The following is a 144179-nucleotide window of genomic DNA, read 5'->3' as shown; positions in this document are numbered from 1 at the left end:
CTTCTAAGCGGGCGTGGCGGCATTGCTGTTGGTCGTAGCCGCCGCCGCCGCTGGAGCTATTGCCGGAAGAAGAGTCACCATAGCTGGACGAGCCATGGCAGGCACCGAGGGCGAGACCGTGTTCACTCTCGTCGCTGCCGTCGTTGTCCTCGGGGCAACACCTGACGCGGCGGCCATCCTCCCCGAACACCCTCACATAGAGGGTCGTGTTGCCATTGTACTTGAAGTGGAGGGAGCACCGCCGGCCTAGGCCGCGCGCGCGGGCAAATGTCTGTGAGCCGCAGACCAGGGCTGCGTTGCCTGCGGCGGAGACCTCGACCGCGACCCATGAAGCCTTGCTGCAGCAGCCATCCTCCTGCAGCCAGAGACCGCCTGGACCAGTGGCTGGCAACTCGCCGGCAAAGAAGCGCGGGAGCTGAAGCCTGCTACCTCTTGAGCACTGTGTTGGTTTTCCCCGAACAGGAAGGGATGATGCAGCAAAGTAGCGTAAGTATTTCCCTCAATTTTTGAGAACCCAGGTATCAATCCAGTAGGAGGCTACGCGCCAGTCCCTCACACCTGCACAAAACAAATAAATCCTCGCAACCAACGTGATAAGGGGTTGTCAATCCCTACACGGCCACTTACGAGAGTGAGATCCGATATATATGATACGATAATATTTTTGGTATTTTTGTGATAAAGATGCAAAGTAAAATAAAAGCAAAGGAAATAACTAAGTAGTAGGAGATTAATATGATGAAGATAGACCCGGGGGCGATAGGTTTCACTAGTGGCTTCTCTCGAGAGCATAAGTATTCTACCGTGGGTGAACAAATTACTGTTTAGCAATTGACAGAATTGAGCATAGTTATGAGAATATCTAGGCATGATCATTTATATAGGCATCACGTCTAAGACAAGTAGACCGACTCCTCCCTGCATCTACTACTATTACTCCACTCATCGACCGCTATCCGGCATGCATCTATAGTATTAAGTTAAAAACAAAGTAACGCCTTAAGCAAGATGACATGATGTCGAGGGATAAACTCATGCAATATGATGAAAACCCCATCTTGTTATCCTCGATGGCAACAATACAATACGTGCCTTGCTGCCCCTACTTTCACTGGGAAAGGACACCGCAAGATTGAACCCAAAGCTAAGCACTTCTCCCTTTGCAAGAAAGATCAATCTAGTAGGCCAAACCAAATTGATAATTCGAAGAGACTTGCAAAGATAACCAATCATACATAAAAGAATTCAGAGAAGATTCAAATATTGTTCATAGATAGACTTGATCATAAACCCACAATTCATCGGTCTCAACAAACACACCGCAAAAAGAAGATTACATCGAATAGTTCTCCACAAGAGAGGGGGAGAACATTGTATTGAGATCAAAAAAGAGAGAAGAAGCCATCTAGCTAATAACTATGGACCCGTAGGTCTAAGGTGAACTATTCACACTTCATCGGAGGGGCTATTGTGTTGATGTAGAAGCCCTCCGTGATCGATGCCCCCTCTGGCGGAGCTCCGAAATAGGCCCCAAGATGGGATCTCGTGGATAAAGAAAGTTACGGCGGTGGAATTGGGGTTTTGGCTCCGTATCTGATCATTTGGGGGTACGTAGGTATATACAGGAGGAAGGATTACGTCGGTGGAGCAACAGGGGGCCCACGAGGGTGGAGGGCGCGCCTCGGGGGGGGGGGGGGGGTAGGCGTGCCCCCTACCTCGCGACCTCCTCTTTTGTGTCTTGACGTAGGGTCCAAGTCTCCTGCATCTTGTTCATTGAGAAAATCATGTTCCCGAAGGTTTCATTCCGTTTGGACTCCATTCGATATTCCTTTTCTTCGAAACCCTAAAACAGGAAAAAAATAGCAATTCTGTGCTGGACCTCCGGTTAATAAGTTAGTCCCAAAAATAATATAAAAGTGGATAATAAAGCCCAATAATGTCTAAAACAGTAGATAATATAGCATGGAGCAATCAAAAATTCTAGATACATTGGAGACGTATCAAGCATCCCCAAGCTTAATTCCTGCTCGTCCTCGAGTAGGTAAATGATAAAAACAGAATTTTTGATGCGAAGTGCTACTTGGCATAATTTTAATGTAATTCTTCTTAATTGTGGTATGAATATTCAGATCCGAAAGATTCAATACAAAAGTTCATATTGACATAAAAATAATAATACTTCAAGCATACTAACAAAGCAATTATGTCTTCTCAAAATAACATGGCCAAAGAAAGTTATCCCTACAAAATCATATAGTCTGGCTATGCTCTATCTTCACCACACAAAGTATTTAAATCATGCACAACCCCGATGAAAAGACAAGCAATTGTTTCATACTTTTGACATTCTCAAAACTTTTTCAATCTTCACGCAATACATGAGCGTGAGCCATGGATATAACACTATAGGTGGAACAGAATGGTGGTTGTGGAGAAGACAAAAAGGGAGAAGATAGTCTCACATCAACTAGGCGTATCAACGGGCTATGGAGATGCCCATCAATCGATATCAATGTGAGTGAGTAGGGATTGCCATGCAACGGATGCACTAGAGTTATAAATATATGAAATCTCAAAAAGAAACTCAGTGGGTGTGCATCCAACTCGCTTGCTCATGAAGACCTAGGGCAATTTGAGGAAGCCCATCATTGGAATATACAAGCCAAGTTCTATAATGAAAAATTCCCACTAGTATATGAAAGTGACGAAATGAGAGACTCTCTACTATGAATGTCATGGTGCTACTTTGAAGCACAAGTGTGGTAAAAGGATAGTAGCATTGCCCCTTCTCTCTTTTTCTCTCATTTTTTTATTTGGGCCTTTTCACTTTTTTATGGCCTCTTTTATTTCTCTTTTTTTCGTCCAGAGTCTCATCCCGACTTGTGGGGGAATCATAGTCTCCATCATCCTTTCCTCACTGGGACAATGCTCTAATAATGATGATCATCACACTTTTATTTTATTACAACTCAACAATTACAACTCGATACTTTGAACAAAATATGACTCTATATGAATGCCTCCGGCGGTGTACCGGGATACGCAATGACTCATGAGTGACATGTATGAAAGAATTATGAACGGTGGCTTTGCCACAAATACTATGTCAACTACATGATCATGCTAAGCAATATGACAATGATGGAGTGTGTCATAATAAACGGAACGGTGGAAAGTTGCATGGTAATATATCTCGGAATGGCTATGGAAATGCCATAATAGGTAGGTATGGTGGCTGTTTTGAGGAAGTTATATGCTGGGTGTATGATACCGACGAAAGGTGTGCGGTATTAGAGAGGCTAGCAATGGTGGAAGGGTGAGAGTGCGTATAATCGATGGACTCAACATTAGTCAAAAAGAACTCATATACTTATTGCAAAAATCTACAAGTTATCAAAGCAAAGTATTACACGCATGCTCCTAGGGGGATATATTGGTAGGAAAAGACCATCGCTCGTCCCCGACCGCCACTCATAAGGAAGACAATCAATAAATAAATCATGCTCCGACTTCATCACATAACGGTTCACCATACGTGCATGCTACGGGAATCATAAACTTTAACACAAGTATTCTTCAAATTCACAACTAATAAACTAGCACAATTTTAATATCACCATCTTCATATCTCAAAACAATTATCAAGCATCAAACTTCTCATAGTATTCAACACACTCAGAAGAAAGTTTTATTATTAATCTTGTATACCAAGCATATTAGGATTTTAAGCAAATTACCATGATGTTTAAGAATCTCAAAATAATCTAAGTGAAGCATGAGAGATCAATAGTTTCTATAAAACAAATCCACCACCGTGCTCTAAAAGATATAAGTGAAGTACTAGAGAAAAACTATATAACTCAAAAGATATAAGCGAAGCACATAGAGTATTCTAACAAATTCCAAATCATGTATGGATATATAAAAAGGTGTGTACAGCAAGGATGATTGTGGTAAACTAAAAAGTAAAGACTCAAATCATACAAGATGCTCCAAGCAAAACACATATTATGTGGCGAATAAAAATATAGCTCAAAGTAAAGTTACCGATAGAAGTAGACGAAAGAGGGGATGCCTTCCGGGGCATCCCCAAGCTTTGGCTTTTAGGTGTCCTTAGATTATCTTGGGGGTTCCATGGGCATCCCCAAGCTTAGGCTATTTCCACTCCTTGTTCCATAATCCATCAAATCTTTACCCAAAACTTGAAAACTTCACAACACAAAACTCAAAGTATAAAATCTTGTGAGCTCCGTTAGCAAAATAAAACAAAATACCACTTCAAGGTACTGTAATGAACTCATTATTTATTTATATTGGTGTTAAACCTACTGTATTCCAACTTCTCTATCGTTTATAAACTATTTTACTAGATAGATTCATCAAAATAAGCAAACAACACACGAAAAGCAGAATCTGTCAAAAACAGAACAGTCTGTAGTAATATGTAGCTAGCGCAAGATCTGGAACCCTAAAAATTCTAAAATAAATTTCTGGACATTAGGAATTTATCTATTAATCATCTTCAAAAATAATTAACTAAATATCACTTTCCAAATAAAAATGGCAGCAGTTCTCATGAGCGCTAAAGTTTATGTTTTTTACAGCAAGTGTAACAAGACTTTCCCCAAGTCTTCCCAACGGTTCTACTTGGCACAAACACTAATTAAACACAAAAAGACAACCAAAACAGATGATAGATAAATTATTTATTAAATAACAGAAAGGAACAAATATTGGGTTTACTCCCAACAAGCGCTTTTCTTTAAAGCCTTTTTAGCTACGCATTGATAATTTCAATGATGCTCACATGAAAGACAAGAATTGAAGCACAAAGAGAGCATCATAAAGCATGTGACAAACGCATTTAAGTCTAACATACTTCCTATGCGTAGGCATCTTATAGGCAAACAAATTATCATGGCAAGCAAAAACTAGCATATGCAAGGAAGATGAAAGAAACAATAGTAATCTCAACATAACGAGAGGCAAATGGCAAATAATGTAATGCGGGAAATAAGGATTGTGATGGGTACTTGGTATATTGACTTTTGCGTAGACTCCCCGGCAACGGCGCCAGAAATCCTTCTTGCTACCTCTTGAGCACTGCGTTGGCTTTCCCCGAAGAGGAAGGGATGATGCAGTAAAGTAGCGTAAGTATTTCCCCCAGTTTTTGAGAACCAAGGTATCAATCTAGTAGGAGGCTACGCGCCAGTCCCTCGCACCTGCACAAAACAAATAAATCCTCGCAACCAACGTGATAAGGGGTTGTCAATCCCTACACGGCCACTTACGAGAGTGAGATCTTATAGATATGATAAGATAATATTTTTGGTATTTTTGTGATAAAGATGCAAAGTAAAATAAAAGCAAAGTAAAAAATCAAAGGAAATAACTAAGTAGTAGGAGATTAATATGATGAAGATAGACCCGGGGGCCATAGGTTTCACTAGTGGCTTCTCTTGAGAGCATAAGTTTTCTACGGTGGGTAAACAAATTAAAGTTGAGCAATTGACAAAATTTAGCATAGTTATGAGAATATCTAGGCATGATCATGTATATAGGCATCATGTCTGAGACAAGTAGACCGACTCCTGCCTGCATCTACTACTATTACTCCACTCATCGACCGCTATCCAGCATGCATCTAGAGTATTAAGTTAAAAAGAGAGTAATGCCTTAAGCAAGATGACATGATGTAGAGGGATAAACTCATGCAATATGATGAAAACCCCATCTTGTTTTCCTCGATGGTAACACTACAATACGTGCCTTGCTGCCCCTACTGTCACTGGGAAAGGACACCGCGAGATTGAGCCCAAAGCTAAGCACTTCTCCCATTGCAAGAAAGATCAATCTAGCAGGCCAAACCAAACTGATAATTCGAAGAGACTTGCAAAGATAACCAATCATACATAAAAGAATTCAGAGAAGATTCAAATATTGTTCATAGATAGACTTGATCATAAACCCACAATTCATCGGTCTCAACAAACACACCGCAAAAAGAAGATTACATCGAATAGTTCTCCACAAGAGAGGGGGAGAACATTGTATTGAGATCAAAAAAGAGAGAAGAAGCCATCTAGCTAATAACTATGGACCCGTAGGTCTAAGGTGAACTATTCACACTTCATCGGAGGGGCTATTGTGTTGATGTAGAAGCCCTCCGTGATCGATGCCCCCTCTGGCAGAGCTCCGAAATAGGCCCCAAGATGGGATCTCGTGGATAAAGAAAGTTACGGCGGTGGAATTGGGGTTTTGGCTCCGTATCTGATCATTTGGGGGCACGTAGGTATATACAGGAGGAAGGATTACGTTGGTGGAGCAACAGGGGGCCCACGAGGGTGGAGGGCGCGCCTCGGGGGGGGGGGGGTACGCGTGCCCCCTACCTCGCGGCCTCCTCTTTTGTGTCTTGACATAGGGTCCAAGTCTCCTGGGTCTTGTTCGTTGAGAAAATCATGTTCCCGAAGGTTTCATTCCGTTTGGACTCCATTTGATATTCCTTTTCTTCGAAACCCTAAAATAGGCAAAAAAACAACAATTTTGGGCTGGGCCTCCGGTTAATAGGTTAGTCCCAAAAATAATATAAAAGTGGATAATAAAGCCCAATAATGTGCAAAACAGTAGATAATATAGCATGGAGCAATCAAAAATTATAGATACGTTGGAGACGTATCAAAGCCAAGTGCCGGTCGGGTTCTCTGACCACACAACGAACTCCGGCAGCACTTCTGCAGAGTGGAAGTGTGGCCTGGGCGGCCGCACAACCATGGCGCGCCTCCCTTCATCGACGGGGCTCCCATGACTCGGGCGACCACCACCACGCGAAGAGGCGCCACCGCGACCACTAGGGGCCGCGGCGGGGGTCCTGGTGTGCTTGCGGGGACGGCCGCACCCCCTCTTGGGCGGCGGTGAGCCAGGCCCCTCCTGGCGATCCTTCCCCTTCTCTACAGCCGAGAGCCTCTTCACAGGCGTCATGGGTGTCGCTTCCGGCAGTGAAGCGAGGAAGAAGAAGGAGCAGGAGAAGCAAAGGAAGATATGAGTGACAGGGGCTCTGCCCCCCTCTTCCCATTTATAGCCAAGGGGAGGCCAACCGCCGGCCTCCATGATCGAAGGTAATAATTATCTTTTTCTGCATACAACAAGGACTCGTCATGTCGGTCAGTTGCCGAGGCGGTGTGGGGAAGCAGAGACGCCCACGTCCAATCAATCGCCACGCGTCAAGTGGGGACGCAGGTTGTTGGAGCCCGCGGCGCTCCGCACATGCCCTTTGGCTTCGCCTCGAAGCCAAGTCCGAGCGCGCCTTGGGCCCGAGGGCTATTATCGGCGTTCTGGGAACAGGGGTCCCCAGACTTGCCTGCCTGCGGCCCACAGCATGGGTCCATCAGTGGCCCTCTACGTCCCATCTCCACTAGCAAACACTCAAGACCCTCGCGAGGGGCCAATCCTCGCGAGGCAGACGACGCAAGACCTCCTCAGGGGCGGTCTCACCAGGTCAGCTCGTGAGGGGCGGAGAGATCAAGGCAAGCGACACCTCGCGAGGTTTGTGTGACGCAAGCCATGGCGACTGTGAAGAGGCAAGCGCATGCGAGGAGTCCCGAGGCATCAACCAAAGGTTTCCATATCGGTGCAATGAGACCAAGACCAGCAGGACGATGGGACGGAGGTTACCATGGAGCCCAAGACGGCGTCACCATCAGAGCCTTTGACAGGCGAAGACTGCTTTTGTCAGGATAACTTGTACTAGTTGCCCCCCTTTGAATTTGGCCGTTGTGGGATCCCTTCCCGCTTAATATTTGGGAAGAGTACCAAGGCCTCTATAAATAGGACTAGCCACCACCGTAGAGGGGAGAGTGGACCGGATTCATTCCACCAAAGCCACCACACTCACCAAGCACAAGAGCACCTCTCCTCAGGAGGCTATTCTTCCCTTGTAATTGTTCATCCTCAGCCCAAGAGGCAATCCACCACAACACACCGGAGTAGGGAATTACACCACATCAGTGGCCCGAACCAGTATAAACTCTTGTGTCTCTTGTTCTTTGGGTTCGTCGAGCTAGGCCGTGAGATCATGATGTGTGGGAGCTAGAGAGGGGGATAGATCTTTGTGAGCACCCCAGTGTTCAAACCTCAAGGGTTTTGCTGGAACCCGAAATCCGACACCTATGCCTCCCCCTGAGCCGTGAGTGTCCTGCGAGACAACAGTTCAGCGTCTTTCAAAGTCTTGGGAGAGGAGGCCGCCGGAAGAGACCCGCTGTCCATCACCTTCGGGTCCAGCGAGTTTCCCGAAGATGAGGATCGCTCGAGTTTGGAATGAGCCAGACTGCAAGTGCATGATTCAACATGTTAAAGCTATAAAATAAAGGAGCTAGATATTTGAGTGCGTCTTTGAGTACTTACGATTCGTCCAGGGGCTTATCCCTGGGGCGCCACTCAGAGTTATTGTCAATATCCCACGCGGGTTGTCCGCGGCGGAAGCCTTCCCCTTCTTGGACGCCTCTACCTCCAGATGCGTAGAGGCCGCCCTTTTCTTCCCTCCCCCTTCAAAGGTAGAATCGCTTTCCTCCTCTTCCTAGTCGTCGGTGGCGGGAGGGGAGTGGGTGTCGGCGTGTTCGGACGTCACGTCTGAAGTGCCCTTACGGCGGAGACCACACCTGGTCCCCTTGGCCTTCTTCCTGGCCTTCTTCTCTCGCGCCTGATAGGACACGGAACCAGCATATTCACCATAAGCAGGATTGTTGGTTCTTCGGGCAGCGGAGCCGGACACTGAATCCGCTCCGCCTTCTTTGTCCAGCCCTGAAAAAACAAAACATGAAAGTTTAGGCATCTTCCTTGAGTATGCAAGTAAAGGGTACACCTTGAAATACAGAACACTTACCGCACTAGCGGGATGGGCCAGGTCATGCCCGCGGTCCTCGGTCGTCGCCGGCCATGTCTCGTTGGCTTTGAAGAGCACCTTCCAGATGTCTTCGTGTGTAGTGCTGAAGAACTGTTGCAAGGTCCGGTGCTTGGCCGGGTCAAACTCCCACAAGTGGCACGCCCGGCTTTGGCACGGCAGGAACCAGCGAGCGAGCATCACCTGAATCACGTTGACAAGCTTGACGTCCTTCTCCACCATGCGCTTGATGCATGTTTGGAGTGCTGTCAGCTCGTCCGACGAAGACCAGTCCAGGCCCTTCTCTAGTCAGGAGGTGATCCACATAAGGGCGCCGGACTGGAATTCAGGCTCTGTGACATAGAACCACTGTTGTTGCCACCCTTTGACGGTCTCCACAAAAGTACCTTTGGGGCATGTGACATCGGGCAGCTTGCTCACCATGGCGCCTACGCATTCTGCATGTTGGCCATCCACCACCTTTGGCTTCGCGTTGAAGACCTTCTGCCATAGTCCGAAGTGGGGAGGGATACGAAGGAAGGCCTCGCACAAGAAATGAATGCCGAGATGTTGAGGAAGGAATTGGCGGCCAGATCATGAAAATTTAGCCCGTAGTAGAACATGAGACCGCGGACGAAGGGGTGGAGAGGAAATTCCAGCCCACGGATGAAGTGGGGGATGAACACGACCCTCTCATGGGGTTCTGGGGTGGGGACGATATGTCACTTGGCCGGAAGCCGGTGGGCAATTTCTTTAGCTAGATTCCCGGCCTCCCGGAGCCTGGTCATGTCCTTCTCCTTGACAGAGGACACCATCCACTTGCCTTGCGCTCCAGATCCGGACATGGCTGAGTGCTGTTTGGATGCGGAAAGGATGGGAGCTTGGGCGCTGGAGCTCGAGAATTGATGGGCAGAGAGAGAGAGAGAAGGCATGGGTGAAAGGGGGTGAGTCCTTATCCCTTTATAAAGGCAGCGAATATCAAGCGCCCCCCACTAGCATTAAAACTCGCATGTTTCCCAAGAGCCTCGTAGGCGGCACGGTTAGATGACCCACACCCGCATTGATGAGAATCCTATAATAAGGGGACATGATCTCTGCTTTGACAAGACGTGCCAATAAAACAACATCTTAAAACTTGAAGCGGGAGGCTAAAAATGGTTTGAAATAATTACCGGGTTGTGACATGATGTCATGCCATAAAAAGTTGTCAGTGGATTAGACTCATGAAATATTATACTCTCTACAGATAATATATATGGTTCTTGTTTTGTAGAGCCGGGAACATTCTTTGTGTTTGAAGGCTGTTTTGGAGTATTCGGAGGAGGAACCCGCCTTGCAATGCCGAAGACAATCTGCGCGTCAGACACCTCGTCATTGAAGCCTGGTTCGGGGTACTGAGGGAGTCCTAGACTAAGGGGTCCTCGAGCGTCTGACCTATTGGACATGGGCCGGACTATTGGGCCATGAAGATACAAGAAAAAAGATTCTCTCACCCCTCTCTGGATGGGACTCTCCTTTGCATGGATGGCAAGCTTGGCGTTTGGATATGAAGATTCCTTTCTCTGTAACCGGCTTTGTACAACCCAAGTAACCTCCTGTGTCTATATAAACTAGAGGGTTTAGTCCGTAGAGGCAATCATAATCATATAGGCTACACTTCTAGGATTTTAGCCATTACGATCTCATGGTAGATCAACTGTTGTAACCCCTTACTCATCAATATTAATCAAGCAAGACGTAGGGTATTACCTCCATAGAGAGGGCCCGAACTTGGGTAAAACTTCGTGTCCCTTGCTCCTGTTACCATCAACCTCAGACGCATAGTTCGGGACCCCCTACCAGAGATCTGCCGGTTTTGACACCGACACTGGATTATGAGCAATCTTGGTGGCACTCTCATTGTCATTGAAGAGTGGCACATTCTTCACATTGATGGCATAGTCCTTGAGGGTTTGCTTCATCCATAACAATTGAGCATAGCAGGAACTAGTAGCAATGTACTCAGCTTCAGCAGTAGAGAGTGATAGGCATTTCTGCTTCTTTGAGGACCAACATACCAAAGATCGTCCGAGGAAATGGCATGTGCCTGATGTTGACTTGCGGTCCACACGATCACCAGCATAGTCAGAGTCGGAATATCCTATGAGATCAAAAGCCGATCCCTTGGGATACCACAATCCAAGTGTTGGAGTGTGAGCTAGATATCGAAGAATATGCTTCACAGCCTTATGGTGTGATACCTTCAGTGTAGCTTGAAAACGGGCACACATGGAAACACTAAGCATAATATCCAGCCTGGATGCACATAGATACAATAAAGAGCCAATCATGGAGCGGTATACCTTTTGATCGAAGTCAATACCATTTTCATCAGTGCATAGATGGCCAATCTTGCATGTTGAATTTCCTCAATACATCCTTCAGGTATTTCTCTTGAGATGTGAAGATGTCATTGCGCTGTTGACGAATTTGAAGACCTAAGAAGAATTTCAATTCTCCCATCATAAAAATTTGATATTCCTCAGTCATCATATAGGAAAATTCGTCACTGTAATGTTGGTTAGTACAACCAAAGATAATATCAGCAACATATATCTGGCACACGAATAATTCATCATCATAGGTTTTGGTGAAAAGAGTTGGGTCAAGTGAGCCGGATTTGAAGCCTTTCTTCATGAGGAATTCCTTCAAGGTATCATACCACGCCCGAGGGGCCTGCTTGAGGCCATAGAGGGCCTTATTGAGTCTGAAGACTTTGTCAGGATGCTTTGGATCTTCAAAACCTGTGTGTAGCCTTGAGCTAGTAGACGTGCCTTATTCCTCACCACAATGCCATTTTCATCTTTCTTGTTGCGGTAGATCTATTTGGTGCCAATGATATTGTGCTTGTGTGGGTCTGGTCGCTTGACAAGTTCCCAGACATTGTTGAGCTCAAATTGATGTTGTTCCTCTTGCATAGCTTGAATCCACTCAGGCTCCAGAAATGCATCATCAACTTTGGTTGGGCTATGTGATAGAGAAAAAGCAAAGTCCCACAAAAGTTAGAAAAATGTGAAGCCTTTGGACGTGTGAGAGGACTTGGTGCTTTGATGTCGTGAATGATTCTCTCAATCTACACTTCATTTGCGATGCGAGGATGAGCGGGTTGATGGCGTTGAGTGGGATCAACATTTTCTTCAGAGCCATTTTCCTCAGGTGCACCAACATGATGTTCTTCACATTCTGGAATGACTTCTTCAGCAAATTCTTCGGTAGGAATGACATCCTCAGTAGCCTTGAACTTAACGGATTCCTCAGGTGACATTTCATCTAGCAAAGGAGGTAGGTGCTCTCTTTGTGAGAAGTTAGTTTCATCGAACCACACATCTACAGTTTCAACAACCTTGTAGCGATTGGTGTTGAAGACTTTGTAGGTGTGCGAGTCCTTTCCGTAACCAAGCATAAAACCTTCATGTGCTTTTGGTGCAAATTTAGAATTGTGATGAGGATCTCTAATCCAACATTTAGCACTGAAGACTTTGAAATAAATCGCATTGGGTTTCTTGTTAGTGAGGAGTTCATATGAGGTCTTTTTGAGGAATTTATGAACATATACCCTGTTGATGATGTGGCACGCATTATCAATTGCCTCAGGCCAGAAGCGAGGAGGCGTCATGTATTCATCAAGCATAGTGTGAGCCATCTCAACAAGAGTCCTGTTCTTGCGCTCCACAATGCCATTCTGCTGAGGAGTATAGGGAGAAGATAATTCATGAGTAATACCAAGTTCATCAAGATAGTCATCAAGACCAGTATTTTTGAACTCGGTCCCATTGTCACTTCTAATGTGCTTGATCTTCACACCGAAGTTTGTTGAAGCTCTCGAGGAAAATCGTTTGAAGACTTCATGCACTTCAGTTTTGTAAGTGATGATATGCACCCAAGTGTAACGAGAATAGTCATCAACAATAACAAAGCCATATAAAGATGTAGCATTAGTGAATGTGGCATACTGAGTAGGGCCAAAGAGATCCATGTGAAGAAATTCAAATGGACGAGTGGTAGTCATGATAGTCTTTGAGGGATGCTGGGCCTTGGTCATCTTTCCAGCTTCACAAGCTCCACACAGGTGATCCTTGAGGAATTTGACACCCTCGATGCCAATGACATGCTTCTTCTTCGCGAGTGTGTGCAAGTTCCTCATGCCAGCATGACCTAGTCGTCGATGCCATAACCAGCCTTCTGAAGCTTTTGCCAGTAGACATATGTGGCAGGTTCTGGTCCTATAGAGAAATCAACAATATATAAGTCTTCTCTCCTAAAGCATTCAAAGACTTTGGAATTGTCAGCTTGCATGATCACAACACAATGATACTAGCCAAAGACAACAACCATATCAAGATTACAAAGCGTTGATACAGACATTAGGTTGAATCCTAAGGACTCGACAAGCATGACTTTGTCCATGTGTCGATCCTTTGAGATCGCAACCCTACCTAGACCCAATACCTTGCTTTTTCCTTTCTCAGCATAGGTGATATGCTTCAGATTTGATGGAGATAAGGCAGTGCCCATCAATAGGTTCTTGTCACCGGTCATGTGACTTGTACATCCACTATCGAGGACCCACTCAGGAGCTTTGGGTTAATCATCCTGCAGATGAATTAGTGCATATTATGAACTCATACATCATCAGTGAAGAATATGACATCAAATTCATCAGATCAATTTCATCAAACAATACAGCAGATATAGCAATATGAGGACGTGAGAAATGAAAATTCATTTCTTCATGATTAGCTTGCGTCCTTTTAAGCATATTCAGGTTTCCAGCAAATACTTCAATCGTTTAAGTTCGTCTGGAGACCTGACCCTACATAAGAGATTAGTTCCTTTTCTTCACCACCCACATCTGGAAGGGTGGCAAAGAGTTCATCATTCTGGGAGCTCCGTACGAAAAAGGTGGCATAGAAGCCAATCCACTTCGTTTCACATAAGAGGGGTTACAGTAAGCATTTGAGTAAGCAGAGAAATTCTTTGAGGACTTATGAACATAATGATTTGAAGAATAATTAACATATTCATAGCCCTTAGGCTTTCCCTGCGAAACAAAAGTGTTAGCATGATGATGTTCATATCAGGATTTTGATCCATATGAGGAATTTGATCCACATGAGGAATTTGGTGCATATGAGGACTTGGATCCATAGGAAGACTTTGGTCCATATGAAGAATTTGATTTGGGGTTCCTATTCTTCACAGTTGGTGTCATGATGACATTCACCTGAAGACTTTCAAGGCACCTTTTGGGAACCCATATTTTCTCCATAGGGGAACCGTTCCTGCAGTTAGTTCCAACATATCAAGCAAATACTTCACCATTCTGATTTTTGAAGATTTTATAGTTGGATTCGAATGACTCATCAAAAGAATGTGAAGATTCACATGTAAAGCCAGATAAAGTGGATGGATCTACTGGAGGTCCTTTTGCAGCAACCCATGACATTTTGGGATACTGCTCAGGTTTCCAATAGGTCTCATCAGCATTGACTTTCCTCTCAAAGGCAATACCCTCTTTCCAAGGGTTCTTGTTGATGATTTGATTTTTAAGCACATCACAAAGAGCCTGATGCCCTTTGAGGCTTTTGTACATACCTGTCACATACAATTTCTTCAGCCCTACATTGTCAGTGATACTAGTGGTATCCTCAGATGAGGAATTTGTGATAGCAGAGACAGTTGAAGAATTTGCAGCAATAGAAGCATTTGAACTTTCAGGTGAAGAAGTAGATTCACGTTCAATGCATTTCAAACATGGTGGAATGAATTCAACCTGAGCGGAACTAATGTGTTGAGCAATCAATGAATCATGTTCCTTCTGAAGATCTTCATCACTCACCCTTAGTTTCTCAAGGTCTTGCTTTCTTTGAAGAAATTCATAAGAAAGCTTCTCATGATCAGCTAAGAGAGTGTTATGATGACTTTGAAGGTTTTCAAACTTAGACTGAAGTCTCTGAAGAATTTCAGTCAGAGTTTGAGTTCAATCCATTTCTTCACCCAACAGGTCGTCGCTTTTGTCTAGCATATTTTGAACCTTTTCAAAAGCCTTTTGTTGTTTTACAACAATCTTAGCAAGTTTAGAATAGCTAGGCTTGAGGTTTTCATCAGATTCATCCTGACTTGATTCAGAGGAGGGGTATTTGAGTACCTTGGCACCGTTTGCCATGAAGTAATAGGTGAGAGCATAGTCATCATCGCTGTCGTCAGCAGTGTTGGGGAAGTCATTTTCCTCAGAGTTGAAATGGACTTGCTGACGAAAGCAATAGCGAGGGCTAGGCTTGCCACACCAGAGTCTGACTCCTCAGATGCCTCCTCTTCCTCATTTTCCTCGGATTCAGCTTTAGAGTCCTTTTCCTTGCCAATGAATGCCCAAGCCTTTTTGGAGCTGCTCTTCTTGTAAGATGAAGACTTTGAAGGTTTTGATGATGACGACTTTGAAGATTTCTTCTTCTTCTTTGCGTCATCAGAAACGTAATCCTTGTATTTCTTCTTCTTTGATTCCTTCTCCTACAGAGGACAATCAGTAATGTAGTGACCAAGTTTCTTGCATTTGTGGCAGGTTCTCTTCTTGTAGTCACAGGATGAGGAATCTGATTTCAAGTCATCAACTCTTGAGGATTTACCAAAATGACCACGCCTTGAGAACTTATGGAATTTCCTCACGAGCATTGCTAGCTCTTGACTCAGTTCTTCCGGATCACCAAGGCTACTATCATAATCTTCACCTTCAGATTCAGAGACTGTCTTGGCCTTCTCTGCGCGAGACCGACCTTAGCTAGGTCCGTAGAGATCTCTCTTCTCAGCAATCTGGAACTCTTGAGTATTTAGCCTCTCGAGGATATCAGCGGGATCAAGTGACTTGTAGTCTCCATGTTCTTATATCATTAGTGCAAGAGTTGAATCAAGAAATCTCAGCAATTTCTTCACCACCTCATGGTTGGTGATGTTTGTGGCACCAAGTGCTTGAAGCTCATTTGAGATGATAGTGAGGTGATCGAAGGTTTGCTAAACATTTTCATTGTCGAGTATTTTGAAGTGATTGAAGAGATTGCGAAGAACGTCAACTCAAGAGTCACGCTGTGTTGAGACTCCTTCCTTTACCTTGGACAGCCTATCCCGGATAAGATTAGTTGTCTACAAAGCACTCACTCTGCCATGCTACCCTTTGCTCAGATGGCCACATATTATATTCTTCGATTGAGAGTCGAGTTGCTTGAATATCTTCACATCGGGAGCGTTAATGGTAGGAGTGATGCAGGGAACTCCATTTTCCACAACGTACCAGAGATCATTGTCAATTGCCTCAAGATGCATTCGCATCTTATTCTTCCAGTAGGGGTAATCCGTCCCATCGAAGGTAGGACACCCAGCCAAGACCTTGATCGTGCCTACAGTCAACATAGCTAAAACTCCAGGTGGTTAAACCAAAATCACATAGAAGAACGGAGTAGCTTGCTTTGATACCAATTGAAAGTGCGTTATATCAACTAGAGGGGGTGGATAGGCGATTTTTACAAATTCAGCAACGAACTACTTAGCAGCGGAATAAGTACTCAGATGCATGCATAACAGAGCAGAAGCACTGTCATCATGATGAAATGAAAACAAGCATAGAGTACAAGTAGCAAGTAAACAGGATAAGCAGGCTGAAGATAAGGTGACTGAAGAATATGGATTGAGGAAATTTAGAAAGTCTTTAGTCAAAGTCTTCAAACAGTAACGATCAAGTACTTCAACACAAGATTGAGGAAATGAAAGGGTTGAGGAAATAGAACCAGTAGCTTGGTGAAGACGATGATTTGGTAGACCAGTTCCAGCTGCTGTGAAAGTCGTCCGTCTAGTTGGAGAGGCTAGGTTTTTAAACCTGAGGACACACAGTCCTCACCGTATTCTCCTTGAGCTAAGGTCACACAGACCTCGCCCAATCACTCGTGGTAAGTCTTCAAGTGACTTCCAAACCTTCACAGACTCAGTCACTCGGCGATCGGCAATTTCCTATTGGATGCTCTAGACCATGATGCCTAACCGTCTGGAGGATGCACCGTCTTCAAAGGTAACAAGCGTTAGTTCCACACAGGAACAATCTCTTCAGTGATGCTCAATCACTTTGGGTTTGTAGGTGTTTGGGCTTGGGTTTTTCCTCACTTGATGATTTTCACTCAAAGTCCTCGGAGGATGGGATGCTCTCAATGACAAGTGTCCATTTCTCTCGGAGCAGCCAACCAACTAGTGGTTGTGGGGGACGGCTATTTATAGCCTAGGGAGCAGCCCGACATGATAAGAAATAAATGCCCTTCAATGATATGACCGTTAGGTGAGTAGATATTTTGGGACAGCTGGCGCGTAGCACAACAATGGTTGGATATTTGAGTATCAAATTCCTCAGGGCTATCATGTTCCTCACTTGTAGGCAATCCGCACTGGCGAATTCCTAACTCCTTAGTCAAAACAAATTCCTCAGAGACCAGAAAATCTTCATCTTTGTCAGTAGAGAAATTGACTGAAGTGTATGAGATTTCCAATGGCTTCACTCCAAAGCATAGGGTAGGTGTAGGATATTGAGATGAGCATCAGTTGGAAAATTTTCCTTTGTTTTACCTCGACCCCCTTAATAGTATGGTGTTTCCTATAACTCAAGAAGGAGAAAACGAAACTATGAAAATACAAGTTGTCGGATTTCGGGTTCCAGCAAAACCCTTGAGGCTCGAACTCTGGGGTGCGCACGAATATCTCTCCTCCCCCTAGCTCACGCTCTCACCACAATCTCAAAGCTCAGCTCATCAAACTTGCAGAACAATAGACACAGGGTTTATACTTGTTCGGGCCACCGATGTGGTGTAATACCCTACTCCAATGTGGTGTGGTGGATTGCCTCTTGGGCTGAGGATGAATGAGTACAAGGGGAGAACAACCTCCTGAGGAGAGGAGTCCTTGAGCTCGGTTAGCTTGTGTGGTTGAGGATGATCTGAATGATCCTACACCTGTTCTCTCCTACTGTGCTGGCTAGTCCTATTTATAGAGGCCCTAGACCTCTTCCCAAATGTAGGCGGGAAGGGATCCAACAACGGCCAAATTTGAAGGGAGACAACTAGTACAAGTTATCCTGACAAAAGGTGGTCTTTGCCTGCCAAAGGCACTGGTGGTGACACCGTCCTGGGCTCCACGGTGACCTCTATCTTGCCGTCCTGCTGGTCTTGGTCTTGTTGCACCGATATGGAAACCTTTGCCTGATGCCTCGGGACTCCTCGCCTGCGCTTGTCTCTTTGGCACCAAAGAGGAAAGAAGTACACTTCACGCGCTGGCTCCGGCCTAGCGCCTGCCCGGCCTTGGTCGTGATGGCTTGCGTCACAGGGACCTCGCGAGGTGACCATCGCCTTGATCTCTCCGCCCTCGCGAGCCAGCTTGGTGAGGCTGCCCCGAGGAGGCCTTGCATCATTCGCCTCGCGAGGCTTGGCCCCTCGCGAGGGTCTTGAGTGTTCACTGATGAAAATGGGCCGTACAGGGCCACTGGTGGAGCCATGCCGCGGGCCGTAGGTAGGCAAATCTAGGGATCCCCATTCCCAGGACGCCGACAGTAGCCCCCGGGCCAAAGGCGCGCTCGGACTTGGCTTCGAGGCAAAGACAAGGGGCAACTGTGGAGCGCTGCGGGCCCCAACAGCCTGCGGCCTCGATTGATGCATGGCGATTGATGGGACGCGGGAATCTCTGCTTCCCCACGCTGCCTCAGCAACTGCCCGACTGACAAAAGGCTGGAGTGGGCTGCATTTTCATTAATTGCTTTCCATCGCCTTACTGTAGATCCCCTTTCTCGCTCCTTGCTTCCAGAGACTCCAGATCTGCCTAGATCCTCCTTCAAGTCTGCCGTCAATGGCACCCAAGAAAGCTCGGTCCGCTCGCTTGTCGTCTTGGTATGAGCCGACGCTCAATGCACCGAGTGTTTCGGAAAAGAACCTTGCCGCCGTGCTCCTGATGACGGCGGAGGGTGATGAGAAGAGGAAGACTATGCTCCGGGATGGCTCCACCGAGCCGGAGGCCTCAGGCATCACCTTCTACCCCTTATTTATGAGCAGCACCGTCGCCGGGCTGGTTCCCCCATTCTCTGGTTTCTTCTACTCCATCCTTAGCCATTACAAGATCCACGCTCTCCATCTTCATCCCAACTCCATCCTCCTCATGTCGATCTCCGCCTTCTATTGCAAGGCGTATGTTGGAGTGATGCCGTCCGTGGCGCTACTGCGCCACTTCTTCTTCCTCCGGATCAAGGAGGGCCATTGCTCTGGGTGTGTTGGCTTCGTCGCGGCCAACAAGACCAACGCCATCTCGAAGGCCAGGAAGAAGGCCGAGGGCTTCAGGAGCAAGTGGGTCTTGATGGATGCTAAGTGCTCCCACCCCCAGCTGGTGCTGCCGACGGAGATGCCTATGTCCCAAGAGAGGTGGCTTTGCACGAAGCTCACTGACTCCTGGGCGGTGCAGGTGTTGGAGAGGATGACCGCCGACCTGAGGCCTAGTGACTCAAGGGCAGCGCAGAATTCATGAAGCAGTGCGCGGCTCCCCTTCAGGCGCGCCCACGCCCCTTGTGGAAGCTTGGAGACAACGGGGACGACCTCCGCCTGCGCCCGGAGGCCCTTTTTGATGAGGAGCTGCGCTCGGCCCTCCGCTCCTTGGTTGGGGACGACCAAGGGTGCCCGCAGGACTTCTTCATTCCCTTGTTCCACCGCTCAGACGGGGCAGAGGCTGCCCCCGCCATGCCCGTCTTTGACGGGCGTGGGCTTGTGCCACCTGCGCCCTCCAATGTCCCGGTGGCGACGACCCCGGTGGACGTGTGTTCCGACAAGTCTCGGGAGGAGGAAGAGGTGGAAGAAGAGGAGGAGGAGGAGTGCGACTTGGAGGCGACCCGCGAAGGGGCGCGGGAGACCTCCCCTTTGTGCAAGGTCGACATCCTCTGCATCCTACCTGATGATAATGACGAGGCCGATGTCCCCCTGGGATGGGGGGAGCTGCGCGCGGCAGGGGGCTCCAGGAGGTCACCGTCCGAGGTTCCAACAAGGGGAAGGTCGGCGCTGATCGCCCGAGACGACGCCCCTATTCAGACGCTGCTTGGGGCTACTTCCGGCCTATCTGTTGCCCCCTCTTTTGCGCCTGGAGCCTGCGCGCCCGCGCCTCAGGTTGCGAGGCTCTCATGTTTCAAGCTTAGGAAGCGGACACACTATGCTGCGGTGGATCAGTAAGTATTCTAGTCATGCCTTGTTCTTGCTTATGCTACTGATTCCCGGTACTTCTCCGTTGCACAATTAGGCCGGCACGCACGGCGAAGAAGAGGAAGGAGGAACCGGTGGTAATGCTCGGGACCAAATCACCCGCTACGGCTGCACCCCCCTCCGTGGGGAAGGGCAGTGACTGCGCCCGTGCTTCTCCGGCCTGATCGTCCTCAAGGGGCTTGGGGGTGCGTCCTCAGGAGGAAGCAGCCCCCGCAGCCCCGCTGGCTCTGGAGGTGCCAACATCTGGCTTGGCTGCCGGGGTCCCCCAAGTTCAGGAGCTCCTAGCCTCTCAGGCTATGGTGACGACGTTTTCTCCTCCTCCTTCCGCCGCACTACTGACTCCGGATCCTTCCGCCTCCCCTGATGTCCTGGAGCGCTCTCTCTCTGCGCTGACCCTACTACGAGAGGATCTTCAAGGCACCGATCGTCACCTGGTGGCCGCGCGCCTGGAGCTGATCTCTGGCCAGTTTCACTCCGATGTGTCCATCCGGGCGGCATTGAGCCAGGCTATGGCAGCCTCCGAGAAGGACAAGTAGGCCATCACCCAAGCCGCGGCTGCTTGTGAGGTGACGCCGAAGGACACTGGGACGCCCAGGATCGCTGTTGGTCGCTGGAGGCCGCGCTGAAGACCATGCACAACGAGCGTGTGTCCAAAGCTCGCGACCGCAAAGCGGGGGAGGAGAAGATGAAGGCCTAAGAGGACGCCGTCAGGGGTCACGGCGCTGAGCAGGAGCAGCTGGCGAAGGCGTAGGCCGCAGAGCGTAGCCGGCTGGGGAAGCTGGAGCACAAGATGAAGGCGGAGAAGGCCGAGCTGGAATTCAAGTCGAAGGTCCGGGCTGAGGACCGCGTGGCCTTCAAGTCCCTTGAGGAGAGGACCCGGGTGGCGCTGCAGGCACTCTACGAGAAGGGCTTGGAGGAGCCGCTGGAGACAACTAACGAGGGCCCCACCCAGCTGCTTCCTCATCTGGTCGCGGTGCTTGAGGATTTCGTGGACGGGATCGGCCCCTTGGTGGAGGGGAAAGCCTGCATGCTTTCCTCGGCTACGCTGACGCGCGTCTTCAGCCATCTCCATCTTCATGATCCTGACGCCAACCTTGACGAGCTGCTAGAGCCTGTGGATGACGAGCCCTGTGCAGCTGCTGCCAAAGCCGTGAAGGGCCAGGTGGAGGCTTTGCTGAAGAAGTTCCGCGCCTTCGACCCTGCGCGTTCAAATCCCTCAACTGGTGGTGCTACTGAACCTTCAACTCCAGCGGGCGGCTCAGGTGAGGGCAACATCACCGTCGAAGGGGCGCCTCTTGCAAGTGACGGTGGCATCCAGGGATCATGAGATGACTTGTTGGCAAATCCTTTCCCTACTTTGCTTCTGCAACACGTACCATGCCTCATGGAGGCGTTAAAGTTGTGTTTGGTATTTAAAGAACAATATGTTTTGTAATATTCATTTGAGTTCCACGATTTCCTTCCTGTTTACTTCATGTTCTACGTCAGCAGGGCCCGACCCCGTGCATACCTCAGCCGCCGTTGGGTCGTCCGCATCACCAGGACGAGACCAAGGGGTGAGGGGCTTCGTGGCCAGTTAGGCTCCTGAGTCGCGATGCTCAGGGTCCCCCTTGACGCCCAAACAACTTACAGAAAGGAGATGCAGGAGTAGGCCTAGTGTTCTACGTCGGTAGGGCTCGACCCCGCGCATACCTTAGCTGCCGTTGGGTCATCCAGATCACCAGGATGAGACCAACGGGTGTGGGGCTACGTGGCCAGTTAGGCTCCTGAGTCGCGATGCTCAGGAGTCCCCCTTGACGTCCAAACAACCTTCATACCTTCGCTCTGCTCGGGAGGGCGCGCGACGACCAGGTCCAGGAGACCTGGCAGGGCGGCGTACGCTTGGGCGTGGCCCGAGCGCAGCCCCGTGCCCAGCCCCCTCACGCTTCTCTCCCGAGGGGAAAGCGTTGCGGTGAGGCCGGACACTAAGCCGGGTGGCTCCCTGAGGTTGGTACGGCCATGGAGCCACCCTCAGTTGTTTATCACGAGCGCCGAGCCTAGCGCTTCTGCACTTGCACAGGCATATCCACTCCTCGACCGTGTCGACTGCTAGCGCGGAGCATGGTGCTTCCACTGGGGCGTGGGTGAGGGCTCCCTCTGAGTGGAGCCACCGGGCCATGTACAGCCCCGCCCCGACACATGGCTTGCACGACAGGGCTAGACGAGGTGTGTCTGGGCACTCGTGAGCCAGCGCGGGACTAACGAGGCCCTTCCTCAAGGCGGGTTGCACCTGGTCTTGATTCCTGGTGGCCGCGACGGTCCTGCGAGATGGTTAGGCAACCTACACCGGGCGATTCTTCTGAGGAGATCACATGAGAAGGCCAGACACCAACGACCCTAGGAGGTGATGTGACCTAGGCCGGCCCGCCAGACAGATCTTAGTCATTGGGTTTATCGATGCTGTAGGGACGGACCCGAGCACAGACGCCGTGCCCAGTATTCTCATGCGAAGGGTCCCGAAGAAGGATGACTGACACGTGGCTGCTGCGGTGATGACGCACCGGGTCACACGCCCTAGCCTATCCATTCATGATTGCTAGGGCGTGTGACATTCATGGCATCGTAGTGCTGGGTAGGCATGTGGTAATCATATGTAACTCATGAAGTGGAACAAACTAGCTTAGATAGATGCGAGGACAATACATGCCACTGGGACGGACCCGAGTGGCATGAGGATGATGCAGCCGAAGGGGCGCCCCAGTAGAGTAAGCTAAAGATGCAAAATGATACATGCTGCAGGGACAGGCCCATGCGACTTGGTAATAATGCAGCCCGAGGGGCGCTCCCATCTGAATAAACTTGGAAAAGGTCACTTGGTTTCGTTGCCGAAGGAGTGTTGGGGTAGCTGAAGGCGCGCGCTAAAGAAGTCGCTCCTCATGAGCCGCCAAGACCCTGAGCCTCGGGAGGCTCTGGGGGCAAAGGTGGTTCCTTGAGGACCGTCTCCATCTCCACCAGGACCACATGATGTCGGGCCTCCTGAGTTTCCAAGATGCTCCGTAGGTTGCACTGGAAGGCCGCTGCCACGCTCGGCAGGCCAAACGGCATGCGAACATAGCTGTGAGGTGGACCCTCGCACTGCCCAACGCGCGAAGGCCGGAAGCGATCCTGAGATGCGGCCCTGTTGAGCCCTGGGATGTCGATGCAGACGCGCAGCCCACCAACCTCACCTGGATGGGGAGCTACACCAGGTGGGCAGCAGTCGCCGTGCATAGCCCTTGCTTCTTGAAGCTCCTTGGTGGCCTTGACGATGAACTCCTGACCTCGCCCAGTGCCCTCCTCGCCTGAAGCCCTCCCGAGGGAAACGTGCCACAAAGCACGCCTCCATGTGGTGCCCGAGCGCCTCCCTCGTGATGTTGGCCAGGTCTGAGGCCCTCCAGAAGAGAGCCCCCGAGCCTCGCCCGAGGTGGGTGTCGGGCACGCCTTCCTATGCAAGGGAGGGAGGCGCCCCAGGTGCGGGCACTGATCCAGAGGTGGCGCCACTGAAGGCCCCGCTCTCCTAAGGGCCTGTGCGGAGTAGTTGCTTCTTATTCTTGCAGATGGCCTTAGGAGGGTACTGCATGCCCTCGCTGCCAGGTTCTTCGATTACTATGGCTTGGAAGGCTCTCTTGAGGGAGCACACCGCATCTCTTTCTTCACAGGGGACTGTGATGATTCCGCCGCTTCTTGGCATCTTGAGGACGTTGTAGCCATGGTTGGTCACTACCATGAACTTGCCTAATGATGGGTACCAAGGATGGCATTGTATGGCAGACGGATGTGGGCAACGTCGAAGTCAATGAGCTCGGTGCGGTAGTTGTCGCGTTGGCCGAAGGTGATAGGGAGGCGGACCTGCCCTATCGGGGTGGTGGAGCCGTCGATCACTCCTGAGAAAGGCTTGGTAGGATGTAGCTGATCATAGGGCACTTGAAGGTTGTTGAACGTCTCGACGGACGGGACACTATGTCCCACGCTGTCGTCGATGAGGGTCTTGGTGACTTGGACATTGCTGATGACGGGTGAACACAGCATCGGGAGGACGCTGGCGGTCGCCGCACATTTGAGCTGGTCCGCCAAGCTAAAGGTGATGGCGTACTTGGACCACCTGAGCGGGCGCGTGGCGTCGAGCCTGGGGAGGGCTGCACCTCATGAGCAAACTGATTGAAGATGCACTGGGAAGCTGGGGCCTAGGCACCGCCCAAGATGCAAGCTATGGCGCGTGGCTCCTGGAAGCACCCAGCCCCCTCATCCTGATGATGCTCGTCCTTCCTTCTTGGTGGTGGCGGCAGCAAAGGGAGGTGAGGATTTCCCTGAGGACGGTCCTCGCGAGGCTGGTCGTGCCAGGCGCCCTCATGAGGCTGCTCCTACCAGTGGTCCAGACGAAGCCGGTTGCGCCACTAATGGCGGGGGCCGCGGTCATCCCAGCGTCCTCCTCCTCGACCGTAGCCATGGTCATTGCGCTCGGGGCATCGACTGAAGCGTCCATCTCGGATGGCCCTGAGCTCTTGACAATCGTTGGTGTTTTGGCTGTGTACGTTGTGGAAGGCACAGAATGGATGGCTGCTCTTGGACGACTCGGGGTGGTCCTGGCCGTGCTTCGTGTCTGGCTCCGGTGCGAGCATGGCTACTCCCTTGCGCTTCACGTCCTTGACCTTGGCTTTCTTATCCTTTGGGTCCGCAACAGGGAGCTCGAGGAGGGAAATACGCCCTTCCTCAGCTCTTGCGCACTTGGTTGCCATGTTCAACAGCTCCAGAGTCATGCATAGCTCCTGGTGGATGGTGAGCTCCTCCTTCATCTTTACGTCGTGGACGCCATCGGAAAATGCTGAGATGATGGCCTCGTCCGTCACCTTGGGGATCTTGAGGCAAACGTTGTTGAAGCACTGGATGTACTTCTGCAGGGTCTCTCCCAGCTATTGCTTGATGTGGCGCAGGTCACCCATGGCAGGAGGACGGTCGCGAGTGCCCTGGAAGTTGGCGATGAGTCGGTCGCCACTACAAAAAAAATTACACTTCCGTGATGATACGTGTTTGTCACAGTAGGTCACGTTTTCTATCATGCATGTACATCCATGACAAATTCACGACAGAATCAAGATAGTCACACCTATGCTGTCGTAGAAGTGTTCCATGACATTACCAAAATTATCATCACAGAAGTGTCCACTTCCATGACGATAAATCGCGCGTCATAGAAGTGCTTTCATCAAGGGTGACCGACACGTGGCATCCACCGTAATGGAACACTGTTAAGCTATTGGGTCTGATTTTGGATCCGATAACCCGTTAACAGCCCCGACCAATGGGGATTTTCCACGTGTAAAATCATCATTGGCTAGACGAAACACGTGTCGGCTCACAGTTGCGACAGATATCATCCACTCATTGGACCCAAAGCGCCTATGATACGTTGACATGTGGCACAGCCCAACTGAGGCCCATTCCTATGAAAAGGCCGACCCGTTTGACTTGGTCAAAAGGTGGCGGGCTAGCCCACGGCAAGCCTGTTAACGGCCTGTTCGCATATAGCCCATTTACAGCCCACTAACCCAGTGCCCATTTACGACCTATCCGAATTAGGCCAGTAGCGTCATCTGGGCCGTCCAATATAATTCCAGCCCATTTTAACTTCCGGCCCATGTATGCCCCATGACGTCTTTTGGCCCATATGAGTCCCTTATTACTCTCGGCCCATTAACGGCCCATGGTAAAACTGGCCCGTAATGAACAGTGTATCACTTTATACCCATTAGCGGCATGTGGTGAAACTGGACCGTAATGAACAGTGTATCACTTTATGCCCATTAACGGCCCATTATTCCGTTGGGCCATTTCCAACCGATGTTATCTTTCGGCCTTCTTGGGGCACATTTATTCCTGGGATCATTTCCACATTCGTTTACTTACGACCCGTTACTATCATTTCCTGCTTGTGGGCCAAATTCAGCCCGTGGTTATAGTTGGCCCGTTTGTGGCCCGTTAATACGTTGGTCGTTTTCATAGCGTCATCAAAATACGGCCGATTAACGACGGCCCGTTATGGTAGGCCCATGAACGATTTCAACTCTAGCCCATTTACGACCATAATGTGGTCTGTTATTGGCCCATGTTTGGCCAACCGATCATAGGGCCCGTAGAAGGCCCATTGATGATACGGCCCATAGAAGGCCTATTGTGTCTATGGCTCGTATAAGGTCCATTGTTTCTACGCCATGTAGAAGGCCCATTGTTTCTACCGCCCATAGAAGGCCCATTGTTTCTATGACCCGTAGGAGGCCCATGTTAACAACAGCCAGTGGGCATCAAAGTTCGCCACTAGTGCAAATATAGGGAACACCCTACACTATACAAAAATGGCTTGCTGTTTTCTTCAGCCACTGGCTGCACGTTAAGAACAAATTTTGTATCGCACCAAAACAAATTACTAGTATAAAACAAAAGGAAGGTTGGCATAAAAGTTAATAGTCTAGCAGATAAATGCACCACTAGAAGTTCAGAAGCTCCGTTCATTTGACCTGACCGTTACGTTTTCATGCTGTATTGTCCGATGGAGCACCATAACCTTCGCCTTCAGTTCTCCTAGGCTCCTAAACAACATAGCAAATGTCTGATAGTCTGGTTTCAAAAACACGCATATATTGATAACATCGAACAATGTCTCTCCTTGTTTCACAAAGGGTCTCTGTTAGGGAATGGACTTGTGTCTGGAGCGCAGATACAACATTGTTTTGAGCTTGCTTATCTTGATCATGAGGCAGTTTAGACGAGATTGCCTTAACAACCAAGCCAGTACTACACATGAACGTGCTTTTGGCACTGTTAGTGGACAGGTACTGACCCACTGGAGCAACAGCTGACATTGCGGTTATAGTTGCCTCGCCACCTTCAGAAGGTGGCGGTTCCACCATTTTTTTCCATAGCTTGCTGAAAAGTTGTGGTTTTACATTAGTAGTACCAGAATAGAAGATATTAAGGAGGCAGCAAAACCAAACAAAATAGCTTTGGTCTATATACAGAACTTATTCTGGTGAACCCATGTAAAATAATAGTTGTATTTTATTGCAAAGTGCATAATAAAACCAGGTTCCAAAAATATCACCATGTATCATCGCTAATGTATTGTCTATTTCTTCACATTGTATTGAGGGCTAAGGATAAAGAGACGAAGTTTATAATACGGTAAGCATAGTATGACATCATTCATAACACAAAACAACTGAGAACAGACAAACAGGCAATTCTAACATTGTGTGGGCAAGTCCAGCACGGAACTAGATTACAGGTCAAGATCAAAGGAACATCACTCCTCTCTTTTAAACCTTGTAAGGTGCAATGATACGCTAAGACAATTGTGTATAAAATTGAAAATAGTAATAGACATTGGATGCAAACCATGCAGTTCAAGGCACAAGTCAGAGTAAGTAGTAGTTAAAAGGCATGAGGATTAAGGACTTACAGCAACGGCTTTGACTGGTGTAGTCATGCCCTTCTTGTTGGTGTGACAGTCCTTGAAGATTTCCACAACATTTGGTTCAAGTACTTTTTGGTCCTTGTGGGCTTTCCTCTACATTTGGAACAAGTCAATATAGATCTAATAATATGGTACAGTGAAAAGACTGAAACAGCAGCTAATTACAAGACCCTTGAAGTGTGCAATATAGCTACGAGATCCTGTCATCTGTTGTAATTTCACTTTCGTACGGTTGGCCTTGTTCTTCGAACAGTTCACCTACAAGAAGATATATTTGTGTGGCCCATGCGTAAATAGGACTTCAACATGTGATCTGATCACATATATATAATGTACCTGATACTTCGGATCGGACCTGTGTTTAACGAGGCCTCTCGAGTCTTCATCAGATATATTTTCCACTAGAGATGTTTGGGCAAGTTCACTGTTAGCCTTGCCTTCAAAGTGAGTTTTCCTCAAGTTATACCAATACTGTCGCAGAGCAGACTTGAAAACATGGGTGCAAGCTTGTCTGGTTGCATCATCTTGGCTATCTGACTTGAACCTCATCTGTTGAAAATTATGGGAGTCTCGTTATCAACAACCAAGAAAGTATTGGACAGAGCAAGACGATATTACTAGTTTCCATACATGACCATACTTACAGATAAATGGTCGAGGAAGGTGTTGAACTGGGTTTCGTTTTTGTCATTCCTGTACTGAATCCATGTTGGGAGGATACGTACATGACACCTAACAGCAACCGATGCCTCTGATACAAACTTGGCTGACTCTGTAGCATCACGTGGCCTTTTTAAACCTGCCTCAAAATGGATCTCCATTCTTCCTCCTCTAGATTTAGTTAACCTATCGAGCATTATCTCTGATGTTTGTTTCCTCTTGCACCTAGGTGCTAGTCCAACAACAAACATAGGGAGTGTTAGTGTACATCAAACTGTGAGACTACATATAAAGAAGCATGCAACTGTAACTTGACTCCAGCAACTACCTTCTTGCTATTGAAGCTCACAAAGTTCATCTGATCTTGCCAACTCATCTTGTGTCAAGAGTTCTTCGGAAGTAGTGTGAGGTCGCAAGGGAGCTTGGGAACGTGCTGCTAGCTGAGTTGACCAACGAGTAAATTGTGCAGGTGGTGGTATTGTGGAAGGTGTTGCAACAACTAGGGTTGTCTCTGCTTGTTTGGTGGCAGCTATTTGTTCTGTTTGGCTTGTTCTGTAGCTCGTGTAGCATGGGATACCCTGTCGGTACAATTCTCCGCTGGACTTTGACCTTCTATTCCACCATCAGTACCAGCAGAATCTGCAGGATTTTTCCTCTTCCCTTTCCCTGTCGTTCTGTCTTGCTTCCTCTTTCTCTATGCCTTGTTAAGTCAAGCCGACAAGAAAAACGAATAACAATTTAGTTCTTCAGAACAAATGTACTTTCATGTAAGAACATGGCGTGATAGAAAGATATTTTATGTTCTAGAAACAGGAACACGTGTCTTAGTCACAAGTATAATGTGTAAAGTAAGCAGATGAAATTCATCAAAATTAGAAGCAATACAAGCTAGACATCATACATAACATGCAACCACATATAACAGTGCCAAGTTAGAGGGATGGAGGAGTACTAGGGGAGACGTGCTCATCACCAATACAGCTACGTTGAGTGTCTATGCATGTGTTGTCTTGGAAATCATCTTGGGGGGATGGAGGAGTAGAATCTGTAGAGGCCCTCCATTTGGAAGGAGCACCTTCATCCGCTGCCTTGCTAACTTCCTTCCCATTTATTGATTTTGAATTTTCAATTAAAACCGACAAGAAGAAGAAATAAAATTCACTCTTCAGAACTCATTCGTGCATGGTACTGACAATCACTACTTTGATGTAAGGCAAACACATGATTCCAGGATAGAATAATACGAAAAACAGGACGGCATGGCATATTCACAACTGTTTGTGTAAACTAAGCAGAAACCATTTTACCAAATAAGAAGCAATGCAAGCTAGACACCACGTGAAAGATGCAACCAATATGACTCTGCCAAGTTAAAAGTGTCCCATTAGGAATGGCATTTCAACAAATTAGAAGCAACACATGCTATAAAATCATCTCAAAGATGCAACTAATATCACACTGCATATACTGAAGGTGTCTCGTCATACTGATTTATGCAGGATACAAAAAACAATAGTTTTATGCGAGGACATGCTTAATAGACAGATGTACAATTTACTAAATACAGGAAGGCATGTCACATTAACAGGTATAATGTATAAGCTAAGAAGAATAGCACATGCAGTTTAACCAGATTGGAAGAATTACAATCTAGACACCGAATGCAACATGCAACCACATATCACACTGCCAAGTTAGAGCAAGCACCTGTGATGCTAGTGTAGGGGAAATGCGGTAATCAACTACAGATCTACGTTCACTATCTTCATCTAGCCTTGCTGTTTCTTGAGAATCATGTTGGGAGGCTGACGCTGCATTCTTTAAATCAGGAGTAATCCACTTGCCTGACTGCCTCATCATAAGTGATTGATGAGGGATACACAAGAACATTAGTTTGATGTAAAAACATGGTTAATACACAGATGTACTAGTATGTACCAAAAACAGAAAGGCATGTCATATTCAAAGGTATAATGTGTAAGCTAAGCAGATGCAATTTAACCAAATTGGAAGCAATACAAGCTAGACATCCGGCTGGAGTGGTGAGCATGATCATCTAGGACCTGAGAGCCTGGTGGGAGGCGGGCTGCTTTGCCACCATCGCGGCTTTTTAGTTGGCATCCAGGTGATGCCTCTCTTTGCTGGGCTTGTCACTGGCTCGGCCAGTGCCCTGACTAGCTATTTGTCTTCTGGTGCTCATGGGATGGTGGTTCATGTAAAAAATATATTTCCTTATCTTAATAAAGACCGACTTCGGCCGTTAGAATACAAGCTAGACACCATATGGAACATGCAACCACATATGACACCGCAATGTTAAAGCAAGCACCTGGGATGGTGGTTCATTGCGAGCGAGGTCATCAACTCCAGAGCTACGTTTACCGTCTCCATGTGCTGACACTGCACCTATTATAAGGCTGAAACATGTCTGGCCTATCCGTGTACGACGCTGGAGAGACTTCTCTCTTTTCTTTTTTGCTTCTCTCATAGCAGCAGAGTCTGAAATACCCTTGCATAAAAACACAATAGTGAGAGTATGGGTGAAGTGTCTGCAGAACTAGTGCACTATAAAAGTAGCAGATAGCAGGTGGATGAAAAATAAATGACAAGAGACATATGATAGCTCTACAACATTGCATGGAAAACAAAATTAGATTCTACTCCATATGATTTTGTAATATATGAGCATAGGAAATGTAGGTACTCCTCCAGCACACCACCACATGTGGTCATATCAAGATAATAGTCGACTGAAAATAAATAGGTCAGTCGATTTTTTAATGAACAGTCTGATCTATAAGGAACAGGTAGATGGCCTTCGTCTACCTCCCTCCAGTCACTGTTGACGATCTTTCTCGAACCTCCAGTGACCACCGGCCCAGACCCCTATGTCCGCCGCCCCGCCCTCCCCTCGACCTCACACCACCGCCGTGCTTGGCAGCGCCCCCAGGCCATCCCTTTAATCCCGGTCGACCTCCAGATTGGGCGCCAGTAGCTCTAGGCCCCACACGCCCCTAAGATAAACACCGAGGCGCTGCTTCCCCGGCGTAATAGGCGGACTAGCGCATGTTACGCCGGGGAATGCTTCCGTTAATTGGGAATCAACTGACCAGGAATTGAATTTCAGGTGGGCGACAGACTTCTACCTAAGGTGAAATAGTATATGAGGAGAAACCTTGTGCATTGCGAGTTACTAGGAACATCTAGTATCAAGAAGAAGCGGTCAACTAGTGTCTTCTATGGGATGAATATCGTGCAAGCAGACACGTAAGATTTGCACGAATAAGGGAAGAGGAGTACCATTTTCGGTTGCCGGTGTGGTCGCCTCCACATGTCGCGGCGATCTTCTTCTTTTTGCCGGGGAACCCGATGCTCTGGAGGAGGGTGCAGGCTTGGACAAACCCATCGCCAAATTGTTGACTGTGTTGCCGTGGCCGTATGTCGGCAGAGGGGAAGCAGATCCGAGGCGGCGAAGGAGGGCGTAGCAGGAAGAGCTCCGGTGCGGTGGAGGGTGGAAAAGTTGGAGCGGCAGTGGTGAGGCACAGGACGGCATGGTTGAACTGGCTCGGGTACGAACGACTCGGCCTCGGCTTCAACTGCTAGTCATGGAGGGCGTTGCGGTTGAGGTTGCGGTGGACGACGATGTCGGGGTATCGGCTCCAGCATGATGGAGGAGGGTAGTGGTTGATGGGTGGAATGGGGTGGCGGACGGAGGACGCCGAGGTTTCACGGCTGGTGGAGAGGTAGTTTTTGCGCCCATGGAGTACGAATGGGGAATCGGACGGGTGGGCGTTGAGGAGGGGGAGAACCATGTTTCGGTCTGGGACGCGCTTGTTTTTGGCTTTTTTGAACAGAAGATGGGATGCGCTTGTTTGAAATTTGGGCAAAGTACAAACTTTGCCCCCCTCTTAAATTTCGGACCTACTGCGGGTCGGGGTAGGATGGTAATCCCAGGTGTCCCAAATACTGGGCGGGAGTGATTTCGGCCGCGCGCATGTGTGCTTAGGCGGCCATTGTGTATGAATGTTTTTTGGAGGCGGTTGCGTGGCATCTAGATGAAGCTACAAACCTACCCCGATTTAGACCTTTGGACGTTGGGCCGGTAGATTTCACGGGTCGGAATTATTAGAAAAGTAATTTCCTTGTACTACCAAACATTGATCTCACGCGGTTTCGGGCGAGTAGAGGCTCTTTTGGCGCTTCGTTCGAAATTTTGAAACACAAGAATTCACATTTAGAGTACTCTTGAACTTTGAGGATTGACCTAAATTGACAACGTTATATTTGACCTTGTATGTTGGAAACCTCATTAAATTATCTGCTTCTTTTTGAAATTTTGGCACTTGAAAATCCTATAACTATGATTATTTCGGAATGGAGGAGCTAAATTAGAATCTATTTTGTACACGACTACATATGCTATTATGTACAAAATCAGAGCAAAGATTGGTGCCCCCATAATTTAGGTATGATTTACAAATGCCATGATATCAAATTCAAATAATTGAATGGACTTCATGTTGAATTTGATTTTTTTTAAACCACCTTAAGTTGAATTCAAATGTATGCTAGTTCATAGGTATCTATTTATAATGTTCATTGTGTAACTTTCGTATGTATAATGTGCTTTATACACACAACATGAACTATACTCACGTTTATATTCGATTGCTAAAGCGATGCATTGTCTAGAGTTCAAAATACTAATTATGTGGATCAATTGTGTCGAATAATAACATAGACATGCTCAAATTCGACAGAATCTAGATGTCTGATGGATCAATGACCGTTACTTACGCGAATTGCAAATATCATGATCCCATCCTAATATTTGGATGCAATTTATATCTTTAATCAATGTGTACAACAGTCTTGTACGTGTAGTTTCACTCTCCATCGGTGGTCTCTCACACATGCTCACACACTCTCTCCCGAGGTGTCTTTCTCGCACACATGCTCTCGACATAACCCTCCCTCCCTCTCGTAACCATTTACGATTGTTTTCACTAACCTTTATCACAAGCACTCTTCCTCTCACAAGCATACACACGCACAATCCCCATCGACCCTTTCTATATACATAGACCTGCCTACGTGTCTCCTGTATGCACATTATCTTTAGGCCTGTCTCTCACGCATTGTCTCACACCTCTCTTCCTACTCAACGAGTATGATTCTAGCAGAGCATTCTGTAGGATGCCCCTTAAAGTTAGGTTGGATGAATAGTAATATCAGAGATAAAGGGGTTACCTTAGTCTGAGAACCTAAGGTTACAAATCCTAGCCGGCTTTGTCAGTGGACATAGAGTCCTTCACAATTATGCCATGTTTTTCTTGTACGACTAGTCATCCATGGGTCTCCCTAAATGAGTCACGGGCCGACCAATGTGGCGCAGGACAGAACCGAGTGAAGGGCCTCACCTCGACCCACCGGACCTCAAGCGGTGACACACCCTCTGCCCCCATGTCTCGTTATCTTCTCACACCCAGAGATACCAACACAGACACGACACACAAAAAATATATTCTCCTGGTGCCTCTATCCACTCCCCCCTTGCATATACACACTCAAGGAATCTCCCGCCGTGACGTCATATTTGTCTCTCTCTCTAGACCACTCTCATTTCTCGTGCTATCTCTCCCACGCCCCTCCCCCTATCGGCCCCTCTATCCATGCCTCTCTCGAATACGTAATACACACACATACCTCTCTAGGCCCTGCCAAATGCATCAACTACACATTCACACATGTTACATCACGTACCGCATAGATCTAAAAAGCCCTCTCTTCACATTTATTTTGCATGCAATGTTCCTTTTGAATAAAGTGTGGCCAAAAAAATATTTTAGAATTTCTACATATATACAACATTACAAAGTTATATGGAGGAGTATGAACGCCTGCATTGCATGGTGCCCACAATGATATTTATTCCACATTGTGAATTTGTATATTTTTATACTATATATAAAGTTAGTCATCATAAAGAGAAATGAAGAGCATCTCTCTCTCCATCGCATACCCCCCCTCCATGCCCCTTTCACGTACACACACAAACTATCTCCAGGTCCTCTAAAGGTAAGCCCCCAGCACATTCACGCATGTTTCATCTTTCTCTCGCAATATATATACAGTGACGATCATTGTATTTGAAGCGAAAGCACGATACGTACATTGGACTTTAGAATCCACTCATTACGGTCACCATTTACGTTTTGTGATTATTATATATAAAGTCACGGGCTCACCGTACAACTCTGTATTTGCTCAATACACGACTAGTTGACCAGTTAAACGCTCCACGTGGCACCTCTAGTGTTGCGTCACATTATCTCACTACCATCGGGCCCACCTGTTGGCTTGTATTTACTCTACATCTACACTCTTATAAAATACTAGCAAGATGCCCATGCGTTGCACGGAACATCAAGATGCATTTCTATGAGTAGTTTATCTTGTGGGAGAAAAGGATGAACAAGGGCAGACCTTATTTGCAAGTGTGGAGAGGGGTGTGGGTATACTTTTGCAAAATTGCCATAGTTTCCTTCCTATCCGTCAGATATAGATCGGACGGCCTATATTGCAGGATGGCAGGCACATGATCATCAACGACTATGCTTTTTATAAGAGTTGGGATAAAATACACTCTTATAAAAAACAGAGTTTGTGATGATGGTGTGCCTGCCATCCTGCAATATAGGCCGTCCGATTTATATCTGATGGATAGGAAAGAAACTATGACAATTTTGCAAAAAGGTACCCACACACCTCTCCACATTTGCAAATAAGGCCTTCCCTCGTTCATCCTTTTCTCTCACAATATAAACTAGTCATACAAATGCATCTTGATGTTACATGCAACGCACGGGCATCTTGCTAGTAAGAATGAAAACAAACGACAAAAAATATTGGATGGTGGTTCGAAGTCATGACCGCGGGCACAGCGGACAAGGTGGCCTTGTATTGGTATGCTGAGCCGTCTGGTTTAACACACAGGAGCTGGTGTGGTGATTATAGACAAACGCACGCATGCACACAAAATGCATGCATGCAACACTCACAGGAACACATGCACCCATGCACGCACGCAACACTCACACGTACACACGCAGCCACGCATGCACGCAACACTCACACGCACACACGCACGCATGCATGCACACACCAGTACACCACACGACCAACACACACTCTCACGCTCAAGTGCTCAACCTACACGTGCATGCGCACACATCAGGCCCTGACAGACACATACACAACCAGGTGATTCCCGCGCACGGGGTGGAGTCTTGTCGCGCCTATGTAAATTTGTGTTTATATGACCTTTTCCATATGAAAACTGACAGGTGGGACCCTCAAGGAATGTGGTCAATTTAACTAGTCAACATGGTGCCACGCAGACTATTTGGCCAGTCAATAGAGTGCAATCCGATTCTGAACCGTGAGCAAGTGACCGTATAATCACCGCAAAACGTATATAGTGACCGTAATCAGCTTATTCTGAAGTACGGTGAACGTATTACGCTTTTCTCTCTATAGGCCCTCCAAAACTACATCTCTACACGTTCTCGCATGTTACATCTAACAACTATGCAATACAACACTACTACTACACTATAACACAATAAATCATATGTGTTTTTAGTTTTACTAGATATCATATTGTTACTTAATTATTGAGTTTGCATACATTAAAATTGCCTTTGAAATGTATGGCCAGTATCATATACCGCACGAGAAAAATCCCGCCTTTTCCTGTATCATCGGGTCTGTATCGATGGATCGTGCGAAACAGCACAACTATAGTACTATATACAGTACAAGTGACAGTTCATTGGGCCGTCGTGTCATGTACTCGGTCATAAGAGTGGAGCGCTCACTTTCATAAATCTTCTAGTCCCTTTCACCAACATGTGGGGCATCAAGCTACCGGGCCCATGTGCCATACCGGAATACAGTGCAGAGCGGCAGGGGTGAAGCACCCAGTCATGGCGCTAGCGTAGTAATGAGCAATGAAGCGTCAAATCACAAAGCTGCACCTTTCCCGCAGTTAAGTTGGAGGGACAAAGTAATAATGCTAAAAAAAGAAGTTGGAGGGACGAAGCAAGAATCATTTCACTCGTTGCTGAATCCGCTTCTCCCTCATCTTCTTCAAGTTAACCATGTGTTGCTTCTGCCGTTGTTCTGCCTCATGTGGGAAGCGGATCGGCTTGTTAAAGCACTAACACGTGGAACCGCATGTTAGCAAACTGCCAAGACAATGTCCTCTAAAAATAAGACACCTCCCCCGCCATCCGCGCGGCAAAATCACCTCCTTTTTACTAATCTTGGTTCTATATTTTTTAGATCAATATAATTGAGCTTTGTATGTATAGCACACAGGAGCAAAACCAAGTGGTACGGTTAAGGGCATCCACAATGTGTAGACAAATGTGAAAATAGCTTTTGGCATCATGGGAACCATTGTGGACAGTGTTGCCAAAGCCAAAAGGATGGAACCGAAGCTCCCTAATTGATTGATTGAAGGAATAGAGAAATGCAACGTCTCTCCTCTTTCTCCCGTGCTTGGACGCATGTACAGTATCGAGGACAGAGTCTACTCCCCTGTCCCTTCTATCACAAATCACAAATCAGTGAGGTGTCAAATCACAAAGCATGGACGAAGCAACCATCATTTCACTCTTCGCTGACTCCGCTTCTCCATCGTCTTCTTGGAGAAACCATCTCACCGCACTAGGCTGGACGGACGACGCTATTGTGTACGAGTAGTACTAGTACATTTATGCGTCCTTTGGTTCAACGGACTTCCTGGATGCAAATAAGGTGGTTGTCTCGGCTTGTAGGCGGCACTTGCGAACGACTTGCCGTGGTCTCCCTCAATGGTGTTCTCCGTCGAACGCACTTTGCCAAACCACAACGTTCGAGATATCGTCGACGTCACCGCAATGGGGAAGGAACTCAAATATAGCTACTACCTCCATTTTTTGTACATAGGGCCAGTATATCAAAATTACAATTTGCAAAAGGCCACTAACACTAATTGAGGCAAAATTGATGGGGTTTGCCTCGTACTAGCAACGAAGGACATTAATATCCCCTGCATGCATGCGGAAGTGAGAATGTTGGTTTGCATGGCGCTGCATTAATCAAGCGATGAGGAGTAAGATGGTTAGCTCTTTGGGATTTGGAGAAAAAAATACGCATTAATTGACACGTGAAACGAGGATTTGTATCGATTAATCCCGCGAAGGAAAACACTGCCTTTCTTTTTTAACACTTGTACTCCTAGTACATAGTACTATGTACTTATCCTATTTGGGTCTAGGCCTTGCATTGCCATACTTCGCCACACATTTTTGCCAAGCTTGCCTAAAGTTTTCAAAATGCAAAGGAGGTACACTTGCGCACGGCTGTCGCGGTCGCACCGCGCCCTCACACGGTCGCTCTTGCACGCCGCAGTCGCACCGCCCCCTCACTTGCACAGTCGCTCCTGCATGCCGCAAACCCAACCAAGGGAACACACCCTCACTGACACGTGCTATCGCATGTGAACAAGAAAAACTCAGCCATCCTACCACTGACACATAATTTTTTTTCATAGAGTATGTTTATCCAACCGCATGTTGGGGTGTATCCGTACGGCCCGTGCGGTGGTCTGTTGGGGAAGAAGAAGAGGTGAGGAAGAAGGGTTAGGAGACGTAGAATATTCATCCAACCGTCTGAAATGGTAGACTGACCCAAGTCAGGCGACTTGCATAACAATATATGTTTTTACACATCAAAAGATCCATAAAAACAACAACATAAAGAAAAACTATCACTGCTCGCGGAACGAGACGGCCTCGTCATCTTTGGCTGCCGGCGCGAACCAGCCGTAGCTGCCGCCGTGTGTCTCCGCACCGTGGTTGTCCTCGGCCTCCAGCTACTCTGCATGGACGAGAGCACCGCCCAGTTCAAGTCGAGGACGTCCGGTTCCGCCTGCAGGAGGGCCTCGATGGCAGCGGCATCCGCGCGCTCCGCGTCGAGTCGAGCCTCCGCCGCCTGGTTCAAGTCCAAGACGTCCGGTTCCACCTGCAGGAGGGCCTCGATGAGAGCGGTATCCATGCGCTCCGCATTGAGTTGAGCCTCTGCCACCCGGTTCAAGTCCAGGACGTCCGGTTCCGCCTGCAGGAGGGCCTCGATGGCAGCGGCATCCAAGCGCTCCGCCTCAAGTTGAGCCTCCGCCGCTCGGTTCACATCCATGAAATCCGGTTCTGCCTGCAGGAGAGCCTCGATGGCAGCGGCATGCGCGTGCTCCGCGTCGAGTTGAGCCTCTTCCTCCCGGTCCTCCTTTAGTATCGCCAGGTTGAACCGCTGGTCCGCCTGCACCATGGGGGACTCAGACGCCGGCACGAAGTCGACGACCATCGTCTCATACCCATCGGGGGCCTTCTACGCCGCGACATCTGCCCTGAACATTGGATCGGCTTCCTCCTCCTCGTTGCTTGGCTCCACAGAACTCGGGGATTGGCCCGCCGCAAAGCAAGCTTGGGAACGGAGGTATATGGCGCCGACCGCCGCCGCGATTTCTGCACGGTGCTCCGGCGTTAGCATCTTGTAGTACGTGATCTTGCGGCGCACCATGGCTTTCCGACGAACTAGGGGACACTTGATGCGGGCTAGGGGATCGAAAGGTGGGGGAAGGGGCTGGAGATTAGGTGTGGTTTTAGGGGTTCCGGTGAAGCAGCGAAGGTTCTGGTGTGAATAGTGGTTCCGGTGACAACCGATCAATCGGTTTTGACTGTACATTGCTCTTGTCGCGTTCGTGTTGCAGCCCGGCATGGTGGACCCTACACGTTGCTCACCAAATGGAACACGCTTCGTCTTGCATTTTCAGTCGCTTGTGGGACCGCAGTTGAGAGCAAACCGACGTCCCTCCCCTCCCTCGCCCGCGTCATTTTATGCGGAGTAAATAAAAACAGAGGGAGTATACTACGGATGAGGATCCCCTGACGTGGCCGAACCCATTGAGTAACTGACATGCGGGACCTAGCAAGCATGGGGTCCGCCAGTAAGTGACCGAAAGGGAGGGTAAGGCAGGGATACGTATGTGAAAGGAGCTTCCAATGATATAATTTTCACATTATACATCTCATGTACTATTAATCTTGTCAATAGTCAAATGCGGTTTTGAAAAACGCACTAGAGCATGGTTAATAATATAGCCAGTCGATGGCTATAAGGAACTGCCATGCCATCTATAGCCATAATCTCTTATATGCACTCATACAGTAGTGTGGGCTATAAGGTTGGCTATTTCCCGCAAAAAAATATAAGGTTGGCTATTGTATTAGTACTTTTTTCCATCTCCTCTCCATCTCTTTCTTCAAATTTATTGTACGTATTTAACTAGGAATGTGTAACACCCACGATGCGGCTATATCTCCCACGTGTCGGAGCACGACTTAGAGGCATAACCGCATAGTAGGAATGTCGCAAGAGGGTAATCTTTACACATCCCATGTAGTGAATAAGAAAGGGATAAAGAGCTGGCTTACAATCGCCACTTCACACAATACATAAATATAACATTACATCATCCAGAATACAATCAAGGTCCGACTACGGAACCAAATAAAGAAAGAAAATCCCTAATGCAATAGATCCCCGATCGCCCCAACTGGGCTCCACTACTGATCGTCTGGAAAAGAAACATAGTAACGTCCTGAATCCTCGTCGAACTCCCAGAATTGCAACGATGTCGGCAAAACTCAGGTATTCCAGAATTGCAATGATAAAATTGCGATGACAACACCTCGGAGCTCAAGTCCCCGGGACACTGCCACAACCCCTAAATGCCAGGAAGCACCAAGAACAATGTTCTCATCACAAAACCATCAAAACGATTCCAAGATACCCGCGTGATCCTAAATTTTTTTTAGTGAAATTTGAGAAGAGAAGAGTCAAAGCTCTACTTCAGGAGGCCTCACCATAGCAATGAAGGGACTGAGGAGTAAAAACAATCCTACTCTCCGATATATATAATCCTATAAGACTCAAAACATTTTTCTAGACTCAACAACGCCAACGGTTCGATCAAGCAGGGGGCTCCTAAGTCGAGGAAGGCTCTGATTACCAACTTGTAACACCCACGATGCGGCTATATCTCCCACGTGTCGGAGCACGACTTAGAGGCATAACCGCATAGTAGGCATGTCGCAAGAGGGGTAATCTTTACACATCCCATGTAATGAATAAGAAAGGGATAAAGAGTTGGCTTACAATCGCCACTTCACACAATACATACATATAGCATTACATCATCCAGAATACAATCGAGGTCCGACTACGGAACCAAATAAAGAAAGACAACCACAAATGCAAAAGATCCCCGATCGACCCAACTGGGATCCACTACTGATCGTCTGGAAAAGAAACATAGTAACGTCCTGAATCCTCGTCGAACTCCCACTTGGGTTCGGTCGCGTCCCCTGCACTGACATCGGCCGCACCTGCATCTGGTTTTGGAAGTAATTTGTGAGTCACGGAGACTCAGCAATCTCACACCCTCACTATCAAGACTATTTAAGCTTATGTGTAGGAAAAGGTAGTGAGGTGGAGCTACATCAAGCACTAGCATATATGGAGGCTAACTTATGCAAATGAGAGCGAGAAGAGAAGCAAGGCACGGTTGAGAAACTATAATGAGCAAGAAGTGATCATGAAACTACTTACGTTCAAGCATAACACGAGACCGTGTTCTCTTCCCGGACTCCACCGAAAAGACACCATCACAGCTACACACACAGTTGATTCATTTTAATTAAGTTAAGTGTCAGGTTTTCTACAACCGGATATTAACAAATTCCCATCTGCCCATAACCGCGGGCACGGCTTTCGAAAGTTCAAAACCCTGCAGGGGTGTCCCAACTTAGCCCATCACAAGCTCTCACGGTCAACGAAGGATATTCCTTCTCCTAGGACGACCCGATCAGACTCGGAATCCTGGTTACAAGACATTTCGACAATGGTAAAACAAGACAAGCAAAGCCGCCGGATGTGCCGACAAAACCCGATAGGAGTCACACGTATCTCGTTCTCAGGGCACAACAGATGAGCGCTCCATACAACTAAAACCAATCCTCGAGTTTCCCCAAGGGGGCGCTGCAAAGGACTCTAGTTTGGACCAACACTCAGAGGAGCACTGGCCCGGGGGTTCAATAAAGATGACCCTTGAGTCCGCGGAACCCAAGGGAAAAGGCTTAGGTGGCAAATGGTAAAACCAAGGTTGGGCCTTGCTGGAGGAGTTTTATTCAAGGCGAACTGTCAAGGGGTTCCCGTTATAACCCAACCGCGTAAGGAACGCAAAATCAAGGAACATAACGTCGGTATAACGGAAACTAGGGCGGCAAGAGTGGAACAAAACACCAGGCATAAGGCCGAGCCTTCCACCCTTTACCAAGTATATAGGTGCATCAAAGTAAACAAGATAAAATAATGATATCCCAACAATAAACATGTTCCAACATGTAACAAACTCCATCTTCACCTGCAACTAGCAACGCTATAAGAGGGGGTGAGTAAAGCGGTAACATAGCCAAACAACGGTTTCCTAGGAAAGGTGGGTTAGAGGCTTGACATGGCAATATGGGAGGTATGATATAGCGAGCGGTAGGTACCGCGGCATAGCAAAAGAGCGAGCAACTAGCAAGCAAAGATAGAAGTGATTTCGAGGGTATGGTCATCTTGCCTGCAAAGTTCTCCGAGTTGACGAAAGCCTGATCCTCGTAAGCATCTCAACGGGTTCCTCGATCATGAACTCGTTTCCCGGCTCTACCCAAGGCAAGAACACAAGCAAAGGTAACGACAATCAACCATGGTGCAATGTGCAAGCAACATGATGCAAAACATGGCATGATATGCAGGATGTGATATGCAATGTATATGCATGCTCCGAAAGGAAAAGATTGAACCATGCCTCAACTTGGGAAACCAAGAGTGCCGCTGGAAATATGAGTTGATTTCGGTCGAAATCGATATAAAGATTGCCGGAAACGGATGCACGGTTTGCAAATGGCAAGCAAAACAAGAATGGCACAATTCTGCGATTAACAGCACGATGTCATCTAAAATGCAACAAGAAACTAAGGTACTGCACTATAACATAGCAACAAAGCACATAGCAGTGATCTACTAAAGATGCTTGACAAAAGATGAACATTGAGCTACGGCTAAATCACACAAGATCAGGTTCAAACAAGCATGGCAAAAGTGCAAAAGATATCAACATCACAGACTTGGTGAAAATACTAACATGCCAGGAATTAACATCAGGAGGCAATGTTTAGAGCAAGATAACAACATGCTACAGGAAGAGAACATAGCAAAAAGGGCATAGCATGAATCTACTCAAAGTATATTACAAAAGTACCTTACTGACCATAAGCCAAAGAGGATCATAAGTTATGATGGCACCCATGTAAACATAGCAAGTTTCGTTGACAGATTCAGACTTAGCAGAAAACTGGACATGACAAAAATAGAGTTACGAAGGCCTCTTTGCGAGCTCGATTCACTCATCACAAGGCATTGCATGACAAAATAAGCATACTACCAGCAAGAAGACATGATCAAGAAGTTAACCTTGGCAAGAACAATCTCATAGCATGCATGGACCAACTACAACAACCTTGGCAAAATTGATTAACACGTAAACAATCTGCCAGGAACATTTTCTAGCAAAACTAGAGCAAGATTCAGTCATGCTAGGTTACTCCATAAATGCAAACAGGGACATGGATGGATAGAGCATAACCATATGTCAAAAATCATCCTTACTGAACATACTCAAAAGAAGCATGGATCTCTCTGTAGCAACATGATTACATGGCATAAAAATAACAGCAGAGCAATGATAGTGAAATTCAAAGTCCCTGAAATCAGCAACATCACGAGAGCTACTTTGCATGCTTGTGCTAGTCACCACAATGATCACAAAAATACATGGAAAACACCCCTGTAAAGATGGCATGGCATAGCCCAAAACACAAGTAGAGCTCATGACCATATGCAGCACACAACAATCATGGCAAAAATGAGAAATGCTCATAATCTGATAAGAATCAAGAACTAACATTTTATAGCACTCTTGCGTCAACTATTCAGGCATCAACATGGACTCAAACAAGCAGGTCACAATGGAACAAAATGAAGAGCACATCCAGATGAACAATTTGATATATGGCACGCACAAAACGGAGCTACGGATGCGGAGTTATGATGCAATGAACAGGGCTAAAAATAATTGCAGAAAAAGAGACTTAGGCGAAAATCAGGGTCAACCCTAGAAACTGGATCCGGATCTGGGCGGTGCGGTTGACGAGGTGCGCCGGAGTTCGCCTGCGGTTCTCGCTGGAATATCTCGGAGTGGCCGGAGCTGGAGAGGTGGTGCCGGAGTGGGGACTTGCCGGATCGGAGAGGACGACGGGCCGGTGGACGAGGACGGCAGAGTCGGCGCGGGGAGGCGAGGCGCGCGGCGGGCGGTGACCGGGGCGGCGAGGAGGAGGCGGCGCAGCACGGGTGCTCGGCGGCGGAGCGAGGCGCGGGGAGGCGCGGGGCGCGGGCCCGGTCGGCGGAGCGGGAGGGCCGGCCACGGGCCAGGCGGGCTGGCGGCGGCGGGACTCGCGGGGTGCCACATGGCCCCCTCTGGTTGGTTGAGGGGGGTGGTGGATGCTTCCGGCCGGCGGCGGACGCGTCCTGCCGGCGGCGGACGTGTCCGGCGGCGCGGAGGAGCGGGGCTAGGGTTTCATCTGCGCGAAAAATCCGGGAGGGGAACATATTTATAGGTAGAGGGAGTTAGTAGAGTCCAAATGAGGTGCGGTTTTCGGCCACGCGATCATGATCGAACGGCCGAGAATATGGAGGGGTTTGGATGGTTTATGGGCCACTTTGGAGGGGTGTTGGGTTGCAACACAAACGAGGCCTTCACGGTTCCTTGGTTAACTGTTGGAGTATCAAACGGACTCCAAATGGCACGAAAATTGACAGGCGGTCTACCGGTGGTCTACCAAGGCTGCTTGGCAAATATTGGTCCATTCCAAGAAGGTTTAACACCTGCACATGAAAAGAGACAAAAGGGGGCGCTAGAGGATGTAGGAGTGTGGGAATGCAAAACGGACAACGGGGAATATGGTCGGATGCATGGGACGAACACGTATGCAAATGCGATGCACATGATGACATGATATGAAATGCATGACATGAATAAAATGCAAAACGAAGACAAAACCCAACCACGAGGGAATCTCATAAATTAGAGCCGAAAATGGCAAGAGTTGGAATACAAATATGGCAAGTTACATCCGGGTTGTTACAGAATGCGTATATAGCTAGGCTCTTGGATGAGAGCTCACTCCCCTTACGTTTTCACATATCTCTCCTCCACATAGGCCCTATATAAATGCAAGGAGGGAGTACAACTATGAGCACTGCATACTCTAGTACAGATGTTGATAGTACTCCACTAGTACTATTGGACAGGGAGCTTAAAAAATTTAATATTGGACTGGCTATACATGGCGAAATCCTAGTAGGAAGAGCATGCGTGAGAACAAGCACGTTCACGAGGTTGAAAACAAATTGGAAACCATCTCGAGTACAAATCTAGGAGTACATACGAATCTAACAATATTGATTGGGCGTTGTTGAATGTTGATACTTTTTTTTATCAAAGTAGAGATACTTTGACTACACATAAAACTTATATGTAAACTAGAAAGGATAGGAGGGAGTATATTGTACGTTCAAAAACGAAATGAACATTAAATACACTTTATATATGATTTGTGAATGCTATGATCACCGGTTCAAAATTTTGAATCCGCCTTTGGTAACACACATGCCCCCACTCGTTCTCTCTCGATTTCATCTTGGGGTCCGGAGATCGATTGAAAGAGGACTAGGGTGGGTACAATACGTTCGTTTCGCTTATGAACGTACAATATACTCCCTCTGATCCCCACAGACCCCCGGGGGGGGGGGGGTCATTTCTATCATAGAAACAGACCAAACCTTTATCTCCTTGCATGACACGCAATTGATCTCTAAACATCAATCGATCTCGCCAACATGTGTCGGGGCATGAACCGAATGGGATGTCAAAACTAAGATGCGAAGCGACACATAGTGGAGGCAAAGTGAAACTTCAAACGAACTATTTGTTTGTATGCATGTCGGACAAATTACAAATAAACATTGGAAATACAAGCATGGTCTAGACCCACATGCGAATGATACTCGGCGGAATGTTCAAATGAGACATGCGGGAGGATGGACTCGACGGGAGGGCGACATGATCGATGGAGAAGAGGGTTGGAGAGGAATGAGAAATAAGCAAACGCCACATGTTTATACTTGAACGACTCAAATAAACAATAAGTTGTCTCGCTTGGCCTACATAGTGAAAGGCCAAATGCGCAACGCGGAGCACTGACGCTTGAATATGGCCGGGAAAACAGGGAAACTGACATGTGGGGCACACCTGTCGGGACGATGTAGCGCAAACTAGTCCAATGGAGGAGCTGGCCCACGACCTCCTCGCCACCAGCAACCATTCATGTGGGTCGTGGGGGCCAACAACGTGGCACAGCTCCAGCACCGCCTCTGGACATGGCAACCGCGGTGAGCGACACGCTCATTGTCGCTAGACACGGTCTGTTTCAGTGTGCCGACGGTGGTGTTAGTACTGTGGCATGACCAACAATATGTTTGGTTTGTGCCCAAGGTTTCCCCATCAAAGCATTGGGTAGCCAAAATTTTGGTTGAGGTTTTGGTTGCCCATTATTTGGCCGACATCGGCAAGAAAAATGAACTAGAGTTGGCTAGAGTTCATTGGCATGCCAAAAAAATGGCAACCATCCAAACAAAGACCAATCTTTGGGTCATGACCAAAATTTTGGTAAGGTGCACTTTGGCCACAATCCAAACACAACCCAACACCCGGCTCGTCGAGGATGCATGGGGCGCCGGGACGTGTCCGCGGAGTGGTGTAGCGCAGCCAACTGCATCCTCAGGACTGGAGACCATGCCGGGTCGTCTTGCTTTTTGAATGACATGCATCGATCGCATGTGAGCAAAGGGCATATCCAAACGTTGCCACGACCGTATCTGACTAAGCTGGCACACCAAAAACCCTTGTTCCTCGCGGCGTCGTGCGGTGCGTTCCCAGCCGGCGCTAGCTGCCCGCATTCATGCCGTCTGTCTATATGCCGTCGTTAAGAGGCTCGGTGCCCAAGGAACCAACTCCGGCGACTTAATGACGCACCAGGACGCTTGGCCTCACCGGAATGCTCTACTTAAAGCGGCAACGCCCAGCTAACCTCCACACCATAGCGCATCGTCCTCCTACCTGGCACCACATCCGCCATGATCGCAAGCGCGAACGCTCCGCGGGAGAGCTTGTCTTCGGGGATGGAGCCCGAGGTCGCTACCCTCGCTCAAGTCACCGCACAAGCGGTGTCCACGCTGGCAGCCGACGACGAGAGCACCGTCAACCACGCATCCTACTTGCCGCCGTCCAACGCCTGGCACCGCTGAGGTCGGGGACTCCTCCGAGCATTAGTAGGGCATGGGAGGTGGCAGGGCATGGTGTGTCAACTGGCTGTTCCGTCTCCCGTGTTCTACTTTTCCTCACCGGAGACCGAACCTTCACTTCATGGGTCATGAACCCCGCCCCCATACATGGAGATCGCAGATGGAGGACGTCGGTCGCCGCCGTAGAATAGGTTTAGGGTCGGGTTTCGTTTATTTTTCTGTCTTATAAAAGTTCGAAATGTAATGAAAATCTGCCGTGTTTGCATTAATCACGGCCGGTGTATATGAACTTTCACAATAATATAGTATATTGTAGGAGTGCTAGCAAGATGCCCGTGCGTTGCACGGAAGAACAAGATCTTGTGGGAGAAAAGGATGAATGAGGGAAGGCCTTATCTGCAAATGCACATTCACGCATTTGACATCTTTCTACATCTACGGGAACCTACGAAAGGGTTAACGTAAATTGCCTCTCTCTCTCTCATCCCCTAATTTTCATGGTGGTGGGCCCCTCCCTCCCCCCAATCTACAGTCAACAGCTCACACATTTCACATTATGTTAATTACGTAACTAGGACTACGTAGGTGTAGCATTAGTCGTTAAGCCAACCTCCCAGCATATCGCGCGGGAAAAGACCCGACCGCGCTGTTTTAGTCGGGATTACCGGATTACTAGTAGTAGTATCGATGGATCGCATGAAGCAACAAGTTTTTTTGAGGGGGCGAAGCACCTAGTTTAAAAGGAAAAAAGGCGGTACACTCACACCACCCCTGTCACGGTCACATTGCACCCCACACACGTTCGGTCCTACACACGGCTCAAGCAAACGGAACGCACTTCGGCTTGCCTCTTCACTGAAACGTGGGACTGCACTTGGAGAAACCGAGCATGCGCCAAACTCCCCCCGCCCACCACGCGAAAATCCTCCCCCCCCACCCAAAAATTACCCCCAAATCCTAGATTCAACCGCCCTTCGGCCAACTAGCCAATAATATTCCCCAAACCCCCCTCCCCCCATCCCCCTCCACTCCATTCGCTCCGCCAAAGCCGCCCTCCCCGCCACGCCGATACATCGGCGCCCTGGTTCATTGAGGGGACGTGTCCGGCCGCCCTCTCGCTCCCACAGTACGCTCTCGTAGACTGCCGTCCTCTAGCCGCGTCGCCACCGCTGGCGACGTTCTTGTGGAGGCGCACGGCGGTCAGCGCCGCCACCGCCGGTGACGTTCGTGTGGAGATGCACGGCGGTCAGCTTCTCCCACGATACGTGCATTCTAGACTGAGGCCCCGTGCATGTCGGTGTAGCGCTGAATGTTAGCTGATAGACGTTGTTAATCTAACTATTTGCCGAAGTAGTTTACAGTCAGTATGCTCTGCTTAAGAAGCTTCCTTGCCCTGTTCTGCACTCAATCCGCTTAGCAGAGATGGCATACCAAGGCCGATTAGTTGCTAAAATAAAATATCCTACCATTTATTTATTGTGACGTAGATTGCCATGGTCTAGTAGCCAATCTGTTAGGTGAAATAGCTCTACACCGTTTTGTACTCGATCTTTGTTGCTGCGATGGCCTTCGATAGTTTGATGGTTGTGTGCTCGGCCTCATTGACTACTGAAATAGCCTGCCCTAATTTAGGACTCAAATTTGTTTGCTGAATTAGCTTTACATATATTTCGTTACTTAGATCTGCTCGTCCAAATGTCTTTCCATAGCTTTAGACATCGACCTAGGTATTTTCTTCTGGACTTCATAAAAAAGCATATATGTTTTTCCTGTAATATCTAGTAGAAGAACTAATTTGTATGTCTAACAGATGGACAGGACTTGGATAAATTTTGCTCGAAGATTCTCCGCTGCATATGTCGAAGGGGTTGAAAACTTCATGAACTTTATCAGAGCTGAGTACGGTGGTCCGAAATCAGATGTGCTCTGCCCATGTAGCAGTTGTATGAATTCAGTTACAAGACCCCAGTCAACTGTGCAAAATCATCTACACTTGTATGGGATGTCGGTCACATATACTAGGTGGGTTCATCATGGTGAAGCTGTGAACGTCAATGTTATTGACTACGTGGAAGCAGCTGATCACCATCTTGATCTTCCTGATGCTCAGGTGGAAGAGGAGGAGGAGGTGGTGGCGGAGCCAGTGAGTTTGACCAACATTGAAACAATGCTACAAAATGCTCGTGCATTCCGTGAACTCTCACCTGCAGAAGAAAAATGGTGGGCCCGCATGTTGGAAAAATGCAACGTGGCTGTCACCCCAGGAAATAAGTTGTCAGTATTCTCAGCTATGGTCACCTTTCTTTAGGTGAAGACATCTAAGCGGATGACCAACACATCATTCGATGCGATGTTGGCTTATTTCTGCAAAGCTTTCCTAGATGCGTCTGATCTACCACACACCTATAGTAAAATGAAGAATTTCCTTCGTGTAGTTGGATTTGGATATGATATGATCCATGTTTGTAAGAATAATTGTGTTATGTTCCGGAAGGATTATGCCAACTTAAGTGAATGCCCGAAATGCAAATCATCAAGATGGAAAGATGGCGATGCTGTGAAGAGGATTCCTCATAAAGTTCTGACACATTTTACAATTAGACCAAGATAGAAGAGGTTGTTTCATGATGTTGAAACAAGAGAGGATGTAATGTGGCATTCTAGGAACCAGGATTACAGAGATTAGAATGTAACGAGCCATCCATCACATGGTAGTGAGTGGAAAAGCTTCAATCAGAAGCACGAAAAGTTTGATGCTTTCCCAAGAAACATTAGACTTGGCTTAGCTTCAGATGGATTTAACCCATTTGGCCACCAAAGAGCCACATACAGCATGTGGCCACTGCTTGTTATCCCTTACAACATGCCTCCAAATGTCTACACCAAAGAATCAAACTACATGATGGCCTTGCCCATCCCAGGTCCAAAAAGTCCTAGAAAGGATTTTGATTTGTTCATGGAGCCTCTTGTGGAGTAACTTCAACAGCTATGGAGGGGTGTTCTCACTCGAGACCTATATAGCAGCCCGCCAGCTGATTTCTTTATGTGTGCTGTTATAATTTGGTGCATCCATGATTATCCGGCTTTGGGCACTATGTCAGGGCGAACGATTGATGACCCACAAGTATAGGGGATCTATGGGAGTCCTTACGATAAGTAAGAGTGTCGAACCCAACGAGGAGAAGAAGGAAATGATAAGCGGTTTCCAGCAAGGTATTCTCTGCAAGTACTAAAATAAGTGGTAACAGATAGTTTTGTGATAAGATAATTTGTAACGAGCAACAAGTAACAAAAGTAAATAAGGTGCAGCAAGGTGGCCCAATCCTTTTTGTAGCAAAGGACAAGCCTGGAAAAACTCTTATAAGATGTAAAGCGCTCCCGAGGACACATGGGAATATCGTCAAGCTAGTTTTCATCACGTTCATATGATTCGCGTTCGGTACTTTGATAATTTGGTATGTGGGTGGACCGGTGCTTGGGTGCTGCCCTTACTTGGACAAGAATCCCACTTATGATTAACCTCTATTGCAAGCATCCGCAAATACAACAAAAGTATTAAGGTAAACCTAACCATAGCATGAAACATATGGATCCAAATCAGCCCCTTACGAAGCAACGCATAAACTAGGGTTTAAGATTCTGTCACTCTAGCAACCCATCATCTACTTACTACTTCCCAATGCCTTCCTCTAGGCCCAAATAATGGTGAAGTGTCATGTAGTCGACGTTCACATAACACCACTAGAGGAGAGACAACATACATCTCATCAAAATATTGAACGAATACCAAATTCACATGACTACTAATAGCAAGACTTCTCCCATGTCCTCAGGAACAAAAGTAACTACTCACAAAGCATAAACATGTTCATAATCAGAGGGGTATTTAATATTCATATAGGATCTGAACATATGATCTTCCACCAATTAAACCAACTAGCATCAACTACAAGGAGTAATTAACACTACTAGCAACCTACTAGCACCAATCCCGGACTTGAAGACAAGAATTGGATACAAGAGATGAACTAGGGTTTTGAGATGAGATGGTGCTGATGAAGATGTTGATGGAGATTTCCCTCTCCCGATGATAGGAGCATTGGTGATGCCGATGGCGATGATTTCCCCTCCGGGAGGGAAGTTTCCCTGGCAGAACAGCTCCACCAGAGCCCTAGATTGGTTCAGCAAAGGATCCGCCTCATGGTGGCGGAGTTTCGTCCGAGAAGATGGCTTATGATTTTTTCCCATTGAAAGACTCCATATAGCAGAAGATGGCCACCAGAGGGCCACCAGGGGGCCCACGAGGTAGGGGGCGCGCCCAGGGGGGTAGGGCGTGCCCCCCACCCTCGTGGGCACGGTGTGGCCCCCTGGTGAAGTTCTTTCTCTCAATATTTTTTATATATTTGGAAAACATCTTCAGTGAAGTTTCAAGACTTTTGGAGCTGTGCAGAATAGGTCTCTAATATTTGCTCCTTTTCCAGCCTAGAATCCCGGCTGCCGGCATTCTCCCTCTTTATGTAAACCTTGTAAAATAAGGGAGAATAGGCATAAGTATTGTGACATAATGTGTAATAACAGCCCATAATGCAATAAATATTGATATAAAAGCATGATGCAAAATGGACGTATCAACTCCCCCAAGCTTAGACCTCACTTGTCCTCAAGTGAAAAGCCGAAATCGAAAAATATGTCCACATGTTTAGAGATAGAGGTGTCGATAAAAATAAAATACGGACATGAGGGCATCATGATCATTCTTAGAACAACAACTTATATAATTCTTGTCATATAATCTCTTATGCTAGAGTAATAATTCAATCACAATATCAAGTATGAATCATAAACTTCATTGAAAACTAACAAACTACAATCTCAGTCATTGAAGCAATTGCAAGTAATCATAACATAGGAAAGAGTCAATGTATAAGAGCTTTTCAGCAAGTCCACATACTCAACTATCATATAATCTTTCACAATTGCTGACACTGACGCAATACTTATGGGTATGGAGTTTTACTCGGACACAGAGAAAGATATGGGCTTATAGTTTTGCCTCCCAACATTTTACCTCAAGGGTAATGTCAAAAGTAATAGTTTATTAAAACTCACATACAATAAGCCATATATACGAGGCTCTTTCCAACATATTGTGCTTGCCAAAGGATAAAATATAAAAAGGAAGGGTGAAGATCACCATGACTCTTATGAAATGTAGGAGATAAAAGTAAAAGATAGGCCCTTCGCAGAGAGAAGCAGAGGTTGTCGTGCGCTTTTATGGTTGGATGCACAAAATCTTAATGCGAAAGAACGTCACTTTATATTGCCACTTGTGATATGGATCTTTATTATGAAGTATGTCGCTTTTATTACTTCCATATCACACGCTCGTATAAAGCTTATTTCCTCCACACTGATTAATCATACATATTTAGAGAGCAATTTTTATTGCTTGCACCAATGACAACTTACTTGAAGGATCTTACTCAATCCATAGGTAGATATGGTGGACTCTTATGGCAAGACTGGTTCAAGGGTATTTGGAAGCACAAGTAGTATCTCTACTTGGTGCAATGAATTTGTCTAGCATGAGAGGGAAAGGCAAGCTCAGGATGTTGGAAGATCCAAGACAATATAATTTATTTTAGATGTAAGAAAACGTAACCCATTACGTTGTCTTCCTTGTCCAATGTCAACTTTTTAGCATGTCCTATTTTAATGAGTGCTCACAATCATAAAAGATGTCCAAGATAGTATATTTATATGTGAAGACCTCTATTTCTTTGTTACTTCCTATTAATTGCAACGATGACCATAACTGTGTTTGTCAACCCTCAACAACTTTTATTCATCATACTCTTTCTATGTGAGATCATTACTCTCCATAAGACTCACATGATCTCTTTGTTTCTTTTTATTGCTTTATCTTTTCTTTTATTCATTTAGGATCATGGCAAAATAATCAAGCCCTTGACTCAACACTAATCTTTATTATATAGCTCATGGACTCGATTACATAGAAGGATAATAAAGCAAAACTCACAACTAGATCATACTAAGAACTTTTATTCTACTAGATCAAGATATTACCAAAAGGATCGAACTAAGAAAAACGGTAAAGATAAAAGTGATGGTGATATGATACCGGGGCACTCCCCCAAGCTTGGCAGTTGCCAAGTGGAGTGCCCATACCAGATACTCAATTCTTCTTTGTTGGTGAAGAAGGTGGAGATGTTGATGATGGATAGTCGCACATTGAGTGTAGAAGGTCTTCTAACTTGCGGATAATGCCCTTGAGTGCGATGATGTGCTCCTTCCAGAAAATATTTTCACGTGTGAGATACTTATTTTGTATACGAGCTAACTCAATCATCTTGAAAGCTTCGATTTTTGTTGGGGTAAGAAGATTGTGATCTAGTTGAAGGGTGTCTTCTGTTGCCGGAACTTGGTCTTCGATGGCCTTCTTGATCCCTTCATCCTTGTTGATCTCCATGGGTTCTTCTCTCTTCAGCTCTATCTTCATTAGCCAAGCATCGTTGCCCCCATGGTTGGAGGAGGAGGGAGATGACATAGTACCTGGCCTTGACAACCCTGATGGAAAACAGCTCGAAACAAAGACAGGAGATTTTTGCATGATACGGGAGTCAAAACCCCCGGGAGGTTATATAATGAATTTTTACCGACCAAAATACGTGTCGTGTACGATAACGGAGTCCGGAGAGCACACGAGGTGCCCAAGAGGTAGGGGGCGCGCCCAGTAGGGTAGGGCGCACCCTCCACCCTCGTGGAGGCCTCGTGTCCTTCCCGGACTGCTGCTTATTTTTCTATTTTTCTAAATATTCCAAAACGGAGAAATATTGCCTTAAAAACTGTTTTGGAGTCGGTTTACTTACCGTACCACATACCTATTCCTTTTCGGAGTCTGAAACGTTCCGGAAAGTGTCCCTTATGTATTCCTCCGGGGTTACGGTTTCGTTAACATTGGTTTCAACATTTATGGGATTACCTGAGATATATTGTTTGATTCTTTGACCGTTCACCACCTTCGGATTTGTGCCTTCGAAGTTGTTGATTTTCATGGCACCGGAACGGTAGACCTCCTCGATAACGTAAGGACCTTCCCATTTAGAGAGAAGTTTTCTTGCAAAAAAAATCTTAAACGAGAGTTGTATAACAATACATATTCACCTACATTAAACTCACACTTTTGTATCCTTTTGTCATGCCATCTTTTAACTTTTTCTTTAAACAACTTGGCATTTTCGTAGGCTTGGGTCCTCCATTCATCAAGTGAGCTAATATCAAATAACCTCTTCTCACCGGCAAGTTTAAAATCATAATTAAGTTCTTTAATGGCCCAATAATCCTTGTGTTCTAGTTCGAGAGGTAAGTGACATGCTTTTCCATAGACCATTTTATACGGAGACATACCCATAGGATTTTTGTATGCAGTTCTATAGGCCCATAATGCATCATCTAGTTTCTTGGACAAATTCTTTCTAGACCTATTAACAGTCTTTTGCAAAATTAATTTGAGTTCTCTATTACTCAATTCTACTTGACCACTAGACTGAGGGTGATAAGGAGATGCAATTCTATGATTAACATCATATTTAGCAAGCATTTTACGGGAAGCACCATGAATAAAATGTGAACCACCATTAGTCATTAAATATCTAGGGACTCCAAATCTTGGAAAAATAACTTCTTTAAGCATTTTAATAGAAGTGTTATGATCAGCACTACTAGTTGGAATAGCTTCTACCCACTTAGTAACGTAATCAACAGAAACTAAAATATGTGTATAACCATTAGAGGAAGGGAGAGGTCCCATATAGTCAAAGCCCCAAACATCAAATGGTTCAATAACAAGTGAATAATTCATAGGCATTTCTTGACGTCTACTAATATTACCAATTCTTTGACATTCATCACAAGATAAGTCAAACTTACGGGCATCCTTGAAGAGAGTAGGCCAATAAAAACCAGATTGCGGTACCTTATGTGTCGTTCTATCTCCAGCATGGTGTCCTCCATAAGCTTCAGAGTGACACTTGCATAGGATCTGTTCCTGTTCATGCTCAGGTACACAACGTCTAATAACACAATCTACTCCTTCTTTATAAAGATGTGGGTCATCCCAAAAGTAATGCCTCAAATCATAGAAGAACTTTTTCTTTTGCTGGTATGTGAAACTAGGTGGTATAAACTTAGCAACAATGTAATTAGCATAATCATCATACCATGGAGCAGCATGAGAAGCATTTATGACACTTAGTTGCTCATCAGGAAAGCTATCATCAATAGGTAGTGGGTCATCAAGTATATTTTCTAACCTAGACAAGTTGTCTGCAACGCGGTTCTCAGCTCCATTTCTATCAACAATATGTAAATCAAATTCTTGTAGCAAGATAACCCATCTAATAAGTCTAGGTTTAGCATCTTTCTTTTCCATAAGATATTTAATAGCAGCATGATTAGTGTGAATAGTTACTTTAGAATCAACAATATAAGGTCTAAACTTATCACAGGCAAAGACAACTGCTAAGAATTCATTTTCAGTAGTAGCACAGTTTCTTTGAGCATTGTCTAGAGTTTTACTAGCATATTGAATAACATTTAGTTTCTTATCAACTCTTTGTCCTAGAACAGCACCTACACCATAATCACTAGCATCACACATAATTTCAAAGGGTAAATTCCAATCAGGTGGCTGAACAATAGGTGCAGAAATCAATGCTTTCTTAAGTATTTCAAATGCTTCTACACAGTCATCATCAAAGACAAATGGGATATCTTTTTGTAATAAATTAGGTAGAGGCCGAGAGATTTTTGAGAAGTCCTTAATGAACCTCCTATAAAAACCGGCATGACCAAGGAAACTTCTTATACCTTTGATGTCTTTGGGACATGGCATCTTTTCAATAGCATCAACCTTGACTTTATCAACTTCAATACCTCTTTCAGAAACTTTATGCCCTAAGACAATACCTTCATTAATCACAAAGTGGCACTTTTCCCAATTCAAGACAAGATTAGTTTCTTCACATCTCTACAAAACTCGATCAAGGTTTCTCAAGCAATCATCAAAAGAAGATCCATAGACGGAAAAGTCGTCCATGAAAACCTCACAAATCTTTTCACAAAAGTCAGAGAATATAGCCATCGTGCATCTTTGAAAGATAGCAGGCGCATTACATAAACCAAAAGGCATACATCTATAAGCAAAAGTACCAAAAGGGCATGTAAAGTAGTCTTTGATTGATCTTTGGCTGACACAGGTATTTGAGAGAAACCAGAATAACCATCTAGAAAGCAAAAATGTGTATGTTTGGACAATCTTGCTAGCATTTGATCGATAAAAGGTAAGGGGTAATGATCCTTTTTAGTAGCCTTATTTAATTTGCGGAAATCAATTACCATCCTATAACCTGTAATAATTCTTTGAGGAATCAATTCATCTTTATCATTAGGAACAATAGTAATACCTCCTTTCTTAGGGACACGATGGACAAGGCTTACCCATTGACTACCAGCAACGGGATAAATTATACCTGCCTCAAGGAGCTTTAGTATCTCTTTTCTTACCACTTCTTTCATTTTAGGATTCAACCGGCGTTGATGATCATGAACTGGTTTAGCATCTCCTTCCAAATTAATTTTATGTTGACATAGAGTGGGACTAATGCCCTTAAGATCATCAAGAGTATACCCAATAGCAGCCCAGTGCTTCTTCAGAGTTTTCAATAATCTCTCTTATTCATGCTCTGAAAGGTTAGCACTAATAATAACAGGATATATCTTTTTCTCATCAAGATAAGCATATTTAAGAGTATCAGGTAACGGTTTAAGCTCAAACACGGGATCACCCTTGGGTGGAGGAGGATCCCCTAGGATTTCAATAGGTAAATTGTTTTTCAGAATAGGTTCCTGTTTAAAGAATACTTCATCTAATTCCCTTCTTCCATTCATAAACATATCATTTTCATGGTCTAGCACATATTGTTGTAAAGGATCACTAGGAGGTATGGCAATAGAAGCAAGACCAATAATTTCATACTTACTAGGTAATTCTTCTTCATGATGTTGTCTACTAAATTTAGAAAAATTAAATTCATGAGTCATATCATCTAAACCGATAGTAACAACATCTCTTTTGCAATCTATGGTAGCATTAACAGTATTTAAGAAGGGTCTACTAAATATAATGGGACAAAAGCTATCTTGTGGGGAACCAAGAACAAGAAAATCAGCAGAATATTTAGTTTTCCCACACAAGACTTCAACATCTCTAACAATTCCCATAGGTGAAATAGTATCTCTATTGGCAAGTTTAATTGTGACATCAATATCTTCCATCTCAGCAGGTACAATATCATGCATAACTTCTTTGTATAAGGAATAAGGTATTGCACTAGCACTAGCACCCATATCACATAAGCCATGATAACAATGATCTCCTATTTTAACAGAAATAACAGGCATTCCTACCACAGGTCTAGGTTTATCTATATCACGGGGTTTAGCAATTCTATCAGTTTCATTACAGAAATAAATAACATGCCCATCTATATTATCAGACAAGAGATCTTTAACAATAGCAATATTAGGTTCAACTTTAACTTGATCAGGAGGTGTATATGTTTTCATATTGCTTTTACGAACCACAGTTGAAGCTTTAGCACGATCCTTTATCCTAATAGGGAAAGGTGGTTTCTCAACATAAGAAGTAGGAACAATAGGATCATTATAAGTAATAGTCTTTTCTTCAACTTTAATAGGTGCAACTACTTTTACTTCTATGGGAGGATGATATTTAAACCACTTCTCCTTGGGGAGATCAACATAAGCAGCAAAAGATTCACAGAAAGAAGCTACTATCTCAGAGTCAAGTCCATATTTAGTGCTAAATTTAAGAAAAATATCAGTATCCATAAAAGATTTAACACAATCAAAACTAGGTGACATACCTGACTCGTTACCATTGTTGAGGTCCCAATCTTCAGAGTTGCGTTTAATTCGTTCCAATAAATCCCATTTGAATTCAATAGTCTTCATCATAAAAGAGCCAGCACAAGAAGTATCAAGCATGGTGCGATTGTTACCAGAAAGCCGAGCACAAAATTTTTGAATAATCATTTCTCTTGAGAGCTCATGATTGGGGCATGAATATAACATTGATTTAAGCCTCCCCCGAGCTTGAGCGATGTTTTCTCCTCCGCGAGGCCAAAAATTATATATATAATTGCGATCACGATGAACAAGATGCATAGGATAAAACTTCTGATGAAATTCCAATTTCAATCGTTTGTAATTCCAAGACCTCATATCATCACATAGCCTATACCATGTCGATTCATCTCCCCTCAAAGATAAGGGGAAACCTTCTTCTTAACAACATCTCCGGGTACACCTGCAAGCTTAAATAATCCACAAACTTAATCCACATATATCAGATGTTCATCAGGATGTTTTGTACCATCTCCTAGAAAAGGATTAGCTAGTAGTTTTTCTATCATACCTGAAGGAACTTCAAAGCAAGCATTTTCATTTTCATTTTCATTTTCAGTAGGTTCAGTAGGTTGAGGAGCAACTCTTTGCTCTACTGGTCGGGGTGAAGATACCCCGAACAAGCCCCTCAGAGGGTTACCTTCCATGGTAACAAGTGACAGTAAATTTCAGCACACTATATAAATTTTTCCTTACCAATTCCACCTACCAAAGGCGCTTCACTCCCCGGCAACGGCGCCAGAAATGAGTTTTGATGCCCACAAGTATAGGGGATCTATCGTAGTCTTTCCGATAAGTAAGAGTGTTGAACCCAACAAGGAGCAGAAGGAAATGATAAGCAGTTTCCAGCAAGGTATTCTCTGCAAGTACTGAAATAAGTGGTAACAGATAGTTTTGTGATAAGATAATTTGTAACGAGCAACAAGTAACAAAAGTAAATAAGGTGCAGAAAGGTGGCCCAATCCTTTTTGTAGCAAAGGACAAGCCTGGACAAACTCTTATAAGATGTAAAGCGCTCCCGAGGACACATGGGAATATCTTCAAGCTAGTTTTCATCACGTTCATATGATTCGCGTTCGGTACTTTGATAATTTGGTATGTGGGTGGACCGGTGCTTGGGTGCTGCCCTTACTTGGACAAGCATCCCACTTATGATTAACCTCTATTGCAAGCATCCGCAAATACAACAAAAGTATTAAGGTAAACCTAACCATAGCATGAAACATATGGATCCAAATCAGCCCCTTACGAAGCAACGCATAAACTAGGGTTTAAGCTTCTGTCACTCTACCAACCCATCATCTACTTATTACTTCCCAATTCCTTCCTCTAGGCCCAAATAATGGTGAAGTGTCATGTAGTCGACGTTCACATAACACCACTAGAGGAGAGACAACATACATCTCATCAAAATATCGAACGAATACCAAATTCACATGACTACTAATAGCAAGACTTCTCCCATGTCCTCAGGAACAAAAGTAACTACTCAGAAAGCATAAACATGTTCATAATCAGAGGGGTAGTAATATGCATATAGGATCTGAACATATGATCTTCCACCAATTAAAACCAACTAGCATCAACTACAAGGAGTAATTAACACTACTAGCAACCTACTAGCACCAATCCCGGACTTGAATACAAGAATTGGATACAAGAGATGAACTAGGGTTTTGAGATGAGATGGTGCTGATGAAGATGTTTATGGATATTGCCCTCTCCCGATGAGAGGAGCGTTGGTGATGACGATGGCGATGATTTCCCCCTCCGGGAGGGAAGTTTCCCTGGCAGAACAACTCCGCCAGAGCCCTAGATTGGTTCCGCCAAGGTACCGCCTCGTGGCGGTGGAGTTTCGTCCGAGAAGATGGCTTATGATTTTTTCCCATCGAAAGACTCCATATAGTAGAAGATGGCCACCGGAGGGCCACCAGGGGGCCCACGAGGTAGGGGGCGCGCCCAGGGGGTAGGGCGCGCCCCCACCCTCGTGGGCAGGGTGTGGCCCCCTGGTGAAGTTATTCCTCTAAATATTTTTTATATATTTGGAAAACATCTTCTGTGAAGTTTCAAGACTTTTGGAGTTGTGCAGAATAGGTCTCTAATATTTGCTCCTTTTCCAGCCCAGAATCCCGGCTGCTGGCATTCTCCCTCTTTATGTAAACCTTGTAAAATAAGAGAGAATAGGCGTAAGTATTGTGACATAATGTGTAATAACAGCCCATAATGCAATAAATATTGATATAAAAGCATGATGCAAAATGGACGTATCAATGACACATGGTTACAATGCATGTGTTCACTGTGACAGGAATCCGCTGTCATATGCAATACTTAGCAAGATCTGTTACATTGGACACCGTCGTTTCTTTGCCATGGACAAGCCGCATCCTAGAAAATACCGAAGACATGTGTTCAATGCAAAGCATGAAAACCGTGATGCACCAAAGAGGCTCACCGCCGATGAGTTGCAAGTGGAATTAGAGAAGGTCTAGCATATTACACCAGGAAACCATCCTGATAATGGTAGCGGGAAAAGGAAGCGTGGCAGGGCAGAAGAGAGATTATTGTTTACCCGCAGGTCCACTTTCTGGGACTTGGAGTATTGGAAAGATTTTGATTTGCGGCATAATCTTGATGTGATGCACATCGAGAAAAATATATGTGACAGCATTATCGGCACACTTCTTAATATTGAAGGCAAGACGAAAGACACCTTACAATCTAGGAATTATTTGACACACCTGGGTATCAGACAGGATTTGCAGGTGCAAGATGAAGGTAAACCACGGGATATGGCACCAACTGTGTATGTCTTGGACAAGGTAAAAAGAAAAGAATTTTGTGAGGTTCTGTCACGTGTGAGCTTCCCAAATGGATTTCCTTCCAACCCTGAAAGGAGATTCAGTGCAGATGGAAACAAGGTACAAGGGTTGAAAACTCATGACTGCCACGTCCTACTGTAAAGGGTTTTACCTGTAATCCTTAGAAGGTTGGGCCGCCCTGACTTATACAGAGCAGTTGCAGAGTTGGGACAATTCTTCAGGGAACTCTGCAGTAGAAATATCAGGATAGATGCTTTGGAGTGTCTTAGAGACAAGATACCAACTATCCTATGTGACCTTGAGAAGATATATCCTCCAGCCTTCTTTGATGTGATGGTGCATTTGGCTGTTCATCTACCTGATGAGGCACTACTCAGAGGTCCAGTATAGTATGGCTGGATGTACCCTATTGAAAGGCGGCTAGGCACTTTCAAGGGCTATGTTAGGAATAGAGCTAGACCCAAGGGTTCCATTGCAGAGGCCTACATTGCTACAGAGGCTCAATGTTTTCGATTATTCTGTTCAAGTTATAGGGAAGAGTCGACAAGAGGACAAACCTAAAGATTTGGAAAAAATGGTTTGGTATGTGTTGAATAACTGTCCTAAGATACTACCTTATATCAAGTAAGTGCTAAGTACTGCAGCTTATACATTGTAATCTACTAAACTTGCAGCACATTCTTATATATTTAGATGTTTGACGCGATCACTATGTTGTGCAGCATCTACAAAAAGGAGTTACTACCGCAAAATCCAAGGAACATTGACAAACTGGTTATGGTAGGATTTGCGAAATGGTTCAAGAGCCATGTAAGCTTTTGAATTGCACTGTCAGTTTTTTTTAATATATTGAGTACATAAGATGATCAGCTTGTCTATTTTCTAACCATAGGTTAAGAAGATGTGGGAGGATGGGAAGACAGTTGATGATGCCCTTTACTCACTAGCAATGGGTCCTGATACTCGGGTAAGACATTATGAATCTTGCGTTGTTGGAGATGTGCGCTACAACACCCTTGCACGAGACGAAGGCAGGAAGACACAAAACAGTGCCATCATGAGCACGGATACGTATGACAAAGAGACAACTAAAATGTATGCTAACATAACAGACATTGTTCAGTTGCAGTATATCTCCAGTTTCGAGGATCATCGGTGTGTGGTTCTGTTGTGATGTCGTTGGTATAACCTGTTTTCCAGGATCGCAAAACCCAGAGCTGATGATTATTTCAAATCCATCAATGTCAAGGTGGCATACCAGACCAACGAGCCTTTTATTTTGGCAAATAAAGCAACACAGATATTTTTCTTGGAAGACACATTTGCACGTAGCGATGACTGGAGAGTATTCCAAAGGTTTGAGTAGAGGAATTTGTTTAATGAAGTTGCACAACAAGATGATGCTTACACTGCTCCTGATGTACAAGATAACACAAATGTTCCTAATATCTTTGAGAACCATCACGTTAATGACGTCGACGAAAAGATTGCCTGTCGTGCTGTGGACATACAAGAGTTGATCAAGAAGAAGCCAACATTCGAGGACGTTGAGGACGAAGAAGAAGATAACACCGTGGGGAATTACGATTCAGACTAATACACATGGCGAAGATGTTGACGCTGCTGCTACGGATGATGATTACATTGCTTTTGTCGTATTTGCCTGTCAGAAGAAGTTTCTTTATCTACTATGTGAAATTATGTTTGCTATGACAACTGAAACCTGATGAACATGTTGTTTAGTATTTTCCTGTGAGAACATCACTTGTTATGTATGCTGATTTGTGTTTGGTGATTGTATGACGACTAAAACATGATGACATTGTTGTTTAGTTGTACTCATATTTGTCTGTGAAACTTGAATTTGATGACACAGTTTGTTGTTGGATTGCAATTTGCTCGACATCTTCGAATGAGAACAAAGCTGACCCGATAGGGCCTCTGCTAATTTTATTACCAAAAGGGCCTCTTCTATTTATTTATTTATTTATTTATGAGCAAAAGGGGATACCCCCTGATTTCCATTAATAAAAATCATTAGATGTCCACAACTACGCCCAGCCTGCTACACAGGTTTCATTCATTACTAGTTTCAGCAAAGTGCTCATGTCATAGCCACTAAATACATCACGAGTGCTACATGCACTGCAAATAAAGAGACAATCATCCTACAGAGCATATCGATTTTGCCCATTATCTTCACAAAATCTTTCATCTCCTCATTGCTGTCAAGGTCATTCATCAGCTGTTGCTTGGACATGATCAGATGAACTACATCTTTAACCTTCTGCTCTGCATCTTCCTCTTCTGTTGTTTCTTCATTACTAGTCCAACACCCCAACCTGCTGGTATTGGGATTCCTCGGCAAACCAAATAATCAGTGTAGTTGCACTCCCCCACATCAGCAACTTCCCAGAAATACAAATCACATGAATCTTCCCTTTTCTGCATGAATCAAATTGGAGGATCATCAACCAAACTATTAAAAAAACCAGGAACTGAAAGCAGCAGAACAACACTTAAACATATTATTACCCCATGATTTGGGCACTTGTAGAAGACTCGGCCAGGGTTGAGGATTGTGGTTGAGACGCGACGGATGACTCTGCGTGATTTGTAGCAGTGGCACCACACCAACGGAAGCTGCTGTGCGCGTCTTCGCGGGGGTGTGATGCGAACCACATGCGATGGTACGGGTGGCGACTTGGCGCATATTTGGTTGTTGCCTGCTGAAGAGCAGGTGGACGAGCAGCCAACGGACATGGGTGCTGCGGCCAGAGCTTTTGATGCTAAGCAGAGTAAGTAGAGAAGAGGAGAAGCGAACGTTGGATATGTCAGTTTCATTACTTGCAGAGTAGCATAGCACCATATATAGTCATAGTCTAGGTTTGGATTCGAACCAGCTACAGGAGCACGTCTCTCTTTTTTCTAAAACTCAACAACGTCTATTTACTGGTACACTAGCTTGTTCTGTACGCTTTCTCAAATCTTTGATTCCTCCACCTGACATCTGGGACCCACCGAAAGGGCCTCTGTATTTCGTGAAAAAAACGTGCCCCTCGCTAACAGGTCGGACCCACCAGCTATCTTCGCACGCAAGGAAGTGCCTCCTTATTACGCACAAAAAATGAATACTCCCCATGCCAGCTAGAACCCAGCATTGTGGGAGGCTGACTTGTGGGCCTACCAAGTTGACGGGGACAGAGGGCTTTGTCAACATAGTCAATATGAACGATTCTAGCTCCAGTTACCATACGATGTTCATCCAACGGTAGTAGTGCTTCTTCAACCTCTGGTCTTCTTGCTCCAGCCGCCCAAACCAGCGCCCGTCGTGCCACGTGCTCCTGCCTCCCGTGGCCGGCTGTGATGCCGCGGAGGCCTCAACGCCCCTACTACTCCCACCGCTGGCCAGGGCATCCCTCTACTCACCCACACCCCCTGTTATTCTGCGGCGACGGCAGCCTCACACCGCAGCCGAACCAGTGAACCCTCGTACTCCTATCTACATGGGCATCCACTACCGCGTCTTCCCCGGCTCCGCGTCGTCCCCTTCCTAGGCCTCGGCGTCGTCTACCACCTTGGTGCTCTCGGCACGGTGTCGTCAATGTGGTCAATGACCGACTTCCATCGGAAGAGTACTGTACATGGAGAGGCTGACAGCTTGGTCCACAGCCGCAGCTGGGTCCACGGCCACAGCCCAGTTTTTTTGTGATTTGCCAAGTAAGTCGCTTTGTCAGGCCTGTTGGGCAAAAAATCTTTCAAGACGAGGAGAGCTTCATTTGGCTGGCCGAGAAAAATGGCCTATCACTAATGAGAAATGGGCTGCACATTTTTAAAACACATCAAATCGGCAATTCGTTTCAAATTTCTTCTTTTTCATTTTGAGATTTTAAATTGCATTGATTTTTATGCATGGACAATTTGTTGGATTTTATATTGATATATATTTATTTTTAAAATCATTTTGAATGTGACTCGAAATTTGGGGAATAAAAACAGTTCGGACCACACCGAAATATGCAAAATTTCGTATAATTTTTTAACCGTGGCCACAATATGGGCTGTAATGTTAACAAAAATAATATGGGCTCCAAAAAAACCATAAGAATTAGCAAATGGGCTGTAAATTATTAGAAATAATGGCAGATGGGTTGTATGAGGTTTTCCACAGATTTGAGGCTTTCCTAAAAAAAGGTTGACGCAAAGCAGTGACTGTTGGATGTCCATCCAATGGCCGTCGTGCTTCTTCAATCTCTGCTCATCGTAATCCAGCCGCTCAAACAAGCGCCGGTGGGACTGCCTGCTCTCTCCTCCCCGTGGCTGGCTGTGCTGCCGCGCAGGCCTCACTGCCCCACCGTACTCCCATTGCTGGCCTAGTGATCCCTCTACCCACCCACACCTGCTATTATTCTTCGGCAATGGTAGACGAACCAGTAAACCCTCGTACAGTCGTACTACCCTCCGCGTGGGAAACAACTACCGAGTCTTCCCTGCCTTCATGTCGTTCCCTTTCTAGGCCTCGCCGTCGTCCACCGCCCTGGTGCTCTCAGCGCGGCCTGGTCAATGTGGTCAACGACCGACATGCATCTCAAGTGGACTGTACGTGGAGAGGCTGACAGCTGGGTCCACGGCCGCACGCAAGGAAATGCCTCCTTATTACACGCAAAATAATGATTCCTCCACATGACATCTGGGACCCACCGAAAGGACCTCTGTATTTCACGAAAAAATGTTATCGCTGCTGACAGCTTGGACCCACCAGCTATATCTTCGCACGCAAGGAAGTGCCTCCTTATTACGCACAAAAAAATGAATACTCCCCCTGCTAGCTGGGACGTAGTATAGTGGCAGGCTGACTTGTGGGCCTACTAAGTTGATGGGGACGGAGGTCTTTGTCAACTTAGTCAATATGCACGATTCTAGCTCCAGTGATCGTACGATGTCCATCCAACGGCCGTAGTACTTCTTCAACCTCTGGTCTTCTTGCTCCAGCCGCCCAAACCAGCGTCGGTCGTGCCGCTTGCTCCTGCATCCCGTGGCCGGCCATGATGCGGCGGAGGCCTCACCGCCCCCTACTACTCCCACCGCTGGCCAGGACATCCCTCTACTCACCCACACCCCTTGTTATTCTACAGCGATTGCAGACTTACACCACAGCGAACCAGTGAACCCTTATTCTCCTCTACGCGTGGGCATCCACTGCCGCGTTTGTCGGCATCCTAGGAACGGGGGTCCCCAGACTTGCCTGCCTGCGGCCCACGACGTGGCTGGGCTGGTAGGTTCGTACGGCCCATCTTCATCGACAAGACATTCAAGACCCTCGCGAGGGGCCAAGCCTCGTAAGGCGGACTACGCAAGACCCCCTCAAGAGCGGCCTCTCCAGGCAGGCTCGCGAGGGGCGAAGAGATCAAGGCAAGGTAAACCATGCGAGGCCCTCGTTGCGTGAGCCATGACGATCGAGGCCAGGCGGGCGCCAGCACGCGCAGCATCCTTGTTTCCTCTTTGGTGCTAAGGGGGCAAGCGCAGGCACGGAGTACTGAGGCATCAAGCAAAGGTTTCCATTTTGGTGCAACAAGTCCAAGACCAGAAGGACAACAAGGCGGAGGTCACCATGGAGCCCAGGATGGCGTCATCACCAGAGCCTTTTGCAGGCGAAGACTACCTTCTGTCAGGATAGCTTGTACTAGCTGTCCCCTTTCGAGTTGACCGTTGTTGGCTCCCTTCCCGCCCAATATTTGGGGAGAGGACCAGGGCCTATATAAGTAGAACTAGCCACCAAAGTGAGGTGGGAGGACAAAGCACGAGAAACGGAAAATAGAGGACAAGGGGACGAGAGACAAGTGAGGATCAACCTCATCACAAGCCCACCAAGCACAAGAAAACCTCAACTGTAGGAGGTTGTTCTTCCCCTTGTAACTGTTCTTCCTTAGCCCAAGAGGCAATCCACCAGCACCACACTAGAGTAGGTATTACACCACAATGGTGGCCCAAACCAGTATAAATCTTGTGTCTTTCTGTGTTGTGAGTTCGTTGAGTTCATCTGCGAGATCTTAAAGAGCTAGGGCACGGATCGATAGGGAGAAAGCCTTCGTGCGGACCCCAGTGTTCGAACCTCAAGGGTCTGCCAGGACCCTAGATCCGACATAGGGCGCGCCAGGTAGGGGTGCGTCGTAGCTTCTCATTCGTCGATCTGCGCTCCATCCACACCGCGCTTCACCCACATGGTAAGCACCCTGCCCCCGACTCCGACGGATAGCGTTGGCGATGGGACCATGGGGCCCCGAGCCCTGGCCCCCGCCCTGCGGCGGGTGAAGTGGACGCCAAGTTCAAGCCAGAGATGCCGCCGCACTACGACGATGCAGCGGACCCGTCAACTTTCCTGCTGGCATACGAGGAGGCCGTCCTTGAAGCCGGGGGTGATGACAAGGTCATGGCCAAGTGGCTCCCCATGGCCTGGCGACTCAACCTTCCAGGATCCACGATGGCGTCATGGGAGGAGCTCCGCGACCTATTCACTGTGCACTACGCGGCACCGGCGCACCACGTGGTCGCGGCCCTGCTAGGCGGCTCACAGGCGCCGCCTTCAGAGCGCCACATCAAGCCATTCCTCCGCCAAATCGGTGCCGCTTCCACGCGCTCAGGGGCTCCGCCGGGCTGGGCTGCGCCAGAGGCCGATCCCACCTTCAGCTCAGAAGACCACCCCGTCAACACCACCGGCTCGGGCATGCTTTTGATGCTCTGCATGCCCACCATCTGCGACGTGGCAGTCACCAAGACCCTCATCGACGGCGGCGCCGGCCTCAACTTGCTCTCCGTGGAGGCCTTCAGCCTTCTTCATGTGCCACTCGAGCGGCTCCGCCTCAGCAAGCCTTTCTTAGGAGTTGGTGGTGGTGCTGCCCGCCCTGGGGAAGATCCGCCTCCCCGTCACCTTCGGCACGCGCGACAACTACCGCACCGAGCTGGTCGACTTCGACATCGCCCGTATCGGCCTCCCGTACAACGCCATCCTAGGGTACCCGGCTCTGGCCTAGTTCATGGCGGCGGCTCATCCAGCCTACAACCTCATGAAGATGCCTAGAAGAAAAGGTGTCCTCACCATCAAGGAGGACGCCAAGTAGGCCGTGATGGCACTCAAACTTGCCTTCAGGGCCGCCGTGGCGGCGAAGCCCGTCGGCGCCGGTACCCCCGAGTCCAAGGAGGCCGTGCCAACCAAGAAGAAGCAACTGTTCACCCAAGACAAGGCAGAAACCAAGCAGGTGCTGGTCGACGAGGACGACCCCTCAGGAGCCACCTTCACCATAGGCACCAGCCTCGGCCTCAGCCAGGAGGAAGCATTGGTGAAGTTCTTGCGCACGAACAAGGTAATATTCGCATGGGAGCCCAATCAGCTGGTGGGGGTCCCGAGAGAGGTGATTCAGCACCACTTGAGGGTATGCCCCAATGTGCGCCCCGTGAAGCAGCGAGCGAGGCGGCAGTCCACGAAGAAGCAGGCCTTCATCGTCCAAGAGAACCGCAAGATGGAGGCGGTAGGTGCCATTCGAGAGGTCAGGTACCCTGAATGGCTGGCGAACCTAGTCGTGGTGCCAAAGAAAGGTGGGAAGGAGCGAATGTGTGTCGACTTCGCCAACCTCAACAAGGCGTGCCCACAAGATCTGTTCCCTCTCCCGCGCATTGACCAGATCGTCGACTCCACCGCAGAGTGCGACCTACTGTGCTTCCTAGATGCGTTCTCAGGGTACCACCAAATCAAGATGGCAGTGGAAGATGTAGAGAAGACAACCTTCCTGACCCCTTGTGGGGTATACTGTTACACCTGCATGCCCTTCGGGCTGCGGAACAATGGGGCAACCTTTCAGCGGCTGATACACATCTCTTTAGGGTGGAAGCTCGGGAGAAACACGGAGGCCTACGTCGATGATATTGTGGTGAAGTCTCGGGAGGCGAGAACCTTGATCCAAGACCTGGAGGAGACCTTCGAGAGCCTGCGCCAGGTGAACTTGCGGCTTAACCCGAAAAAGTGCGTGTGCGGCGTCCCTTCCGGCAAGCTGCTGGGATTCCTCATATCACACAGAGGGATCGAGGAAAACCCGGAGAAGATCATGGCCATCGAGGGCATGAGCCCGCCGCAGACCCTCAAGGAAATGCAGAAGCTGGCAGGTCGGGCGACTGCATTGGGGCGCTTCATCTCCAAGCTAGGAGAGCGCGCCTTACCCTTCTTCAAGCTGATGAAGAAGAAGGGCCCGTTCGAGTGGACTCCGGAGGCCGACCGAGCCTTCCAAGACCTCAAGAGATACCTGACCAGCCCACCGGTGCTGGTGGCGCCACGACCTCTCGAGCCTCTAGTACTCTATCTTGCCGCCACCACATACTCCGCCAGCGCTGCGCTGGTGGCAGTTCGGGAAGAGCACCAGGCCAAGAGAGTGTCGCGCACGGCCATGTTGCCAGCCGAGATGACGCAAGATCAGGAAGGCGCGGCAAGAGCCGTGGCGGCAACAACAGAAGACCGAGCTCGGCATGATGATGCCGCAGAGATTCCCGCAAGCGACCAGGCACCAGGGGTCACATCACCTCAGGAGGCACCCCAGCTCGCACAAGACGCGAGCCTCACCAACACGCCGGTCCTCGTCGAACACCCGGTGTACTTTGTCAGCACGGTGCTGCGGGATGCGAGGGCATGATATCCCATGCCTCAGAAGCTCCTGCTCGCGCTCCTAGTGGCCTCACGTAAGTTGCGGCACTACTTCCAGGGCCACCCCATCAAGGTCGTCTCGGCCTATCATTTGGAGAGGGTGCTCAGGAGCCCCAACTCTGTTGGAAGGGTTGCTGAGTGGAACATAGAGTTGCAGGCGTTCCAGTTGGAGTTCAGCAGCACCAGGGTCATCAAGGGAGCCGCGCTCGTGGATTTTGTGGCAAAATGGACAGACGCCCCGGCACTGGAAGTGGGCGAGGACCGGTCTACCTCGCCAGGAAGTGAGGCGCCCGACGGATGGGTCATGTACTTCAACGGTGCCTTCACACATCAGGGCGCAGGGGCTGGAGCAGTACTCATCTCGCCCATGCAGGACAAGCTCTACTACGCTGTGCAGCTCTGCTTTCAGCAAGGCGAGAAGGTCTCCAACAAAATCGCGGAATAGGAAGGTCTCATAGCTGGCTTGAAGGCCGCGGCAGCCCTAGGAGTAAAGCGCCTCATGTTAGGGGCGACTCACAGCTCCTCGTCAACTTCTCCAACAAAGTGTACGAGCCAAAGGACGAGCACATTGAGGCCTAGAGGTGCAGCATGTTCCTCGAAGAAGTACGTAAGATAGAAAAACAGTTCCTAGGCCTAGAGGGGCAGCATGTGCCCCGCTGCACCAACAAGGAAGTCGATGACATCGCCAGGAGGGCATCCAAGTGGTAGCCCCAAGAGGTCGGCGTCTTCGAGGAGTGGCTCTTCAAGCCGTCGGCGACACCACCACTTTCAAGCACGGTGCGGCCTCGGGAAGAACTCCCACAACTGCCAGCCAAGGGAGCCCCAGCTTGTGGCCCAACCTCAGGAGCCCGCTTGCTCTTGGCGCTCGAGCCTCAGGAGGGATGTTGGACCAAGGAATTCAAGGAATATCTGGTGCAAGGGGAGCTACCGGAGAAGGAAGAGGACACAGAGCGTGTGGCTCGTCAAGCCATGGCATACTGCATCAGGACGGTGAGTTGTACAGGAAGCAACCGAATGATGTGTCGCTGTGTTGCATTTCCAGGGACCAGGGGAAGGAGTTGCTGATGGACATACACGGCGGAGATTGTGGACACCACTCGTTGTCACGGACCCTCGTCGGCAAGGTGTTCCGTAGTGGGTTCTACTGGCCCACGGGGCTCAACGACGCAGCCGAGCTGGTGAAGTCCTGCGAAGCTTGCCAGTTCCACGTCAAGCAGATCCATCCGCCAGCTCAGGGTCTCCAGACTATACCGCTCACATGGCCGTTTGTGGTCTGGGGGCTGGATATCTTGGGCCCGTTCCCTCGAGCGCCAGGGGGCTACCGCTATCTCTACGTCGCCATCGACAAGTTCACCAAGTGGGCGGAAGTAGAAGCCGTCTGCACCATCCCAGCTGGTTCCGCGGTCAAGTTCATCAAAGGCCTCGTGAGCCATTTCGGGGTCCCCAACCGCATCATCACCGACAATGGCTCGCGGTTCACCACTAACCTCTTCAAAACATACTGTGCTAACCTTGGAACGCAGATCTGCTACGCTTTGGTGGCGCAACCCAGAAGCAATGGCCAGGCTGAACGCGCCAACACGGAGGTCCTGAGAGGCCTAAAGACCAGGACCTTCAAGAAGAAGCTCGAGGCCTGCGGCAGGGGCTGGCACGACGAGCTCCAGTCCGTGTTGTGGTCAATCCACACCACCGCCACTAAGCCGACGGGCGAGACCCCATTATTCCTCGTCTACGGAGCCGAAGTGGTCCTCCCTCATGAGGGCAAACATAGCTCCGCACGGGTCCTGGCATTTGATGAAACACAACAGGACGCCATGCGGGGGACAGACCATGCACTGGGAGAGGAACGACGACGCGAAGCTGCGCTGAGGGCGGCAAGGTACCAGCAGGCGTTGCGACGGTACCACTGCCACAACATCCGCTCCATGATGCTCGAGGCAGGCGACCTCGTCTTGAGGCGGGTCCTCTCCATGGAAGGGTTGCACAAGCTCTCACCCATGTGGGAGGGCCCGTTCAGGGTAATCCCTATCTCCAGGCCTGGCGCCGCGCGCCTAGAGACGCATGACGGGGTGCCCATCCAGAACACCTGGAACATCCAGCACCTCCGGAGGTTCTATCATTGAAGCAAGGCCCAGTGCCTGTGAAGCAAGGCCCAGTGTCTATGAAGAATCACCGCCCATGACACTCTCACGTAATAATGAGTGGGGCTGTACACGCCCCGGAGTCTCCGGAGAGCCGCCCTTGGGCCTTGGGGGCTCCCTCCCATGCCTAGTGGCAACAGTTAGCTCCATGCTGGTGATAAGACATCAAAGACTAGACTAGGTGCCGGACGCGGCTTTTCATTTGCTTTCTGTAGTTGGCTCACCTTCTCTTAATCGAAGTTGCTTCTGGTGTTCCCTGCTTATTTGGTTCCGTTTCTTTTTTGCCATTTCTTTTCCAAACCCAGTTTGCTTGTGTCGTCTCTCTCACGTACCCCGCGAGGGAGCTAGGCAGGCGCCTTCGCGAGGGTTTTTTCCTCCTGTGTTGGGCCTTCCCTCTGCCTTTGGTCTGCTGCTTTCCCGCGAGGCACCCTCATTAGAGCCCACAAGCCGACACATCTCTCCTAAATCTGTGCCCCTTGGGTACCGCGATATGAAGCATTGGGTCAAGGCTCGGGTGAATGATAAGTCTCCTAGCGAGCCCCCTAACAACAAGTTTTTGGCAGTTCCTGAGCAACCACAAAGCCAAGACGGGCACGAGGAGAGAAGTGCCTCGTGAAGAAGAGGCTGCCCTGACCGCGCCAGGATAAGTTATCTCCGCACAAAATAAACGACACATCACAGAAATAACAAGCATAGCATAATGATTCAGGAATCACAGTTAGATACACGCCCATCCGGGCCCATACTGGTTTCATTTTGATGCAGGAAAGAAAAGAGGACCAAAGCAAAAGCAGTGCTGTAGTGAACTGCGGGGCAGGCCTCCAGGGACGTCCCGAGCTTTGCAGGATCCCTCCTCGCGCTTCACGGAGGCGCGGCGACGGGACGACCCACCACCAACTTTGAAGCGAGCGCGGCGACGTGGCGGCTGGTCGTAGCCACCGCTGCTGGAGCTTTCGCCAAGAGAAGAGCCACCGTAGCTGGATGAGGTGCTGCCGGCGGGCTCGCCCTCGCCGCGGCCATCACCAAGACCGATCACCTCCTCGTCGTCGTTCAACTCGGGGCAACACCCGGCGCGGCGACCATCTTCCCCAAACACCCTCACGTAGAGGGTCGCATCACCGTCATACTTGAAATGGAGGGTGCACCACTCGCCCAGGCCCCACGCATGAGCGAACGTCTGACAACCACGGGCCAGAGCTATGTTGCCCATGGCGGAGACTTCGACCGCGATCCAGGAGGCCCTGCTGCAGCAACCGTCCGCCTGCAGCCAGAGCCCACCCGGGCCAGGGGCCGACAGCTCATCGGCAAAGAAGCGCGGAAGCTGGAGCCAGTTGTCGACCGGATCCACCGACCAGACGACGAACTCCGGCAGCACCTCTGCCGAGTGGAAGCGTGGCCGGGGAGGCCGTGCAACCATGGCACGTCTCCCCTCATGGACGGGGCTGCCACGACCAGATCGACCCCTGCCACGCTCAGCGGCACCACCCCGGGAGCAGGGGGCCATGACGGGAGTCACGAAAAGCTTGCGGGGATGGCCGCATCCCTGTTTAGGTGCCGGGGAGCCGGGCCCCTCGCGAGGGGCCTCTCCTTTCTCCGCGGCGGTGGACCTCTTCGGCGGCGGCATTGGAGTCGGTGGCAGAGCATAGGAGGAAGAAGCAGACGGAATGGGAAGAGATGGGCGATGGGGGCTCTGTCCCCCTCCCCATTTATAGCAGAGGAAGGCCAACCAGCACCCCCATGATCACACGTAATGATGGTTTTCCTTGCATGCTGCAAGGACTTGTCAACTCGGGCAGTTGCCGAGGCAGCGTGGGTAAGCGGAGACGCCCATGTCCAATCAACCGCCACGCATCAACCGAGGCCGCAACCTTTGGGGGCCCATGGCGCTCTGCGCTTGACCCTCTGGCTTCGCCTCAAAGCCAAGCCCGAGCGTGCCTTGGGCCTGGGGGCTACTGTCAGCGTCCTCGGAACGGGGGTCCCCAGACTTGCCTGCCTGCGGCCCACGGCGTGGCTGGGCTGGCACGTTTGTACGGCCCATGTTAATCGACAAGACATTCAAGACCCTCGCGAGGGGCCAAGCCTCGCGAGGCGGATGACGCAAGACCCCCTCAAGAGCGGCCCCACCAGGCAGACTAACGAGGGGCGGAGAGATCAAGGCAAGGTATACCATGCGAGGCCCTCGTGACGTGAGCCATGACGATTGAGGCCAGGCGGGCGCCAGCGCGCGCAGCATCCTAGTTTCCTCTTTTGTGCTAAGGGAGCAAGCACAAGCGCGGAGTACCGGGGCATCAAGCAAAGGTTTCCATTTTGGTGCAATAAGACCAAGACCAGAAGGACGGCAAGGCGGAGGTCACCATGGAGCCCAGGACGGCGTCATCACTAGAGCATTTTGCAGGCGAAGACCACCTTTTGTTAGAATAGCTTGTACCAGATGTCGCCTTTCGAATTGGCCGTTGTTGGCTCCCTTCCCGCTCAATATTTTGGGAGAGGACCAAGGCCTATATAAGTAGAACTAGCCACCACAGTGAGGGGAGGAGAAAGTACAAGAAACGGAAAAGAGAGGACATGGGGACGAGAGACAAGTGAGGATCAACCTCATCACAAGCCCACCAAGCACAAGAACACCTCAACCTCAGGAGGTTGTTCTTCCCCGTGTAACTGTTCTTCCTTAGCCCAAGAGGCAATCCACCACCACAACACTGGAGTAGGCTATTACACCACAACGGTGGCCCAAAGCAGTATAAATGTTGTGTCTTTTTGTGTTGTGAGATCGTTGAGTTCATCTGCGAGATCTTAAAGAGCTAGGGCACGGATCGATAGGGATAAAACCTTCGCGTGCACCCCAGTGTTCAAACTTGAAGGGCCTGCTGGAACCCCAGATCTGACAGCGTCTTCCTCGGCTCCGCGTCTTCCCCTTCCTAGGCCTCGCCGTCGTCCACCGCCCTAGTGCTCTCGGTGCGGCGTGGTCAACGTGGTCAAGGAACAACTTCCATCAGAAGAGTACTATACATGGAGAGGCTGACAGCTGGGTCCACGACAGCCGCAAGGAAGTGCCTCCTTATTACGCGGAAAATAATTATTCCTCCACCTGACACCAGGGACCCACCGGACGGGCCACCATATTTGGCGAAAAAATGTTTCCCCCTGACTGTTGGGACCCACCGGACGGGCCACCGTATTTCATGAAAAAAAATGTTCCCCCCGCTGTCAGCTCGGACACATCGGAAGTGCCTCCTTATTACGCCCAAAAAAATGAATACTCCCCTGCTAGTTGGGACCCACCTTGGTGGGTGGCTGACTTGTGGGCCTACTAAGTTGACGGGGACCAAGTGCTTTGTCAACTTAGTCAATATGAACGATTCTAGCTCCAGTGACCGTACGATGTCCATCCAACGGCCGTAGTGCTTCTTCAACCTCTGGTCTTCTTGCTCCAGCCGCCCAAAGCAGTGTCGGTCGTGCCGCATGCTCCTGCCTCCCATGGCCGGCTATGCTGCCGTGGAGGCCTCACCGCCCCCCTACTATTCCCACCGCTGGCCAGGCCCTGCGGCGACGGCAGCCTCACACTACAGCCGAACCAGTGAACCCTCGTTCTCCTATCCGTGCGGACTTCCACTACCGCGTCTTCCCTGGCTCCGCGTCGTCCCCTTCCTAGGCCTCGCCGTCGTCCACCTCCCTGGTGCTCTCGGTGCGGCGTGGTCAACGTGGTCAAGGAACAGCTTCCATCAGACGTGGACTGTACGTGGAGAGGCTGACAGCTGGGTCCATGGCTGCAGCAAGGAAGTGCCTCCTTATTACGCGCAAAGTAATTATTCATCAACCTAACAGCGGGGACCCACTGGACAGGCCACCGTATTTCGCGAAAAAAACATTTCCCCCTGACTGTTGGGACCCACCAGCTACATCTTCGCACACAAGGAAGTGCGTGTAGGCAAAAAAACAATTCGCCCCCCTGACTGCTGGGACCCACCAGCTACATCTTTGCACGCAAGGAAGTGCCTGATAGTCAGGACCCACCTGGTCGAAGCGTACGTAGCGTTGTCATTCTGGTCGCGAATGTGTATGTACATACTGCTCGATGTAGAGGCGCACACGTGTCGTAGTAGAGGCTCGCACGTAGCATGTACACGTACGTACAGCGGCCAGTGTGCAAGAAAGAAAATACGGCCATGTATGTACATACGGGCAGGGTCTCGAACGCCTACTTGCGCATACGTACGGCCAGGGCTCGTGTACATGGCTGGGTCAGAACGGAGAAACTACGCTGTCGCCGTGTTCATGGGGAGCCAACCGGCTGGGTCAGAACGGAATGCGATATCGTATTCATCGGGAAGGCTTGGATGGAACAACCGATGGAAACGAGGCCTGGCATACCCTGGAACGGAGGAAACGGCCTTGTGTTCGACCGGCCATGGTCGAAACGGGATCATGTTCATCGGGAGGGGTCTGGCGTACCGCAAAACGGAGGAAACAGACCTCCTATGGTCGAATAGGGGGTCCTGTTGATCGGGAGGGGTGTGGCGTACCACAAAACGGAGGAAACGGACTTGTGTTGGAGTGCTACGGTCGAAACGGGGGTCCTGTTCATCGGGAGGGGTATGGCGTACCACAAAACGGGACTCCCGCGGGATACTTTTCATCTCCATCGTCGACCCCCTCCAGCCTCCACGGGCTACTGTTCATCCACCATCGACCTCCTCCAGCCTCCAGCTACGACTGTTCATCCACGGGCTCCTGTTCATCCAGCCTCCACTGCGAGCTACTCCATCGGCTACTGTTCAACCAGCCCTCTCCATGGGCTCCTGTTCAACCACCCCTCCATGGGCTACTGTTCATCCAGTCCACCACCGTCTATTGTTCATCCAGCCCTCCACGGGGTGGTCCTGTTAATCCTGCCCTCCACGGGGTCCTGTTCATCCAGCCCCAACCGGCTCGATTGATCGGGGTCCTGTTCATCCACCCCCACCGGGAACTGTTCATCCAAACCCCCCTAGTAATGCTCACTGTTCATCTAGAGGCAACATCGATCGGCTTCAGTTAGCAGCAGTAGCGAAGGAATCGCTTAATCGGGTTCAGTTAACAGCCATCGATCGATCGCTCGGGTTCAGTAACGCGTAGCCTGGGGTGCAATTGCTCGGGTTCAGTTAGAGCTCAACGCCTCAGTCGGGTTGAGTTAGAGCCCAACGCCTCGCACCCACGTGTGTGCGTGTACGAGAGAAACGCGCATCTCTCGACCCCGACCACCCACCGTAACCGGGAACACCCCGATATTTTCCTCACCCTCGCTTCTACCATGGTTTTTTCCGTCTTGGACGGCCCAAAGAATGTCATGCAGCTGCGTCTCCGGCCCGCCCAGGATGAAAATCCCATTTTCTATCATGATTTTTTGTCATGAAAGTACGACCCCACCACATCTATTATGATACCGGGTTTTGTCACAATTATCGCTAGAGAAGTGTCATAAGTATGACAGAAAATAATTTGATTCGGCCCAAAATGTCACGGTTGTGTATTTTTTTTAGTGCGCCCATCTCACCCCAGGAGGAGATTGATCCCATGGGCAGGTTTGGGAGCCACGAGCGAGCGCCATCCTTGAGAGCCCTAGGAAACCAGTTCGCCATGACTTTTTTGTCGCCGCTGGCCTCCTCAATGCTTAGCTCATAGAGTTGTAGGAGCTCCATGGGGTCGGGGGTGCAGTTGTAGCACGGAGGCAGATCTGGCTTGAACTTTCCTGGCCAAACGACGGTGCGCAGCTCGGGAGTGAAGGCTCGACATCCTGCTGTGCCTCCGGGACCCTTTGCAGAGGCGGAGCCTGCCATTGATGTCCGCGCACCGCCGCCGCAGGCGGCACATCGTCTTGTCGTGGTGGGACTGGGAGAGCAGGATCATTTTCTTGCGACCGAGGGACCTCCTGGAAGCTTCCTTATTCGTGTGCGGGCACACGGTGTGGCGGATCACACCGCGAGACCGTTCGTCTTGCAGCGAGGACACCGTCTTGATGCGGAGGAGGCGGTGGTGCTCCGTGAGCTGCGCGTCTCAGCGCGAGGGCACCTTCTTGATGCGGAGGCTGCGGAGGCGCTCAATTAGCTACGTCGCCCGCGGCTGGAGGTCAGCAAGGCAGCGAGAGGGATGGTGCAGGAGAACCCCAGCGGCGCTGACGAGCTTAGCGAGGCGGTCTAACCAGTCCTCATAGAGGTCGTCAACCGGGCGGTAACGCAGGAGCTCGAGCACATGAGCAACGCGGCCTGCACACCGGTGGCCGGCGACGAGCGTGGGAAGATGAGCCAGCTGGAGTCAGCGATGGGGTGTCGGTGCTGCCATCCCGCCGCACGAAGGGGTGCAGTGATGATTCTTGCTGCTCGTTTACTGCCGGGCCAGTAGCGGCGTTGGCAATAGGTGATGGAGAACGATGGGGAGGCCCGCCGATAGGGGCCGTCCAAGCGACACGGAGGCGAGGGCGGCCCGGCGCTCGGCGCGGGCTCGACGCGCGTCTGCCATGGATGCGGTGGAGCGGTGGAACATGGATCAACAAAAGGAAAGCTTCAGCGCACCCCTACCTGGCACGCCAAATGTCGGATTTCAGGTTCCGGCAAAACCCTTGAGGTTTGAACTCTGGGGTGCGCACGAAGATCTCTCCTCCCCCTAGCTCACGCTGTCACCACAATCTCAACGCTCAGCTCGTCGAATTCGCAGAACAAAGGACACAGGGTTTGTACTGATTCGGGCCATCGATGTGGTGTAATACCCTACTCTAGTGTGGCATCGTTGATTGCCTCTTGGGCTGAGGATGAACGAGTACATGGGGAGAACAGCCTCCTGAGGAGAGGTGTCCTTGAGCTCGGTGACCTTGTGTGGTTGAGGATGATCTGAATGATCCTAGACCTGTTCTCTCCTATTGTGGTGGCTAGTCCTATTTATAGAGGCTCTGGTCCTCTTCTGAAATGTAGGCGGGAAGGGATCCAACAACAGCCAAATTTGAATGGAAGACAACTAGTACAAGTTATCCTGACAAAAGGTGGTCTTCGCCTGCCAAAGGCTCTGGTGGTGACGCCGTCTTGGGCTCCATGGTGACCTCTATCCTGCCGTCCTACTGGTCTTGGTCTTGTTGCACCAATATGGAAACCTTTGCCTGATGCCTCGGGACTCCTCGCCTACGCTTGCCTCTTTAACACCAAAGAGGAAACAAGTATACTACACGCGCTGGCGCCCGCTTGGCGCCCGCCTGGCCTTGGTCGTTATGGCTTGCGTCACAAGGACCTCGCAAGGTGCCCCTCGCCTTGATCTCTCCGCCCCTCATGAGACAGCCTGGTGAGGCCGCACCGGAGGAGGGCTTGCATTGTCCGCCTCGCGAGGCTTGGCCCCTCGCGAGGGTCTTGAGTGTTCGCTGATGAAGATGGGTCGTATAGGGCCACTGGTAGACCACGCTGCCGGCCGCAGGCAGGCATGTTTGGGGACCCCCGTTCCTAGGACGCCGACATAAGTCTTCACGCTTCATATTCCTTGCATGAATATCAAGTATTCACGGTCACACCAATTTCTTCACTTTCAAAGTCTTCAAGAAAACCAAAGTCTTCAGCTGAAGACATTCATTTGTAGGGGCCGACTTTCATCGAAAATACCAAACTCCTCATAGACTTATAGACCTGTGTACACTCACAAACACATTAATTATTCCCTTAACCTATAAGTCTTCAATACACCAAAATCACTAAGGGGCACTAGATGAACTTACACATGGCACAAAGAGGGCAAAAGAACCGAACTAGATGCAGATGGGAATCTGATGATGGTACACACATCGGATGGTGAAGCGTGGAAGCGCTTCGATGCATCACTACAAAAAAATACACTTCTGTGATGATACGTGTTTGTCACAGTAGGTCACGTTTTCTGTCATGCATGTACATCCATGATGATTTTATGACAGAATCAAGATAGTCATACATGTGCTGTCGTAGAAGTGTTCCATGACATTACCAAAATATCATCACGGAAGTGTCCACTTCCGTGACGATAAATTGTGCGTCATAGAAGTGCTTTCGTTAAGGGTGATCGACACGTGGCATCCACCGCAACGGGTCGCCGTTAACCTATCGGGTCCGGTTTTGGATCCGATGACCCACTAACAACCACGACCAATGCCGATTTTCCACGTGTAAAATTCTCATTGGCCGACGAAACCATGTGTCAGCTCCGTATTGGCACAGATGTCACTCATCCAATGGGCGAGATGTGCCTATGATATGTTGACACGTGGACCGGCCCAAAAGTGGCCCATAAAGATTAAATCGGCCAGCCCAACTAAAGGCCCACAAGATTTTGCAGACATAATGGGCCAACCCAGCTGAAGGCCCACGAGATTTTGCCGACCATAATGGGTCGGCCCAGCTAAAAGACCCACAAGATTTTGAGGACACTAGTGGGATGGCCCGTTAACAGGCTGCCATGTTTTGGTTCAAATGCCGGCCCATATTTGATCCGGTCCATTAACAGCCTGCCACGTTCCAGGCCTAATAAAGGCCCATATGAGATCTGGCCCGTTAAAAGCCTACCACGTTCCAGGCCTAATAAAGGCCCATATGAGATCTGGCCCGTTAAAAGCCTACCACGTTCTGGGCCAAATTGCGGCCCAGATTAGATCCGGCCCTTTAAGAGGCTTTGGGCTAAATTATGGCCCATATCAGATTCGACCCATCAACTGGACGCTATGCTTTTGGGCCCACTTGCTAAAGGCCCATTTAGTAATTCCGCCTAATATTAGTTTCGGTTTGTTAAAGGCCCATTTAATATTTCGGCCCTATATTTACTTCGGCCTATTAAAAGACTATCATATAGTTGGGCCTAACTACAGCCCGGTTTGCATCCGGCCTGCTCACAACCGATAATCTAATTGGGACAAACAAGGACCAAGACAATTTTGGCGTGTTAACGGCCCATGATGTGATTGGCACAATCATGCGCTGGGGTCTATTTCGGCCTGCTGCCGGCCCATGAGCTGGTCGGCACGTTTCAGACCCAACCTACTTTTCAGCGTCCTAAAAGCCCATTGAGTTTTCTTGCGAAAATAGGGCCGGCGGTTTACTCGGCCTATTAAAGGCCCGAATCTACTAGTAGGCAAGTTTACATTTAGGCTTGTTAACGGACCAAGATGATTGGGCCCATGTTGCAGATCATACATAGTGATTTGCATGACAGCCCGATTATGTACTGTAATTTTGTGGTTTGGCCGGTTTACTGCGAAGACATGATATATACAGTAAAATAACTGCAACATCATGAATAAGAAAAAACCTAGACTATACAATAAAGAAATTACGGCATATTACATCCACTAGCATCAAAGTTCACCACTATGATAATAAAGCACAATCAGACTGCAGATTACATACACTGGGCATCAAAGATCGCCATCGGTGCAAATAAACACGCAGACAAAATAATATACAAAACCGACAACACTTCAATAGAGTTCAAGAAAGGTTAGCCCTGCTCGGGAGCTGCAGCGCAAGAAGCTGAGCAAGCGGATGAGACTGTGCTTGTTTAACACTTATATCCTCCTCACTCCGAAAGATAAACAAGCACACAAATGACAGGTTTTGCACATATAAGTATCAGTGCTGACAATTCATCACATTTCTTACTAACAAATAAAGTGACACAGTTTAAAATAGCATTAACACAATATGGTATTGTTCAGGTTAAGACATGGCAGGAAATGACATTGTGAAGGAGTTGGCAGCTTCACGACACCACTAGATTCAGATCAAGAACTCATAAGTATCAATGGTTAGTGTATTGTCAATTTATCCCATTTCAGATTGGCAAATAAAGAGATGGTTTAAATAATAGTAGAATGATATGACACTGTTCATAGTTGAGACATTGCAGAATATGACTTTGTGCTATAGTGGGTAGGTTCACCACACCACTGGATTACGGATCAAGTACAGAAGCATACATGCAGTGTAAAAGAAGATCGCTTGCTCTATATAGTTTAATTTACAAGGTACGAAGAAGGAACTTGGTTGTACAACTGAAAACTTAAATTGAGAAGGACAAAGTTTTGTTTATGAACTACAAAATAAACTTTAAACATGCAATTTGATGCAAACACCAAAAATAAACAGATGTTGTAGTCATGCCTAACCAAATATACACAATAAAGTTTGAAGGCTTGAGAAGGATAAACTTACATTATTGGTGAAGACAGGCAATTTAAGATGTTTACAACAGAATCTTCTTCATAAGCATTGCCTTTATTCTACATTTTGTTAACAATAAATATAGATCTGATAATATAAGAAAAAATGGAGAATATTTAAGATAAGATGAAGAGTGATGCTACATAACCATGTAGCTATAAATGTAATTACAGCGATAGAGGCAAAAGGTATAGCCAAGAGCAATGCAGATCTAAACTTCTTCAGTACCATCGGTGTTATCCAACCTTATGGTAAGAGTAAATATAGATTTGATGTGTAGAAAATGGAGGGCAAAGGAAAATAAGCTGCAGAGTGATGGTACATGAACAACTACCTGTCAATATAAGTACATTGATAAAGGACAGCAGGTACTTACAAGAACAATGCAGAGCTAAAAAAATTCATTGGCATTGGATATGTTCTACACTAATGTAACCATTCATACAGATAAGATAATTTGGAGCGAACAATTTATAAGCAAGCTATCATGCATACTGCTGTCACATAATGAACCAGGTATGAATGCAAGTACAGTGATACAGGACAACAGGTACTAACAAGGGAAAATTAGCGGGCATCATATTTGTGATATCATGTTGTTCTTTTCAAACCGGAATTCTTCTTTGAGAAGATTTCCTGCAAAAAAGATCTGTAAGGCACATGCGGAAAAGTAGAAGTTCAAATTGTCATGTGATATCATAGACAGTACCTCATCCTGGGAATGAGACCAGTGCGTAACAAGGTTTTTCCATTCAATGTCTTCTAAATTTAGCACAGGGTACTTCACCGGAAATTCGTTTATAGACTTGCCATCAAAGTGTGATTTCCTCAGGTAACACCGATACTGCTGTAATGCTTCCTTGAAAAGCGCAAGCAAGCTTTGCTCGTGATGACTATCCATATTGACCCTCGCCTACTTACAATAATGTAATGTAAATCATTGATGTGTTCAATCAGCAGAAAACAGGAAAATAATCACCGTGAATAATAGCACTTACACGTAAGTGGGACAGGAAGATGTGAAAATGGTGTTTGTCTTCACTATAATCTTGCCATGATGGGAATATATGCACGTAGTCCTTAACAACATTGAAAGCATTGTCGTTTAAAGTGGGATAACTGGAATGGGGTTCCAATCTACATGAATTGACCGTCTCTGCAGTTAGGATAGGTCTTCAGCCGATGGACTTGCTGTACTTTTTGTTGGAGTGGGATTTCTCCGTGGTACGGCTGGTGCTATGGCAACCGAAGTCGGCATACCTTTTGCTGGGGTGAAGGTCCTGTGTGGTGAGGCTAGTTGTGTGGGCAGTGATGTATGGGTATATTCTGCTGGAGTCGGCCCTACGTTTTGTGTCACTGGTTGTACAACCAATATAAGCGGGGTGCTATCTGATGTCTCCGGCACCACCACGTTTTTCAAGGACTTTGCCGACGCTCGTTCAGGTTCGGCAATCACCCTCTTCCTTTTTGCTTTCTGATGCACAAGAACAACATTTGAGTGGAAAAATATGGTATGATGATAGATGGAATATGTCTTGATAATGGGTGGGCATGGCATCTTGACATATATGAAGAGTAAACTGAGAAGATGGCAGTGCAACAAAGTAGAAGAAATGCAAGACAACATATGAAAGATACGCGCAATCAATAAAACCTTGCCACATTAGAACAAGAACCTTGATGGGTGAACAGGACAGGCCATCTGCCTTTGACTCCTCGAGGTCAGAATAGCCATTTGGATCATATTCTGAACAAGAATCTACAGGTGGGGGGCATATGAGTTTCATTGCATCCAGAATGGCACTCAATGCCTTGGTGCCAATTTTGTAAGTCGTTGCAGTGTTACAAAATATCCTTCTGATGCAGAGATTCTGATATTCACTGTAATTACGTATAATATCTGAGAACCATGAAAACATAAATAGTAGTGAGATTATCTTTGTAATGGAGAGGATATTCTAATATAGGGGCGCCCCTGTAAACCCTTGTGTGCTATCACTGGATTCTGATGAGAGATCTCATGTGTGCTGTAATATGGTGCATGCAGTAATATAATCTGACACAAGTACACAAAAAAGGCTCCAGAAGTAGGGATAGTTGGCAGATGACAGGTTCATAATATACTGTGTAGAGAGTTTATTGCCAAACCATGATAACAAGAGCACACAACAACTAGGCAGATCGTAGTGTACATAAAAGGGTACACCATAACCACGATATATAAATCGGGAAACTGGAACTGGATGGAAAATACAGTGTTGTACTGCCACTATTAATTGAAAGCCTATCGATCACGTATAGGCCAACTCTATCAGCTGTTGGCTGCAGATGTCCCTTCTCCCCTTCCTGACGAGGAACATACTATATGTACTAAATATACAATAACAAAAGAGGAATATGTTAAAGAACAGAAGAGGAAGCATATTCTTGAGGTTCCGCTTCATTGCATACAATGTTGGTTGCCCACTCATGATGAATCACAGTGCCCAAAGAAATGCAATTCCATGTTGTCTCTCTATATGTGGCCACATGAATTTGGAAAATCAAGTGGGAGCATTACCTTACCAATAAAATGTGTGTCTGTTAACTAATATCAGTATCATATCACAATTCAAATTTGAAGAAGTAAGCTTTGGACTTATGATTGGTGTGTGTAACACCCCGGATGTAACTTTCCCTATTTGTACTCCAATTCTTGCCGTTTCCGGTGTTAAGTTATATTTATTTCCTCGGGTTCGGGTTTTGTATCCGTGTGTTGTTGTCGTTGTCATGCATCTCATATCATGTCATAATGCGCATTGCATTTCCATACGTGTTCATCTCATGCATTGCATTTTCCCCCTTGTCCGTTTTGCATTCCGGCGCTTCGTTCTCCTCCGGTGGTCATTTCTAACTTTCTTTCATGTGTGGGGATTAAACATTTCCAGATTGGACCGAGACTTGCCAAGCGGCCTTGGTTTACTACCGGTAGACCGTCTGTCAAGTTTCGTACCATTTGGACTTCGTTTGATACTCCAACGGTTAACCGAGGGACCGAAAAGGCCTCGTGTGTGTTGCAGCCCAACACCCCTTCAATTTGGCCCAAAACCCACCAAACTCTGCTCCATGTCCTAGAGCGTTCGATCACGATCGCGTGGCCGAAAACCGCACCTCTTTTGGACTCTCCTAGCTCCCTCTATGCCTATTTAAACACCCCCCTTTCCAAATCCCGCGTCTCCCCTCGTCCCTAACCCTAATCCTCAGATCCGCACCGGCCGGACGCGTCCGCCCCGGCCGGACGCGTCCGCCGCCGCCCCCACGTCCAATCGCCGCCTGCCACGTGGGCGTGCGCCCACATCCCCGCCGCCAGGCCCGGGAGGCCCGTGGCCGGCCCCCGAGGCCCACGCCGCCGCCCGGCTCCCTCATCCGCCGCCCGCGCCCGACCTCCTCCTCCGACGCTGGCGAGGCTCCGCCACCGGAGCCGCCCCGCTCCGGCAGCCCCTCCGCGCCGGCCGCCGCGAGCCTGCCGCGCCCCGCCGCCCGCGCCTCGCCACCGCCATCGCCGGCCGCCGCCGGACCTTGCCTCGCCGTCGCCCGCGGTCAACGGCGCCGGCAGCCGCGCCTCTTCCCCGCCCCGGCCGTCTTTTCCTCCTCCGGCGAGAAGCTCCGGCGAGCATCCGGTCAACCTCGTAGAACGTGCCCCGATCCAGATCTGCTACAGTAAACCCTAATCCGGGGTAGTTTTTTTCACCAAGTCCTCAGGATTTTTAGCTCATATGCCCATGTTCGCGGCCCCGTAACTTTGCATCCGTAGCTCCAATTCGGGCATATAGCATATCAAAATGTTCATATACCGAAATGCTGTTAGAATGAGGCTTCGTGAGTTAATTGTCAGATCTGCTAGTTCATCTTAGACTTTTGTCATTTTTGCCATGATTGTTGTGTGCATGATATGCCCATGAGTCCTACAGATGTTTTGTTAAGGATTTTGTTATCTTTCCAGAGGTGCAACCCATGCATTTTTGTGATTTGTGTGGTGACTTGTGCAAGCGTGCAAAGTGAGGCACCCGGTGAATCTGTTTTCAGGGACTTAGTAGTTTTCACCAAGTCTGGGATTATTTAGTTCATGATGCCATATGTTCATGATGTTTCCTAGTGATCCGTGCCTCTTTTGAGGATGATCAGTAAAGGAGTTTTGTTAATATTGTTATGCTCTATCCATCCATGCCTTTTTTTGAAATTATGGAGCAACCTAGCTTTAGTCAATCGAGCACTACTTTTGCTTCGTTGTGAATCTGGGCAGATCGTCAACTTGTTTGCGATTTTGCCGATGTTATTGTAGTTGATCCGTGCATTATATGCCATTGTTCTTGCCATTTCTAGCTTGTATTTTGTGCCTTCTTTATGGGTGTATGTTTTTCTTTCCATGACTTGCACTGTAGTGAGTGCATCGAGCTCGTAAACATGCCTTCGTGAGTTATGTTTCAGCAAGTCCCAGTTTTCACTAAGTCTGAAAACTGTTTATGTTTTTGCTATGTTCGTGTGCTTGTTAGTATATTTTGTGATCCCTTTTGGCTCAAGGTCACTAAGGGACTTTTGTTAAGCTTGTTGACTAGCTCCATCCCATGTCTTTCTTTGTCATGTTCAGGTCCTGTAGCATGTTGTTTTGTTGCCCCGAAGAGGGCTATATGATCTGAAATTCCAGACAAGTGTTAATTTCACTAAGTCTGAGATCTGTTTGCCATTTGCGTTTTTGCCATGCTTGAATGAACGTCGTAATGGATGAATTGGCCGTGGCTCAGTGCTAGTATTTCGTTAAGCATCTTGAATGCTTCCCTGCCATGTATTTTGTTGCCATGTTTGGATGCTGTGGCATGTTCATTTCATTGCATTTAGATGCCTACTTGCTGTAAATCGCAGACCGTTGTCATTTTTGAGTCGCTTGCCATTTCCAAACCGTAACTCCGATTCCGGCGTTCTTTATATCGTTTTCAAGCGATTTCATCCCATCTTCCCAGTGGCATCCTTGGAATTCCAAGTTGAGGCCAGGTTCATGCTTTTCCTGTCATATCTTGCATTTTGCATCCCGCATCGCATCCCGCATAGCATATCATCTTTGCATCGTGTTGTTTGAGTTTGCACGTGGTTGATTGTGTCCTTGTTGCTTGTTTGTCGTGTTTTGGGTAGAGCCGGGAGACGAGTTCGCTAACGAGGAGCCCGTTGAGTTTGCTTTTGAGGATCCAGTCAACTCTGACAACTGTGCAGGCAAGATGATCATACCCTCGAAATCACTACTATCTTTGCTATGCTAGATTGCTCGCTATTTTGCTATGCCATTGCTACGATGCCTACCACTTGCTTGAAAGCCTCCTGAATTGCCATGTCAAACCTCTAACCCACCATTGTCCTAGCAAACCGTTGATTGGCTACGTCACCGCTTTGCTCAGCCCCTCTTATAGCGTTGCTAGTTGCAGGTGAAGATTGGAGGCCGTTCCTTATTGGAACATCTTTTATTTACTTGTTGGGATATCATTATATTGCCATGTTATCTTAATGCATCTATATACTTGGTAAATGGTGGAAGGCTTGGCCTCTCGCCTAGTGTTTTGTTCCACTCTTGCCGCCCTAGTTTCCATAATATCGGTGTTATGTTCCCGGATTTTGCGTTCCTTACGCGGTTGGGTTATAATGGGAACCCCTTGATATTTCGCCTTGATTAAAGCTTTTCCAGCAATGCCCAACCTTGGTTTTACCATTTGCCACCTAGCCTTTTTTTCCCTTGGGTTCTGCAGACTCAAGGGTCATCTTATTTTAACCCCCCCGGGCCAGTGCTCCTCTGAGTGTTGGTCCACCTGTCAGCTACCGGTGGCCACCAGGGGCAACTCTGGGCTGGCCTACCCGTACCTAGGACAATCTGAGTGTGCCCTGAGAAAGAGATATGTGCAGCTCCTATCGGGATTTGTCGGCACATTCGGGCGGTGTTGCTGGTCTTGTTTTAACCTGTCGAAGTGTCTTGAGTTACCGAGATACCGAGTCTGATCGGAACGTCTTGGGAGGAGGTCTATTCCTTCGTTGACCGTGAGAGCTTGTCATGGGCTAAGTTGGGACTCCCCTGCAGGGATTGAACTTTCGAAAGCCGTGCCCGCGGTTATGGGCAGATGGGAATTTGTTAATGTCCGGTTGTATATAACTTGAACCTTAATTAATTAAAATGAATCAACTGAGTGTGTTACCGTGATGGCCTCTTCTCGGCGGAGTCCGGGAGGTGGACACGGTGTTGGAGTAATGTTCGCGCAGGTTGCTCTCTAGTTTCTCGCTCGCGCTTTGCCTCCTCTTCTCGCTCTCCTTTGCGAATAAGTTAGCCACCATACTTACTAGTTTCTTGCTGCAGCTCCACTCTTATTTTACCTTGCCTTACCTATAAGCTCAAATAGTCTTGATCGCGAGGGTGCGAGATTGCTGAGTCCCTAAGGCTCATAGAATACTATTACATCAGATGCAGGACCCGATGATTCCGCTCCAGGAGACGCGTATGAGCTCAAGTGGGAGTTCGACGAAGACTCTCAACGATACTACGTTTCCTTTCCCGATGATCAGTAGTGGTGCCCAGTTGGGGGTGATTGGGACCGTGTCGCATGTTGGGCTCTCTTTCATTTTGGCACCGTAGTCGGGCCATGAGTGTTTCGATGATGTAATGTTAATTATGTACTTGATTGACGTGGCGAGTGTAAGCCAACTATGTTATCTCCTCTTTTATTATTATTACATGGGATGTTGTGAAGATTGCCTAACTTGCGACATATGCCTTCAATGCGATTATGTCTCTAAGTCGTGCCTCGACACGTGGGAGCTATAGTCGCATCGAGGGTGTTACAAGTTGGTATCAGAGCCTTCCCCGACCTTAGGAGCCCCATTGCTTGATCGTTTTTAGCGGCCGAGTTGTGTCTTGAAAAATGTTTTGAGTCATTTAGGAATTATATATCGGAGAGCTTAGGAATTCTTTTTACTTCCCTGTCTCCTCATCGCTCTGGTAAGGCATCCTGACGTAGAGTTTTGACTCTTCTCTTCTCAAATTTCACAAAAAAAAATTTAGGATCATGCGGGTATCTTGGAATCGTTCCGATGGTTTTATGATGAGAACATTGTCTTGGTGCCTCCTGTCAGGGGTTTAGTGGAAGTGTCCCGGGGAGTTGAGCTCTGAGGTGTTGTCATCATAATTTTATCGTTGCAGTTCTGGAATACCTGAGTTTAGTACGCCGACATCGAAAATCTCTTTTATGCAGTTCGTTGGTGAGATAACCTCGACGCCACCCAGTACTGCGGCGGGAGTTCGGGAGTATCGCCATAACTTGTATAACAGATGCTTTTCGAAGGTTGAGGTAGATGGTTTCCAAAGTTTTCTTGGTTATGTGTTGAAGGATGGATACAGCTGGATGTCGGATTTGCTAGTTTGGGTGAGATATTATGCTTCCCCTGTATCCCCAACACCTGATTGCATAACCGGAAAAGTTCGGGAGTTTCATAGGTGGGAATTCTAGTAGCTCTAGTTCTTCTTCCACGGATATTGGTTTGAGATTGGGATTTCTTACCGATTATTCGTTCTTGATCCGTACCTTGTTGATTTATTCTCTACCTTAATTCTACGTGGCTTCTCAATTTATGGATATGTGACCATTTCAAAAGGAATGCATTCGTTCATTTTGTGCGGATGTGAAGACTATATGTTGCAATTTTCATTCCGTTGGATTCAGCTTCAATATTTATCTATCAATGTGCTAATGGTGGTCAACCTCTTCAGGATGGCTCCTCCAACGCGCACGACTCCGAATCCTGATCCGCCACCACCTCCACCTCCTCCGGAGGCATGGCAAGCTGTGATGGCTGCAACCAATGCAAATACACAGTTGATCATGCAAATTCTTCAAGAGCGCAATCAAGGCAGTCATGGGAATCAAGGCAGCAATCCGAGTCACTTTGCTACACTCAACCAGTTCCTTGCCAACGGGCCAAAGACTTTCAGCAATTGTGTTGAGGTAACCGATGCTGACGATTGGCTTGTGGATCTGTGTAAGCATTTCGAGTGCAGTAACGTCAGGCCTGAGGACTTTGTCAAGTTCGCTTCCTTCCAACTCAAAGATCAAGCTGCAGAATGGTTCCAGCAGTACAAGGATTCCAGAGGTGGACGTGTTATCACTTGGGATGATTTCCGTCGAGATTTCCGAGCTCATCATATTCCCCAGGGCATGGTTGAAAGCAAGCGTGAGGAATTCTGCAATATAAAGCAAGGCTCTTTGTCTGTCTATGACTACAACCAGTTGTTCCAGAAGCTCGCCCGCTTTGCAAAGCAGGACGTCCCTGATGAGAAGAGCATGATATATCAGTTCAGGGGTGGTCTCAGAGAAGATATTCAGCTCGCTCTTGTTCTCTTTGAGCCCTTGAGGTACGATGAGTTCTACAACATGGCACTGAAGCAAGAGGCTGCTCAGTTGAGGTGTGATGCTTCCAAGAAGCGAGTCAGAGATGTTACTCCTTCTTCCTCTACTCAAGTGGCCAAGCAGCAGAAGTTTTGGCTTCCTCCTCCTCCGTTCCGTCAGCCGTATCAGCAGAAGAGCAAAGGTGGCAGTGGTTCTTCCCACCCACCCAACCCTGGCTTTCAGAACAAGACTTCGTCTCAACCTCCAAGATCGAGTGCTCCGTTTCACCGTCCGCTTTCAGAGGTCACGTGCAACAAGTGCCAACAGAAGGGTCACTATGCCAACAAGTGTTTCAACCAGAGGCGTCTTCCTCCTCCTCCTCCTGTCAGATCGGCAAGTACAGCTGTGGTCAAGCATAACCCCAAGCATGCCAAGGTCAATTTGATGAATGCAGCTCAGGCAGAGGACTCGTCAGATGTGATCATGGGTAACCTTCCTGTTAATGATATTCCTGCAAAAGTTTTTTTTGACACTGGTGCATCACATTGCTTCATCTCGAGACCGTTTACAAATAGGCATGAATTGGTTTCACAAGTTTTGCCTAGTCCTTTAGCAGTTGTTTCTCCCGGTAAGCGCATGCAGGCTAACTCCATCGTTCCGGATGTTTCTATCACTTTGGGTGACTACAAGTTTCTATCTTCTCCAACGATTCTTGGTGACTCGGATATTGATCTTATTCTCGGAATGGATTGGGTTTCTAAGCACAAGGCTCAGCTTGATTGTGCAGCCAGGCAGATTTAATTGACTCATTCGTCTGAGGATGTAATTGTCTTTGCCGCTCGGGATAATACCATCCGTCTGTTTTCTCTTAATGAGAAGGGTGAATTGGATGCCATCTCTCAAATTCTAGTCGTTTGCGAATATCAAGACGTCTTTCCAGAAGAGCTTCCAGGAATGCCTCTGCACCGGCCAGTTGAATTCGTTATTGATCTTGAGCCTGGCACGGAACCTGTGTGCAAACGTCCTTACAAGCTCGGACCTGAAGAGTTGAAGGAGCTGAAGAAGCAACTCGATGAGCAAGAAAGAATGGGTCTCATCCGGCCTAGTTCTTCTCCGTGGGGTTGTGGTGTTCTTTCTGTGAAGAAGAAGGATGGAACGGACCGACTTTGTGTTCACTACCGTCCAGTGAATAAGAAGACCATCAAGAACAAATACCCACTTCCCAACATCAATGAGCTGTTCGAACAACTCAAAGGTGCTCAAGTATTCTCCAAGCTTGACCTCCATATGGGCTATCACCAGATTCGCATTCGTGAAGAAGATATTCCCAAGACAGCATTCAGAACAAGCTTTGGTTCATATGAATACACTGTCATGTCTTTTGGCCTCGCCAACGCTCCTCCAATGTTCTCTCGTATGATGAATTTCATCTTCAACGCCTACACCAATGACTTCATTTTGGTCTATCTCGACGACATTCTGGTTTTCTCGAAGAACAAGGAAGATCATGCCAAGCACTTGCGTTTGGTTCTTGATAAGCTCAGAGAACATCAATTCTACGCCAAGTTCTCCAAGTGTGAATTTTGGCTCGATGAGGTTCTTTATCTTGGTCATATCATCTCTGCCAAGGGCATTGCCGTGAATCCTGAGAAGGTGTCTGCAATTGTGAATTGGGAACCTCCTCAGAATGTGAAGCAACTCCGTAGTTTCCTCGGTCTCGCAAGCTATTGCCGAAGATTCGTTGAAAACTTTTCTAAGATCGCGAAGCCTCTCTCTAATCTTCTTGAGAAGCACGTCAAGTACGTTTGGTCTCCGGAGTGTGATATTGCTTTCAACACTTTGAAAGAGAAATTGATCACTGCTCCAGTTCTAACTCCACCTGATGAATCCAAGCCGTACGAGGTCCTTTGTGATGCCTCTCTCCAAGGTCTTGGCGCAGTATTGATGCAAGAGAGGAAAGTTGTTGCTTATACATCTCGCCAGTTGAAGCCTAATGAGAAGAACTACCCCACTCATGATCTCGAGTTGGCGGCAGTTGTGCATGCTCTTTTGACTTGGAGACATCTTCTATTGGGAAGAAAAGTGGACATTTTCACTGATCACAAGAGTCTCAAGTACATCTTCACTCAGCCTAATCTCAACCTCAGGCAAACTCGATGGGTCGAAATGATTCAAGAGTATAATCCGAGTATCGAGTATACTCCAGGCAAGGCCAATGTGATTGCTGACGCTTTGAGCAGGAAGGCTTACTGCAACAGTCTGATTCTCAAGCCTTATCAACCCGAGCTTTGTGAAGCTTTCCACAAACTGAATCTGCAAGTTGTTCCTCAAGGTTTCCTTGCCAACCTTCTAGTCTCTCCTACCTTAGAAGACCAGATTCGCCAAGCCCAGCTTCTTGATGCTATGGTGAAAAAGGTGAAGATTGGGATTGCCAAGAGTCAGTCCAAATACAAGTGCTACCGCCTTCATGACAAGGACACTCTCTTCTTCGAGGATCGTATTGTTGTGCCCAAAGGTGACCTCCGTAAAGTGATCATGAACGAGGCTCACAATTCTCTCCTCTCCATCCACCCTGGGAGCACGAAGATGTATCAGGACCTTAAGCAAGCTTATTGGTGGACTCGAATGAAGCGCGAGATCGCTCAATTCGTGAATGAATGTGATGTCTGCAGAAGAGTGAAGGCAGAACACCAAAGGCCAGCAGGTCTCCTCCAACCTCTTGCCATTCCAGAATGGAAGTTTGACCACATTGAAATGGACTTCGTGACTGGGTTTCCAAAGTCCAAGCGTGGCAATGATGCTATATTTGTTGTCATCGACAAACTCACCAAAGTGGCTCATTTTCTGCCTATCAAAGAGTCGATCACTGCAGCTCAATTGTCAAAACTCTATACCTCTCGCATTGTCTCTCTGCACGGTATTCCTCAAGTGATCTCTTCAGATCGTGGCAGCATCTTTAGCTCCAAGTTTTGGGATTCTTTTCAGAAGGCCATGTGCACCAACATCCGCTTCAGCACTGCTTTCCATCCTCAAACAAGCGGTCAAGTCGAGCGTGTCAACCAGATTCTTGAAGATATGCTCAGGGCTTGTGTGATCTCCTTCGGCATGAAATGGGAGGATTGTCTTCCTTATGCTGAATTCTCCTACAACAACAATTTTCAAGAAAGTTCGGGCAAGGCCCCTTTTGAAATTCTGTATGGCAGGAAGTGCCGTACCCCTCTCAACTGGTCTAAAACCGGCGAACGTCAGCTTTTGGGTAATGACTTAATTACTGAAGCAGAAGAAATGTGCAAAGTCATTCGTGATAACCTCAAAGCAGCCCAATCCCGTCAGAAGAGCTACTATGATAGTAAGCACCGTGATTTGGCTTTCGAGATCGGAGATCATGTTTACCTCCGCGTCTCTCCTATGAAAGGTACTCGTCGCTTTGGTATCAAAGGGAAGCTTGCCCCTAGATACGTGGGACCTTTCAAGATTGTCAGCAAGAGAGGCGACCTCACCTATCAACTCGAGCTTCCTTCAAACTTTGCAAATGTTCATGACGTGTTCCATGTCTCTCAGCTTCGAAAGTGCTTCAAGACTCCTGACTGCACCGTCAACTTCGAGGACATTGAGCTCCAAGAAGATCTCTCTTATCGTGAGCACCCAGTTGCTATTCTTGAAGAGACGGAACGCAATACTCGCAACAAGTCAATCAAATTTCTCAAAGTCAAGTGGTCACACCATTCCGACCGTGAAGCTACCTGGGAACGCGAGGCTCACCTCCGTTCTGAGTACCTGGCGTTCTTTCAGTCCTAGATCTCGGGACGAGATCCTTTCATAGTGGTGGAGTGTTGTAACACCCCGGATGTAACTTTCCCTATTTGTACTCCAATTCTTCCCATTTCCGGCATTAAGTTATATTTATTTCCTCGGGTTCGGGTTTTGTCTCCGTGTGTTGTTTTCATTGTCATGCATCTCATATCATGTCATCATGTGCATTGCATTTGCATACGTGTTCATCTCATGCATTCAAGCATTTTCCCCGTTGTCCGTTTTGCATTCCGGCGCTTCGTTCTCCTCCGGTGGTCATTTCTAACTTTCTTTCGTGTGTGGGGATTAAACATTTCCGGATTGGACCGAGACTTGCCAAGCGGCCTTGGTTTACTACCGGTAGACCGCCTGTCAAGTTTCGTACCATTTGGACTTCGTTTGATACTCCAACGGTTAACCGAGGGACCGAAAAGGCCTCGTGTGTGTTGCAGCCCAACACCCCTTCAATTTGGCCCAAAACCCACCAAGCTCTGCTCCATGTCCTAGAGCGTTCGATCACGATCGCGTGGCCGAAAACCGCACCTCTTTTGAACTCTCCTAGCTCCCTCTATGCCTATTTAAACACCCCCCTTTCCAAATCCCAGGTCTCCCCTCGTCCCTAACCCTAATCCTCAGATCCACGCCGGCCGGACGCGTCCGCCGCCGCCCCCACGTCCAATCGCCGCCTGCCACGTGGGCGTGCGCCCACATCCCCGCCGCCAGGCCCGGGAGGCCCGTGACCGGCCCCCGAGGCCCACGCCGCCGCCCGGCTCCCTCATCCACCGCCCGCGCCCGACCTCCTCCTCCGACGCCGGCGAGGCTCCGCCACCGGAGCCGCCCCGCTCCGGCAGCCCCTCCGCGCTGGCCGCCGCGAGCCCGACGCGCCCCGCCGCCCGCGCCTCGCCACCGCCATCGCCGGCCGCCGCCGGACCTCGCCTCGCCGCCGCCCGCGGTCAACGGCGCCGGCAGCCGCGCCTCTTCCCCGCCCCGGCCGTCTTTTCCTCCTCCAGCGAGAAGCTCCGGCGAGCATCTGGTCAACCTCGTAGAACGTGCCCCGATCCAGATCTGCTACAGTAAACCCTAATCCGGGGTAGTTTTTTTCACTAAGTCCTCAGGATTTTTAGTTCATATGCCCATGTTCGCGGCCCCGTAACTTTGCATCCGTAGCTCCAATTGGGGCAAATAGCATATCAAAATGTTCATCCCAAAGAGTACATCATTTCATTCCATTGCATCATTTTCATTTGAGCTAATCTTGATGCCGGAAATGCTGTTAGAATGAGGCTTCGTGAGTTAATTGTCAGATCTGCTAGTTCATCTTAGACTTTTGTCATTTTTGCCATGATTGTTGTGTGCATGATATGCCCATGAGTCCTACAGATGTTTTGTTAAGGATTTTGTTATATTTCCAGAGGTGCAACTCATGCATTTTTGTGATGTGTGTGGTGACTTGTGCAAGCGTGCAAAGTGAGGCACCCGGTGAATCTGTTTTCAGGGACTTTGTAGTTTTCACTAAGTCTGGGATTATTTAGTTCATGATGCCATATGTTCATGATGTTTCCTAGTGATCCGTGCCTCTTTTGAGGATGATCAGTAAAGGAGTTTTGTTAATCTTGTTATGCTCTATCCATCCATGCAATTTTTTTGAAATTATAGAGCACCCTAGCTTCAGTCAATCGAGCTCTACTTTTGCTTCGTTGCGAATCTGGGCAGATCGTCAACTTGTTTGCGATTTTGCCGATGTTATTGTAGTTGATCCGTGCATGCTATGCCATTGTTCTTACCATGTATAGCTTGTATTTTGTGCCTTCTTTATGGGTGTATGCTTGTCTTTCCATGACTTGCACCGTAGTGAGTGCATCGAGCTCGTAAACATGCCTTCGTGAGTTATGTTTCAGCAAGTCCCAGTTTTCACTAAGTCTGAAAACTGTTTATGTTTTTTCTATGTTCGTGTGCTTGTTAGTATATTTTGTGATCGCTTTTGGCTCAAGGTCACTAAGGGACTTTTGTTAAGATTGTTGAGTAGCTCCATGCCATGTCTTTATTTGTCATGTTCAGGTCCTGTAGCATGTTGTTTTGTTGCCCCGAAGAGGGCTATATGATCTGAAATTCCAGACAAGTGTTAATTTCACTAAGTCTGAGATCTGTTTGCCATTTGCGTTTTTGTCATGCTTGAATGAACGTCGTAATGGATGAATAGGCCGTGGCTCAGTGCTAGTATTTTGTTAAGCATCTTGAATGCTTCCCTGCCATGTATTTTGTTTCGATGTTTGGATGCTGTGGTATGTTCATTTTATTGCATTTAGATGCCTACTTGCTGTAAATCGCAGACCGTTGTCATTTTTGAGTCGCTTGCCATTTCCAAACCGTAACTCCGATTCCGGCGTTCTTTATGTCGTTTTCAAGCGATTTCATCCCATCTTCCCAGTGGCATCCTTGGAATTCCAAGTTGAGGCCAGGTTCATGCTTTTCCTGTCATATCTTGCATTTTGCATCCCGCATCGCATCCCGCATAGCATATCATCTTTGCATCGTGTTGTTTGAGTTTGCACGTGGTTGATTGTGTCCTTGTTGCTTGTTTGTCGTGTTTTGGGTAGAGCCGGGAGACGAGTTCGCTAACGAGGAGCCCGTTGAGTTTGCTTTTGAGGATCCAGTCAACTCTGACAACTGTGCAGGCAAGATGATCATACCCTCGAAATCACTACTATCTTTGCTATGCTAGATTGCTCGCTCTTTTGCTATGCCATTGCTACGATGCCTACCACTTGCTTGAAAGCCTCCTGAATTGCCATGTCAAACCTCTAACCCACCATTGTCCTAGCAAACCGTTGATTGGCTACGTCACCGCTTTGCTCAGCCCCTCTTATAGCGTTGCTAGTTGCAGGTGAAGATTGGAGGCCGTTCCTTATTGGAACATCTTTTATTTACTTGTTGGGATATCATTATATTGCCATGTTATCTTAATGCATCTATATACTTGGTAAATGGTGGAAGGCTTGGCCTCTCGCCTAGTGTTTTGTTCCACTCTTGCCGCCCTAGTTTCCGTAATATCGGTGTTATGTTCCCGGATTTTGCGTTCCTTACGCGGTTGGGTTATAATGGGAACCCCTTGATATTTCGCCTTGATTAAAGCTTTTCCAGCAATGGCCAACATTGGTTTTACCATTCGCCACCTAGCCTTTTCTTTCCCTTGGGTTCTGCAGACTCAAGGGTCATCTTATTTTAACCCCCCCGGGCCAGTGCTCCTCTGAGTGTTGGTCCACCTGTCAGCTACCGGTTGCCACCAGGGGCAACTCTGGGCTGGCCTACCCGTACCTAGGACAATCTGAGTGTGCCCTGAGAAAGAGATATGTGCAGCCCCTATCGGGATTTGTCGGCACATTCGGGCGGTGTTGCTGGTCTTGTTTTAACCTGTCGAAGTGTCTTGAGTTACCGAGATACCAAGTCTGATCGGAACGTCTTGAGAGGAGGTCTATTCCTTCGTTGACCGTGAGAGCTTGTCATGGGCTAAGTTGGGACTCCCCTGCAGGGATTGAACTTTCGAAAGCCGTGCCCGCGGTTATGGGCAGATGGGAATTTGTTAATGTCCGGTTGTAGATAACTTGAACCTTAATTAATTAAAATGAATCAACTGAGTGTGTTACCGTGATGGCCTCTTCTCGGCGGAGTCCGGGAGGTGGACACGGTGTTGGAGTAATGTTTGCGCAGGTTGCTCTCTAGTTTCTCGCTCGCGCTTTGCCTCCTCTTCTCGCTCTCCTTTGCGAATAAGTTAGCCACCATACTTGCTAGTCTCTTGCTGCACCTCCACTCTTATTTTACCTTGCCTTACCTATAAGCTCAAATAGTCTTGATCGCGAGGGTGCGAGATTGCTGAGTCCCTGTGGCTCACAGAATACTATTACATCAGATGCAGGACCCGATGATTCCGCTCCAGGAGACGCGTATGAGCTCAAGTGGGAGTTCGACGAAGACTCTCAACGATACTACGTTTCCTTTCCCGATGATCAGTAGTGGTGCCCAGTTGGGGGTGATTGGGACCGTGTCGCATGTTGGGCTCTCTTTCATTTTGGCGCCGTAGTCGGGCCGTGAGTGTTTGGATGATGTAATGTTAATTATGTACTTGATTGTCGTGGCGAGTGTAAGCCAACTATGTTATCTCCCCTTTTATTATTATTACATGGGATGTTGTGAAGATTGCCTAACTTGCGACATATGCCTTCAATGCGATTACGTCTCTAAGTCGTGCCTCGACACGTGGGAGCTATAGTCGCATCGAGGGTGTTACAAGTTGGTATCAGAGCCTTCCCCGACCTTAGGAGCCCCATTGCTTGATCGTTTTTAGCGGCTGAGTTGTGTCTAGAAAAATGTTTTGAGTCATTTAGGAATTATATATCGGAGAGCTTAGGAATTCTTTTTACTTCCCAGTCTCCTCGTCGCTCTGGTAAGGCATCCTGACATAGAGTTTTGACTCTTCTCTTCTTAAATATCACAAAAAAAAATCAGGATCACGCGGGTATCTTGGAATCGTTCCGATGGTTTTATGATGAGAACATTGTCTTGGTGCCTCCTGTCAGGGGTTTAGTGGAAGTGTCCCAGGGAGTTGAGCTCTGAGGTGTTGTCATCATAATTTTATCGTTGCAGTTCTGGAATACCTGAGTTTAGTACGCCGACATCGAAAATCTCTTTTATAAAGTTCGTTGGTGAGATAACCTCGACGCCACCCAGTACTGGGGCGGGAGTTCGGGAGTATCGCCATAACTTGTATAACAGATGCTTTTCGAAGGTTGAGGTAGATGGTTTCCAAAGTTTTCTTGGTTATGTGTTGAAGGATGGATACAGCTGGATGTAGGATTTGCTAGTTTGGGTGAGATATTATGCTTCCCCTATATCCCCAACACCTGATTGCATAACCGGAAAAGTTTGGGAGTTTCATAGGTGGGAATTCTAGTAGCTCTAGTTCTTCTTCCACGGATATTGGTTTGAGATTGGGATTTCTTACCGATTATTCGTTCTTGATCTGTACCTTGTTGATTTATTCTCTACCTTAATTCTACGTGGCTTCTCAATTTATGGATATGTGACCATTTCAAGAGGAATGCATTCGTTCATTTTGTGCGGGTGTGAAGACTATATGTTGCAATTTTCATTCCGTTGGATTCAGCTTCAATATTTATCTATCAGTGTGCTAATGGTGGTCAACCTCTTCAGGATGGCTCCTCCAACGCGCACGACTCCGAATCCTTGTCCGCCACCACCTCCACCTCCTCCGGAGGCATGGCAAGCTGTGATGGCCGCAACCAATGCAAATACACAGTTGATCATGCAAATTCTTCAAGAGCGTAATCAAGGCAGTCATGGGAATCAAGGCAGCAATCTGAGTCACTTTGCTACACTCAACCAGTTCCTTGCTAACGGGCCAAAGATTTTCAGCAATTGTGTTGAGGCAACCGATGCTGACGATTGGCTTGTGGATCTGTGTAATCATTTCGAGTGCAGTAACGTCAGGCCTGAGGACTTTGTCAAGTTTGCTTCCTTCCAACTCAAAGATCAAGCTGCAGAATGGTTCCAGCAGTACAAGGATTCCAGAGGTGGACGTGTTATCACTTGGGATGATTTCCGTCGAGATTTCCGAGCTCATCATATTCGCCAGAGCGTGGTTGAAAGCAAGCGTGAGGAATTCTGCAATCTGAAGCAAGGCTCTTTGTCTGTCTATGACTACAACAAGTTGTTCCAGAAGCTCGCCCGCTTTGCAAAGCAGGACGTCCCTGATGAGAAGAGCATGATATATCAGTTCAGGGGTGGTCTCAGAGAAGATATTCAGCTCGCTCTTGTTCTCTTTGAGCCCTTGAGGTACGATGAGTTCTACAACATGGCACTGAAGCAAGAGGCTGCTCAGTTGAGGTGTGATGCTTCCAGGAAGCGAGCCAGAGATGTTACTTCTTCTTCCTCTACTCAAGTGGCCAAGCAGCAGAAGTTTTGGCTTCCTCCTCCTCCGTTCCGTCATCCGTATCAGCAGAAGAGCAAAGGTGGCAGTGGTTCTTCCCATCCACCCAACCCTGGCTTTCAGAACAAGACTTCGTCTCAACCTCCAAGATCGAGTGCTCCGTATCACCATCCGCTTTCAGAGGTCACGTGCAACAAGTGCCAACAGAAAGGTCACTATGCCAACAAGTGTTTCAACCAGAGGCGTCTTCCTCCTCCTCCTCCTGTCAGATCGGCAAGTACAGCTGTGGTCAAGCATAACCCCAAGCATGCCAAGGTCAATTTGATGAATGCAGCTCAGGCAGAGGACTCGTCAGATGTGATCATGGGTAACCTTCCTGTTAATGATATTCCTGCAAAAGTTCTTTTTGACACGGGTGCATTGCATTGCTTCATCTCGAGACCGTTTACAAATAGGCATGAATTGGTTTCACAAGTTTTGCCTAGTCCTTTAGCAGTTGTTTCTCCCGGTAAGCGCATGCAGGCTAACTCCATCGTTCCGGATGTTTCTATCACTTTGGGTGACTAAAAGTTTCTATCCTCTCCAATGGTTCTCGGTGACTCGGATATTGATCTTATTCTCGGAATGGATTGGGTTTCTAAGCACAAGGCTCAGCTTGACTGTGCAGCCAGGCAGATTCAATTGACTCATTCGTCTGAGGATGTAATTGTCTTTGCCGCTCGGGATAATACCATCCGTCTGTTTTCTCTCAATGAGAAGGGTGAATTGGATGCCATCTCTCAAATTCTAGTCGTTTGCGAATATCAAGACGTCTTTCCAGAAGAGCTTCCAGGAATGCCTCCGCACCGGCCAGTTGAATTCGTTATTGATCTTGAGCCTGGCACGGAACCTGTGTGCAAACGTCCTTACAAGCTCGGACCTGAAGAGTTGAAGGAGCTGAAGAAGCAACTCGATGAGCAAGAAAGAATGGGTCTCATCCGGCCTAGTTCTTCTCCGTGGGGTTGTGGTGTTCTTTCTATGAAGAAGAAGGATGGAACGGACCGACTTTGTGTTAACTACCGTCCAGTGAATAAGAAGACCATCAAGAACAAATACCCACTTCCCAACATCAATGAGCTGTTCGAACAACTCAAAGGTGCTCAAGTATTCTCCAAGCTTGACCTCCATATGGGCTATCACCAGATTCGCATTCGTGAAGAAGATATTCCCAAGACAGCATTCAGAACAAGCTTTGGTTCATATGAATACACTGTCATGTCTTTTGGCCTCGCCACGCTCCTCCAACGTTCTCTCGTATGATGAATTTCATCTTCAACGCCTACACCAATGACTTCGTTTTGGTCTATCTCGACGACATTCTGGTTTTCTCGAAGAACAAGGAAGATCATGCCAAGCACTTGCGTTTGGTTCTTGATAAGCTCAGAGAACATCAGTTCTACGCCAAGTTCTCCAAGTGTGAATTTTGGCTCGATGAGGTTCTTTATCTTGGTCATATCATCTCTGCCAAGGGCATTGCCGTGAATCCTGAGAAGGTGTCTGCAATTGTGAATTGGGAACCTCCTCAGAATGTGAAGCAACTCCGTAGTTTCCTCGGTCTCGCAAGCTATTGCCGAAGATTCGTTGAAAACTTTTCTAAGATCGCGAAGCCTCTCTCTAATCTTCTTCAGAAGCACGTCAAGTACGTTTGGTCTCCGGAGTGTGATATTGCTTTCAACACTTTGAAAGAGAAATTGATCACTGCTCCAGTTCTAACTCCACCTGATGAATCCAAGCCGTACGAGGTCCTTTGTGATGCCTCTCTCCAAGGTCTTGGCGCAGTATTGATGCAAGAGAAGAAAGTTGTTGCTTATACATCTCGCCAGTGGAAGCCTAATGAGAAGAACTACCCCACTCATGATCTCGAGTTGGCGGCAGTTGTGCATGCTCTTTTGACTTGGAGACATCTTCTATTGGGAAGAAAAGTGGACATTTTCACTGATCACAAGAGTCTCAAGTACATCTTCACTCAGCCTAATCTCAACCTCAGGCAAACTCGATGGGTCGAAATGATTCAACAGTATAATCCGAGTATCGAGTATACTCCAGGCAAGGCCAATGTGATTGCTGACGCTTTGAGCAGGAAGGCTTACTGCAACAGTCTGATTCTCAAGCCTTATCAACCCGAGCTTTGTGAAGCTTTCCGCAAACTGAATCTGCAAGTTGTTCCTCAAGGTTTCCTTGCCAACCTTCTAGTCTCTCCTACCTTAGAAGACCAGATTCGCCAAGCCCAGCTTCTTGATGCTATGGTGAAAAAGGTGAAGATTGGGATTGCCAAGAGTCAGTCCAAATACAAGTGCTACCGCCTTGATGACAAGGACACTCTCTTCTTCGAGGATCGTATTGTTGTGCCCAAAGGTGACCTCCGTAAAGTGATCATGAACGAGGCTCACAATTCTCTCCTCTCCATCCACCCTGGGAGCACGAAGATGTATCAGGACCTTAAGCAAGCTTATTGGTGGACTCGAATGAAGCGCGAGATCGCTCAATTCGTGAATGAATGTGATGTCTGCAGAAGAGTGAAGGCAGAACACCAAAGGCCAGCAGGTCTCCTCCAACCTCTTGCCATTCCAGAATGGAAGTTTGACCACATTGAAATGGACTTCGTGACTGGGTTTCCAAAGTCCAAGCGTGGCAATGATGCTATATTTGTTGTCATCGACAAACTCACCAAAGTGGCTCATTTTCTGCCTATCAAAGAGTCGATCACTGCAGCTCAATTGGCGAAACTCTATACCTCTCGCATTGTCTCTCTGCACGGTATTCCTCAAGTGATCTCTTCAGATCGTGGCAGCATCTTTACCTCCAAGTTTTGGGATTCTTTTCAGAAGGCCATGGGCACCAACATCCGCTTCTTAGCGTCAGGGCTAAGTCCCTTGCGGAACCTTGCCTGCTTCTTAGCGTCAGTAGATACCTCTTCAGGAGCATAACGTGCCAGATTCCCAAATTCACGACTGTAAGCTTCCACAGTCAGTCTTCCTTGGGTGAAGTTGCAGAAATCCTCCCTCTTGCGATCCATGAGACCTTCCGAAATGTGATGCTCACGGAAAGCCTCACTGAATTCAGCCCAAGTAGTGATTTGACCGACCGGGCGCATAGCTTCGTAGTTTTCCCACCAAAGGCTAGCAGGGCCTTCGAGGTGATAGGCAGCATAAGTAACCTTGTCGGCTTCGGCTACGTTGGCAGAACATAGCTTGTGGGTGATGCTGCGAAGCCAGTCATCCGCGTCGAGGGGCTCGACGGAATGGTGGAACTTTGGTGGGTACAGCTTGATAAAGTCATTGATTGACACCAAGTCATTTCGCGGGTGGCGTGCAGTGTTCTGCTCAATCCGCTCCAGCAGGCGGTTAGTCTCACGCTTGTTTCTTTCCGCCTCTAGCATCACTTCGGCTAGAGAAGGCGCGTGAGGCAGATTTTCACCTCTAGCTGCACTGGCTTCCCCCTGCTCCGGGACAGCAGGGTTGCCGCGGGTGTTGACCATCCTAGGAGAAAACAAGACAACGGTTTAGACAAGGATGGCTCAAACTTAGCAAGGAAGTGCAGAATGTAATGGATAACACAGAATGCAGAGATGTTCATCGGTATGTCATGGTAATATAAAACTGCCATATATATACCAACGGTGATACACATCATACATAGTTTAGTACAAGCCCAGGCTACAGTACAACTATGATGAAAGACGTTACATCTCATCGGAGGCATTCCAAGCTCCTATACATTATTTGTCTACACCTCCGGAATCGATTACACGCCAAGTCATATTCCACAAGTCATGCAGGACAGTGGAGATACAACTACTACAATACTAGTGGTATTACTACTAACTCAGACAGCTCCGTAGTAGTCCTCATAGAAGTCACCTCCATAGCCTGGAAGTTCAACGTGACCATCCGGAAACAGACGGTCCTGAGGAGCCTGTCGACCATAGGGGCTAGGATGAGGTCTTGGACCAACAAACGGTGGCCTGCGGGGACCACGGGGTGGGGTGATGCCTCCCACATCACGCCAATCCACCATGTCTGGCAGAGCTGATCTCACAGGATACAGATCCCTTGTATCCATACATCCAGCTTGCACCGCAGGTGCAAACCGAGTCAATGTGGCCCAATGATCAGCACGGGTATTGAAAAGCTCCAACCTCAAGGCCCAATTCTCTCGGTCCTTATCTTCGAGCATCTCGGCAGTGGTACGAGTTAATGAGTCCTCCTGAGTGGAGTCGGCATAGATGGCCTAAAGATACCCTTGCGCTCCCGGAAGTGAAGCTGGCATGTAACGGAAGTCGGTGTTCCGAAGCAGGCCAGTCCAGACTCGCATGATGGTCATCATGGAATAGGCAGCATCCTGCACAGCCATCTCAATGGTAACCCCGAGTCCATAGGAACAGTGAAGGGGCTTGGTAGATCCAGGATGAGAAGGAAATATCCTGACGGTGCAGAAATACTGGCTTTGGTTAAAGTCGCGGAACTGCTCTTCGACAGTGTATTCGGAATACCAACGGTAACCTGTCTCGATCATGACCCGGACTAACATAGCAGTATGACCGGGCACGTCGAGGCACCTGGTCAGGCGAACCACTTGGTTTTGAGGACGGTTGGCCATCTGAAAGCACAACCACAATGCAAAGACATTAGAATTTCTAGGGAAAATTGGACAGCATAACGGCTGTAAATGCTCAGAAAAAGATTTGAGACATCCACAACAGTTCACAATACCACTCAACAACATCATATCAAGGTTCTGATTCAATTAGCAACATACTAAGAATAGTAGAAACTGAACTGGGACTTGTAACAACAATCCTATAAGCTACTACGGATTAGTAACACGTGAACCTGATAGAGGAAGAGAGCCTAGTCCTTAACCCACGTTGAATGAGGAGAGAATGACTCAGATCAGAGGCATAGGTAAAGGAGTAAAAGAACCTTACGTTCCCTCCCACAATCAATTCCCCTACATATAACTAGAGCATTTCTAGACTCGACATCGACCAGTTTGGCTCAACGAACCTACAGGCAGTCCGGCTCTGATGCCAACGATGTCAGGACCCCGATTCCAAGTCACATCAATCTAGCCGGTAACACCTATATCACTTTGCGGCCTCACGCACGGTATCCCACGGGTGTCGCCTTACCATGGCCCGGGACCATTTGCGCCTTTTGGCTCACGTATATGATAGTGTCGCTAGCATCCATTTGACAGAGAACCCGGGCCGACATGGCTAGTCGTGAACCCAAAGCGGCACAGACCTATGGAGACAGGCATACATGAATCACATCGAACATGTCGGTCATCAACGAGTGATTCCGGGCTGTAGCACTGGGCTAACAGGACTCCGGGGAACCCCGGGCTGTAGCAGGCTAGGCAGGACTCCGGAAGTCACCGTGTGACATTTCCCCGAAGGGACAGACATAGGGACAAAGTGAAACACATGCCGGCCAGTCAAGTGTCCTGAACAGTAGTGCTGGGCTAGCAGGACTCCGGTGAACCGGGCTGTAGCGGACTACTATGGCTCGAGGAACACTAGACTACATTTCCCCATAAGAAAGGCTGCCAAGGATAAACAACTAGATTGTCGGATCCCACTCATACCAAGCATTTCAATCATACACACAATATGCCCGATATGAGTACATACAACATGGCATCACAACAAAACTCTACAACTCAAGTACTTTATTTAAAGGCTCCAGAGAGCCATACATAACATGTTCATACAGATAGGGGTCACATGACCCGACACTCAAGTCATACAAACATACAAGCACATGCGGAAGCAACTAGTCTGAGTACAAACTCTAGAAAGAAAGAAGGCTTCTCGAAGCCTGTCTATCTACATAGGGCCCTCCATGGCCAGGATCACCACCTGGGTGGCTAGTCACTCGTCGACGTCAAGGTCTACATAAAACCCATCGGAGGGGGCAGTGTTGTCGTATGAAAACAATAAATAAGCAAACATGAGTACAAAGGTACTCAGCAAGTCTTACATCAGAACCTACTATACATGCTTATTCTCAAGAAGGTGGTGGGGTTGATGCAGCAAGCCAGCTTTACTCTTGGCTAAGCTATCCTACAGAACTCCACCAGTAAAATAGTTTTCGCACACGAGTCCACTACTCACCAACACAATACTCCACTGGGGATCCTCCCTCGTCATCCTACGAGAGGGCCATCCTCGGTACTCACACTTATCTTGAGTCTTTTAGTAGTATCCATTAACTTGTCTATGAACTGTATAGGCAACCAAGTAGTCCTTTACCGCGGACGCGACTATTCGAATAGTTTATACCCTGCAGGGGTGTACTTCGTCATACACGCTTTCACCACTTACCGCCGTTTACACAACATGTACTCGGCAACCTTCAAGCGGAAGCCCAGCGAGGGTGTCGGCCACGGCCTACCTAAACACTTAAGTCTCTAGTCCAGGTTTATCGCCTATCCAGGTTCCATCCGCAGGGAGTCCGGCCGAGGTTTCCACATACGGCCCCGAACGATGTGAACAGGGTTCCCGAGACACCAAACGGGTGACTCGGTACACCGTGCCACGGTGTATCTACCGCAACATAGCCCACCCCTAGGGTCAGCGCTACGCACGGCCGCCAACACATAACCTACAAACACCAGAAACTAACTGCAACTCCTGGACAGAGTACTAGGGTGATTAAGAAGCCGAGAGGGTCCATTGGTTTTGGGCCCAATGTAGGGTAGTAACTGCATCTTAAATCACACATACAGATCTCAGTTCTTATGGACGGCCTCAATGAAACAACCCACCATGTACTCCTACATGGCCTCTCATCGATACCTTTACCAAAACATGTTCAATACATCCCTCATATTACCGACATAAGCATTTCACTCTAGCTCATCACCCAGATGAACCAGACCTGACTCAACTCTAACCATAGCAGGCATAGCAAGGTAGGAATCACATACATGGCTCAATAAAATCCTACACATGCTAGTGGGTTTCATCTAGTTACTGTGGTAATGACAGATCATGCAGAGGATAAGGGTTCAACTACCGTGGCACACAGCAGTTTGAATCGCGATGTCTTAATGCAGTAAACAAGAGCAGGAGCGAGAACATGGGTTGTATCGGAATGATCAATGGTTGCTTGCCTGATGGAGTGGTAATGGGATACTGCCCTTCAGTTGGATACTCGTGAATATCCTCGGAGGCAGAACCTACCACGAAGAACACATCGGAACACAATCAACACATGACAATATGCAACAATATGATGCATGCTATGACATGGCAATATGATTGTGTCTTGGCCTAATGCAAGCTAAAATAGGAAGGGATGAACCCATTTGAATCAAAGATTCAAATATTAGCTCATTAAACATGGCATTTATAGTTCATTTCCTTATTCTGCTTAAACAGCAAGGTAAACTTGTTTTGTCATGCATGAAACCATTACAGATGGATAGATTGAATTTTCCTGATAATTTTTCATATATATTTTATCTCATTTGGAGCTATGGTTGAATTTCTATGAATTTTTGAAGTTTGAACTATTTTCTGGAATTTCCTGAATAAGGATAAATCTAGAAAATCAATTACTGGGTCAGCAACGCGTCAGGGTGACGTTAGCAGGTCAAAGGCGCCAGTCCAGGTCAAACCTGACTGGTGGGGTCCACTGGTCAGTGTCTCTGTGCACTAACTACGTTTAGTTAGCCTAATTGACTGGCAGGGCCCACTAGTCAGTGACTATACTAATTAACTAACCTATTTAGTTAGCACTAACAGAGTAATTAGTCGGGCAGGGCCCGCATGTCGGTGAGAGACAGGGGGAGGTCAACCCACGTCAGCAAGTCAACCTCGCCGGTCAGCGGGTCAAAACTTGCCGGCGTTTAGCCGCCGGCGAGGCCAGACGCGGTGGTGCACTGCGGAAATCGCCCACAGGGCACCAATTGATGCGCGGAGAGCAGCTACGGGTAGCGGGGAACAAACCGCGGTGTTTGGTGGTGGTGGTTGGGCTCGGGGTGGCCGGAAACATCGCCGGCGACGAGCCTTGCGGTCGCCGGAGTCGGGCGAAAATGAGCCCGAGGCTACGAGGCACGGCGAGGCGTGTGGTGAGGTGCGTTGTGCCCCTAGGGATGCAGTGAGGTAGTTAGACTAGGTGGCGTGGCCGGTGTTTGGCCGGAGACACGTCGGCGACGAGCTCCACGGCGGCGCGTGCGGGTGAGCTTCGTGTGCTCGTTGTGGTGCACGAAATGGGGAGGATGGGGAGGTGCAGCAGCTCACGGCGATCACGTAGAGGCAGACGGTGCGATCGGGGACGAGTCGATGCAGCGGCAACGTCGAAAGGGATCTCCGGCGATGCTCGGTGAAGATGAGGTCGAAGAAGACGTTGCAGAGCGTGTGAGCGCTCGGGGCTCAGCTGCTCGACGGAGTCGACGATGGCAGAGAGGATGGACACGGTGGTGCAACACGGGGATGACGGTGGACGCGGTTTCACGGTGGCGCAAGCACGGCTGCGTCGGCCATGGCGGAGGAAGAGCGATGGAGAGGGACCAGGGGGAAAGTGCGGTGTCTGCGAGGTCGGGGGATGCAAGGGAGTTCGTCCCACGTCGACAGGTCGACGAGGGGAGCGGCGAGGCGGCAGCAGCTGCGTGGCGCGCATGCGGTGCTCGCCGTCGAGCACCTGCCTGCTTGGCCAAGCCAAGCTTCTCGCTGGCGGGGTGGCTGGGCTGGGCCGGCAGGTGGGCCTGGTAGGTGGCGCCAGGTAAGTTTTTCTGTTTTTTTGTTTTCTTTTCTATTTTTTCTGTAGCTTTAGGGCTTTATATAAAATACCTAGGCACTTTCTAAAATCCTGAAAATAATTGTGGGCAGTGTAAAAGAAGATCGCTTGCTCTATATAGTTTAATTTACAAGGTACAAAGAAGGAACTTGGTTGTACAACTAAAAACTTAAATTGAGAAGGACAAAGTTTTGTTTATGAACTACAAAATAAACTTTAAACATGCAATTTGATGTAAACACCAAAAATAAGCAGATGTTGTAGTCATGCCTAACCAAATATACACAATAAAGTTTGAAGGCTTGAGAAGGATAAACTTACATTATTGGTGAAGACAGGCAATTTAAGATGTTCACAACAGAATCTTCTTCATAAGCATTGCCTTTATTCTACATTTTGTTAACAATAAATATAGATATGATAATATAAGAAAAAATGGAGAATATTTAAGATAAGATGAAGAGTGATGCTACATAACCAAGTAGCTATAAATGTAATTACAGCGATAGAGGCAAAAGGTACAGCCAAGAGCAATGCAGATCTAAACTTCTTCAGTACCATCGGTGTTATCCAACCTTATGGTAAGAGTAAATATAGATCTGATGTGTAGAAAATGGAGGGCAAAGGAAAATAAGCTGCAGAGTGATGGTACATGAACAACTACCTGTCAATATAAGTACACTGATAAAGGACAGCAGGTACTTACAAGAACAATGCAGAGCTAAAAAAATTCATTGGCATTGGATATGTTCTACACTAATGTAACCATTCATACAGATAAGATAATTTGGAGCGAACAATTTATAAGCAAGCTATCATGCATACTGCTGTCACATAATGAACCAGGTATGAATGCAAGTACAGTGATACAGGACAATAGGTACTAACGAGAGAAAATTAGCGGGCAACATATTTGTGATATCATGTTGTTCTTTTCAAACCGGAATTCTTCTTTGAGAAGATTTCCTGCAAAAAAGATCTGTAAGGCACATGCGGAAAAGTAGAAGTTCAAATTGTCATGTGATATCATAGACAGTACCTCATCCTGGGAATGAGACCAGTGCGTAACAAGGTTTTTCCATTCAATGTCTTCTAAATTTAGCACAGGGGACTTCACCGGAAATTCGTTTATAGACTTGCCATCAAAGTGTGATTTGCTCAGGTAACACCGATACTGCTGTAATGCTTCCTTGAAAATCGCAAGCAAGCTTTGCTCGTGATGACTATCCATATTGACCCTGGCCTACTTACAATAATGTAATGTAAATCATTGATGTGTTCAATCAGCAGAAAACGGGAAAATAATCACCGTGAATAATAGCAGTTACACGTAAGTGGGACAGGAAGATGTGAAAATGGTGTTTGTCTTCACTATAATCTTGCCATGATGGGAATATATCCACGTAGTCCTTAACAACATTGAAAGCATTGTCGTTTAAAGTGGGATAACTGGAATGGGGTTCCAATCTACATGAATTGACCGTCTCTGCAGTTAGGATAGGTCTTCGGCCGATGGACTTGCTGTACTTTTTTTTGGAGTGGGATTTCTCCGTGGTACGGCTGGTGCTCTGGCAACCGAAGTCGGCATACCTTTTGCTGGGGTGAAGGTCCTGTGTGGTGAGGCTAGTTGTGTGGGCAGTGATGTATGGGTATATTCTGCTGGAGTCGGTCCTACGTTTTGTGTCACTGGTTGTACAACCAATATAAGCGGGGTGCTATCTGATGTCTCCGGCACCACCACGTTTTTCAAGGACTTTGCCGACGCTCGTTCAGGTTCGCCAATCACCCTCTTCCTTTTTTCTTTCTGATGCACAAGAACAACATTTGAGTGGAAAAATATGGTATGATGATAGATGGAATATGTCTTGATAATGGGTGGGCATGGCATCTTGACATATATGAAGAGTAAACTGAGAAGATGGCAGTGCAACAAAGTAGAAGAAATGCAAGACAACATATGAAAGATACGCGCAATCAATAAAACCTTGCCAAATTAGAACAAGAACCTTGATGGGTGAATAGGACAGGCCATCTGCCTTTGACTCCTCGAGGTCAGAATAGTCATTAGGATCATATTCTGAACAAGAATCTACAGGTGGGGAGCATATGAGTTTCATTGCATCCAGAATGGCACTCGATGCCTTGGTGCCAATTTTGCAAGTCATTGCAGTGTTCCAAAATATCCTTCTGATGCACAGATTCTGATATTCACTATAATTACGTATAATATCTGAGAACCATGAAAACATAAATAGTAGTGAGATTATCTTTGTAATGGAGAGGATATTCTAATATAGGGGCGCCCCTGTAAACCCTTGTGTGCTATCACTGGATTCTGATGAGAGAGCTCATGTGTGCTGTAATATGGTGCATGCAGTAATATAATCTGACACAAGTACACAAAAAAGGCTCCAGAAGTAGGGATAGTTGGCAGATGATAGGTTCATAATATACTGTGTAGAGAGTTTATTGCCAAACCATGATAACAAGAGCACACAACAACTAGGCAGATCGTAGTGTACATAAAAGGGTACACCATAACCACGATATATAAATCGGGAAACTGGAACTGGATGGAAAATACAGTGTTGTATTGCCACTATTAATTGAAAGCCTATCGATCACGTATAGGCCAACTCTATCAGTTGTTGGCTGCAGATGTCCCTTCTCCCCTTCCTGACGAGGAACATACTATATGTACTAAATATACAATAACAAAAGAGGAACATGTTAAAGAACAGAAGAGGAAGCATATTCTTGAGGTTCCGCTTCATTGCATACAATGTTGGTTGCCCACTCATGATGAATCACAGTGCCCAAAGAAATGCAATTCCATGTTGTCTCTCTATATGTGGCCACATGCATTTGGAAAATCAAGTGGGAGCATTACCTTACCAATAAAATGTGTGTCTGTTAACTAATATTAGTACCATATCACAATTCATATTTGAAGAAGTAAGCTTTGGACTTATGATTGGTGTGTGTAACACCCCGGATGTAACTTTCCCTATTTGTACTCCAATTCTTGCCGTTTCCGGCGTTAAGTTATATTTATTTCCTTGGGTTCGGGTTTTGTATCCGTGTGTTGTTGTTTTTGTTGTTGTCATGCATCTCATATCATGTCATAATGCGCATTGCATTTGCATACGTGTTCATCTCATGCATTCGAGCATTTTCCCCGTTGTCCGTTTTGCATTCCAGCGCTTCGTTCTCCTCCGGTGGTCATTTCTAACTTTCTTTCGTGTGTGGGGATTAAACATTTCCAGATTGGACCGAGACTTGCCAAGCGGCCTTGGTTTACTACCGGTAGACCGCCTGTCAAGTTTCGTACCATTTGGACTTCGTTTGATACTCCAACGGTTAACCGAGGGACCGAAAAGGCCTCGTGTGTGTTGCAGCCCAACACCCCTTCAATTTGGCCCAAAACCCACCAAACTCTGCTCCATGTCCTAGAGCGTTCGATCACGATCCCGTGACTGAAAACCGCACCTCTTTTGGACTCTCCTAGCTCCCTCTATGCCTATTTAAACACCCCCCTTTCCAAATCCCGCGTCTCCCCTCGTCCCTAACCCTAATCCTCAGATCCGCGCCGGCCGGACGCGTCCGCCCCGGCCGGACGCGTCCGCCGTGGCCGGACGCGTCCGCCGCCGCCCCCACATCCAATCGCCGCCTGCCACGTGGGCGTGCGCCCACATCCCCGCCGCCAGGCCCAGGAGGCCCGTGGCCGACCCCCGAGGCCCACGTCGCCGCCCGGCTCCTTCATCCGCTGCCCGCGCCCGACCTCCTCCTCCGACGCCGGCGAGGCTCCGCCACCGGAGTCGCCCCGCTCCGGCAGCCCCTCCACGCCGGCCGCCGCGAGCCCGCCACGCCCCGCCGCCCGCGCCTCGCCACCGCCATCGCCGGCCGCCGCCGGACCTCGCCTCGCCGCCGCCCGCGGTCAACGGCGCCGGCAGCCGCGCCTCTTCCCCGCCCCGACCGTCTTTTCCTCCTCCGGCGAGAAGCTCCGGCAAGCATCCGGTCAACCTCGTAGAATGTGCCCCGATCCAGATCTGCTACAGTAAACCCTAATCAGGGGTAGTTTTTTCACCAAGTCCTCAGGATTTTTAGCTCATATGCCCATGTTCGCGGCCCCATAACTTTGCATCCGTAGCTCCGATTCGGGCATATAGCATATCAAAATGTTCACCTCAGAGAGTACATCATTTCATTCCATTGCATCATTTTCATTAGAGCTCATCTTGACGTCTGAAATTCTGTTAGAAGGAGGCTTCGTGAGTTAATTGTCAGATCTGTTAGTTCATCTTAGACTTTTGTCATTTTTGCCATGATTGTTGTGTGCATGATATGCCCATGAGTCCTATAGATGTTTTGTTAAGGATTTTGTTATATTTCCAGAGGTGCAACCCATGCATTTTTGTGATGTGTGTGGTGACTTGTGAAAGCTTGCAAAGTGAGGCACCCGGTGAATCTGTTTTCAGGGACTTAGTAGTTTTCACTAAGTCTGGGATTATTTAGTTCATGATGCCATATGTTCATGATGTTTCCTAGTGATCCGTGCCTCTTTTGAGGATAATCAGTAAAGGAGTTTTGTTAATCTTGTTATGCTCTATCCATCCATGCCTTTGTTTGAAATTATGGAGCACCCTAGCTTCAGTCAATCGAGCTCTACTTTTGCTTCGTTGCGAATCTGGGCAGATCGTCAACTTGTTTGCGATTTTGCCGATGTTATTGTAGTTGATCTGTGCATGCTATGCCATTGTTCTTACCATGTCTAGCTTGTATTTTGTGCCTTCTTTATGGGTGTATGCTTTTGTTTCCATGACTTGCACCGTAGTGAGTGCATCGAGCTCGTAAACATGCCTTCGTGAGTTATGTTTCAGCAAGTCCCAGTTTTCACTAAGTCTGAAAACTGTTTATGTTTTTGCCATGTTCGTGTGCTTGTTAGTATATTTTGTGATCCCTTTTGGCTCAAGGTCACTAAGGGACTTTTGTTAAGCTTGTTGAGTAGCTCCATGCCATGTCTTTCTTTGTCATGTTCAGGTCCTGTAGCATGTTTTTTTGTTGCCCCGAAGAGGGCTATATGATCTGAAATTCCAGACAAGTGTTAATTTCACTAAGTCTGAGATCTGTTTGCCATTTGCGTTTTTGCCATGCTTGAATGAACGTCGTAATGGATGAATTGGCCGTGGCTCAGTGCTAGTATTTTGTTAAGCATCTTGAATGCTTCCCTGCCATGTATTTTGTTGCCATGTTTGGATGCTGTGGCATGTTCATTTCGTTGCATTTAATGCCTACTTGCTGTAAATCGCAGACCGTTGTCATTTTTGAGTCGCTTGCCATTTCCAAACCGTAACTCCGATTCCGGCGTTCTTTATATAGTTTTCAAGCGATTTCATCCCATCTTCCCAGTGGCATCCTTGGAATTCCAAGTTGAGGCCAGGTTCATGCTTTTCCTGTCATATCTTGCATTTTGCATCCCGCATCGCATCCCGCATAGCATATCATCTTTGCATCGTGTTGTTTGAGTTTGCACGTAGTTGATTGTGCCCTTGTTGCTTGTTTGTCTTGTTTTGGGTAGAGCCAGGAGACGAGTTCGCTAACGAGGAGCCCGTTGAGTTTGCTTTTGAGGATCCAGTCAACTCTGACAACTGTGCAGGCAAGATGATCATACCCTCGAAATCACTACTATCTTTGCTATGCTAGATTGCTCGCTCTTTTGCTATGCCATTGCTACGATGCCTACCACTTGCTTGAAAGCCTCCTGAATTGCCATGTCAAACCTCTAACCCACCATTGTCCTAGCAAACCGTTGATTGGCTACGTCACCGCTTTGCTCAGCCCCTCTTATAGCGTTGCTAGTTGCAGGTGAAGATTGGAGGCCGTTCCTTATTGGAACATCTTTTATTTACTTGTTGGGATATCATTATATTGCCATGTTATCTTAATGCATCTATATACTTGGTAAATGGTGGAAGGCTCGGCCTCTCGCCTAGTGTTTTGTTCCACTCTTGCCGCCCTAGTTTCCGTCATATCGGTGTTATGTTCCCGGATTTTGCGTTCCTTACGCGGTTGGGTTATAATGGGAACCCCTTGATATTTCGCCTTGATTAAAGCTTTTCCAGCAATGCCCAACATTGGTTTTACCATTCGCCACCTAGCCTTTTCTTTCCCTTGGGTTCTGCAGACTCAAGGGTCATCTTATTTTAACCCCCCCCCCCCCCCGGGCCAGTGCTCCTCTGAGTGTTGGTCCACTTGTCAGCTACCGGTGGCCACCAGGGGCAACTCTGGGCTGGCCTACCCGTACCTAGGACAATCTGAGTGTGCCCTGACAAAGAGATATGTGCAGCTCCTATCGGGGTTTTTCGGCACATTCGGGCGGTGTTGCTGGTCTTGTTTTAACCTGTCGAAGTGTCTTGAGTTACCGAGATACCGAGTCTGATCGGAACATCTTGGGAGGAGGTTTATTCCTGCGTTGACCGTGAGAGCTTGTCATGGGCTAAGTTGGGACTCCCCTGCAGGGATTGAACTTTCAAAAGCCGTGCCCGTGGTTATGGGCAGATGGGAATTTGTTAATGTCCGGTTGTAGATAACTTGAACCTTAATTAATTAAAATGAATCAACTGAGTGTGTTACCGTGATGGCCTCTTCTCGGCGGAGTCCGGGAGGTGGACACGGTGTTGGAGTAATGTTTGCGCAGGTTGCTCTCTAGTTTCTCGCTCGCGCTTTGCCTCCTCTTCTCGCTCTCCTTTGCGAATAAGTTAGCCACCATACTTGCTAGTCGCTTGCTGCAGCTCCACTCTTATTTTACCTTGCCTTACCTATAAGCTCAAATAGTCTTGATCGCGAGGGTGCGAGATTGCTGAGTCCCTGTGGCTCACAGAATACTATTACATCAGATGCAGGACCCGATGATTCCGCTCCAGGAGACGCGTATGAGCTCAAGTGGGAGTTCGACGAAGACTCTCAACGATACTACGTTTCCTTTCCCGATGATCAATAGTGGTGCCCAGTTGCGGGTGATTGGGACCGTGTCGCATGTTGGGCTCTCTTTCATTTTGGCGCCGTAGTCGGGCCATGAGTGTTTGGATGATGTAATGTTAATTATGTACTTGATTGACGTGGCGAGTGTAAGCCAACTATGTTATCTCCCCTTTTATTATTATTACATGGGATGTTGTGAAGATTGCCTAACTTGCGACATATGCCATCAATGCGATTATGTCTCTAAGTCGTGCCTCGACACGTGGGAGCTATAGTCGCATCGAGGGTGTTACAGTGTGTTTTTAGCTTCAAGAGTGGACTGCTGCTAGTGCGACACAAAGCAGCTACACAGATCAGAGTGTAGATATAACGGGAAAACCGTAAGCATCAGGAGAAAAATTAGCAAAGTGGAACTTGCTGGAATATATGTGCTAATATTGCCGGTATGGCTAGAAAGGCTTCGGGTACCAGCTCTCTTCAACTGAAGGTGCGGTACTATTAATATCAGTGTAACTCTCAAAGGAGACACAACTCCCCGCATTTTCTTACTAATCTTATAGGATTCAAGTGGGCAAGCCACTACAATTCATATTCCTATGTTTAGAAAATCCTATGAATCAAAGAGGCCCGAAGAGTTCAAAGTGTCCATCACAACCGACCGTATAGACCTCTACACTGCAAATGTCCCTGCTCATCTTCACTACAAGGAACATACTGTACTACTATCATACTCCCTCCGTTCCAAAATATAAGTCTTTGTAGAGATTTCCACTATGGATAACATACAGACGTATGCAGATACATTTTATAGTGTAGATTCACTCATTTTGCTCCATATGTAGTCCATGGTGGAATCTATACAAAGACTTGTATTTAGGAATGAAGAGAGTACTTATTAAAGAAGAACGCAAGAGGAACATGCTAAAGAAGAGCAAGCAGATTTTGGATAATAAAATGTTCATTGCGCACTGCCCACACATGATGAACCAGATTGCATTAAGAATGCAACTCCCTGTTGTGTCTCTATATGTGGTGCACGTGCTTTTCGAAAGTAAAGTAGGAACATTAGCTGACCAATTAAATGTTACCAGTTTTAGTAATATCAACATCATATCAGATTCGTATTTGAGCAACAAGTTTGGAATTATGAGTGGAACATTGTTTAGCTTGATGGATTCAAGAGCACTGCTAAGCAGCTATGATGATGGTACTGAATATAAAGGCAGTTCTAGATGCAAGTCGCGTGACTTTTGCCATTTGGGTCAGTCGACCATTTCAGGAGGTTGGCTGAAGATCCTACGTCACCTAACCCTTCTTCTTCTTCATCTCCGATTCTTCCCATACAGAACACCGGACAGGCCGCCGGCCGAACCAACGGCCCCGACCCCCACGCCCTCCCCTGAACCGCCCCCACCGCCTATGTTCCTCCGCCAGCCCCACCCCCGCCACCACCCGGGTCGAGCTTTCTTCGTTCGGCAAGGCCCCACCACCGCCCCCACAACCACCATCCCCATCCGAGCCCCTTCCTTCGCACCGGCGAGCTCTCAAAAACTGACTGACCCAATTTCAAAATTTAGTCTACTGTCATTTAACTTGTGTTGAATATAAAAGGGGGAAACCATAAGCATTGCGAGTATAGTGTTGAGCATGCCATAGCGGATCTGAACGTGCAAACCGGACAAAGGCAACTTCGCAACCAATGTTTTCTTTCAACTAACAAGTAAGTGATGGACAAGAAATCAAAGTAAAGTAGTGGTGATCTATTTTCTTGCTGCGATAAATAAGTTGAGCAGATACAAAAGAGTACCGCCTCCGGTGCGGCGCCATGTATGCATCTTCTGAGAATTTGATAGTGCTGCGGTAGCGATGGCTGTCGGCGGCATAGAAGCAGATGTAGGAGGGTAGATGGTGGCGGCAGGGCGCGGTGGACGAGACGGTCGTAGGAGCGGCGCCGGCAAGGTTGACGACAGCGGGGATGAAGCGAGAGGACGGGATTCAAGGATCTCGGTTCGAAGCCGTAGATGAGAGAGGTCGATCTCTTGTAATGGACGACGACGTCTTGGTACCAGCTCCGGCATGGTGGAGGAGGATGGCGGTGGATGGGGTGGCAGACAAAGGAAGCTATGGTGGAGAGGGTGTTTTGGCGCCCAGGGAGTACGAATGGGGAAATGGAGGGAGAGAGGAAGGGGGGAACCATGTCTTCATGGTGCGCTTGTCTCAAATGCGAGGAAATTTACAAACTTAGCCCCCGTTTAAAATTTCCTACTCACAGCAATATTAGTCGGTTGGTGATAGGACGATAATCTCCCATACACCGAATATTTGCCGACAAGAGTTTGTTTTTGGCGCCCACCGTGTATGAGTCGGGGAGGGAGTCGATTTCGTCCGAGCAGACACTTTGTTTTGGCGCCCACCATGTATGAATCTGGGTGAGAGGCGGTTATGTCATGTTTGAGTGAAATTACAAACCTACCCCTATCGAAACGTATAGAAATCGAGCCGATAGGTTTTGCGTGTCAGGGATAGGCAGTAATTTCCATCTCACATATTTTGGTTTTGGGTGGTTACTCTGACTTTCCCAGCTTCATTCAAATTTTCGCAGAGCAAGAGTGTATGTTTACCGTGCCAACTCAATTTGAATCTAGTTTGTATTCTATTTTTGTTCGGGCAGGATCCTTTTTTGATTGGAATAAAATTCTATATAAATCCTTTTTTATATATACTTTCAAAAGCACAACAAAGAATTCTGCTCCTTTATTTGTATAATATGATTTACAAATACAATGATCTCAAAATCATAAGGTTGAATTCAAAAAATTTAAACCAAATAATGTTCTACTAAAATGTATGGATCAGTAATATCTACATATTAAATAACATAGATGCGCGTGAATTCATATCAGTATGCATGTTTGATAGATCAATTTTGGTTCGAGTATGAACTACATGTATCATCATCTTGAATTCAAATATTTGAATCCCTCTTATGTTGACTCCTTTCACGCCCATCTCTCTCGCATGCTCCTTCATGTAGCTATCACTCTCTTTTCTCCAGCTCACCCGCACGCTCACTTCATGTTTCTCCTATTTCGCAAACATGATCTCTCGACGTCTCCCTTGAGAAGTGTCACACTCTCCCTATCATTATACATTACACGGTTTTCATTATCTCTCACGTCTCTATCACTCTCTGGTATCACTAGGTACCTAAGCTTTCTTTTTCACCGCCACACACACAGTCACACTCGTCTTTCACTTTGTCTTTCTCTCTATGGGGTTCTCTCACACACCCTACTTGTCTCTAGATATGACTCATACCACTAAAATTACTCTCTCCCCCAAACACAACATTTGTTGTGGTCTTCTTTCCGTCTCCATCCCATTTATAAAACTAGCATTATTCATTTGTTTACCGATCAGACAAACTCCCCCCCCTCTCTCTCACAAACACACACACAACTCCTGCTTCCACTCCCCTTCCCGACTACCATCTCTCTCTGTATTGCACACAAAACTTTCGCTTTCGCACCCCCGAATCGTATTTCTCTCACAAACATTGATCGACTAACCTCCAGATAGGTTTATACACGCGCACACTCGTGCTTCCACTATCGCGTACATGTCTCTCTCGCGCTCGTTGTATCTCGTAGATTTTTTGTCCCTTCTTGAGACACACCCTCTTGATCATGCACACACACACACTATCGCCTCATTTTAAGTTGATACCTCCCGCACACACGCTCATTGTGTCTTTGTCACACATGCACTCCGTCCTCCTCCTCTCTCCCTCTCTCTCACACACACAACACACACACATGGGCTTTTTGCAACAACTAGCAAAATGCTCATGCGTTGCACGGAACATAAAGATGCATTTGTATGAGTAGTTTATCTTGTGGGAGAAAAGGATGAACGAGGGAAGGCCTTATTTTCAAATATGGAGAGGGGTGTGGGTATCTTTTTGCAAAATTGCCATAGTTTCCTTCCTTTCCGTCAGATATAAATCGGGTGGCCTATATTGCAGGATGGCAGGCACACCATCATCACCAACTCTGTTTTTTATCGCTACTCTTATAAAAAAGCATAGTCGGTGATGATGGCGTGCCTGCCATCTTGCAATATAGGCCGTCCGATCTATATCTAACAGATATGAAGGAAACTATGGCAATTTACCCACACTCCTCTCAACATTTGCAGTTAAGGCCTTCCCTCGTTCATCCTTTTCTCCCACAAGATGTTGATGTTCCGTGCAACGCACGGGCATCTTGCTAGTAAGAGTAGAAATTAGAGATATACCACTTCTCGAATATTGAAACCAACAACATTCCTCCCTTATCTCATCAAAACCGCCAAAGGAATATATTTTGAGTGAAACATGACATATTTTTAGTGATATGCGTATTTCAAAACTAGACTCTTTTTTCTATCAAATCGGTGAATATGTATTAATCTACTTTGATCGTGTGGCAATGCATTGGCACATTGCTAGTAGTTATTACTACTGTATAATTTTTTGGACACCAGACAACCGGTGGAGTACATACACTAAGAGAAGAGGCGCACGCATGCAGTCGGTCTCTCGCTGTCTCGCACACATGAGAGTTACGTAAAGGTATCGTTAACAAATAAACCCTAAAACCCTAGGTGCACGATTGCTGCATGCGCGGGTACCGGATACGTGGTGGAGCACACCTTTGTAGGAATAGTCAGCTCGCGTGATAATTTGATCCGTTGGAGTTGATGGTTGGGACGAAAGGTGAACGACCTGGAGGCGGTGTCTCGCCAGTTGCCAAGATCAAGTAGCCATGTTTAAAATATCATCTTTTAGCGGGGTAAGAGTTATAATTTTCAATGGCGTGTTATAAGTACTAAGTAGTTTTTAGAACGATTGGTATGGAGCGAAAATGGAATTCATTGTCGGATCACGGGTTCCGGCAAAACCCTCAAGGTTTGAACACTGGGGTGCGCGCAAAGATATCCCCCTACCGATCCACGTCCTAGCTTTGCTAAGATCTTATGGGCTAACTCGATGAACTCATAACACAAAGGACACAAGATTTATACTGGTTCGGGCCACCGTTGTGGTGTAATACCCTACTCCAGTGTGTGGTGGTAGATTGCCTCTTGGGCTGAGGATGAACAGGACAAGGGGAAGAACTGCCTCCTAAGGCGAGGTGTTCTTGTGCTCGGTGAACTTGTGGTTGTTCTGGTCTCTCTTGATCTGACCGATCGATCCATACCCCCAGCTACGGTGGTGGATAGTCCTATTTATAGAGACCCTAGTCCTCTTCCCAAATATTGAGCGGAAAGGGAGCCAATAACGGCCAATTTGAAAGGGGACAGCTAGTACAGCTTATCCTGACAAAAGTGGTCTTCGCCTGTCAAAGGCTCTGCTGGTGACGCCGTCTTGGGCTCCACGGCGACCTCCTTCTTGCCGTCCTTCTGGTCTTGGTCTTGTTGCACTGATATGGAAACCTTTGCTTGACGCCTCGGTACTCCGCGTCTGCGCCTGCTTCCTTAGCACCGAAGAGGAAACAAGGACACTGTGCGCGCTGGCGCCCGCCTAGCGCCCACCTGGCCTTTGTCGTCATGGCTCATGTCATCGGAACCTCATGAGGTTTGCCTGGCCTTGAACTCTCCATCCCTCGTGAGCCAGCCTGGTGAGGCCGCTCCTGAGGAGGTCTTGTGTCGTCCGCCTCGCGAGGGTTTTGAATCCTTGCTGGTGAAGATGGGTTGTACGGGCTCGCTCGCAGAGCCACGCTGTGGGCCGCAGGCAGGCAAGTCTGGGGACCCCCGTTCCCAGAATGCCGACAGTAGCCCCCGGGCCCAAGGCGCACTCGGGCTTGGCTTCGAGGCAAAGCCAAAGGGGTAAGTGGGGAGTGCCGCGGGCCCCCAATAGCCTGCGGCCTTGGTCGACACGTGGCGGTTGATTGGACGTGGACCTCTCCGCTTCCCCACGTTGCCTCGGCAACTGCCCGACTGTCAAAAGGTTGCGGTGGACAGCGCTTTCCTTCACTACTTCCTTTCGCCTTGCTCAGATCCCCTTTCTTGCACCCCGCCTCTGAAATCTCTAGATCTACTCCCATCCTTCCCGCACCGGCGACCAATGGCGCCCCGGAGGGTCAAGCCCACCTCGTGGTCGGCTTGGTACGAGCCAGCTCTCGAAACGCCCAACGTTTCGGAGAAGAACCTCGCTGCCACGCTCTTGCTGACGGCGGGGGAAAGCAACGAGAATTGGAAGACTAGACTCTGGGCCGGCTCCGACGTGCCCGAGCCCGAGGGAAGCACCTTCTACCCCTTCTTCACGAGCAGCATCGCCGCTGGGCTGGTTCACCCCTTCTCTGACTTATTTTACGAGGTCCTTGATCACTACGGGCTGCAGGCGCTGCATCTTCATCCCAACTCTATCCTTCTCTTGTCGATCTTCGCCTACTACTGCGAGGCGTACCTCGGCGTGATGTTGTCTGTGGCCCTTCTGTGCCACTTCTTCTTCCTCCACGCCAAGGAGGGTCACGCCTCCGGGTGTGTCAATTTCATCACGGCCGGCAAGGCCAACTTGATCTCGAAGACGGGGAAGAAAGCCAACGGCTTACGGAGCAAGTGGGCCATGATGGATTATAAATGCATCCACCCACGTTTGACACTGCCGACGGAGGGGGCCCAGTCTGACAAGGGGCGGTCCTGCGTGAAGCTCACCGACGAGCGGGCGACGTTGGTGCTGGAGCAGATGAAGTCCGACCTAAAGCCGGGCAACGTGAAGGCGGCGAAGATTACAGGGGCCATGCTGCCGAGGGAATTCCTGATGATGCGCGTGGCCCCGCTTCAAACCCGCACGCGCCCCTTGTGGGAGATTGGGGACGAAGAGTACAAGGTTCGTTTGAGCTCGAAGGCCTTGTCCGGTGAGGAGCTGGCCGCAGCTCTCCGCCTTCTGGTTGGGGACGATCAGGAGTATCCGGTGAATGTCTTCACTCCCTTGTTCCGCCACAAGGACGGGGCGCTAGTCGTGGCCTCCAGGCCGACCTTTGACGGGCGCGGACTGGTGCCGCCGGTGCTCACCGAGGCCCCTGCGGCGCCGACGCCAGTGGAGCTGTCTTTAGGTGAGTCCCGCGGGGAGGAAGAAGAGCAGGAGGAAGACTCGGAGGTGACCCCTGAAGGGACGGGGGAGACCTCCCCCTTGAGTAAAGCTGACATCCTCCACGCCTTTCCTCACGACGACGAGGCCGGCGACCGCCTGGAGAGGGGAGAGCCGCCCGTCGTCCCAATGAGGGACCGATCAGCATTGATCTCCCGGGATGATGCTTCTGTCCCGACACCTCCTAGAGCCGCTTCTGGCCCAACCACCACTCCTGCTTCTGCTTCTAGTGCTGACGCGCCTACGCCTCGGGTTGCGAAGCTCTCCGTCTTCAAGCTCACCAAGCGGAGGGTGGACTACGCTAAGTAAGTGCTTGAGCTTCATATTGTTCTTTATTATATTGCTGCATCTTGATGTTCGTCCTTGTTTTTGTTGTTGGTGCTTGTTTCCGGCTCTTTTTCCTTGTTGTGCAACCAGGCCGACGCCTGTGGTGAAGAGGAGGAGGGAGAGCGAGGTGGTGTTGCTTCAGTCCGGGTTGCCTCCTGCGGCCGCGCCCCTCTCCCTAAGAAAAGGTGGGGATGGTGCTCATGCTTCTCCAGCCCGATCATCCTCACAAGGCTGGGTGGAGCATAATCGGGAGGAGTCAGCCCCCGAAGCACCGCTGACTCAGGAGGTGCCAGCGTCCGGCTCGGGTGCTGAGGTCAAAGAGGCTCAGGAGCTTCCTGCCTCTCAGGCCATGGTGACGACGCCTCTTCCTCCTTCTGCGCCACTACTCCCAGGTTCTTCTGCCTCCACTGCTATCTTGGAGCGTGCTCTTTCAGAGATGACTCAGCTGCGGGAAGATCTCCTGGGCGCGGACCCGCGCCTGGTAGCCGGGCGCCTGGAGCTGGCCTCCGGCTGGCTTCAGTCTGACGCAGCAGTCCGAGCGGCGCTAAGCCAGGCCGCGATGACCTCCGAGAAGGAGAAACGGGCCGTTGCCCAAGCTGCGGCCGATCGCAAGGAGGCACTGAAGGATGCCGAAGCCGCCCACGACCGCTGTCAGGCACTGGAGGATGAGCTGGAGAGTCTGTGTGATGAGCGCATAGAAGAAGCTCATGGCTGTCAAGCGATGGAGGAGGAGATGAAGGCCCGGGAGGACGCCATCAAGGACCGCGATGCCGAGCTGGGGAAGTTGGTGAAGGCGTAGGCCACTAAACGCAGCCGGCTGGAGGAGCTGGAGCGGAAGGTGGAGGTGAAGGGGGTCGATCTTGACGCCTAGGTGAAGGTTTTGGCTGAGGACCGCATGGCGTTTGCACTTCCGGAGAAGAGGTCTCGCGAGGCCCTGAAGTCACTCTATGAGAAGGGCTTGGAGAAGCCGTTGGCCACCAATGAGGACGGCCCCGCCCTATTGCTTCCCGACTTGGTCGATGCGCTTGAGGAAGTTGTGCGTGACATCGGCCCCATGGCAGAGGCAGAGGCTCGCGTCCTTTCTTCAGCTGACGCGCGTCTTCAGCCACCTCCATCTTCGCAATCCTGCCACCCGCCTTGATGAGCTACTGGAGCCTGTGGACAAGGAGCTTTGTGCAACTGCCGCCATCGCCCCCGCACCTTCGACTGGTGGTGCAGGTGAGGACGACGCCACCCAGGAGGGGGCACCTCTTGCAGGTGTCGGCGGTGTCGAGGGATGACTGGCTTGCGGCTTCTCTCCGGTTGAAACTCCTGCATCATGTAGCATGCCTCGTGGAGGTGTTTAAACTTGTGTTTGTTATTTGGAGAAAAATATGTCTTGTAATGTTTGCTTTGAGATTTTGCGACTTTCTTCCTATTTGCTTTATGTTCTATGTCGGCTGAGCCCGGCCCCGCGCATACCTCAACCGCCATTGGACCGACCGGAGAACAGGACGGACCCAAGGAGTGAGGAGTTATGTGACCAGTTAGGCTCCTGAGTCGCGATGCTTAGGAGTCCCCCTTGATGCGCAAACAACTTGTGGAAAGGAGATGCAATGGTTGGTCTTGTGTTCTACGTCGGCAGGGCCCGATCCCGTGCATACCTGAACCGCTGTTGGGCTGACCGGAGACTAGGACGGACCAAGGAGTGAGGGGCTACGTGGTCAGTTAGGCTCCTGAGTCGCGATGCTCAGGAGTCCCCCCTTGATGTTAAAATGACCTTCATTCCTTAGCTCCTCTTGGGAGGGCGTGCAACGACCAGGTCCGAGGGGCCTGGCAGGGTGGCGTACACTTGGGCGTGACCCGAGCACAGCCCCCGTGCCCAGCCCCCTCGCGTGGCTCTCCCGAGGGGAGGCGTTGCGTTGAGGCCAGACACTGAGCTCGGAGGCTCCTTGAGGTTGATACGGCCGTGAGGCCGCCCTCAGTTGTTTATCACTAGGACGGACCATCGCACTTCTGCACTTGCACGGGCATAGCCACTCCTCGGTACTGTCGACTACCAGCACGGAGCATGGTGCTTCCACTGGTACGTGGGAGGGGACTCCCTACTGCGGAGAGCCCCCGGGGTGTGTACAGCCCTGCCCTGACACGTGGCTTGCACGGCAGGGCTAGATGAGGTGTGTCCGGGCACTCGTGAGCCAGCGCGGGACTCACGAGGCCCTACCTCAAGGCGGGTTGTGCCTGGTCTTGATTCTTGTTCGCTATCTTGGTCCTGCGAGGTGGTCAGACAACCTGCGTCGAACGAATCTTCTAAGGTTATCGTGTGAGAAAGCCAAGCACCAATGGCCCCAGGAGGTGACATGAACGGGGCCGGCCCGCCAGACAGAGCTCGGCCGTTGGATTTATCAACGCTGCAGGGACGGGCCCGAGCACAGACGTCGTGCCTAATCCTCTCACACGAAGGGTCCTGAAGAAAGACGACCGGCGCGCGGCTCCCGTGATGGGCGACAATCAAGTAGGTGATAGTCATAGATAGATTAAGCATGAAAGGCAACCTAGCTCAGGTAAATGCATACCGATACGCGCCACTGGGTCCGGCCCGAGCAGCTTGGGGATGATGCAGCCCGAGGGGCGCCCCTAGCAAGGTAAGCTAGAGACATAAACAAGGAAAGATACATGCCACAGGGATGGACCCACGCGGCCTGGGAATAATGCAGCCCCCTGGGCTCTCCCAGCTAAATGAACTTGGAAAGTGTCACCTGGTTCCGTTGATGAAGGGGTGTTGAGGCATCTAAAGGCACGCGGCAAAGGGGTTGCCCCTCACGAGCCACTGGGGCCCTGAGCCTCAGGAGGCTCTGGGGGTCCAGGCGTTTCAATGAGGACCGTTTCCATCTCCGCCAGGACTGCTTGGTGCTTGGCCTCCTGACCCGCCATGATGCTCCACATGTTGCGCTGGAAGGCAGCGGCCACGCTCGGCAGGCCAAACGGCATGGGAACGTAGTTGTGAGGTGGACCTTCGCAGCGCCCAACACACGAAGGCCAGAAGTGCTCCTAGGATGCGGCTCGGTGGAGCCCTGCTATGTCGATGCAGATGCGCAGCTCACCACCCTCGCCTGGGTGGGGAGCGGCGCCAGGTAGGCGGCGGTCGCCGCGTATTGCTCTTGCTTTCTGAAGCTCCTGAGATACCTTGGTGATGAACTCCTGAGCGTCGGGCGCTCCTTGCCCAGTGTCCTCGTGAAGGAGACATGCCGCGAAACACGCCTCCAAGTGGTGCCCGAGCGCCTCCCTCGTGACGTTGGGAAGGTCTGAGCCCCTGCAGAAGAGAGCCCCCGAGCCCTGCCCGAGGAGGGCGCCGGGCACACCTTCCTATGTTATAGAGGGAGACGCCCCAGGTGCGGGCGATGATCCCGACGAGGCGCCACCTGCGGCACTACCCTCCTGAGGTCCAGCACAGAGTTGCTGCTTCTTCTTCTTGGGGACAACCTCAGGAGGGTACCGAGCTGCATTGTTGCCGGGGTCTTCGATTGACGCTGCTTGGAAGGCGCGCTCGAGGGAGCACACCGCATCTCTTTCTTCACAGGGGACTATGATGATCCCACTGCTTCCTGGCATCTTGAGGATGTTGTAGCGGTGGTGCGTCACGGCCATGAACTTGGCCAGGGCCGGATACCCGAGGATGGCATTGTATGGCAGACGGATGTGGGCGACGTCAAAGTTGATGAGCTCAGAGCGGTAGTTGTTGGCGCTGTCCGAAGGTGACTGGGAGGCGGACCTGACCGATCGGCGTGGTGGTGCCGTCCGTCACTCCTGAGAAAGGCTTGGTGGGCTGAAGCTGATCATATGGCACTTGGAGGTTGTCGAACGTATCGACGGACAGGACATTGAGCCCTGAGCCGCCATAGATGAGGGTCTTGGTGACTTGCACGTTGCTGATGACGGGTGAACAAAGCATTGGGAGGACGCCGGCAGTAGCCGCGCACTTGAGCTGATCTGTCGAGCTGAACGTGATGGCACACAGGCACCACCTGAGCGGGCGCGTGGCCTCGAGCTTGGGGAGGACTGCATTCACCTCACGAGCAAACTATTTGAAGATACGCTGCGAGGCTGGGGCTTGAGTTCCGCCCAAGATGCAAGCGATGGCACGCGGCTCCTGCAGCCCACAGCCCCCTCGTCTTGGTGGTGGTCGTCATTCCTTCTTGGTGGTAGCGGCAGTGGAGGGAGACCAGCATTGCCCTAAGGACGATCCTCATGAGGATGATCCCTCCAGGCGCCCTCGCGAGGCTGATCCTTCCAGTGGTCCTCACGAGGTCGGTCATGCCACTCCTGGTGCGGGCCATGGTCATCCCAGCGTCCGCCACCACGTCCTCCTCCTTGGCCGTATCCCCGGTCGTTGCGCTCGGGGCGGCGACCGAATCATCCTTCTCGAATGGCTCTGTGCTCTTTACAGTCGCTGGTGTTGTGGCTATGGAGGTTATGGAAGGCGTAGAACGGTCGGCTGCTCTCAGATGACTCGGGCTGATCCCTACTGCTCTTTGTGTCCGGCTCCGCCACGAGCACGGCTGCTCCCTTGCGCTTCACGTCTTTGACCTTGGCTTTCTTCTCCTCCGGGTCCGCAGCCGGGAGCTCGAGGAGGGAGAGGCGCCCCTCCTCAGCTCTTGCGCACTTGGTCGCCAGGTTGAACAGCTCCAGAGACATGCACAGCTCCTCGTGGATGGCGAGCTCCTCCTTCATCTTGATGTCGCGGACGCCATCGAAGAACGCAGAGATAATGGCCTCGTCCGTCACCTTGGGGATCTTGAGGCTAACGTTGTTGAAGCGCTTGATGTACTTCTGGAGGGTCTCTCCTAGTTGTTGCTTGACGCGGCGTAGGTCACCCGCAGCCGGTGGGCGGTCACAAGTGCCCTGGAAGTTGGCGACAAAACGGTCGCGCATCTCGTCTCAGGAGGAGATCGAGCCTGGAGGCAGGTTCAGGAGCCAGGAGTGGGCACCATCCTTGAGAGCCATGGGAAACCAGTTCGCCATGACTTTCTCGTCGCCGTTGGCCGCCTCGATGCTCAGCTCGTAGAGCTACAAGAACTCCGCGGGGTTGGTGCAACACCCACAATGCGGATATATCTCCCACGTGTCGGGGCACGACTTAGAGGCATAGCCGCATGGTAGGCTTGTCGCAAGAGGGGAAATCTTCACACATCCCATGTACTGAATAAGAAAGGTATAAGGAGTTGGCTTACAATCGCCACATCACACAATACATAAATAATTCATACATCATCCAAAATACAATCAAGGTCTGACCATGGAACCAAAATAAAAAAGACAACCCCAAGTGCTAGATCCCCGATTGTCCCAATTGGGCTCCACTACTGAACAATAGGAAATGAAACAAAACAACAATCAAGATCTTCATCGAGCTCCCACTTGAGCTCGGTTGCATCACCTGCACTGGAATCATCGGCACCTGCAACTGTATGGAAGTATCTGTGAGTCACGAGAGGGTAGGGAGGTGGAGCTGCAGCAAGCAGTAAGCATATAAGGTGGCTAACTTACGCAAATAAGAGCGAGAAGAGAAGCAACGCCAACGATCGTGAACTAGAAGTGATCAAGATGTGATCCTGAACTACTATGTTCAAGCATAACACAAGTACTGTGTTCACTTCCCGGACTCCGCCAAGAAGAGACCATCACGGCTACACACGCGGTTGATTCATTTTAATTAAGTTAAGTGTCAAGTTCTCTACAACCGGATATTAACAAATTCCCATCTTCCACATGACCGCGGGCATGGATTTCAAAAGTTCAAACCCAGCAGGGGTGTCCCAACTTAGCCCATCACAAGCTCTCACGGTCAACGAAGGATATTCCTTCTCCCGGGAAGACCCGGTCAGTCTCGGAATCCCGGTTACAAGACATTTCGACAATGGTAAAACAGGACCAGCAAAGCCGCCCGAATGTGGAGACAAATCCCGATAGGAGCTGCACATATCTCGTTCTCAAGGCACACCGGATGGGCCAGACGTCGGGTTGGCATAGACCCTGGTTGCCCAGGGGGCGCTGGACATCGCCCAGGTTGGACCAACACTTGGAGAAGCACTGGCCCGGGGGTTAAAATAAAGATGACCCTCGGGAGCGCGACTCCCAAGGGAAAAGTATAGGTGGTGGTGAGGCAAATGGTAAAACCAAGGTTGGGCTTTGCTGGAGGAGATTTATTCAAAGCAAACTGTCATAGCGCAGGCATTGAACTGGTGCACCAGCCAAGACGGCCCCACTCGCTACAGGCCTGGCTGAACACGCCTCCTCGTCGCATGCAACCGGCTTCAGACTGCCCCGCCTGCCTCCATTGAATCCGCGCGTGTGCCGGCAACACGTCCTTCCGCGAGCCGGCCGGCATTTTAGAACACAAAAAATGACCAAAATATAATTAATTACGCATGGTGTTGACTTGTTGTGCTCACACTGGTAGTAGGAACTAGAGGTTTTTCTTTATTTATGACTCTCCTCACATTTTTTTGGTTTTGAAGTGAATCATGGTTGTGGACATTATCTATGAATGTGCAGGTATCTATCAACATGAGTTTGATGTTGAAGTTGAACTTGGAATGTTGGGCTTGCGCGTGGACTATACCATGTCCAATGCTTCGTATGTTATTGTTTGGAAAGTAATTGTTGTTATTACGTGGCCCTAAAAAATTATTTTGTGCCACACTAATAGATGCACGGACATCACAACAGGCATGCTAACTAGATAAACATTTGAACCTAGCTATTATGAAGGAAAATTTGTACTGACAATAGTTTTAGTTAGCAGGAGACACCTAGCCTAATCTGCCGCTGCTAGCTTCTTTCTGGCTTCTTCGATCTCTTCTTTGGCTTGGGTGAAGAGAGCATCTGATTGCTCTTTTTTCTTCTTCAGGAACTCACCTTGATTGCATGCTTTCTTTCAGCCTTTACTAGAGCCACGAGGCCATGAACAGTTGCCGACTCCACCTAGCTGGTGTGTAATCCAGCATCATGTGGGAATTTGCACCTTGTGTCTAATCCAGCATCATTAGGGAACTGGCACCTTGTGTGTAATCCAGCCTCATTTTGTAAACATGATCTCGAGGGTTAACATACTTCCCTCCTCGCAAGAACTGCATCCTGACATGAAGTTACTTCTTTTTTAGATCAATACTCATAGCAACCCAGATCTGTTTAGTAGAAGCCAGATATACAGGACTCAGAGAAGTGAATCCAAAAGGAAAAATATAAAAACAGACTACAAGGTGAGAACACCAACTTCCTACATCAAGATAAAAACAAAAGCATTAGGACGATTAAGACTCTTCTTATAACACATCAAAGAACATGAGGCTAAGAGAAACAAAAACTACAACATTACACATCGAAGAACACAAGGCTAAACTAAAGTAATTGAAAGGGTGTTACTTACCAAAGCTCGTTTTACAGGTTCAGTGCAGCTCCTCTTTAACTTGCCACGCTCCTTGAAGATGTCCCCAATATCTCGTGTTTCATCTTCATTGCTCCTTTGCATGTCCACGCTCATGGTTTTAAAATCTCAACATGGCAAGAAAAATATACTACTCCCTCCGTCCCATAATATAAGAATGTTTTTGACACTACACTAGTGTCAAAAACGTTCTTATATTATGGGACGGAGGGAGTAGTAATACTCACGCATCTTGTGGGAAACATTAAAGCACCCGTCTGCCATGTTAGAGCATCTTCAACAAAAGCGCAATGCGCGGCGCTTTAAAAAAAGCGTTTATAGTGCCAGAATAGCCACTTTTTGCGGGCCCGGAGTGCTGAGATCGAGAAGTAGAGATAAAGAGTAGAGACTAGAGAGTAGAGACATAGATAGTTCTTAGCATAGATATAGCATAGTTAAACTATGCCTCCTTGTCCGAATCCTGCTCGGTGATGTCCTCCTCCGATGTCTCAATGTAGGCGTGAAGATACTGATCGTCGTCGGATTCCTAGGGCGACGCTGCTCCTAGCCTCATGTTGAATTGAGTGTATGCTTTTCGCGTACGCTTGTCCTCGCGATAGGCGGCTCGCTCCGCCCTCCTCTTCGCCCTCTCGGCCCTTCTTTGGGTGTAGAACTTGCAGGAAGCATTGGCACCAAAGCGCCATGGCTTCCTCGTCCATCTCAGCGATGCCGAGACGATGCTCCCGCCTTCGGTTGTCGCGATGATCCTCGTCGGTGATAAGCCGGGTAGAGGCGCGAGCTCCTGCGCCCGCTCCCGCGTCAGCACGTTGGGGAAGTTCAGTGTTCTATGAGGCCACTAGAGGCGCCACGCCGCCGTGCCGTACGCGCAGGCGGCCTCGTTGGTGGTGTCAAAATTGACGAGGCCGAGGCGCATCCCGTAGAACCGGATCTCGGTGGAGAAGCCGCCGGAGGGGCGTGCGCGGATGCCGCGGTATCCCCAAGTTTCTCGGAGACACGGCGGCATGCTGGCGCGGCGGCGGTGAGGCGAGAAAGAGCGGGGAGAGAGCGGTGGCGAGGCGCAGAGCGGGGAGAGAGAAGTGGTGAGGCACAAAGCGGGGACAGAACGGTGGCAAGGCAAGAGTGGTGGGAGGGTGTTGGATTTTATAAAGCGCGCCGAACACCACGCGCCAAAACTAGCGCGCGCCCGGCCGCTTTTTCCCACGCGCGCGCGATCCTTTCTCGACGTCCATGTTATCTCTACTCTCTTCTCTACTGTTATATTTATTTTATATTTAGTATTTTTCTTTACTTCTCTACTTTCTTTTAAAAACAGAGTTGGTGATGATGGTGTGCCTACCATCCTGCAATATAGACCGTCCGATTTATATCCGATGGATAGGAAGGAAACTATGGCAATTTTGCAGAAAGATACCCACACCCCTCTCCAGATTTGCAAATAAGGCCTTACCTCGTTCATCCTTTACTCCCACAAGATAAACTACTCATAAAAATGCATCTTGATGTTCCGTGCAATGCATGGGCATCTTGCTAGTTCTAAAAAACTTTCCATCATTTGCCACACTACTGGTTGCAGATGAAGAACCTACCCAAGCACAACGCGATACAGGAGCGACGCACAATTGCAAGCTGATATTCTGTTGGACAATGGAGACTATAACCAAATACTTTTACGGGAACAATAGCAACCAGGAAATTTGAAGGGTAGGTATGAACAAAATTGGAACTGCACATGTACTGCTAAGTGATTCAATACACACATTATCAATCGAGGAGGATAACGATGGTCGCAGCGGCCTCTGTGCATCATGTTTGGCAACGGAAGTTAGTTCATTGTCCACGGCGGTGGTGCTTCTGCGCTTGGCATCGGCTTCCGGGAAGCAGATCCGAGACCGTGGAAGACGGTGCCGGGGAAGAGGCTCTGTGTACGATGATGATGGTGGATCGGCTCCAGTGCGGCGTACGAGGTCGTCGAGGCAGATGCGCTGCAGTGGACGAGTGCGCCGATATAGAAGGGTAGGAGCACGAAGGCTGCGGTGCCGTGGAGAAGTCTATTTTGCGGTGGGGATAGAAAATGGGCAGTATTCAGCTGTACTACTCTAGGTGTTGGGGTGGGGTTGGCTGGGTAGGGTGAACTTGAAGTTACGAAAACATCCCCTACCAAGCGTCATCCGTAGGCCTGTTCCGAAGGCTATGACGATAATTTCGCACTGCTCGAATCAGGGTCGCGGGATATTTTCCCGTCGGCCTCAAAATTTTGTGATATTGAACTCCCCGTGTGGCGTGTTGGGTGATTGGGCTAAGCAACTAGTGAGTAGTACTAGTGGTTAGTAATACTAGTAACTACTAGTACTCCCTGCATTTTTATTAACTCTGCATATTAGGTTTGACTGAAGTCAAACTTCCTAAAGTTTGACCAAGTTCATAGAAAAATATAAACATTTACCATAACAAATATGTATGATGTGAAAGTACATTCAATAATGAATCTAATGGTATTTATTTCTTATTGTATATCTTAATATTTTTTGTTATAAACTTTCTGAGAGTTTACAAAACTTGACTTTGACCAATGCTAATACGCGGAGTTAAATAAAAACGGAGGGGGTACACATTTTTTTCTTATTTTGTAGTGAATTAATCATTTGTTGTAATTGTGCAATAAATATATTAGGATACAGACTTCAAATGTAATGGTCTATAGAATTCAATAGTTATAATCATTGTTGAATTCCAAGATGTATACGAGGTCTATGGTACTTCACAATATGCTCAAACTCACATAATCCCAGTCAAATGAGAATCTAAATGCATTTCATAGCTATTACTTTGTAGGATGCAACAAAACCAACCATAACTCTACATCATCCATTATAAAAAGCAACATTTTGAACACATCCCAATGTGTGAATGAAACATGTAGAGAGAGCTTGCGAAGATGGAGCGGATAAGATTGTATGTATGTGTACGAGAGAGTAGGAGACAAACCTAATGAGAGAGAGAGATAGAGAGAGGAAGAAGTTAGGTCTGTGAGAAAGATGGAGACATGTAATATACATGAGATGCGTGTGCATCCGGATTATGTACACGTGGAAGTAGAAGAGACAACAGGTTTGATGAGAGAGCGGGAAAACATGGACGAGAGGGGAAGGATCTTGTGGGTTGAGGGATTGATAATTTTGTGCGGGAGAGAGACGGTTTGGTAATTTTGTGTGGGAGAGAGAGGGGGGAGGAGTTAGTCAGCTGTCGTCACATCATCCTGCTTCCAAATGGCCCTGCATTCTCTAGTGTAGTGTAGTCGCCGTCTTCGATATGTTCGATGCCCTCTTTGAAGATTGAGGTGTTGTGCATGCTGGGGTGCAGAGAAGCACAAGCGAGAGTGGTCACCATATAACCTTGGATGGGGATGAATTGTGTGCTTGAGGGAGGGCGAGTGTGTGTGTGTGTGTGTGTGTCAGATATTGAGAGAAATCAAACCTCTGGAGAGAAATGTGTGTGTATGTAACGGAAAGCTACATGCTAAATATGGTTTTCATGAAGAGATTGTGCGTGCGAGATAGAGAGCGATGTGCGGGCCTTGAGGTGGGCAGGGACCGGGTGAGGGTGTCAAAATGTGTGCGTTGATGCATGTGTTACATGAGAACATGCGAGGGATAGACGAATCGAGAGAGATGGTTGTTGTGTTACGGATGCTCCTCTCTCTCTCCCTCACACACACACACAAGTACAAATAGAAGACCGTCCTCTCATGTATACACAACGTATCAGCATCTATTTATGTCTCACTCAAGCATGATCATTTGCACATTCACACCTCTCTATGTCTCTATCACACGCACACTGTCTCCACAATGCCCTTCCGCCACAATACACATATGGACACATATAAACATTCTCTCTCAGTCACACACACAAAATCAGTGTTAAAAAAACTAGGGCGCACCTAAAACGTCCAAATCCAAATAAACACGAACTGGAGCTAAATTCAAATATATGGAAATATTGTAGCGTCAAGAACTTTTCTAGGAAAAAAAAGTTGAGTAATATTCGGGGATTGTTTTCACACACACAAAAAGGTTCAGTGGATGTCCTTCGAGCGCGACGCGGTGACGCACCGTCTGATCGACCGTGCGGCCGTGGTTCACGCGCTTGCACATGATTCCGTATGGTGGCTATGGTAACTAATATAAGCGTTGCCTCAATCTAATGTTTACGTCTACTAGTACGGCTTTCTTTTAAGTTTAACCAACCCTATATAAAACTAAACTAAGCCCCCATACGCACACTCATCAATATGCCGCCGCCATTGCACATGCCGGCGCCCGCCTGTTCTGGCCAACCATTTCTCGCCCATCACCGTCGTGTTTCCACCATCCCTGTGCCATGAAGCTGAAGACTCGCCCGCTCACGTCGTCTATAGTCCCTCCTCGCAATGCCGCCGCACTGCCAAGCAAGCGAGCAACTGGTGGAGCCGCGTCTATGCATGCAGTGTACGAAGAAGAGGACGAGCGCGTGCTCCAGCACGCCGGCGAGGAGGAACTACCGTGTCATTGTCGCCTCCACCCGCGCGAAGGAGGCGCGCATGGTAGATGTCGCAGCGGAAGCCGGTCGCGCCCACGCCGAGCCCGCAAACCAGGTGCGGGCGCAGAATCTACCTTCGAGACCTTGAATGCCATGTGGATCCTGCCATCTGAAGGAGCAATTTGGGTTAGTCAACTCTTGTGACCTGTTGGATGCAACTTCGATGGCCAGAAGGGCTTCTTCAACCTCCGAAATTGATGCATTGTTCATCTTCTCTCTCAGGCATCAAGCCACCAGCCCGCCGCATGCCTAACCTCCTGCCACCGCCGCCTCCCCTGAACCGCCTGCCACCGCCATGCTCCCCCCTCCCCCACCCTCGCCATCTGTTTAACCCTGGGCATGATCCATTTTTTCTGGCGAACTGCATTCCACACCCAAAACTCATTCCTAAGATAGATCATGGCCACCCAGCCAACCTAATATAGATACAGGGGTAGCTTCTCTGCCATCTTATTCCTTCGCTCCGTCGAACTTCTTTCACAAATCGACTTACCCAAATTATACTACTAGTACGAACGTATTAAGTACAATAGGAACACGAAGATACGAGCAGTAGTACCAACTGCAAGAAGAATAGTAGTAAGACATAGTACTTGTACTACTGTACGTACTAAAGAGTTCAAATAACGAGAAAGAACATCAAGTTCAAATAACGAGAAAGAACATAAACTTAGTTCTGCTACGGACTCAGCACAACACACCCCTGAAATAAAACTAAGAAACTAGTCCACTTGACACTGAAGTAGAACCAGCATGAGCGATGGCACTGCCACCTTAATGGCGGGTTACATAAGAAGCCCAATATACAATCAAGATGATAGTTTATTAGCATATATAGAAAGCCCAAAGGCCTCGGGCCGGCTTAAAAGCCCGTTATTGTAAACCTCCATATGAGCGGAAAGACTCGTAAAGAAAGGCATGTAAAGGAAGTCACCGAGCCGGACACGAGTATGAGCCGGCCGGCACTCTGTAGGCCACTAGGCGTCAACCTGTGTATATAAGGGGACGACCCGGTGGCGGCTTAGGATAAGAAACAACATATCGATAACCAAGCCGGCGAGTTTAGCCTCTTGGTGATCGAAACCCCAGCAATACCAACCCCAACTAGACGTAGGCTTTTACCTTCATCGTAAGGGGCCAAACTAGTATAAAACCCTCTCCTGTCCTTTGTCCCGATTAACCCCTTTAAGCTTCCTAGTTGCGATGGCCCTACGACTAAGTCCTTTCGCTAGGACATCTGCCGTGACAATTCCACGACAGTTGGCGCCCACCGTGGGGCCAGCGCACGGTGGATTTGAGTTCTTGAAGGGAAACTTCGAAGGGCTCAAGGGATACGCTGTGGGCCGGATGACCAAGAGTCGTCGCAGCAAGATCTACATCGACGACGAAGGCTGGGGCCCCGAGGCCGGCTCAATTGAGTACGGGTACCGGGTCCCCTTCGGCGGAATTCATGTCTTCATCGGCCAGATCGGTGAGTCAGGCCCTGAGCCGGATGTCCACACCGACCTCATCGAAACGACTCAGTGTGCCGGGTCCGCCCGTGTTCAATATGTCATGAAGCATGCTTTCGTAGGCTGCATCCATCGCGGTGAATACTCCGAAGGATCGATGGAAGGCGAGGAGACGACCATCTGCTCTGATACTATATCATCAACGGGTGAGACAGACTCATTGTACCAACTGCAAGACGGCATGCTTGGGGGCTGTTCCGATGGCAGCAGTATTCCGGACCCTCTTGAGCCGCCGAATTGGGCCGGAGTCTTCATGGCAGGGACACAGCCCGGGCAAAACTCCACCGCGGCGACAGCGGCGGCCACCGGGTCGGCAGCTGCCGGGTTAGGAGACCCCGCGCGCCCCCCGGCTCAGGTTCTCATGGACCTCATGGATAAACTGACGACTCTGTTAACCGCTGCGGTAGAGCCGGCAGATAAAGCCCAGCATGATGCGGAAGTGGCACGCGTGCGGGAGGAGATGGTACAAGCTAAGGAAAATCTAGCCGCGGAGGAAACCCGGATGGCAGCAGAACGAGCAGCTTTGGATGCTTGTGCTCAGCTGCTTCAAGCAGAAACCTTCTGTCTCTCATGGATCTTAATGCATCAAACGAGGTCATGAGGAGGAGGTGCCAGAAAACTCAGTCGCGTCTGCCTCTAACGCTGGATCCGAGGAATCTGTTCCATACACCCGGAGCTGGAGGGAGCAACCTGCCAGAAGCAAACCTGGTCACAACGCCCGGTGCACCAGCTCAGCCACGCACCATGGAGCCGCCGAGCATGAATACGGTTCCTCTTTGTTATATATCAACACCCCCGGGTCACTTCTCCAACCCCATGGAGAACCTCATTGCGGCGTCAGCTCGTTTGGCGGCTCTCCCGATGGAAGGCGACTCGCCAGCGGCAATTGAAACTCGGAGGGTAAGAGAACTACTTCAGACAGCTTTGTCCTAGCAGGTTCATTCAACTCCTCGCCCAAGCCGGAGCCCGAGTTATAGTAGGCACATGGAATCCACAGAGATGTCAAGTAATGCTCAACGCCACAACCGGCCATATAGGCATGAGCCGGTGCGGGCTGGAGCCCTCAACTTGGCAGATCAGGAGAGGATTCGTCAAGAGGCGGAACGGGCGGCTCAGATAGCGGCAGAGTAGGCGGCTCACCAAACCTTTCCGGCTTATCCAGCAACCTCGGTTGAGGCAGGAGTGGTTACAAGAACCGGAGGCGTACCTTGCCTGGTCCTAGCCATACGCAATGAACGGTTACCCAAGGATTTCAAGGGACCTCGTAAGGTAGCTAACTACACGGCTGACTTACAACCGGGGGCTTGGATTGAGAGATATGAGATGGCTATGGAGCTGTTGGAGGTTAGCGATGCTGCAATATGCTTCAGATGGCTATGGAGCTATTGAGAGACATGATGTTGGATGGAACGGCTCGGACCTGGTTGAAAGGTTTACCACCCAATTCCATCGGCTCATGGGCAGAGTTGAAGGCACGGTTCATCCAGAACTTTAAGGACATGTGTAAACAGCAAATGTCAATTGTGGACCTGACCAATTGCAAGCAAGAGGATGGAGAATCTACAACACATTGGGTGTGCCGGGTCAAGGAGATAATACATTCGTCTGATAAAATGGACACCGGCTCAGCAGTTTTGATGTTGGAGAAAAATTGCTATTTTGAACCTCTGAAGCATAAGCTGGGGCGGCTTAAACGTGACTGTAATGACATGGGACCATTGATGGCGGCTCTTGTCAAGTATGCCGATTCTAATACCACCAAAGACCCGGCGTCGGATGAAGAAAAGGCAATGAAGGGGAAGAAGAATAGCAATGGCAAGGGTCACCAGCATAACCCGGCAAATCAAGGAGGTAATAAGCGTAAGGCTGATGAGTTTGTTGCTAATACTAATGCGCAGGGTGGTAATCAGCAGCGCAAGGGCAGACAGCCCCCTCGATCGGGCGGGTCAGGCCCCACCCTTGAGCAGTTGTTGAATGAACCGTGTCCAAGACACGGCATCCGGGAGAAGCCGGCTACCCAATTGTGGAAAGATTGCACGATCATGAAGGCGTTTAAAAATTCAAACACATTTGATGGGGGTCATGGCCCGGGTGGCGGCTCAGGCGGTTTTCAGGGCCTGGGAACTGGTTCAAGCGGAAGAGGTTTTCATGGTCATCCTAGTCACGAGGGAGGATCTAATCAGCAACATGGCCAAGGGAATCAGCAGCAACAACAATCCGATTATTAGAGCAACCCGAAGCAATTGAGTAGTGGACAGTATCATGTCTTTACTACCAGTTTATGTAAGAGAGACCAGAAACTCCACAAGAGGGCCGTCAATGCTATTGAGCCGGCAATACCACGTTATTTACGTTGGTCGGAGCAGCCCATTGTGTGGAGCAGAGAGGATCACCCGCCCCGGGTTGATAATCCGGGTCACTTGGCGTTAGTAGTGGCACCTCAGGTTGGTGGGTACAAGTTTACTAAAGTACTCATGGATGGAGGCAGGATCATCAACATCCTTTATTATGAGACGTTTCGCCGGATGGGATTGACGGACAAAAATCTTAAACAGTCCAACACTGTGTTCCATGGTGTGGTACCTGGTAAATCGGCATTCCTAGTCGGTAAGATCGAGCTGGAAGTAGCCTTTGGAGATGAGTATGGCTCCAGAGCAGAGAAATTAACCTTTGAGGTGGTTAAGATCAAAAGCCCGTATCATGCTCTATCTGGGCGGCCGGCTTATGCCAAATTCATGGCTCGGCCGTGTTACGTGTATTTGCAGCTCAAGATGCCGGGTCACAAGGGCACCATTACAGTCCATGGGAGCCGGAAAATAGCCTTGGAATGTGAAGAAGGGGATGTTGCCTATGCTGAGTCTGTTTGTGCGACAGAGGAATTAAAATTCTACAAGGATCATGTTGACCCGGCAGACATGACGTCATTAAAGAAACCAACAACAGAGCATGAGTCGGAGTTAAAGTTCAAATCAGCTAATGACACTAAGATGGTTGACTTTGTACCCGGCGATTCATCCAAAAAGTTCATCATCAGCGCAAACTTGGATCCGAAATAGGAAAGCACGCTCATCGAGTTCATCCGTGAGAACTGGGACATCTTTGCATGGAAACCTTCAGACATGCCAGGTGTCCCAAGGGAACTCGCTGAGCACACTCTTATTATCGATCCAAAGTTCAAACCTGTCAAACAGTTTCTTCGGCGGTTCAATGAAGAAAGGTGCAAGGCCATTGGAGAAGAGGTGGCCCGGCTCTTGGCGGCCGGGTTCATTGTGGAGGTCTTTCACCCAGAATGGTTAGCTAACCCGGTGCTCATTCTCAAGAAGAACGGCACCTGGCGTATGTGTGTGGATTACACAGAACTGAACAAGGCATGTCCAGCTGACCCGTTTGCTCTTCCCCGTATTGATCAGATCATTGATGCTACGGCGGGTTGTGCGCAGTTGAGTTTCTTAGATTCTTACTCCTGGTATCATCAGATTAAGATGGCAGTCAAGGATCAAGAAAAAATAGCGTTTATAACACCTTTTGGGGCTTTCTGCTATGTGTCTATGCCTTTTGGGCTCAAGAGTGCTTAGGCAACTTACCAACGATGTGTGCAGAATTGTCTTCATGATCAAATTGGGCGTAATGTTCATGCTTATGTGGATGATATAGTGGTGAAGTCCAGGGAAGAGAATACCTTGATCACAGACCTGTAAGAGACTTTTGATAATCTTCGAGTTTACAAGATGATGCTTAACCCGGCCAAGTGTGTTTTTGGAGTACCAGCCGGCAATCTCTTGGGTTTTCTGGTGTCTAACCGAGGTATTGAATCTAACCCGGAGAAAATCAAGGCAATTACATCTCTGGCTAAACCGACCTGCGTCAATGATGTTCAACGATTGGCGGGTCGTGTGGCTGCTTTGAGCCAGTTCATAAGCCGGTTAGGGGAAAAGGCTATGCCTCTATATCAGTTGATGAAGAAAACGGATGTGTTTGTTTGGAGCGATGCTACGAACACCGCTTTTGAGGATCTGAAGGAACAACTGGCTGAGCCGCCGGTCCTAGGTGCTCCAATTGAGAAAGAGCCACTATTGTTATACGTAGTTGCCAACTCATGGGCCGTTAGTGTGGCTATGGTGGTAGAGCGCAAGGAGGCTGGCAAAGAGCATCCGGTTCAGCGGCCGGTTTATTATGTCAGTGAAGTGCTAATTGAGTGTAAGCAACGATATCTGCATTGGCAGAAACTTGTTTATGGGGTATTCATGGCAAGCCGGAAGCTTAAACATTACTTTCAGGGACATCCAATCACTGTGGTTAGCTCTGCTCCCTTGGGAGACATTATTCAAAATAGAGAAGCTACAGGGCGAGTTGCCAAGTGGGCAATTGAGCTTGGGTCTCATGGGCTGAAATGTTCCACGCACTGCGATTAAGTCTCAAGCTCTTGTTGACTTCATCAATGACTGGACAGAGATGCGATGCCAGAAGAAATGCCGGACAACACATATTGGACTATTCATTTTGATGGGTCCAGGCAATTAGAAGGCTCGGGGGCTGGAGTTGTGTTAACTTCCCCACGAGGTGATAAATTTAGTTATGTGTTACAATTGATGTTTTCATGCACTAACAACGCAGCTGAGTACGAAGCATTGCTCCATGGTCTTCGAGTGGCAAAGGAGATGAGCTTGAGCCGAGTCAGATGTCTTGGTGATTCAGATCTAGTGGCTCAGCAGGTGTCTGGCAAATGGGATTCCAAAGACCCTCTCATGGCGGCTTATCGCCGAGAGGTCGATGTTGTTGCAGGATCTTTTAAAGGTTATCAGGTGGAGCACATTGACCGTCGAAAAAACGAAGCAGCTGATGCTTTAAGCCGGCTAGGGTCTCAACGTAAGCCGGTGCCACCCAACACCTTTTTAGATGTTTTGCATAACCCCTCTGTCAAGTTGCCCACAAAATAAGATTTAGTTGTTCCTGACCCGGAGGCGTAGTTGGTGGCGGCTCTTCATGTTATCCCGGATTGGACGGTGCCGTTCTTGGCTTACATGACCCGAGGAGAATTACCAGCGGATGAGACCCTGGCTCGACAGATAACCCGGCGGTCTATGTCCATGACGATTTCGGATGGAGAGTTATTTCATCACAGTGTTTCCGGAGCGTATCAACGGTGCGTTTCCCCCGAAGAAGGTCAAGAAATCCTTTGTGAGATCCATGAAGGTGATTGTGGTCATCATGCCAGGTCAAAATCTTTGGTGGCCAAGGCGTTTCGTCACGGTTTTTACTGGCTGACGGCTCACGCAGATGCGGAGGATCTAGTCAGTAGATGTGACGGATGTTAGAAATTCGCACGACGGCCGCATGTGCCAGCTCAAGAGCTCCAGATGATTCCAATCACTTGACCGTTGTCTGGGGGCTTGACATGGTGGGACCTTTCAAAAGGTCTAAGGATAAGAAGACGCATCTCTTAGTAGCAGTTGATAAGTTCACTAAGTGGGTTGAGGCGGAGCCGGTGAGTAAGTCTGGCGCGGCCATGGCGGTTCAGTTCATGAAAAAAGTTATCTTCTGTTTTGGTTTTCCATACAGTATCATCATAGACAATGGCACCAATCTGTCTAAAGGAGCTATGGAAGAATTTTGTCAGCGAGAGCACATCCGGCTTGATGTTTCTTCGGTAGCTCATCCTCAATCCAATGGTCAAGCAGAGAGAGCCAATCAGGAAATCTTGAAAGGGTTAAAACCCCAGCTCATGGTTCCTTTACAGCGAACGCCGGGTTGTTGGGTCGAGGAGTTACCTTCAGTGTTATGGAGCATCAATACTACACCCAACAGGTCTACGGGTTACACACCTTTCTTCATGGTCTATGGAGCAGAAGCAGTGTTGCCCAGTGACATCCGTCATGACTCGCCCCGTGTGGCAGCTTATGTTGAAGCTAACAACGAAAAAGCCAGACAAGATGTGCTTGACTTGTTGGATGAAGAAAGAGACTTAGCAGCAGCACGGTCAGCAATCTATCAACAGGACCTGCATCGTTATCACAGCCGCCGGGTTAAGTCTAGGACCTTTTAGGAAGGCGACTTGGCGCTCCGGCTCATCCAGGATCTGTCAGACGCGCACAAGCTATCCCCGCCTTGGGAAGGACCTTTCGTGGTCAGTAAGAATTTAAACAACGGGTCATATTACCTCATTGACGTTCGAGAGCACAAAGACTCACGTAAGTCAGAGGAAGAGACCCGCCGGCCGTGGAACATTGCTCAACTCCGTCCATACTACACGTGAGCCACCGGCTCTCATCATGTACATACATTCACCTTGTATATACTATGATAAGCAATAAAGTAAGACCATCGGTCTCTTTTCTTTTCAAAGACTATGCATCTTTATTATTGTTATTTCTTACAAATGACTATTAAGGAGCTGATCATATTTGAATCAAGTTTAACTTTTTTGGTCCAGCTCAGGATCGTATCCGAATCTCGCTGAAAATCTCAAGGTCACTTGGGGGCTTCCTGTTCAAACATAGTCGTATTCGAACCAAAAAGAACATAGCTGTCGTAACCCTCTTGATCGGCTCAGGGCCAAACTCACTTGGGGGCTTCTTGATTGTATCCGAATCATAGCTCAACCCCTTTTGAGTCCGACTTGGATCGTATTCGAATCAGGGTCGTTAAAAACCTATCAAGGTCATTTGGGGGCTTCCTGTTCAAACATAGGTCGTATTCAAACCAAAGAGAACATAGCTGTCGGTACCCACTTGATCAGCGCAACGCCAAAGCCACTGGGGGCTATATGGTCGTATTCCAACCTTAGCTTAACCCCTTTGGTCTGGTTTACTGATCGTATTCAAATCAGAAGCCACCCAACCTTTTGAAATGCAGAGTTAAAATTATGTTATTATCCGTTGCTTGCCTTTGAGTTTTTGTTGTTTCAAATAAAATAGCCTGGTTTTCTTCGCCGGCTCAATCATTGGACAACACAGCCGCTCGGGTTATTCAAACCGGTGGGTCAAAGATTCAAAGGTATGGGCTATTATGTTATGATGATCATTGAGTATTCGAGGAGTATTAACTCTTCACGCATATGGAATTATCAATTCATCACCCAGGTTATGTAAACCGGCAATCTAAGGATCAACAAGGAAAAGGTAACTTTATAGGTTGTACAGAAGGTATTTAAAGCCTAATTTTTCTAAACCGCCTTGCCAGTCTTTTTCCTGAATTCACGGGAACAGAGTTCAACCATTGCAGAGACAAGTATTTAACGATGCATAAGAAAGCATTAAACATTGGCATCCAGAAGCACAGATTAACATGGAAGTGTTTTATGCGCGATGGCATAAGCAAACATGCGGTGTTTTTAGCAGCAAAGCTATTACAGGGCTTTCTAAGCCCATGAAGATGATCATTGTCCTTCCCTCACCGGTTCACATCTTGAGTCTGCTGGAAGTTGTATTTGGACCAATCAAAGCCATTCATGGTGACAAATTCAGCTTCGTCGTCAATCAGGCCGACCGGGTCAATTTCCGGGGCGAATGTATCTTCTCTCACAGGTGGGATCAAATTGGCAACTTTGTATGAAGGAGTGGCCAT

This window comes from Triticum urartu, chromosome 5A (assembly GCF_056163025.1).
Source record: "Triticum urartu cultivar PI428250 chromosome 5A, HENAU_Tu73, whole genome shotgun sequence".
NCBI classification, from domain to species: domain Eukaryota; kingdom Viridiplantae; phylum Streptophyta; class Magnoliopsida; order Poales; family Poaceae; genus Triticum; species Triticum urartu.
This window is presented reverse-complemented; position numbering follows the sequence as displayed.